A 144,179-nucleotide genomic window follows, 5' to 3' on the forward strand; every position below is an offset into this window, starting at 1 on the left:
ACCGTTATCTGAATAACCATCTCTGAACAACTCCTCATCTGTCAAGTCTATCAATCTGTATCCTTCACCGAGACCTATCACTGCTCTCCATCCCTCATCATCGGATCCATGGACAACCACCCTTTCTTCTCTTACCACTGCGGATTCCAAATCTATGGGAATTACCTGTCCATCTTCACCCTCCATAAGTATTTCATGTCTAAACAAAAATTCTTCAGGTAGTCTCAATATTTGACCTACTATTTTGGGGAGCCATGTTAACATACCAGTTACTCCATACAAAAATATTTACAGATCTAGCAGAACCCCATGTTATGCTTTTTGGCCTGCAAATGCCAAAATTAACTATCTTACAATCAGAAGATGTATTCCTGCAGTGGGACACATAATCCCCTTATCAGTGAATGACATTCGAATGTTTAGTTTTGGCATTCGATCACGTCCCAATATATTAAGTGGTGTCTGTCAAGAAAACAATAGTGGCATAGACACATCATGTTCTCCGATTGAAATTTATGACTCATCAGTAAAAGAAAGAAACTTTCATGGCAATGCCTGACATTGGGTATTTTCCCTCTCGAACACAGGAACACGTTGCTCCAATGTCTACAACAAACAAAATTGTCTTGACTCCTATCGCTACCCTGACCCTTGGTTCCTTTTGGTAGTCTGGGGTCACAGATAGTACTGAATAAATCAGGCTGCTCTGTGAGCTTTCCTATTGAGTGTATACATTCATCCTAGAACCAGTGAAAGGATTTCCTCCTATCAAGCTCACACCCCCTATCCTGGGTGTGGATGCTTGTGGAACTCATGCACTCATATTCCATTGTGGTGTTATTGCTTGCTGATTCTTTAAATGCTTTGTTTTTATAGGTTCTTTCTGTAGGTGCCCTTGTGGCATCTGCACTTATGCTGGGCTTTGCTGTGCCTGCTGTATTTGCAGCACATGTGGCTAATTCTGTGTGTGATACTGGACATAATATTCCTGCAGTTCTGTATTATACTGTGGAGAATGTCCCAACCCCCTCTTGGAGACTGCTAGTTCTGGTGCATGCCCCTTCGACTTTTACACGTTAGGGTTATGCGTCCTATTCTCCCACAATTCAAAAATTGCTGCGGCTGTCCTCCATTAAAACCTGTTCCTCCCTGGGAGTTTTGAAATCCCCCTCGTCCACCTCTAGGCCGATTCCCTCTGGCCAAAAATGATATCCAACTTCATCTGTGTTATACCCTATATTGCTTGATTGCCCTGGCTGTGCTCCTTGTGTACCATGAAGGGGGGTCCCTCAAGAACTTCACCACGTGTCAATACTGCTCCCTCTATAGCAAGTTTGGCAAATTTGACATGAACTAACTCTGCTTGATTTCTACCCTTAGCTTTCTTCTTGTTTTTCTCTTGCAACAGTCGACAATGATGCACAATAGTCAACTGTTTTTTTGGCTATGGATTCGCCTCCGTTCCTACCTGTTTCTTCATCTGCCGTTGCACTGGCTTGGGCAGTCCCTGACATAAAATATGATAAAATAATGCCATAGTTTTGTCGCATTGTTCCCTCGTCTCAAGATGCCAACGTTCCTGAATCTCTTGAATAAAGGCAACAGGATCTTCATTCTCACCCATTTTCCTTGTCATAATCGCACCCAAGTCTGATGTGTCTGGGTATCGTACTCTAAGCGCTCTTCATACATCTGCTCTACAATTGATAAATGGCACCCGGTCATGTGTCGTGTTTTGTGCAGTTACACTTAGATACCCTGCTCATCTCCAAATATTGTAAGACCTCTCTCTTATAATGGCTGATAATAGGCCTTTTACGTCACCCACTAGTAACGTAATTACCACTGTTATTCATTCTAACTCATAAATCCATATTCTCACACATGCATTCAGACAAGGTAATTTACATTTCAAATGGTCTTTATCCATTTGTGGCCATGGTAGATATTGCGGTCGTCCTCCTCCTTTCTCTAATAATGGTAATTGTGTATAATTTTGCTCATAATCATATCCACCTACACTTCTCCAGATGGGGCTAGTTTTGCATGTCAGTCTTCGTCCCGGCAGCAATCTTAACCTGCTCACATATAGCGTTGATATATCCCCTGCACTGCATGATCCTGCTGATGGTCGTTCAGAACATGGTGTCGGTTCTAGTGTTTTGTCTTTAGATTCTTCTAGGTCTGACCGTTTCAGCCCTTTTTCTATGCTCAGGTCTATGAAAACACCACATGCACCCTCTCTCTGTGTCTTTTCATTTTCTTTGCTTTCTTCATCTGAAATCATTATATACCAGTTTGTAGAACTATCATCCCTTTCCTCATCTTCAAGATCTACCCCACTCAAAGACAGCACTCTATACTCATCTGTCATAATCTCATCAAATCGACTTCCTGTTCCTTCTAACAGAGATCCTTGAATATTTTCTTTGCTTTTGTAACCATCTTTATCCCTCATTTGTCTATATAAATCCCCAAACCTTTTTCCTATGTCTTCTGCCTCAGGCTCATCAGCCCATGTTTGTATTTTTGGTATTCCTCTCTCTTTTTCCCACAGTTGACAAGATAATCTATTTTGTCATCTTTTTGTCCCCTGCTCCTTCTCATTTCTTCTTCCCTTCTCCTCTTCTCTCATTTCTCTTCTTCCTCGCGCCTCTTTGGAACCTGCGTCCTTTCATTTTCTGGCCTTCTATTTCACCACATTTCTTCTCCTCTATCCTTTCTTTTGCTTTCTTTTGTTCCTCATATCTTATTCGTTCTTCCTTTGGCTACCTCTCTTTTTCCTTCTCCTCTTTGTATGATCTTTCTTGTTCCTTTTCTTTCTCTTTCCATTCTTCTCTTTCTTCCCTCTACCTAACACCATCAATTCCCCTTTACGCCTAACTTGAATAATATCTGTCCACCCACCCATTTGTTTTGCACTATCGTCCCTTCCTTGGCTCTGTCCTTCCCCCTGATTTGTCTCTTAGCTTCATCTTCTAATTCTATTTGTCTACTTCTTTGCTCATCACACTCCTTATGTTTGTCGTGTGTAGACATATATTTTCGTTCTTTGCTCTTACTTTCTTCCATGCTGTCTTCACTTTTATAAGCGGGTGGTCCGCATGTTGGATTAATATACCCCGGCACTGCCTTTAATTCCTCTGAAGGATATATTCACTGTTTTTCTTCTGTCATATTATCTTTTTTAGGCGGAGAAAGAGGAGCTGAGGGTGTTACGCCCTCATCTTTATGCTGATTAAGCATCCACTCTTTCTAAGGCGGGTCTTCTTTTTCTATTTAATACATCTTCACTAGCTCTAAAAAAGCTAACCTTTTTTGTAGCTTCTTCCCGTATATGTAGCATACAAATATGTTGATATGTGTTGCAATACCGTTTTTGATAATGAGCCTTCTTGAAGCCACGGCATGAATGTTTTATTAGTCGTGCCATTTACCCACTCCATGTGATATTTCCTAATTTTAGATGTTTACCTTGGTAGTGTCCTGCATACAGATGTAAAAGGGGAGTGTCCCCCATTATGACAAGTCGATTTCAACTGCCAATACTTACCAGGTTCTTAAATCACTCACAACACAGACATTAATTTTGGGAAGCACTATCAATCGCTGCCCTTTACCAATAAAGACCAACATTTTAACCAATTTTAATGTCTCTACAATATTGTTCCTTTTTGTTTCTTCATTTATAATTCTATGGATTCTTACTGGTCTGTTGTTCTTTCATTGCCACTGTGAGAAACTTTATTTAATTTTTGTTTCTCTACTTGTATCCTTCTGATTGACATCAATCATTTGATCTTAAGGCCTGATAATCAATTCATGTTATTATTATTGTTTTATATATTTTAGTTTATACACAATAAAGGTTTTACACTGACATATTTATAACCCCAAACAAATGTGCACTTTTCTTTTTCTGTGATCACTTTCCTTTACTTTTCTCTTAGTAAATGTATCTCATCTCAATATTTACCCCATTTTGGAGTTTAACACACATTCTTCTAATTGAAGCTTAGCTTAGGAATCCCTATCATATACTCTGCTTAGAGTTTAATGCATGTTCTTCTGCTCCCTCGGAACCAGGAATTGAGGTAGCTCCCTATCTGTTCCCATACAAAAACTATGCATTATATATTTACACATATGCTAAAGCCCCTCCCCTTTGTCACTTTCAATGCTCTACTTACATCTGTTGCTCAGTTCGAGTCCCTCGGCATCGACTCTTTCCCAATCGACCAGTTTGTATTCAGTGCATGGGGCACCTGCAGGGACCGGACAGGAATTTCTTCAAAGGGGCACCTGCCGACCGATTCTTTCCACATGTGTGTTATGTTCTCCGCTCTCCACAGAAAGCTCTGCAATCTTCTGGCTAATGGTGGAAGTCGTCAGTTGTCAGAGAGTCTAGATCTGAGCCCAGGAAACTGGATCTTGAACCATCTGCACCGCTACCAAAATGTGAACTAGCACCTTTAGGTGTATCTCATGTGCATAATGGAATTACCATAATAAACAATCTCAGACCCAAATAACCGAACAGACTCAAAGAATATGTAAAAGTACTACTTTATTGTCAGCTTAAATAAAGTAGGGAAATATGGCAAGAATAACAAGTTGCAGCTTACTCACCCTCAGTTACGTTTCCATTATACAAAGACTTTACACCTCAATGTACATCAGTTATAATGTCATGCTACATGGCAAATAATAAAACCTAGCAAGGGGAGGGATTGGTTAAGGGAACACATATACCAATGGTATGTCATAAGTGTTAATTACATCATTGGATGCCCATTACCTGTTAGGCATGCCTCAAACTACCTCTAAATACGTAGAATACAGATTATAGAAAAACAATAACAGTGGATTGGCTTCTGCAACATTGTATAGCATGTCTATTGTATAGCATTGTAAAGCATAGCCCATTATGATTGGTTGGCATACTCTCCTAACCTTGGACATTCGGCTCGTTAGAAGCATGTAAGCAAAACAAAACTCAGGTGCGGGCAACAACGTCAGACCACTTCCCACATTGGTCAATTAACCTACCATCTCTCTCATTTAGACCATGAGCATAGGTTTCTCCTTTGTAGTTGACCTTGCTGACTGCTCTCTTCTCTGGGACTTTTAAGGGAGTGTAGATACATCTCTATCTTCAATTGAAGCTTAATGAATAGGCCTTATTTTCGAGTCTTGTACCACATGTCAGTAGACCATAAATTCGTCCATTTTGGCTTTGGATCTACTGCTATTTGATTCAGTTACGCTGGGTGTTATTACTCCTCTTGGCCTCTGGAGACTTGCTTGTTCCATCTTAGATGTGCTTTCTTCATCCTTAATTGTTCAATACTTGGCACTTGCAAATTTGTTTGCTTCCGCTTAATATAAAATCTTAATCTAAAAGAAATAAGTCCTTTGTTCATAGCTTATCCCCGTTGACTCCATTTGTACCTTCCAATTATTTCTTGATGTGTCATACCCAGTCTTCGGCCAAACAGATATTCCTTGTTCTTTGCATGAAAACTGTTTCCTCAGCGTCTTTCAACATTGCAGCCTTGATTTGTCTTCTGAGGTAGTTTAGACACAATCCGATGTCCATCTTTCCATCATGGCTGCTTTCTTCACGTTATAGTTTATAGTGCAGCAAGCTTCCATATGTCTCATCTACCTTGCATCTCTGCGTATATACATTTGCTACTCATCTTCTTTATGTATATGGTTTTTTCATCTCTGCATACATGTTTCTCTTGCTACTTCAGTTGCATTATCATTCTTTAAGTATTCACGTATCATTTCAGTGCATCTTAGTATATTCTCTTCATGACGTCACTTGACTCTGGTCTGACTACATTTACATGTCCAATGGTGTATGCCGACATCCTTCCACCACATCAGTGCGAGGGTATATTCGATATGGTTGTCTTAGTGTATAACGTCTCTCATATCTTCAATGCGGTATTGGGATAATAATTGGTGTCATGCAGAGAGTCTTCCTGCTAATTTCCAGTATGACGGAGGTGAGGGGGCAGACACTAGAGATGACATCAGCTGCTTTTCTACACCACTATGAAAGGGAATGGGTGAATTAAACAGATCCACATGCTGACCTTTGGTTGGACTATCTACATACTTTTGGAAATCTCTGGGCTCTGCACTCATGGAGACTGAGCAAGGCTTCGCTTTTAGGGGACAACAGGATTCTGGCCAGCACTTTAGTCAAATGGAATTCCACAGCAATCCTCCCGCTATGGTTCCAGGGAAGTCTCAGAGCCTCTGTTTTCTAGTCCTCCAGCAATATTTCCATGCAGATAAAATTTCAGCAGATCTCCTTTGGTGATTTTTTTGGCAGCTGTCCCCTAGTAATTTTTAGCAGCTCTCCCTGCTTTCATAGTGCAAGATCGTTTTAATCTCTAAGCCACTCTAAAGGAAAGTGAACATTAGTAGGTGCTAACTTATGATCTCGCAACCAGGATTGTGCATTTACATTTACATTTCTCTCCACCCTCAAGTCCAACCTTCCCCTAAAGTTTGGTTCAGGAGTCTAGAACAGAAATAGTGCAACTCCCATTTGAAATTTCTATTTGTTTTCCATGACAACTTTCAGCCAAAAAATGCCTGAATGGCAAAAGTTTGCAATGTACTAATACATGCGATGATATGTATATATACATGCAATTTACTCTCCAGAGCCCTCATTTTGCACTCCATCAGCTTGCCAATTCTTACATTCAGGACATTTTTGAGGAAGCCAGAAACAGAATTCAGGTGATAACATGATTTCCAAATATCGTATGTGGATCAAATTTACATCAGAATAACCAGCTTGTTACTCGCTTTCAAATGCCCTATGAATAGGCGCAGTGTGGCTTATTGTTGCTGAGAAAATCACTAGTTAGCCCATTTAAACTAATGGGAAATCTTTACATGCATGCAAAACTTAGTTCTCATTTCTCCAGGCCAGTTTCATTTCTTGGCAAACATGTGACCAGAGCCTCCTGGACTGAATGTTTATTTAAGGCCGGGTTAAAATCCATTCGCCTTTTTGTTGTTTGAAATTTGGTGGGTTGAAGAGATCCTTATCATACAGCAGACAATTTACCTCTGCCCTGTGATGCCACAAGGTAAATCAGACATCTGGCACTTTGTCCTGTTATGTGAAGTTGACCACAATTTTTATCTCAAAACCTTCTATTTTGGGTATTTTTCACTGTATTGCAGTTGTAAATAAATGGTATCCAAGAGCCTCAAAGGGATCCCCTTTACAAATAAGGAGGCCAACAGGCCTGCAGTGAGGAAGGTATTTGTGAATTCTGCCTAACAACAAGCAACAGGGTCGCCCTTGGGCCTGAATGAAATTTACATGTGACCCCTGGAAAAAAATGGAATGGCCTTTTCTTTTAATTGTTGCTGGTATTTTGCATGTGAAGCATAACATATATGTATTACATTGCATCCTTTCAACACACACCAAATGCCTGATTCATGGAATTATTTGCATGCAAAACACAGATTTGCGCGCCTTTCTGCCTGAAAATGCCCATGCTTCAAACAGGGATTTTCGGGCAGAAAGGCGCGCAAATCTGCGTTTTTCACGCAAATAATTCCATGAATCAGGCTCTAAGTCTTTTCCTTGATATCTTTATTTTAGCAGGAGAACATTTTTCTCAAGTCTTGATTTAAAAACTGCAAAACGCACATGCAAAAACATTTTAGTTTCACGTTTTGAAAACGCTGCTTTTCATGTAATAGGGGCCTTTGATTTTGTTCTGCAAATGTGAATAAAAGGGTGCTTTTCAGTTCCACCTTTCCTTTTGTAATGAAATTAAGGCCTTTTGATTTCCAATGCTTGGCCATTCACATAGCCTTTCCATTTCATCACAACTATTCCTTGTGTTACTTGCAGAAAAGCACACCGTCTGCATTATAGGCCCATTTTCAGTGTTGACGTTTTTGAAGGCTGACAGGTAATTTTTCCACTCAGCCTTTCAGTTATGTTTATTTGGGCCTTTTATTAAACACCACAGTATGGATAGCTGCTTATTAACCAACTTTTTGATGATGCCCTTCTTCTTTTGAAACACACTTACTTGGTGCTGTGTTAAAGGGGCCTGCCCCATTAAAGTTTCCTGGGGAATCTCGGAAATAGCGCCCACCAAATCGTCAGTCAGAGGTCATAGCTAGAAGGGTCTTACATTGCTGGATGGTGGGTTATACAAGCATTTTGAGCAGCACAATGTTTCTCTGTGTGCGTGTTAGATGTTGAAAGCTGTAACAATTACTGATGAGTTACCCTAGCTAAGGCAGTTTTCTAGATGTTTTAGAAACTTTTTAGGGGTGTAGACAGAGGGCAGTGGATTAGCAATATGTCGGTGCACAATCTGTAATCCTCAAGAGTGGTTGTTTTTAAATCAACCAACTGATGTCCAGAGAGTTTACTAGTAGCATCTTCAAATGTCTCCATAAAGAAATACATTTTTGATACATCTGTCGTGCTATCATGGGTAATTGTTGTTTATCACTGGGGTTTTTAAATAACATATAGTGTTATAGATCTGTTACTCCTACCCTTGTTGAACATGTTCTGCATGATATAGCAAATGCTTAGATTAGGGTGATGTGAATACTTGGCTTTTTCTAGTTCAGTGCTCTGACCACCTCTGTCCTCAAATCATCCATAATGACCATGTTCACCATACTCAGTGGTAGTAAGTGATCATCATTGAGACTGTCTGGCATACTTTCTACACATCAGAGATATTTAAACTGGTGTTGTAAATTTGTACAGACAGGCTGCCAACAGCTGTAGAGCCAGACAATGTGTGTTGGAATGGGTGCCATCACTTTGTGTGCATTTTCTAGATGTTTTCTGACAAAATATCTCTTGCCTGCAGCTGGAATGTCCAGCCAGCACACACGCAATGGATGTTGTAGTCTAGTATCCATAACACCTGGTAATCAATAGCCATATGGATGTATCAAGCCTCCTGCTGTTAACGTCCTTTCATCAAATACAATGCTGAGAGTCTTCGGTAGAGTACTCGTGCTAATTTCCCTTTGCTTTTTATTGCACATGATGCATGGCTGTGTAATGGTAATAGCCCTATGGTGTTATGCGTATCTCCCTGTGTAGATGACTGTACAGGATCTTTCAAACTGTCAAAATGTATATCTGCTGTGTTGTTAATGTTCAGCGTTATGCCTTTCACTTTCATACTGACAGTCCCTAGAGATGTGCGATAGGTGTATGCTTTAAGACCGGATTGACATCCACAGGGCTGCTGGCAAAGATAACACAATCAGTATCATCATACAGAACCTTCTCTTGCAGTTGCTCCATCACACCATTCAGCTTCAAACACACGTGAGCTGTTGTGAATATCTTGGCATTGTCAGAAGTTGTTCGATACTCCTCGGCATACCGCCAGCACAAACAAGCAGGTTCATCATTTATGAACAAACAGCTGATAGCATCATAAGAATAATCAAATAAGTAAGCATGAAGCTCACCAGGGTCTGTGATGATGATAACTTAACTTTTTGTGCAAAATTCCCCATAGCGAATTAAGACATAGTTTTGCCAAAAGCGGCCTAGCGGGTTTGTCCTCTATCTACTCCATATGCAAAAGTACGCCCTGATGTTTGTAATAATCATCCACATAACCCTGTTTAGTGGCATTGTCCACACACCATGTCGGAAAGTTAGAGGTTTCCTGTTTCTGCTGTACACACATTTGACTATATTTACAGAAGAGCAATAGGGTGATTGTTTTAAAATGGCGTATTTAAAGTGACATGGAACCGATCAAACACCAAGTTCCTGTCAGCACTCGCTCTACATCTGAGTATCTGAACCCAGTCTGTTTTAGCTCGACGCATGTACGAGAAAGCAGGAACATTAGCTTGCCACCACATCTATAGAGCAACACAGGTAAGTAAATATCTGGGTATGGATATAAATCACAACTGATCAAACCATAATAATGGTCTATAGCTTCAAAATTGTCACAGATGATCTCTGGGTGTCCTAGAGGATATGGTTTTTCATTGTTCATTTTTCATTGTTCACAGCCAGGTGTAGACTGGTGAAATCTAAATGGCGTATTTGCTCACCTTCTATTTAAGAAAATGACCCACGTTTGGGTTGCTTTTCACCATTGCGTGCCACTCATGTTCCCAAATACTGACAATGCAAATTCCTCACCTGGATAGGGACATTTCTTTTAACAGGGTGGGTCTATTTAACTGCTTGTAAATGGTACCTGTCAGAGTGCTGAAACCCTCAGCTGAGTAGCATTCAAGACACCCTTGATAAAAACTGTTGAATTCAGGGGCTTTTTCTACACCCTGAACCAAAGCATATCCATCCAGCCAGTATTTACTACAGCATTTCTCACTACCTCCAGTAAGAGCGGGTTTCATCACAATCTTTTTGGTCTCTGTTATGTATAAGAGCCATTGAAAAGCTGCTGTTGAATAACATGTTTTGGGTGCCCATAGTATAACTCCTGGGGCAGCAGTGCGATTGGTCCAGGCTTTAGGTTCAATTGTCAGTAGATCTGCATATAGCAACTAGCCAGTGTGACACTTTTAAAAAGATTGGCTTATGACACTTGTACTCCCCCCCCACTCTTTAAGGGTTTCCTGGTGGGTAAATTGAATTATCCCGTCTCTGACCAAATGACATGCCTGTCTTAAAATTTTGATATCTTCTTTACAGTAAGCCCTTAACTCTTAGCAAAGGTAAAAAAGCTGTGCTGATTTCCCTTATAGCATGTCATCACTTAGGCCCTCATTACAACCTTGGCGGAGGACCATGGTGCTATTAGCACCATGGTCCATGCCGCTAAGGTTACGATTCCGCCATGGTGGATGGCGGAATTACCGCCCCATTCCAAGGTGAGTGGGGCGGTAATTCCCCATTCACCATTTGCCCTTCCCCATTCCCATTTTTGCCCCCATAGGGCATAATGGGAATGGGGAAGGCGCTAATTACGGCACCGTAAATTACGGTGCCATAATTAGCTCCAAAGTCCCTTTGCGGGTTGGATTTTTAACGCCTGCTAAAAGCAGGCGTTAAACACCAACCCGCAAAGGAACACTTGTAATCAGGCGTTAAGGGTTAACGGCGCCGACGGCACCGTTAAACCCTTAATGCCTGAGTTGTAATGAGGGCCTTAGTCTTTTTCGCTATGACTCATTTACTGAATGCCATATTGATCGGTGGCCAGGATAGAGCCTACATAGTTTTGATTAGCTGTTGTGTTGAACAGATGTGGAAAGTAGTCCTTAGAACCAGAAACACTAAAAGCTTTTGAGAGTTTTCTGAGTTCAAGGAGTCGATAAAACATTGTTAACATTACCACAAACATTGACATGAATTTTACACCCTGTGTTGTAAGTTTCACTCTAATTCGCTTCTTCACCAATTGTTGAGTATAAACTAGCTGTCATACCCTTTGGCATTATGAGCTAAAACATGTAGCCCATGAATTTCATTATCAGAAAGGTGCTAAAAAAAATAACTCACACATCAATCACCCATGAACTCCCAACAAGTATCACCTGTTAGATGTCTAGCATAAATGTAGTTTGGCTGGTGTGTTATATTTTCCTGCCTGGCTTCCATGTCATACACAATATAATCATCGCATTTCTTTTGAGGTCTTTCTGGTTTCATATAACACAGTTGTTCAGCCATGTTGACAACAGACGCTTTGCATACCGGACAAATTAACCCATACATTTATGATTCTTGGAGGTACATTTCTCACATGTGGGACAGTCAAAACATGGCTGGTTTCTCAATGTAAATGTTTAGATAAACACGTAACCTAGCAATGGTGTGACATTGCAGACGTTTTGAATTTGTTTATTTAAGCACTTTCCACCTGTCTCTTAAACACAGACTACAATGGTACTGATAGCTGTGTTTATTTTTGTTGTTGACAAAATGGTAACAATGCTTATAGTGGTTTTTAGTCCCTAGGATGTTTTGTAGATTTGTTATACCATAGAAATGATCCTTGTGATGTAAAACAAATGTGTTTTTTTGCTGTTTTATCCATTAGTGCGAAGTATCGCTATACACCTCTGTTGAAGTACAGTATTTTGATGGCTCTAGCAAAATACTGCTCAGAAGGATACAACTGTCCAAAGCTTACAGATGTATTAGACAGAATACCCAGCGCCTTAAGGGCTTTCAGTGCTTTGTCAGGCATATCTGTATCTTTGCAACTCTGCGGTTCGATTAAACCTATAAAACTAGATGCCAGACACAGGTTTAATAGCCCGTGATTGAAATTTAAAGGGGATCTGCTTTTAGATATTATAATATGACTGTGAATGTTCAAAGGTTTGTAAATACCTCCATTGCAGGGCCTTAAAATTCTAAAGGGTGCAAAACAGATACATTTGGTTTTACTGTGCATGAGCCACATCAGATTTTACCGAAATGGTAAAATACAAAAGACATCTCATCTGGATGGACTTGTAAATAAGGGCCTTGTTAAACCATCAGCGTCCATTCCTATCTGTATGTTATGTTATGTTATTTAGACTTGATAAACCGCACATACGTCCAGGGGCATCTTGGCGCTGTTATGTGAGTGAGGAGAACTAACACCATAGCAGAACTAGACAGCTAGAACAGGGTGGTTTTCAAAAATCTGCAAAAGACGAGATGATCAGTGGTGTCCCGCAGGGCCAAGGGGAAATCGTTCCAGGCTCTGGCGGCTACCATAGAGAAGGCGTGCCCCCCCTTGCCTGACATGCAGTAGCGAGGGAAAGCTACAAGAATAGCCAATTCATATCTCAACAGGCAGGCCGGAACGTAGTGAATGAATTTGACCTGCAGGTACTTGGCTCCCAGGCCATAAAAGGCACGATGCACAATACACATGGATTTAAAGAAGATCCGATTGGCAACAGGGAGCCAGTGAAGTTTCCTCAGCAAAGGAGACATGTGAGATCCGAAAGGGGGGCGGAGTATAGAACGAGCAGCCGTGTTCTGTAAAAGTTGAAGCCTGTTAATCAGAAAGTGTGGTTGGGCAAAATAAAGAAAATTGCAGTAGTCGAGGGTACTCAAGTCCAGTGCAGCCACTACCGGAGCCTGACAGTCAACAGGGATAAATGGCAAGACCTAACGCAGAATGCGGAGCTTAAAGTGACCTTCTCTACATACCACAGCCACCTGATCATCCAGGGCAAGAAAGGCAAAGATTCTAACCCCCAGGTTCCTGACCTATTAGACCAGCGTGGGAGGGGGTCCAAGGCTAGTCGGCCAAATTTCCGAGGTCCAAAACAGATGGGGAGATGTAGTACCCACAACTAGGACCTTGGTCTTACTGCGGTTAAGCTTCAGCCAGTTGCACATCATCCACAACCCCAAGTCCTCCAGACATTTCTTCAGCCGAGATGCTGTATCAGATTTTGTGAGGTCAAGACGGACAAGAATGTGGGTATCATCTGCATAAGAGTAATAGCGAAACCCATGTGCCCGGATGAGAAGCAGTAGAGGTCTAATATAGACATTAAACAAGATGGGGGACAGTGCTGATCCCTGGGGGACACCACAAAGAAGGTAGCTCAAAGCAGAACGGAAAGGGGGGAGAGAGATAGACTGGGATCGGTCAGACAGGAACCAGACCATAACTTGCCCGGAGAGAATCTGTGCGCTCTTGCATTTGCTACTGCTTTTAAAAAACTATGCTTTTCCCTCTTTTCTGGGAAAGTCGAATCTATGTGCTCATGAATTTGCTGTTGCATTAAAAAAAAACTAGGCTTTTCCCTCTTTTCTAGAAAATTCAAATCTGTGTGCTCTTGCATTTTCTGCTGCATTTAAAAAATGAGGCATTTTTACCACTTTCCATCTATCTTGCCCCTCCCTTTGTCCTGATAACTAATTTCTAGGTGCTGTGCTTCTGCTTTCTGATGTTACATAGGTCTTCTCCCTTCGTTTGAACTTGACTCTAGTTTGTGTCACTGCTGTTGGTTATAGTTGGTGTCATGCTCTGAAATTCCTCTTTCCCTCCCTCCTCCTCTACGCACTCTGCCTCAATGGTGCTCTCAAACTCCCTTATCTTCTCTAACTGCTATTATATCATCTATTCTATCCCTCTGATGAGGTCTGAAAGCAAAAAGTTCAAACATTATCTCTTGTTCTCCAATCCAGGCCTCCCCACCGCTGACACCTGTGTCAACGCTTCTTCCAGGCAGACCTCACTGACAACCTCTTTGTCATTCCTTCGCTGGACCTGTGGTTTCCACTTATGGTCTCTGTGCTCTCCCCTTTCTCTGCTTCTCCCATTAATGGTGGCACCGATTGGGAGGTACTTTTGGCATCCTACCTGTCCTCTAGGGTCATCAATAACATCTTCCAGAATGGCAGTGTCATGGTCCAGGGCTCTCAGCCCAACCTCCTCCTTCTTGATAGGAGTTTTCCATCTCTCATCAATGTCCTCCCCTCTCCTGGCTCTCCTCCTTCTGCCACACCTCTGACCGCTCTGTCAACTCCGAGGGGTGTACCACACTCCTGTACCCCTCCTGGGACAACCTTTAAAAGTGGCAATCTGCTCAACTTAGCTATCCTCAACTCCTGCTCTGGCGTCAAGCACTCCTCTGACATCTGCCACTCTTTGAAGACCTCAACCTAGGCGTCTTCTCTATCACCGAGACATGGTTCACTGCCAGCTCTGTCACAAGTTTTGACATTCTCCTCCCTGAGAGCTACAAGATTCTCTCTAAGCCCAGGCATAACCGGCCCGAGGGCAGAGTTACTCTGATCTTTCCTGAGTGGGTCTCTGCTACTAACATACCCACTCAGGGCTACTCCTCTTTCAAATGCCTTATCTGCAGGCTTGGTGTCTCTTCTGACCTCTCTCTGATTCTGGCCACCACCTACAGGCCCCCTTGCCAGGTCTGCCACTTCCTCTCTGAATGGGTTGAGCTCACCTCTTTTCTCCTTGCCTCCTCTGCCAAGCTTCCCCTCCTCGGCAACTTCAATATTCAACTCGACTCTCCTGTTAAGGCCTCTGGGCTATTCTGCAACATCTTTAAATCTCTTTCGCTCTTTGGGGTAAAATATAGCCCCTGAATGTCAGAAATAAAAAAAAAACAGTTCAGGACAGTATTTAAGAGTGAAACTGACTTGTGCTATTCATTGGAAAATGCAGGCCAGTCCCAAAACACTTCTTTTTCTGACTTAATGCAATGGAAATGAACAGAAATGGGTCTCTTTCAACTTTACCAAAAAGGAACAGGGGCTTGAGTGAAGGAAATGTGCTTGAAAATGTAAACAAATTGCTAGATGTGCCCAATGCATGGCAAAAGACATATGTGGCTGAAAATGCTGTTTTTGCACAAAACACAAAAACCTACAATTTTACTTAAAGCGACAGATGTTACATTGAGTTCAACACAGCACAATACTGTGATCCAGAAATCTAAAGTGAAGACAAGCACTTTGTATTCGTCCTGAATAAAAACACTTACTTTTCAACATTAAAATGACATAATTTAGAAGGAGAGGCCTACTTGTGGTAAAAGTGGACACTGGTTTTCCTAGTGTCCATGTTTTCAGGGGAATGGAAACCTACCTACTGAGGACATGTGATGCTTTCTCATTGATTAAACATTGAATGCAGTTTTTCCTTAGTAAGAGGAGCAGCATGTGTCCGATGGAGCCCATCCCGGGTTCAAATTAAACAGGAGAAAAAGCCAATTGTGACCCTGTAAAAAACGAAATTTGTGTGACGTACATAGTTCAAGTTGTGTGGAAAAGTATGATTTTTTCCATTTACATGCACCTGAGCAATGGGAGAGTTGGCACAGTGTAGATCGAGAAAATAATGTGTAAATGGGAAATGGTGCCATTTTGAGATATTTAGGCACAGCAGAAAACCGTAAAAAACTGTAACTCCGCTCAGGAAAGGCGTGCCTAAGTAAAACTAGTATGGCCAGATTTGCCGTAAAATATAGAACCCATATATTACACAGCCACGGTAGTGGCAACAGCAACTTAACCATAACTACACAGCCACATTAGTGGCTGTGTAGTTATGGTTAAGTTGCTGTTTGCATAGGAAGAGCACTTTTTGGGCGGTTTATAACTCTGCTCCCCCTGGACGAATCCTAACCAAACTTTGCAAAAAAAAGTATATGGGCCACTCTGAATTCCTTTGCAAAGTTTGGTGATGTTTGGTCCAGGGGGGGAAAAGTTATAGGGGGGGTCCCAAAACGTCTTTTTTTCCATAGACTGAATGGGGGAAAAACTTTGCGCACGCCTACAGGCCAAACCGCTCAACGGACTTTCCCCAAATTTGCGGCTGGGGCAGCAGCTTGGTCCTGAAAGTGTGCTTTTGTAAATTTGGTGAAAATACATCCAGTAGTTTCCTTCAAAACGATCAAAACGTAGGTCAGAAAAATTTAGTGATATCTATGTCGGTCTGCGGTCACACTTCCCTGTTTGCTCTGCGGACAAGAAATCGATTGGCTAATCTGTAGCGTCATGTCCGCGGACATGTGGCATTTTCACTGATTGGCTGTGGAACAGCGTGAAATGCGTCACATTTCTTCGCTGCCCCCGCCATCTTCCGTTCATGTTTTGGTGTACACGGACATCGCCAGTAACACATACAAAACAAGACACCTATGGACTTGTTATACTTATGAAACACTGTTTCTGAAGGTGAGCTTTAATTAGCTTGGGATGGAATGTGGCAGCGCAAACTCAAAAAGTGGTGTTTTCTTGTCACCAAATTCATATGGTAAAGTGAAAGTTGGTGCTCAATGTACGGCGCCCAATGCCTGCGTCTGTGTTACAATGTTTTCAGATTAATATTGAAGTCGGACTGGCGTCCTACATTTTGAATTCTGAGCCCGCCACCTGGGGTGTTTGTTGGAAACAGTGGTTCTGGAGGCGTATGGGAGTAGTGGTTCTCATAATTTGATTGTCATATGTTGTTGCAAAGTGAGAATTTATTTGCCTTCTGAGTGAAGGTCAGTTCATTTGCATTTTTGGTTGTGAGCTCAGTAGGCCCACGCATCCAAGTCAATCCATAAGGGGCTATTGTTTTTTGACCTTGAGCGAAAGGGAAACTTCAAAAGCTATGCAAGGAATGAGAGCTTGGAAAAACATATCATTTGATAAGGTTATGTTTTAAAATCGTTTGTAAGAAACATGAAATATCAGTTCACAAACATTCTTTGCTGTGACCACATTGCTGTCTGACTTTGCGAAAAGCAATATTTTTTTTTGCGCAGTTGTATTTTACCTTCAATAACAGAGAGTGCACATTGTTAGTGTTTGAGGGCTATGAGTAGAGTCTCCCTTGTTGACCGTTATTTCTTCTTCTTTCAAATGTTATGCTTGCCCACATAGCTTTGTCTATCAGTTTGCACGTTTTTTTGGCCTTGTGTAACATCAAGACATGTAATTTTTTATTGCTTGCCCATTCATGTTGGCTTCATAACTGAATTACCCTCCAACTGTGTAGTTGGCATTTTTTTAACCCTTACAGCGACTGATGCTTCGCGGCCTTTGTAGGCTTGCACTATTTGTACCCAATGTCAACGCCAATAATTCCTTAAAATGTCATGTTTGTCCACTTCCATTTGTGTACTACTTTCCACAATCTTTGTGTCTGTTTTCAAATGTTTCCCTAAAGGTTGGGTATTGACACAGATTTTCTCTTACGTTTTCCACCTAGCTACATATTGCCCTACTGTGCATGCCATGGTTTCCAGGTACCAAGTGACAGCTTCTTTTCATGCCAGATGCAACTGCTTGTGACCGGCTGCCTGTCCATCATAATGTTATGGGATGACAGGCCTGGCCCCCTCTGTCCCTACACTGAACTAGCTGTTAGGAGTGACATAATATCATTTATGATGGTGTAAGGCAACGGTCATGGCGCTGTATTGCAAATACCTGTGCAAACAAAGCGGTTGCTTTAACAGAAATGCATACTTTGTGTATGCAAAAAGAACAGCGTGTGTCTCACCATAAACATTGTCAATGTTGCCCTTAGAACCATTGTTACAATGTATTTGGAAATGGGATTAGTCTGTTGGTCTCTGACAGTTGTTTGTTAAATAAAGGTACTTTAGAAATTCTTAAATGTTAACGTTTTCTTTTAAAATCCCATTTATTATTTCGAAATGTAAGGTACCACATTATACGTCGCTGTATGTTTATTTACAGGCACGTACTGTTGCTTTTTGGAGGCTGTCATGGAAAGTGAAGAGGGGCAATGTATGTAACAACCGCTTTCCCTTTCTATGGTGGCCATTTTGAAAAAGGATTTTGATTTGTAATCGCTGTATGTTTATGTACAGGTTCTGCGTCTAGCCACATATCTTTGCTTTTAGCTTTCTGCCATGGAAAATGAAGACGGGCCATGTATGCAACAATCGCCTTTCCTTTCGATGATGGCAATCTTGAAAAAGGATTTTGTTTTGTGATCCGGCCCGCCTTTGGCTTCTGGCAGGCCGGATTATAACCAGAAATCCTATTTTTCCGTAGTATACGTTACTTTTTTGCGCATCTATCCTATCACTGATAAATCTTATAGCGTCTATATCCTTTGCTGAGAAATGTAGAGTACATGGAGTGAATGTGATTTTCTTTTTAATACATTTACATTGCGAAAGGTATTTTTTAATGCAACATTTACTTTGCTAACGGATGGGTTTGTTTTTTGCTATAACAGCTAATAAGGCCTTTTGCGAACGGAAATGAGGAAAGACGCATCAAACAGTGATATGGGGGGGTGGGTAGCCGGTGCCAAAATTTTGTGCATTGTTATTTAAAAGGTTGGGGCAATGTTTATCATGCTCCTTCATTACAGTAGCGCTGATGTTTCTTGGGGAGGAGCGATGGCCTTAACTGATGTCATTTTCACATAACTAAAACCTTTGCTAAAAGTATGTAATGTGTACTACATTGTTAATGGCTGACTACCAATACGTGTTGGCGCTGCGCAAGGCAAATGTTGCAGGTGGATGTTCCTACATCAATATAAAATCTGTTTCCACATTGTGTACGCGGCAAACATCTTACTGTTAAGTGTTTACGGATTCTGGGACACGTTACCGTGCTGTACACAAGCATATTGTCAAGTGGTATTCTCTGCAAGGTGTTTAAATAAGTCAGAAGTTGCATTACATTATGGTTACGTGACACTACTACAAACCGATCATCTTTAGCAAAAAAACTTTGCAAAATGGACGGTGTGGTTAAGTTGTTGTACTGAAAAGCTGTTCAAATGAGTAAAGAAAACTTTGTTAAATGGACGTTATGGTTAAGGTGCCGTACTAAAAACCCGTAAAAATCACTCAAACAAAAACTTTGTTAAGGGGACGTTATGGTTAAGTTGCCCTACTAAAAACCCATAAAATTCACTAAAACACTTTGTTAAGGGGACGTTATGGTTAAGTTGTGCTACTAAAAACCTGTGAAATTCACTAAATAAACTTTAGAAACGTGACATTATGGTCCAAAGTAAAACCGGAAAAACCCTGAAATTCGCCAGTTATGGTAGGCTAAGCAACCATACCTGCCCGTACCACTGTGCACTGCTAACACTAACACCCAGGGCATGAAAGATGGCATCATAAATGTCATTGATGACATCACTGATGATATCACATGTGGAGCCCCTTTGTTTTTGTGGATGTTGTATGGTATTGTGGATGTTTTCTATTGGTTACATCGAAATTAAATCTGTGTAAGCTATTATCGCATGTTTCAAAATTTCACCTGTGTTGTTTTGTATAACCAAGTTATTGTGTGATCTTGGGTGTTGCCACAACATTGGTGGCTGATGTAAGCATTGTGCCAAATATTAAATAAATAAATACGTATATATATATACATGTATTTTAACTACACACAGGCCCGGTTCCTAGGCCGTTGGTAACACAGGGAAATTGTTGGGGTTGGGTGCGAGACGGGGTGAAGACCTCACCAAATTGAACCTAAAATAAAAGTGCTTTATTGTGCGCCACCTTGCTTCAGGGGAAAGGAACCCCCTGAGTTGAGAGTGACTGCATGATAAACTGCAATAAAACTGGGAGCTCGTGCTGAGATTGGTAGAGAGTCTTCACTTGTGACAGTGCAGTAGCAGCAGACTATTCATTTTTTTGCATGCTCTCATCTCTTCAGACATCCCCATCTCATGGTCCAGGGCTCTCAGCCCAACCTCCTGCTTCTTGATAGGCGCCTTCCGGCTCTCATCAACTTCCTCTCCTCCCCTGCCTCTCCTCCTTCTGCCACCCCTCTGGCCCCTCTGTCACCTCTGACAGGTGTACCACACTCCTGTACCCCTCCTCAGAAAACCTTTCAAAGTGACAACCTGCTCCTCATAGCTACCCTCAACTCCTGCTCTGCCGCCAAACACTCCTCTAACATCTGCTACTCCTTGAGGACCTTGGCCTAGATGTCCTCGCTCTCACCTAGATGTAGGGCACTGCCAGCTCTGTCATGAATTTTGACAGTCTCCTCCCTGAGGGCTACAAGATCCTCTATAAGTCCAGGCCTAACCGGGTGGAGTTGCTCTGATCTTCCCTGAGTGGGTCCCTGCTACTATCATACCCACTCAGGCCAACTTCTCTTTTGAATGTCTTGTTTTCAGGCCTGGTGTTTCTCCTGCCCTCTATCTGACTCTGGCCATCATCTGCAGCCCCCCTTGCCAGGACTCCCACTACATCTCTCAATGGGCCGACCTCACCTCCTCTCTCCTTGCCTCCTCCAGAAAGCTTCTCCTCCTCGGAGAGTTCAATATTCACCTCAACTCCCCTGTTACGGCCTCTGGGCTCTTCCGCAACCTCTGTGACTCTCTTTCCCTCTCCATCCTTCCCTCCAGTTCCGACACACTCAGCCGAACACACCTTGGATGCTCTCATCTCTTCAGACATCCCCATCGCCAACCCTCTCATTACTCTTGTCTCCTTTTCTGGTCATGCTCTCCTTTCCTCTCACCTGCATCTCTTGGGTCCCCGGCTAATACCCCACTCACACTGTCTGCTTCTTTTCCAGTCATTCAATCTTTGAAGCCAGTGTCAGTTGCCGCTTTTGCCGCCACCTTTACTCCCACTCCTACTCCTACCACTGACTCGCACTTTAACAAAAACCCTTGCTAACCTTCAACTCTCCATCTCCAACACTCTGGACATCCTTGCCCCTGTCATGAGGATCCGCATGAAACCTGCCTCCAAGTGCAATTCCTGGTTTGACTCTGACATGGCCACTCTGAAACACAAGTTCACAGTGGCTGTGGCAGACCTCAAGCACATCCTCTGGAAAACTGGCCTGCCACCTGATCCAAAGGCAATACAGACTCTCCATCTGGTTGAAGAAGAGGGCCTATACCAAGCCTGCATCTCTGCGAGCACTAACAACATGGCTGAATTTGTATTCTCCAAAATCTTCAAGGAACTCGTCAACCTTACAGCAGTCTCCACTTCTCCTCCTCCTTCCTAGGCACTCTGCACCTCTCTGGCCCCTCACTTGACCTCTAAAACTCAGGACATCTTGCCCTCTCTCTCCTCTACTCCTCACCATTCTCCCTGACACCCTCTCAGGCCTCCTTGTCCTCCCACTCCACTCTCCTCCTACTATCATCCTTTTCTCCCATAACACCTGATGAGGTTTCTAGATGGGTCTGCTCTGTGATTTTCTCCTCCAAACAGGCACTCCCCTGCTCCTCCAGAACTATCAAAGACAACATTGTCTCCCTTGCTCAAGCCTTGGCCGATTTCTGCAATCACTCCTTTGCCACTCGATCCTTCCCCTCACTGCTCAAGCACTGCCTTGTGCAACCTCTCCTCAAAAGGCTTTCTCCTGACCATTTCTGTCCGGCAAACTACCACCCTATCTCCACTATCCCCTTCCTGGGCAAACTCTTGGAAAAGCTAGGCGTCTCCCAGCTTATCCACTACACTGAATCTATTGGTTGTCTCCATGACCGCCAGTCTGGCTTCAGAGCTGTCAGAGGCATGGAAACTGCACTCCTGAACACCTGCTTGCTATTCTCGACTCCACCGGTAAGATAGCTTAGCGGTTTGGGTGCTTGCTGTTGCGATCTGAGCATGATCTGCAGGTCACAGGTTTGAATCCCGGCAAGGCCAACTCATCCTTTCATCCTTCTGAGGTCAATAAATGAGTACCAAATTCGGTTGGGTGATATTGTATGTAAATATGTGCTCTGTAAAGCACTTTGAATAAAGGCGCTATATAAATAACACATCATTATCATTATCATAACCTCTCCTTCCATTCTCATCCTTCTTGACCTTTCCTCTGCATTTGATAGGGTCAATCACGCCACCCTGATAAATCGACTCTGTGATACCCTTGGCATCGCAGACCTGGCTCTGACTGATTGACCTCCTTCCTCTTGGACTGACCTTCCTAGGTTCACCTGAGCCCTTTTCTCTCCACCATTTCACTCTCCACCTGTGGTATCCCTGAGGGCTCTCTCCTTGGCTCTTCAAAATCTACCTCTAGCCCACTTTATCTCTGTCTTAATGCAAGTGAGCTAGAGATCCTTCTAATTGGGACCCCAGCTCGCCATTTCCCTCCCACACTCTGGCCGCCCTCCATGGGCCCCCACCCCTCTTCTTCTTGAGAGGCAAAAAACATTGGTGTCATCTTCGATTCCTCTTTTTCCTTCTCTCCTCAAATCATGGACCTTTTCAAGAAGGCCCACTTTCAGCCACACCTCCTCAGAGGTATTCTCCCTTTCCTCACCTTCCCCAAGAAACTCAATGTATCCAGAGCTCTGGCCCTCTCCAGGCTGGACTACTGCAACAGCCTCTTCCTCAATCTGCCTAAATCCTCCCTTTTCCCCCTTCAACTAATCCAGAATAGGACTTCAAGAATTATCCTTGGCCTCAAGCCAAGGGACCACATCTCTCTAGCCTTAAAATCTCTCCACTGGCTCATGGTTGCCGCAAGGATCAAGGTCAAGACCATCTGCATCATCCACAAGGCTTTCTGGGACCCCTCTACATCCAACTCTCTCTCTCTAAAAACCCTGCTGCTAGAGCCCTTTGATTGTCAGCTCTAACTCTATGCAGAACAGACGTTTTGCCAAGCAAAGAGTGGTGGGTAGATCTATCTCCTCTACAGGTGCTTCCCTCTGCAACAGCCTCCATGCCCCTCTCTGACTTGAGCCGGATCTCCTTAAGTTCCAGAAACATCTCAAGACCTTCCTTTTCTCTTCTTCCTTCTCTCTCTCCATCCCCTGCTAATGTCCCTTTCTGCTTCTTGACTGGCTACCTGGTTCCTTCAGAGTCTTCAGGGCTCCAGGTCCCCCCTTTTCCACTATACCCTTGCACTTGTTCTCCCTTCAACCCCCCCTCAACCTGCACTGCCCTTCTGTGCCCCTCCCCCTTACTTGCCTGGCTTTGGCCCTTCCAGCTCCTTTCCCTGCACTTATCTCATGCACCTTCCTTCAGCTGCACTCTCTGCTTTCCTCTGGCTCTGTCCACATGGCCTCCCCTGGCACTTGGTTTTCTCACTGACCCATCTGCTCTGAGCGGCACTTCCCCCTCCCCTCTCCCCTACATGTTTATTGCACTTGCATTTTCTGAATGTCACAAGGCCCAGCAGGATCGTTTTTTTTATTTTGTTTTATCCTCCCTTCTCCCACCCATTATATAGGCACATTATACATACTCAATCAATCAAATCATTGGGTCCAGAAGTTCCGAATTTATGGTTGACCATTGTTTCTACGGTTTCTGTTATAACAGATAGCCCTTGTCCCAAGGACCGTAACTGATCCAAATTTACAAATCGGAATCCATCGTAATACTCGACAGCTGAAAATGTTTTATACACCCGTTGATATGTTTGCACCCTTTCTAAGAACAAAAAAGTATCAGGCTGTTGTGTTTGGGGTAGTGGCTTGTTGAGACAATCACGTCTGGATATACACAACCACGCTTTTTTGAAAATCTTAAATAGGCAATTTTGCTAGGCTCTGTATCTGCACCATTTTAAGGATCGTTCAGTGTCTTTACGGACCCTCTGAACTGGGTATACACCCTTACCCTGCAGAGACGTACCAACAGTAATAGTGTACTAGTGCTTGTCTTTTCAACTTCACATGTTGGCTCACTCCTGCCACATCAGGTGCTGGTTAAATGCACAGTTCGCTGGTTGTTTAAAGATGCAATTGTTTTGTAATGGTCCATTTTGTTTACAAGTGTGAGCTAGTTACTAGTCAGAATTGTCTGCTGTTATTAGACCCTGTTACATCTAATGATTGTGATACCCATTTTTTTCAAGTATTGGTGGAGAGCAACTGTACTAGGGGCAGGTATCACCATACCATTATCTTCAGTGGGTATCAGTGGAATAGAAGATGTATTATGGTTTTCAAAATGACCGGTCTCCAAAACCTGATATGCTATTTTGCACATTTTGAGTATTGCATGTTGCGCTGGCTTACCCGGGATGTGCCACAGCGCCCCTCCGTTAAGGTTGTAGTGCCATCATCCAGCCGTTTTATTAATGTAGAAACAACCTGCTCCACATATTGAAAAGAACCCCTGATATGCAGTTCCACCAATGTACTTTTACAATAGAGCTTCAAGGTTTTTTCAACAGCCAGTATTTTTTATAGCTCTATTTTAAGGTGAGGGTGTCTACAGATTTTTCAGTTTTTTATTGCTGGGGTTGTGCGGTTTCACACAATACTGGGGCCTATACGTATGATGTTGTATACCCGCATACATCAGCTATGTCAACTATAATGATGATACCAGCGTTAATGTCATTTTGAACAAAAGCAGAGCCCTACTTGAGATGATCAGACACCCCCTCCTACAAAACATTAACTCTGGCCTTCTAAGTTTCATCATCATGATGAATGTATGCATTTGCGTAATATATAATGGTGATACTGACGCCATCTTGAATATCAGTTAGGACAGCATGGGTGTTATCACACACATAATCTGAATCATTGACACATTTCTTTTGAGTTTCAACATTGTGATCATTATGCGTGTGTGTGTGTGATTTTGTGTCGACAAAATGTTTCACGGGCCATGTGGAAGAGATTGTAAGCCATTTCACAAACCTCCTGACTGGACATATCAATACAGGGTTGTACCTCATCATCCCTCAGAGCACCAAGCGCTGCATCTATACAATCAAACAAGACATCCTAGTTAACAGGCCTATCATGAGCCCCCACAAATACATCTGCACCCTCCCACGGGCTGATGTTTTCATATTGAGGGAGATACTGGTAAATACATCCTATATGTACTGACAAATTATCGCCTTTGGGGCTGGTGGTGTTATTGGATGGGTGAATTGGGACATTGACAACAGTATTTGCTATAATTTGATCTTCACAGGTACCTATATTATTTCATGATTCATAACTAATACCTGTTACACTTTGCCCATTAGTTAACAGTGTAAACTGTGTTTTATCAATAATGGTGTTATTTGCTATCACAGTGTCATCATCGTCGATGATTACCACAGCTTGGGCTGTGTCATCGCTCTATTGAACACGTGTGTGTGTGCCACCCGGCAATAGCAGTTGTCAGTTGTTGCTATAGCCTGAAGACCAGGTGCATCGGTACAGTCCATAACAATGCCATTTGGGAGTGTAACACCCCCTGTGCCACTGCTAGGTGCATATTTACTTCTTTTGTGGCTCATACATGTCCCTTTAGATGTCTCCCTTACTTCAATGTGTTCATTTGTAACAATGTTCTGTACCAGGGATAGAGGCTTTCATCTTTTGTGAGAGTGGGCAGTTAAAACCATTTTGGATCTACACACCCAGCTCTTTTTTAAGTTCAGTTCTCACATGAAGTTGTTGAATGCGCTTGAAGGGTCGTTTTAATCCCAAACAATCTGTCGTCCTGCATGATGGCACAAGACTTGCAAGCTGTCCTAACCACATTCCTACACATCCAGTAGCGGGTTGCACATGTAAAGGAACTACAATGGTTGGGTATTTTGATCTTTGGACACTGATCAATGTTTGACATAAAGACATCCTGTGGTTTTGTAGGGGTCCCAGTTCCAGGCCCCCTTGGTGAATCAAGGCTGCGGCCTGCAGTGCCTGCATGATGCAGATCAGCCACAATACAAAAGTTGCCCTGATCTGTTGTAGGGGCCCCGGCTACACAAGCCCTTGGTTAAATAAGACTGTGACCTGTAGCGCCCCCATGGTGCAGATCAGCCCTCATGGAAAAGGCACTCTGATCTGTTAAAGGGGCCGCAGCTCCATGGACCCTTGGTGAAATAAAAAAATCAATTCTGATCTGATGTAGTATTCTCTGCACTGCAGCTGGAACCATGAGTCAACAGAGTCATGGAGTCAACAGAGGTACTCTTCAACTTCTTTAAAATGGTGTAGGATTGCTGTCGGAGGGACAGGCTCCATTTCATGGTGTTACCCCCATTCGTGGATCTGATGTTCATGCAGCCCCACGTATAAAATCCATTGTAACTTTAAAGTGAGTACAAGAGAATTTGGATTAAAATGGGCCTCACTCCGAAGTTGGTGCTAGTCATGGCGCTGTTAGTGCCATGACTAGCACCATTAACGGTACTGTGTCCGCCCTGGTTCAATAGGGATTTACCGGTCTAGTCCGACCTTTGCGGGACCGGTAAGTCCCCATTGAAAATGTCAATCCCCATTCCCATTTGAGCCCCATGGGGCTCAATGGGAATGGGGAGGGTGCTAATAACGGTACCGTAAATTACGGTACCGTTATTAGCTCTGAAGTCCCTTTGCGGGTCCCGTCCTTAATGCCTGCTAAAACCATGTGTTAAGAAAGGACCCGCAAAGGGACCTTGGAATAGCGTGCAAAGGGATTACCGGCACCGGTGTCATTACCGGTGCCCGGTATCCCTTTGTGCCCGGGTCGTACTGAGGGCCAATGTGTGCTCAACATATCTCTAAAACTGTTGTCTTTAAAGTTTAAAATAACTATAGACTAATAACATCAGGCATGGAGTCTGGATATTTCAATGCACATTTTCATACCTGTACTTATAATAGTGCTATCCAGCAGAGATATAGTGCTTGTGTCTTGCAATTATGTCCAGTAACGTGGGAAGCTAGCACCTTGTCTGTACATGTGCACCAATGCTGTGTTGTGCAAAGTGGTCAAAGGCTCTGAAGGATTGTTATCTTCACACACCCAACCCAGTTGCTATCTCTGTATGGCAGTAGCAATGCCTAAAGTGAAAAAATGAAGGTTTTGATTTAATAAGTACGATCTCAACATGTCTGTAGTTAAACTTCTGAGGTTTAAAATAACCATAGATTAATAACACCGGCTGGGTCTCTGGCTATTTTAAGGATTATTGTCTTATCTATTCTCATAGGAGGGTTTGAGCCTGGGTTAGGCACCAGCAAAGTCTTTTGGGGCTGACCTCTAGTGGGTCTGCTGATCGTGTATTTATCTGTACATGTGCTCCAACACAGGGTTGTGTCTTGAGCACTGATAACCCATTGCTCTTCAAAGGGGCCAGCTCATCATTATCACCATGGAGCAGCTCACCTGCTGCCTCAGTGTACCACCCCACTGAAGAGGAAGGCCCATTGCCCTTCCGGGCATTGGGACCTGTGGATTCAGGCAGCAGGCAGGTACCTGGACTGGTATTCAAACATCATCTTTATTCAGACATCAGGAAAACTTCAGCACTGGGCTCTTGACATCAGCTCTTTTTATACTATTCTAAGGCTCATGTAACTTTATAATCTATCAAACAATACATTCTGATTGGGTCTGACAACTAAAGGCAAACCCCTTTTCATTCTGGGGTTGGTTGGCTTAACTGACACTCATCAGGTACACAAAACATGTCTGGGCATGCCTCTCTTGGCTGGCATGGAGCAGTGAACGTCAATGAACTGCTATTAGAGAATTATGTAATTGAAATGCCACCATCTTGTTTTCCGGCAACCATTTTAGAATTTGCCTGACTTTGGGCCTCATCACGACTTCGGCGGTAACCCTTAAATCCGGCGGTAGCGCTATTACCGCCGGATTTAAGGGTCCGCCGAATCAGGGCTTTGGCAGATTTCGCCCCAGCTCTGAGCTGGGGGGAAATCCGCCGAAAGTTCTCGCTATTACCACCGGCGGGAAATCCGCTGGCGGTATTAGCGCAAAGATTCCCCATTGAGCCCAATGGGGAATGGGGCATTCCCGAATGGGCTCAGTGGGGAATGGGGCCTTACATTACGGCCAAACTCGTGATCCGGCGCTATTAGCACCGGGGAGTTCGGCGGTAGGGCTAATACCGCCCGCGCTAATAGCGTTACCGTTACCGCCCAAGTCGTGATGAGGCCCTTTTTCTCAGTCTCAATGCTCTATTCAACTACAAAATGGCTGACCACTATGCTTTTAAGCATAACTCATTTTCTGTTCAGTTTTCTAGATTTCTGATATTTGCAATATATGTATAATACCTGAGATATCCTCTGCTGCATAAGGTATTCTGACCCTAAAAATTATATGTAGCCCTAAAATGCACTTTTTTGGCCTAAAATGAACTACAATTCTGGTGTTTGCAATATTGAAACTATTGATCAGCCTGACAAGTTATCTGCATTCAGTTTGAGGGGGGGTCTCTATTCCTCCTCTACACCACGATCCCAAGTCATCTTTTAAATGCTATGTGTTGTAAAATAAGTTCCAGGAGGCATTAGGTACATTCATTCAAGTTCCTTTTATTATGATGTTACATTTAGGTAGCTCAGGTAAGGGGCAGAGCCCCAGAGGAGACCACCTGGCACCCACCACCCAGGCCAGCTATCTCAAACTGTCTGAGCTGGAACACTAGTCACAAGTAAACAGTCCAGGCATTCGTAAACATTCTCACAGTGATATTCACTAATGGATCCACAAGATCAGGATATGACACTATGTTATCATCCTATTAAGGATTATCAGATTGTGACCATTTGCCCTACAAGGGGCAGCAATTGTGCTGCCTCATGCAACCCTTCGATTACCCTGTACCATAGTTTGAGCTGTTTGTTTTTAAGTGGACCCCACCCTGTAGAAATTAAAGACTGCATGTTTTGTTGTTTCCAGTAACATCTAAAATACACTCGTCATACTCTAAATACCGTTAGACAAACACATGTATTAACAGCTTTCATATATATAACAACAGTTATAAATTGATCTGTTGTGAAATACGTAAATATAGCTGTGCGCTGTTCTATCAAGTCTGCGTAAATATGTTTAACATCCTAAACATGGTGGCCGGAAACCAAATAGCTAAATATTAGTGTGAAATGTGTCAGATGACACTCCTGCCTGGGGGAGCGTGACCAAGAAAAAAAGGGATGAGTAACATGCTGTTGCCCCATGCCCTGTCAACATCATATGGCATAGCCTAGACGCCCTGCTACCAGCATCTCACAGCCAGCCCCAAAATCAAGGGACAAAGCCGATGTGGCCCTGGTGTCCCCTGTGTGGCTTTGCCATTTTTATTAACTGTACCATCAACGGACCTGGACACATGGGAGTGACTATCCTGAACAGACACTGTAGCAAAGTGAACTGCTCTCCTGCAATCCTGCACGTACTCGGAGAAAACGCAGTAAACAGGTTTAGATGCTATGAGTCTGCATGTAGATGATGTGCTTAAAGTGGTCCCAGTTAAATGGATGTGAAGCTGTGCTTCAGCAGTTTGTAGGCATGCTCTAAATGGTGCCAGCAGCTAGCGAAGGCATCATTCAGTGGTTGAAGTTCCACTTGCCCCAGGTTAATAAAGGGTGTTGTAAAATATGGTATAACTGACAACATACCACTGGGGGTTTGCCAACCACGACTGTCACCCGCTGGTTATGTTTAGAGTGTGTTGATATGTGTTTTATGTCTAACTATGTGAGTTCCTATGTGTGTAGCAGTGACCTAGCCTACTAGTTGTCTACCCTACATTCCCAAGTGGTGTACTCATTGTCGTCCTGTAACGTGGGGGGGGGGGTAATTTATGTTTCAGCAACATTTGTTTGTTACTTATGAAAAAGGTGAAGCGTGATGTATGACCCTCCAATGTATATTGCCCTTTTAAGATGTGGGTCCCTCCCAATGTGGATTGCCCTTTTAAGATGGGCCATGACCGTGTCATGGCCCAAGCTAATGAAAGGAGCCCCTGCAGGCACATGCATCAGAACAGCTGCTGACTCCCACAAAGAAACAACTGAGTCTGTCTCTCATTTAGGCCTGTAGGCCCACACCGTGTGAGCATGGGCCTGCAGGCCATGATGCCGTGGGACCCTCGTGTCAGCAATGTGGCTAGGGTCCGCATGGTCTGGGTATGGCCAGCTCTGTCCCCACACAAGACCGGGTGTACCCTAAACCCCCTGAGGCATTGATCCTTTACAGTGCTAATGTCTGTGGAACCAAGGGGGCTGGCTTGTTGCCATTAGCCGGCCCCCATAAAAAGGTCCCTGCCATGTGGGTTTTATTGCATCCTTACACCTGTGAATAATATCAGTTCACTGCAGCCTTGTACACTCTGTGTTGCACCAATCCATGTCGTAGCAAAAAAAAAAAAAACTGCAATTTCTGCTGCCAGGCCGCAAGTTGTTTGCACCCTGGGTTTTCCACTTCTGTGAATCTGCTTCAATGGTTAGTTTTGAAAGAAAATCGATGGAAAGAGACCCTATGATTGTTTCAAAATGTGCAGTGCAGTAGAGGAAAAAACATAAACATGCTGCCACCCAGCCCATATGCCAGAAAGCGAGAACAATTACTAAATAATGTTTCCCTCTTGCACAAGATGCAGAGACCCAAAAAAGTTTAATCCAGTAAACCAGAGACTGTCACAAGAATCACTGTGCCTCGGGGAAGCATAATCCCTGAACCCTTGACAGCACTGCCATAGTGTCACTGGCAAGGTTTAAGGAAATAATGTGATTTCTGGGAGGCATTAGGCACCATCGATCAGATTTTTAGCCTTCATTTAATTTCGGGCAAATATGTTATAGGTTAAAAAGATGTCCTCTATATCTAGCAATTACAGATAACCCCATGGCATCGTTCAGCTGTGTTGCCAAAAATCTGCTGTGGAGAGTCCAAGAGGAAATGCTTATCCCTAAAGAGATCCAGGTGCCATTGAACACCCTCCATGATAACAACAAAGCATTAGTTAGATTTGGCCTCACAGGGGTATAAATAGCCAATTTACCTTGGGGTCTGGCAAGGTTGTGTCTTTGCACCCTTTCTTTTTAATGTATACATTCTCGTTTAAATTCCCTTGTAACTCAATCCAAAAAAGGCACCCCTTTTACAGATACAAGATACTTGCAGGTGTCTCTTATGTGGATGATGCATGTCCTCATCACAACTACTCCCTGTGCTTTGAACATGCATCTGAATACATATATCAAATATATGGCTAGAAGATAATTGTCTCTGAAAGAAGTCATAAATATTAATGATGGGGAACTAAAATTGCCAGCTTGTTTACTGGACAGAAATTAGAGCAGGCACCTGACTTTACATAATTGGGTGCACAGTTTTCAGAGATAATGCATTTGGCCTCTCATATATGCAGGCAGCACAATTTATTCATTCATGCTAGTAGCACTGTTTATAAATTTGCTAACGATTTTTCTTCCCAAACTTCGGAACCAAAGTGTACAAAGCTGCATTCCGAGCCTTGGAATTACATGGTTCATTGATTTGGGATATACTCACAGCTCTATTTTTCAAACTGTGGAAAACCATTTCCTTGGATAGAATTTGTGCCTCTCAGGGACACCCCTCACCTTTCCCTCACATGAGGAAATAATTGAATACTTTGACAATATTATTAAGATCAACATCATCACGCATTGGGATGAGATTTGCTTTAGTGACTCTCTAGATTTAACCAGAAACATTTTTAAAGACGTGTCGCATAGGCATATGTTTCATTGCATATCATGGCTGTAAGATCTCTAATTAATCTTCATTGGGCGAGGTGGTTTATTATCACAGAGCCAGTCCCATAAAAAGGTAAATTAATTCCATGAAACCAAATGTGTTCTCTATATTGAAAGAGCAAAGAGAGAAAAAAGAATTTGTAAACTCAAGCATAAGAGCAAACAGTCTTCTGAACCAGCAAAATATTTGACATAGACTCCCAAGATGATCTCAGTACTTTTTAATTACACAATTACAGGAAAAACAATGAATTTCTGGCAAAAAGATGCTTACAAAATGTATTAACATTGATTTACACAGCGGAAGACCAGTGTCCTTAACAATGGGTGAGGGGATGTGGATATAAGACCAGATGATGCAGAGGTGGTAGAAACATGAACCAGGGACAAGGAGAGTAGAGCATGATATAGGAAAGGGAGAGTGGAGGAAGCGCTACGTTTTAGGAAGAAGGGGAGATGAATAAGTGCCACAGGGTGTAGAGAGGTAGTGGGAGAGTAGAACAGGGAGATGTGGTGGAGTAGAATGCTGTGCAAGTCGTTTTTCAGAAAGAAGGAGAGCTAGGAAGTTGGATTTTAATAGAGATAGCGTGGAAGGAGTACAAAGGGGTAGAGGGAGAGCATTACACAGTAATGGAGAGAAGAAGAGAGCGGAAATTAGAGGGAATGGAGGGGGCACAAGAGAAAGCAAGAAGGCGAGCCAATGATGTTCATAGGGAGTGAGTGGGAGAGTAGTGAGGTAGATTGACCAATTGGTAGCGTCGGACAAATCTGTGTATAGTTTTGAAGATGGGAATGGGTTTATAATTTGCCCTTTTTCTCACAGATAATCAGCCTAACTGATGATGGACTGGGGAAGTGGAAGCTGAAGAGAGTACGGACAGCAAAGTTGAGGACTTTGTCGAGAGGTGAAAAAGCATAGTTAGGAAGGCCATGGAGTAAACTGGTACAGTAGTCGGATTGAAAAAGTACTAAAGAGAGTAAAGAGTACTACAAATTGCTCCTTTCTCAGGAAAATGAGCTAAAATGCATAACAATTGATGTTATTGCCCATTTTGTCTGGGGATGATTGAAACTATAATGCACGTTCTTCTTTTCAGCCCATGTTAATCCTCTATTAGAAGAAGAACAGTATTATCTCTACTGAAGTCAATACATATTTAGCAGTGGTGGCCTATGCTAATTTGTGTTTGGCGTGTATCAAAGGAAGTTGCCTGGGATATTAGAAAAGTGAATTAGTTTGGTCAATTCCTGCATTTTGTTTACCCCTTTGTATTTTAAAATGTTGTGTTCTTGTTGCAAATTGTTAAATTGATACTATGTGTGTTTGTGCTACACTAATTGGTGTATGTGTATATGTGGTTCTGGTATCATGTTCTGTTAATTGATTGTGTGCTTATGAGATACTAATCACCCAATCACCCACATATTTGAATTCATTGGTTTAACAGTTATTATGGCACTTTCTATTCACAGGGAATCTGTTTGTTTACATTTATTAGTGTGTAGTATTAATTTGTATTTTTATGGATTTTTTAACATACAAAAAGATGTTTCCTGAATACAGTTGCTCATTTTGAAAGTTGCACAAAAGGGTTTTGACCAAGCACTGATATTTCACCATTTCCTTAAAGTAAAACATCTTTCTGATGACTAGTGTGAGTCTGTATCTTGGACTATATATGAAATTGGTGTAAAAATAAAAAAGGTTGTACAACATAAAAATGTGTGACTGGAGCTGCTCTAGCATGCTAGCTTCCCAACAGTCTCTAATTGCATTGACTGTCTGGATATTAGGGCCTATATTTAAAATATTAAGACCATATGGCATATCAAATCAAAACTCATAATGCCTCTCCAGATGATAACATTTCCAGATTCCCGATGTTAACAGACTGTCACCAGGTGTTGAATCAGAATATAATGAAGCATTGTCTTTAAACTGGCTCATAGGAAATTCTGAGATCTCTCATTGTTTTGTCCTGCAGAACCTAAATCTGCCATAAACCCTGTTGCATATAATGTTCCCCACAAATTACTGGTGCTTGAATCAATAAAACAGAATACTCTAGGAAAACCTCTACATAGGCTTGCATCAAACTGATCATACAACAACATTTTACCATCCATGCCAATTCCTGGAACAGTAAGTCCCTTGGCATCACTAATTGCAAGCAGTTAGCAGATACCTGCCTTCATTGCTTCACAAAGCTCTCAAATGTGATGTGAGATAATCAGATTAATACTTTCAATGATCTCCCTGGAGATTCTTAGCTGCCTTCATTAAAGGAGGGACTATACAAAGAGGTTACATCTTGTATCTTAAAGTTTCTGGAAGGACATAGCTTGCACCTGGAATTCTAGAAGAACGTGGTCGTCCTTCAAGCTCCACCTTTGAATTTTGTTAACCCATCTTCTAATATCTATCGGCATCTCAAAAACCAGCTTGAGACACCTTTCGAACCTGACAAAGAGGGTTGGTTGCCTTACATGGCCACAGCTTTCAAGGTCAGTCCAATGTTCCAACTGATCTTGACACAGAAAAGGCTAATGAGAAAAACATAGTGAAATCCTGCAAAGTTCTGCAATCTCCACCTCTGACAAGTGGACCGGTGATGGACATGTTACTGTCCCAGTACCACTTTGCTTTACATATTCTGGCCCTGCCCTCACTTGATGGATTGGTGGAAGGAAATTGAGAAGATCTCCTCGACCCTGGACTCAGCTGTCAAACTAATCCCCAAACTGACACACTTCAATGCCTTCATCACACAAACATTATTATCCAAAGACTGGAATCTTTGACTGACCGATGACTTCCTTCTGGCATAGAGTGGTGATTAAGATTCTGTAACTTTATACATCAAGCGACACAAATGAACTTTTCATAATGTTGTCCGCTCCAATCTATGTCTGTAACTGTAATGTACCGCTCATCAACATGTGATAACTCATTGTTGAATCTGTTTTTTCCTTTCTCCGCTCCCCCTTTCCTCTCTTTATCCTTCTCTGCTCGCCTTTTCTTCTCCATAATATGCCCATCAGCCCCCATATCACCTCTTCCTCCATATTAGCTCCCCTATTGTATATACTTAATCTTACCTTGTTAAAACTAAGAAAGTTATAATAAAAAATGATTTTCTATTTTTGTAGCATCTTTGTGCCTCTTAAAATGTGTGTTCTCAATACATTTAAATAAGTCCCCGATATACGCCCCCACTTTCTACAGCACAAGTCCAAAATGTTGACTTCCTAATGTGTGGGCAGATACATTTGAAGCACAAAGAAAGGTAATGTATGATTCAGACAGTAAGACCACTGAATAAGCCTGGCTGTGAACGTTTTGTTAAAAATGGCGGCTGATATATGGTGGGATGTGTAGATGAGGACACCAAAGAGAAATAGACAATGATATAGTACTAGGAAAACTGGGAAAAATTTAGAGGGGCAAGTGTGTTCCTCTTGCTATGATGCTTCTAGTACCCATACCCATGAAGATGTGAGACTATTTATATACGAAGATGGGAGACAATTTATGTCAATTAACATTTGTAAGTAGGACTAGTTCCATAACATGCACCCAAGAAGTTGTCTGAATTAGTTTATTTTGACCCAAATTTCAAGTGAGCAATGGACGGATTTTAGCAGCATAAAAACCTTGTTTGGTAAGACCTGTAGTTATTTAAGAAGCAATGTTATTTTTTTCCAGTGGTAGCTATGGTATGACACATTTTCGTTTCAGTAACTAAAGAAAGTTCATACAATGAACTCTCCCGTCCCCAGCACACTATATGCTGGATATCAGATCGATCTATTTAGAACACAAGTATAACAGGATAAAAAAAAATACAATGATACAAATCACCCAATCAAAGTTGTTTTAATCCAACAATGTTGTAGAATCATGCTGCAATGTGAAATTTCTTGTATAGGCCAGAGACCAATCCAGTCTAGCTGAACGTGTTTTGTGGACACCCCCTTCTTCAGGAGCAATATATACTGCGGATTGAAGCCAAAAAACTGTGTTATAGCACAGAACATATAACAACTACTACCAATAGGACAACGTGAGTTCTCCGGTACCTATCTATCAACCATTGTGCCTTTGTGAACTAACGTCCAGTGCCCTCTTAGAGATTCCATTAAATTTCATGGGTAAAAAACATGCCACTTGTGGGGGCTGCAACCTGTGAGAGGTGTCACTCTACCCACCTAAGTGGAGGCAAAATGTTATGCCAAACCAAGAGCCTACATAGCCTTCATCAGATATAAATTGCAAAAACAGTCCCTCTGTAAAGAATTCCATGTAAACGGGTAACTCTTAGTACTCATGTAAGCCTCCATATTCAAAAAAGCCATGAATGGCAAAATAAGCCCACCCTGTCAGAAGAGGAGAGGATGTATCTATAAGGAGACGACCCGTCACTTTGGAGCTTGTTCTCTGTAATATTCGATACACCTCTTCATTAAGACCTCGAGGTTGAACTGTGTCCAGTTTTTGGATCCAGTACATCTCCCTCTGAGGTAGGATGGAGTTGTAATCTCTTCCCCTTGCTGGGCATTTCACGGCCTCCAATAAAATGAATTTCATCTGGGCTACTGTATGATTATGCAGATTAAAATGCCTAGCCACAGGTAACTTTTGTTATTTACATCTCACATTAGATTTGCTTTTGTTCAATCGATCTTTGACATGTCTAGATGTCTGACCCACATACAACATCCCACAAAGGCATTTAATCACATAAATCACACCTGCTGAGAGGCAGGTTGCAAAATCTCTCAGGTTAATCTTTTGGCCAGTGTGTGGATGTGAAATCGACTTCCCCTTAATGATGTTATTACAATTGTTACACGCCAAGCAGGGAAATGTACCTTTCTTCCGAGTGCTGAGGAGCAATTGTCGATCCTTCCACGCTCTCTCCACATGTACCAGCTTATCTCTAAAGTTTTCGCCCCTCTTGAATGCCATCATTGGTGGTCTTGGGAAATGTTCATGTAGCGTGGGGTCGTGCTGTAGCATTGCCCAAATATTTCTAATGATTTTACTTATCTGAAAACTCTGTTTCGAGAATTTAGACACAAATAGCAGAGGGATCTCCCTCTTCTGCTGCTATGTGAGTAGCAATGACGCTTTCAGTACTGTATCTGTTCTCTCCTTTGCCTCCAAGAGTACTTCTTCCGGCTAGCCCTGATCTTGAAACATATGTATGAGGTCCACACATTCAGTCTCAAATGTTTGAGGGTCAGAAGTTAGTCTCTTAGCCCAAAAGTATCTGGCTATGGGGTAGACTCTTGACCATAGCCTTAGGATAAAAGCTTGAAAAATGTAATAAACTATTCACATCAGTAGACTTATGGAACTCTGACGTGCAAATGATGTTATTCTTTAAGTAAAGATTTACATCCACGGGTGGCATTTTTTTTTTCTCATGAAATGCATTGGAATGTCTAAGAAGGCACTGGACGTTAGTTCACAAAAGCCCAATGGTTGATGGACAGGTATAGGAGAACTCACGTTGTCTTATGGGTATAATTTGGGCCTCATTCCGAGATTGGAGGTAGTCATGGCGCTATTTGTTCCATGATTGCCTCCAATAACGGTACCGGCACCAGTATGGTTCAATGGGAACTTACCGGTGTAGTCCGACGTTTGCGGGACCGGTAAATCCTCATTGAAAAAGCCATTCCCCATTCCCATTTGAGCCTCCATAGGGCTCAATGGGAATGGGGAAGGCGCTAATAATGGTACCACAAATTGTGGTAACGTTATTAGCTGTGAAGTCCCTAAACGGGTCCCGTCCATAACGCCTGGTCAGACCAGTCGTTAAAGGAGGGACCCGCTAAGGGACCTCATAGTAGGGCGGGAAGGGATTACCGGCACCAGTCTCCTTACCGGTGCCCGGTATCCCTTACCGCCCTACTCGGAATGAGGCCCTTTATGTCCCTGCACTGAGCAGCATGTAAAATGTTACAAGTAGTTGTTATCCTGTGCTATTACACAGTTTGTTTGGCATCAATCCACAGTATATATTGCTCTTGAAGAAAGGGGTGTCCCCGAAACGCGTCGGGCTAGACTGGATTGGTCTCTGGCCTCTACAAGAAATTGCACATTGCAGCATGATTCTACAACATTGTTGGATTAAAACAACTTTGATTTAGTGATTTGTATCATTGTATTTTTTTAAATCCTGTTATACTTGTGTTCTAAATAGATCGAGCTGATTGATATTCAGCATATAGTGTGCAGGGGACGGGACAGTTCATTTTATGAACTTTCTTTAGTTATTGTTTGTTTTTTTACCTTGTGCCAGGGTCCTTTTTCCTCCCCTGCACCTAAACTCATTTAAAATTGATGCTTAATTCTGTTTAAGTATTGAGGTCTGCACCAACGGGTGAATTTACAGTACATTTTCTTTTCAACCCTAACGTGCACTAAATGGCTAAAATATGATCCCACACACATGTAATATTTTTGTGTTCAATTATTTGAATGTGGATTTGCATAACTGAAGTTTGAATTTGCCAATTATATTCATATGCCACATCAACTACTGATAAATCTTTTGTTTGACTTCCTTGGTACTTGTAACTGTGGGAGGACAATGGGCCTCATTACGGCCCTGGCGCTAATGGGTTAACGGCACCGTAAAAGGCTGCAGGGCCGTTAACCCATTAGCGCCTTACTACGAGGTCCCTTTGCGGGACCCGACCTGAACGGCTGGTCTAGACCAGCCGTTAAAGTAGGGACCCGCAAAGGGACCTTGGTGCTAAGTACGGTACCGCAATTTGCGGTACCGTACTTAGCGCCTTCCCCAGTGCCATTGAGCCCTATGGGGCAAAAATGGGAATGGGGAAGGGCCAATGTTCAATGGGGAATTACCGCCCCGTCAACCTTGGAATGGGGTGGTAATTCCCCATTGAACATTGGCGGAACTAGCGCCAGTATCGTAATGAGGGCCAATATGTTTTAGATCAAGACATTTTATTCCATCTGCTGCGTGACGTACACGTGACCCCATTTTGTAATATTCACAACATGGTAGCATTTGCCAAGTTGCCCTCCTTCTCTAGTCTATATTTTCTGTTGAGCCTCAAAGCATACATTTTGCTTCCCAAAATACATACCTGTTTCCCAAAAATATCCGGCTATGTACCAATTGATATTTTGTTTTCTAACGTGAAGGATTGTGAGGGACTTGTCTTTAGAGAAATCTAAGAATTACACCTTGAAAAACAATCATATTGCTACATAGCCTTCGATGAAAAATGTCTGTATGTGCAACCTTGAAAGTGTTTTTATCTGGTTATGCAACTCTCTTGGATGTCTGATGGAAATGCACTACTTATGCAGTTAGCCTTCCAATACATCTTTGTCAGGTGTGCCAGGACATTAGAGGACGGCTGGGCCAGTTTGAAATACACGAGGCAATTTTTCCTCAAGGCATTCAAGCACAGCTGTTGCCTTGAAAGAAAAATTATCTCAGCAGCGTGCACCAATGAGAATTGTCTTTAAGTTCTCATAGAGGACACAACCAATCAAGTTCTTTATTGTACGCAAGTGTTGGTTTACATACATAATACTAAACATGATGTATTTTTTGTGTCAGGTATTTACCGTCTACATATAATTAAATTCGGAGAAAGGAAACTAAACCAGCTGGCCAATGGAGTGACTGATATCCCAGCCATTCTATCCTCACATCTAAGGTTTGTATGCTTCAATTTTCCGAACAACTCTTGTGAAAAATGACATGAGCTCCAAGAAGAATAAGCACTAAGGTGATTCAAGGATACAACCACTTTATCACATTTATCAAATATATAGATCTGTGGTCATTCTTATGTTCCCATAATGATATCAGATTGTGCCTAAATATCCTTGACTGAGGTTATTGTTGCCCTTCCCCGTTCTCATATGGTTATTGCGATGGAGAACAATAGGAGTGTTGCGGACCATCCATCTTGGAATAATAACCTTCTATAAAAAATTGTTTTTCTTGTTATTCTACATTTTGGTAATGCGCTTTGCTCAATAAGACAAGAATAATGCTCTTATTATGACTATCTATATACTGGAAGTAGTCATCACAAATGAACATTGTAAAAAGAGCCAGTTTATAATGTTAGTAAAATGAAATTATTTCCTTTGCGTAAATAACTGCTTTTGCAAAAATAAAACACAGCCCTAAACCCCTGCAAAATATCTGTTTTATTTCCTTTGGCCATGCACTTGTCAGCAAAGTCCTGGGGCCTCATTACACGGTAGGAGGTAACCATGCCGCTAGCGGCATGGCTACTCCCTTACCGCATACCGGGTCCAGGTAGGCGGTATGGGTATTTACCGGGTCATTCCGACCCTGGAGGACCCGGTAAATCCCCATGCCAAATACCATTCCCCATTCCCATTCGAGCCCCCATACGGCTCAATGGGAATGGGGAAGGGGCTAATAACGGTACCGCAATTTGCTGTACCGTTATTAGCTCTGAAGTCCCTTAGCGGGTCCCGTCCTTAACATCTGGTCAGACCAGGTGTTAAGGACGGGACCCGCTGAGGGACCTCGTAGTAGGGCGCTAAGGGATTACCGGCACTGGTGACCTTACTGGTACCGGTAATCCCTTAGCGCCTACCGTGCAATGAGGCCCCTGGTGTCTCTAGCACATGTGCACCTGACAACTCAACTCTCACCCCCAAAAAAAAGAAGATATAAAGTGAGTTAGAGGTAGACAGAGAGAATAGGAGTGTAAAGAGAGAGACAGAAAGAGAGAGAGGGTGGCATAAAGAGAGTTCTAGATCAGTGTATATAAGTATATATAACACTTTAGATACAGATAGAGGGTCATTGCGAGTTTGGAGGTAGCCATGATGCTATTAGCTATTAGCACGATGGCTGCCTCCAAAATCGGTTCGGGTCCGGGTTCCTTGAATGGAGACTTACCGGGTCATTCCAACCTAGGAGGACCCGGTAAGTCCCCATTCAAAAAAACAATCTCCATTCCCATTTGAGCCCCCATAGGGCTCAATGGGAATGGGGAGGAAGCTAATAACAGGCCCGCTAATAGCGGGCCCGTTATTTGCTCCCTGGTCCCTTAGCAGCTCCCGCTAAGGGCGGCTGGTGAAACCAGTCGCCCTTAGAGGGACCCGCTAAGGGACCTCGTAATAGGGCGGTAAGGGGTTAACGGCACCAGCATCCTTACCGGTACCATTAACCGCCTACTGCCAGGGTCGGAATGACCCCCATAGTTTATTATTGTTTTGCAAAGCACAGACAAGAGGAGTTCAATCATCTGGAAGATATACATATTTGCTGAATTGTCCTTCTTTATTGTCCTGAAATGGGAAAAATAATTATAAATTATTTATCAGAAAGATAATATGTACATTATTTGTTCTGACAGCTTCAACAATCAAAAAATTGAAATGGTGGTACGTGTTCCAAGGACACACATGTCAGGTTCTTCGTCTTCTGATAAAAGCATATGTGTTTGTAGCCACTTGGAGTTGAAGTGTGGAGGTCTCCTGCCAATCATAATACTCAGAACGTGGGCTTTAGCACATGGTATAACCCGACGAGGAGAAAAGGGCGACAGAACTTTGCTGTTTTTGCTTTATACAGCTGGTTGCCTGGTCAGTGATTAATTTGCTGATCTGAGAGGAGCTGCACTACTCTTGGGTCCTGTTTCTATTCCTGTTGGGCTACGTGCTCAAAACTGGCATTTTCGCACAGAGCGTGGCGCGGAGTCAGGGAGCTGAGTCCCAGTCCGCCTCTGTCTGCTCCTAATTCGCTGCCCCGCCTGCTTTCCCTCTTCAACTGCGTGTCATGACTCTTCTAACTGAAGGCCCACAGACACGTAAGAAAAGCTTGCAACATTGAGGCCTCAATCCATGGTCAATGATGAAAGCAGCCACTGGAGTCAAGGTAAGCAAAGCTGCTGGTCGTGCACTTCTTGCCATATTGCCTTCACACGCTGAGGATCCGGCGGCGCCTTCACTGACTTTTGCAACTTTGTCACTGCCTGACTGCCCGCGCTTTGTCTCGGACTCCCCCAGTTTACCGCTTGCTACATGCCCTGCGGACCGAGCGATCTCCACTCAGGCTTCATCTTCATTTGCCAACAACGAACAATTTCTTTGTGAGCCCGACCTGATGGCTCACGTTCCTGTTTGTGGAGGAGTTCACACAGGCAGCGAGTCTGCCTTTCCCTTGGCCACCCCCCTTGATGACTGTGAAACATGTCTACCAACTTCCACAGGCGCTCTTACAGCTACCCTTGTGAACCATCCATGTCTCTCTTCCAGTACTCCGGCGGCCTTGGAGTCCCCTGCACGCAACCTTCAAGTAAATCCTCTCGAATCAGCCGCAATTGCCTCCTCATTCCTGCGGCCTGCTTTGGCAACTGCTTCCTTGGTCAATTGAGATACCTCGACTGAAAAAGGGATCCCGCCCTTTTTAGTCAGTGACGAGGAACGCTTAAGGATCCCGATTTCCGACAGATCAACTCAGTTGTTTGCTCCTAACTTATGTAGGCATCAGTCTACGTCAATACGGCTTCATCTCTCAAATGCTGTCTCAAACTGTCCACCCGTTGACAGTAATATTCTTCACCAAATGAAATCTACATTCGGTCTTCCATCACAAGCTGTTCCTTTAACTTCGGCTGCGGATACCACTGAATTTGGCAATGACAGCGCCTTGGCATGTGAATCCCCTGAGGCATTAGGTCTCTCTATGAGGGGCCCCACCGATATGGACACCGTTGATCTTCTGCCCTCACTTGCTTCAACTCTTCCAAAGGCGCTTCCACCTCTCCAAACTCACCTAGACCGAAGCGCCATTGCCCGGGCTAGTCGCTTGCAACGCATTGCCGAGTTAAAAGCCAAAGGCAATCTTCAAACTCCATCTACGAGCGCAAAGTCCATGCTGAATGCAAGCACTCCGCATGTCTCCTCTACTCAACCTCAAGAAGACACTCATTATTCAAATCTCACTAGAAACCTTGCTCCTTCAAATCCACAATTCAATCTGGAGAGCTCATTATGCTCTTCGATGTCTCATGATTTTTTTTCGCCTCCCCTCAGTTTCTCTGTTGAAGCCCTTTCCAAGATCCACATTAATGTTCTTGCTGCCTCTGCTGTCGCACTTGCTCCATTTACCAAACTACTTGAATCTCTGATAGGGACAATAAGAGACCAAGGGGCTGCAATCTCAAATCTGACTATAAAAATTTGCAAGCCCAGATGGAGAAGGAAGCGGAAAAATCTTTGAAGTGGCAAGATAAGCTGAGTGACTTGGCTGCTCGCCATCATTGCCAAAATGGTACTCTAATCGAAAGTCTGGTTGAATCAGTGAAATGGTTGCTTAAAAATACCAAATCTTCTCCAATGGGCCGACCCGACATGCAAGACACCTCTTTTAAAACCCTTCCCCACATGGTCTGGCGCCCCCTGAACTGTTTGTTAAAGAGGTTGTCCTAAACCAGCCTACGGCGGGCACCGCATTTGCTGACTCTGGAAGTACTCAAGCAAATTGAATGTCGAGACTCCTTTGACACAAGACATCAGTCTACAGTCAAACGACCCCCCTGCACAAGACAAAGCAGTCTTCTATGAACTCTTGACAGCTAACACCTTTAACATTTTTAAAGGTCCTGCCAAAACAATAACAACAAGCTTACACATCAACTTGCAAAGAGCATCTGCCAAACCCGCAAAAGATCCAAAGAAAAAAACTGTTCCTCAGAAAAATGCTCAACAAAATGTGAAAAAATTCATAAGAAACATTACGACTCCAAAAAAAATAAGTTTATTTGATCAAAAATCAAATTCTACTCAGCAAGTCTCCACAGCTCCAATCTGTTCAGCACGAGTCTCAGGTATCACCTCACAACCTTCTAGGAACATGGCTAAACGTCAGCGAGTGGCTTCCAGTGACATTTCTATCTCTAGTGCTACCTCAGACTCATCTATTGACCTATGCAACTTATCAACCTTTTCGGTCGATACTGATGGCACAACTGATGGCTGCACTGATGCAAATAAGGCTGCTATGTTTGAGCAATCTGAGGAGAGAATTTCCTCTGTAAATGCTGCCGTACAGAAGCCGCATTCTGGAGCACATGAAAATCAACCTCAAACCACTACTAAGAAGGTCAAATTTCCATTGCTAAGCTCAAGACTAAATCTTAAAGAAACTATGAACCAGCAAAACTCTAGCTCGCATATAGCTTCTGGTCCAGGGGGGACTTTTAACCAAGAAAAAAAATCTTGTGCGTGGAAACTTCAGCTTCAAAATATTCACTCAGATGGAAATGAGGTCCATTTAAATCGAGCAAATATATTAAAACTATTTGCTTGTATTCCTCAACTACGATCCATCTCATCTGATGACATTAAAATGGTTGAATACATAACCAAACTGTCCACTGATCAAGTACTATTGCATATTCCTTCTGCTGCAGTGAGAAATCTGTTGTTACAGGCGAATGAACATCTGTTGCTCTATGGTTTTGATCTCACTGTCGAACCAACTACTACGCGATCACCAAAAAATGTTCAAAAAAATGATGAAAGGGATGAGTTTCGCAGGGCTGATCACCGACTCGCTCTACGACAATCCTTAGCCCCCTCTAAAGCAAATTATCAAAACATGACACATCAGGCTCCTGAAGGTCAAACTACCAGTGTGAAAAGAGTACCCAAGGGACCTTGCAAGTAACAATAAGAAAATACCCCTCAACATGAGCTAACACTACTCTCATGGAATACCCGAGGATTTACCCATCTCTTTAATACCTTCTCTGAACCTTTGGATGATGTCTTTGCCATCTGCTTGCAGGAAACATGGCTTTGGGATTCTCTGACCTACGATGGATTTACTACTTTTATCAATCCCGCCAAAAAAAACAGCAAGGGTCGCCCCTTTGCCGGATTGATAACTTTATTGAAAATTCAGGACTGGTGGACACTTGTGGCCTCTGTCAACCCTAATCCGTTTGTTCAAAGCACCTTGGTTCGACTATCTCTGTCTAACAATGTGTCTAACCTTTTAATAATTAACGGATATTGGAATCCTGCGATGATTTTGGCAACATCCTTCATTCAAACTGTGTCAACGTTAATTGACAATACTTACCTTGCTTACAACAACGTCTCTGTGATTGTATGCAGTGACCTCAATTGTAGCCAGTTCAAAAATGAGCCACACACGAAGATAAACACTCGGCTTCCAGATAACAAAGTCGTTCTAAGAGGTCAAACCTGGTTGCACGCCCTTTCCTTGGATCCATCAACGGTGATGAACCTTCAAAACCAACCTGGCATGGTCTGGCAAGGAATAACACTCTTGATTACATCGGGGCCTCGTTGAATTTTTTTGATAAAGTAATATCTCTCAACATGCAGCCGATGATACATAGTGGCCATGATCTGCTAAGGCTAGTATGGAAAGTATGCGCCAGACAAACATCCCTTTCAATTGTCAACGAATGCCGCTGGCAACAGGCTCGTAACAAATGGTCGCTTAAAGTGCTGCAAATTGTTGAATACAAGACCTTACCAGCGGACTTCACAATGAAAATCTCAAATTCAAGAACCTTTGGATTTAATCCGAAACATTTATACTCTACAAAAATAGATAAATAAAATTTGAAGGAAAGATCTTCGGTTGATTAAGAAAGAGTCTTGCAATCCGTGCGACAAAATAAGGAAAGTCAAAGAACGGCGCCAGATTTATTGGAATTGGTTAAGATCTCATTCAATAACAATTGACCAAAGTCGAGCAGAAACTATGCTAAAGCATCTCGTGAGTAAGAACACTTGTGAAATCTGGTAAATTTTGAACCATGGTTGTTCTAAATCCACAACATGAACTTTTAACGAAATTACAAGCGCCAAGTGGTGCGAGTACTTTACGTTAATCTATGAAAAGCCAGCAATTGATGAATCTACACCGACCAAATCAACAATCACTGCTTGGGAGATAATACCATCATGCACAGAGCTTGAACTTTCGATCTCCAAGCTAAAGAATTCGAGAGCTGCTGGCCCTGACCAAATTTCCAACCTTATGCTTAAAAAGCATAAAGCCCATTGGGCGAAACTCATAAACGGGTTATTCTTGCAGATTGCAAACAGCATTCATGGTCAAAAGCCATTGTGGTGCCAATATACAAGAAGGGCAGTAGAGCTGACCCGGCAAACTATCGCCCTATTGCCCTTCTTGATACAATTGGCAAAATATACGGCTCCTACCTGCGCCAAAGATTGGTGCAATGGGCTCTCTTTTTTGGCAAGCACGATTGTCGTCAAACTGGCTTCACGAGTCAAGTCATAGTCAATGTAAATCTTACAATTTTGACCATCCTAAAATTGTCAGCGCTGGAGGCAAAGAAAAAAAAACTTTTTTGCCTTTGTTGATCTGCGGCAAGCTTTTGATGCAATCAATCGCAGCAAATTATGGGCTAAATTGCAATCTTGGAAATGCCCCCAGCAATTGTTAGACCCCATCATCGCCTTACATACCAACACCTCTATTCAAATAACAGTAAATTCTCAAGGCGATCTTACTCTATCTTACTCTAACAATAAGAACATACAAAGGGGTAAAGCAAGGCTGCCCCCTCGCTGCTGATCTCTTCAAACTATTTCTTGCAGATCTACCTGATTGGTTGGCCTCAGCCACTGTTTTCCACCAAAGCTTAATGGAACTCAATTGAATTGCCTGCTCTACGCTGACAACATTGTGCTAATAGATCAAACACAAATTGGGCTACAACATCTCATACTCCGCCTGAACGAGTATCTAAGTGCAAACACCGAAAAAACCAAGATCATGTGTATAGGACTAAGCACTGCAAGAAAAGATAAACGTTTCAGATGGTTTATTGAAAAAAAATGCCTAAATGTCATCAAATCTATTTGCTATCTGGACGTAATGATAAATGATTCCATCTGCGAAGCCGCCTGGATTAGCGATCTAATGGATAGAACTAAAAACCTAAGTCTACAAGGAGCCAAATCAACAAGGACTATGGGAAATTCTCTATCACTCCTGCAATCATGTTTTACCTCCAGAAGGTAATTCCAACCATTACGTTTGGTAGCAAATCAGCGTGGAATGTAAACCACAATCTATGGCATAGACTGCAAGGGAAGTATTGGAGGCGTGTCTCAATTTTGGCTCTGAGATATGAATTAGCCCTAAATTCAATTTACATGACAGTCGTTTGGAAATCGTTAACTGCACTATGCAAAATGCTGCTTGGTGACAAAATTCCTGCATATAAAATCTTTAGGAATGAAAATGATGATGCAGTTTCATCTCTTCTAATAACATGGAAGACCAAACTCAATGCAATTATGGCCGATGCAAACATGTGTGAAGAAGAGCTCCTTATGCGTCCTCAACATGCCAAAAAGAAGCTAGCCGCGTGGGATTGGATCTCAACATACAATAACAGCTAACCCTCAAATCCACTCTGCCTCCATCCAGAAGTTTGGTAAAATTGCATCACCAACCAAAATACCTTACGAACTGTCCATCACGCCATCACAGGAAGCAGTTCTTGAGATTTCGTCTGAACGCCTTAAACACAAATGAAATGCTATGGTTATGCAAAAACAAAGAAACCGCAATTAACACTTGTCGGTTCTGTAAATCATCGGAAGTTGAGTCCTCAAAACATCTTGTAACTGCGTGTCCAATGTTGACTGACCAACGTGAACTGCATCTGAATGAATTCAAACCTCAAATGTATGACACTGATGAATAGTGGGATCATGTTGTAGCAGGTCAAAACATCAAGCTCTCCTGCAGCCTGATTAATTTCTCGATCCAATCTTGCAACATGCCTCAATTTGAGCTACAAACTTTGTCCAAAGGAAATTGACGATTTTGTTTCTTTTTTTGTTGCTTTTCTTTCACTTCTTTTTATGAGCCTATCGAATTTGGACTGTTTGTTTGGAGCTGAGAGGTTGATTGGATTTAATTTAATTTAACTTAATGTAACAAAAGTTTGATATTGTATATTGAACTGAAGTTTTACAATACAAAAATAAATTTAAAAAAATAACCTACTAGCTGAACCCCCTGATGAGCATAACACGGCTATCTTACCTCCTGGGTTGCTCCCTTGCCTCCTGCTGTCCATGCCGAACTTCAAACCTATCCAGAACCGTCTCCCATACCCACACCACATTGGCATGATGTCTGCTTAGAAACTCTGCAGAGTTTGTGGCATCTACACTGCACCCCTCATCCTCCGACAAGCGTGCCTCATGACTGGTACGCTGAACACCATAGAATGAGAGAAGAAACTATGGGCCTCATTACGAGTTTGGAGGTAGCCATCGGCTATTAGCTCCATGGCTGCCTCCAGACCGGGCTCCTTAACCAGATTCCTGCAATGGGGATTTACAGGGTCATTCCGACATAGGAGGACCCGGTAAGTCTTCCTTGCAGGAACCATTCCCCATTCCCATTTGAGCCCCCATAGGGCTCAATGGGAATGGGGATAGAGGTAATAACAGGCACATTGTAAGGGTCCCGTTGTTACCTCCCTCTTCCGCTCGCAGGACCCGGAAAAGACGTCTGGTTTCACCAAGACATCTGATCCGGGACCCGCGAAGGGAACCTCGTATTACACGCTCCCGGAATGAAGGGGGCCGGTCCCGTACTGGCCCCCTTCATTCCAGGAGCGCAAGGGTCGTAATGAGGCCCTATGAGTAATTCCCTTCTCCAGTTTCCCGTGTTTTTCATTGTCTATTGTAGGTTTTTTCATTAATAAAAATGCCATGGCGCAATTTCCCAATTTAATAAAAAAGCTTTTTACAGCAGAACAGCATACCATGGTGCTACTAGACACGACTGTGTAGTTGGCACCATTACTGTCTGGTAAGGACCTGAATCCTTCATTAACTTGGGACCCGGCCATGTCCAGGTCGTAATACTCCCAAATTCAGGTGTTATTGCTAAAATATTACTGAATGCACCACATTAATGCATCTACTTCTTGGGACAAAGCAAACATTTGTGACTGACCACGATTACCCCATGGACAGGACCTCCTTCCTCATTATATTTCCCATTAATTAAGGTTTGCAGCCTAGTCCAGAACCCATAACTTCAATGTATTTATCTATCCATGTGTATTCTAAATGACTCCCTAATCCACCACTTACTTTGGCTTGTTAATGAAATATTGCACATTGCCTCCTGTTGTTTTTTAATTTCTTTTGAACAGGAACAAAAGAGGATCAACAGAGGATGATCGCAGTGGGGACAAAGACATCCTGAAGATGCTGTTCATTGGCATCTAGCTAAAAGAAACAAGTGGGCAACAAGGGCAGGCAGTGCCTGAGGTCATGGGGATGGTTTCATGGCACATCCCTGCCTCACAAATACACAGTGCTTGCATGATGAGTGGGCCATGTCACACACACATTTGGTATGGTGGTGGTGACATCAGAGACAGGAGAATGACATGGTATTGAACGTGAGGAGGATAAAAACATCCAGAAAAATAGGCAAAAGAAAGATGTTAATGCAGATGCAGAAACCGCTTGTCCTACCTTAATGTGTGTTTAAACAGATGGGATTGAGCATGTCAACATGGATTGTGTTAAGTTGCAGTGGCAGTGGTCAGGAAAATAGAAGGTTCCCAAATGGACACCAGTGAGAGGTGTAGGAGGATAGGATGCTGGTTTAGAAGTCACTATCACTGTGAGAGGAAGTGCCATGCATCATGTTGATCTAGGAGAAGTCCAAACTGTACCCCAGGAGAGAAGTTGTTCACCCACAAAATCTATAGAAGGAAGTCAGTAAATAAAAAGACCCCCATCTTCTAGATACAAAAGGACCTCCAGCTAGTAATCACTAAAACGTTGTCCTTGATTTTCAAGCAGAAAAAACAGAAAGGTGCTCAGGGTCAGAAGAATAGGAACAGAGAAGTTGATCCTGATGCAAAAGGAAGATACATTGTGAAATACAAATGTCCTGAAGTTCTCGCTGATGGCTGGAACAATCTGGAGTTTTGCAACTCAAAAACCTAAAGAGGAAGAACAAAAAGACTCTAATGGTCGATCTGACAGAGTCTCCAGCAGAAAGATCCCAGCACTACGATCAGTCCAAAAGGATAATATAACGAGAATATCTGGCCACAGAGAAAGCAAGATTACTCACGTTCCTTTTCAAGCAATACTCATGCAAGGAGAACATGCTAATCTGTTGGAGAATGTTCACATGAGTTAAAAGATCTCCAGCCTGACAGAAATGGCTTCAAAGGCAGCAAAGAACTTGGGTCCCAGGGGCACAATACATTGGAAAGTAGATGCAGCAGTCACAAAAGCATAAGAAGTGTTCACCATATCCTTATGGTCAGGAACTTACATGTTTTACCTGGGAAAATCCATACTAAAGGCTTTGTATAATAAGTACGCATGACCACATTTTCATGTATATAGACATTTAATAGCTGAAAGTCTTTGTTTGAAACTTTTTCAAACGCATTTGGCAAGAGTGCAAGTTGCTACTCTAAGATTTGTGCATTCCTTGCATCTAGAGTAAACCTATTTTAATTAAATCAATTATTTATTCAACCCTTGAGAAATTGGAATACATTGGGCCTCTTTACGAGTTTGGAGGCAGCCATGGAGCTATTAGCTCCATGGCTGCCTCCAAACCGGGCTCCTTTACAGGGTTCCTGCAATGGGGACTTACCGGGTCATTCCGACATAGGAGGACCCGGCAAGTCCTCCTTGCAGGAACCATTCCGCATTCCTATTTGAGCCCCCAGAGCTAACGGAGATAACAACGGGCACATTATAAGTGTCCCGTTGTTACCTCCCTCTTCCCCTCGCTGGACCCAGAAACTGGTTTTACCAGACATATGATACGGGTCCCGTGAAGGGAACCTCGTAATACGCGTTCCCGGACTGAAGGGGGCTGGTCCCGTAATGGCCCCCTTCCTTCCGGGAGCACAAGGGTCGTAACTGTGTCCTATTGAGTCTAGAAATTGTTCTTATTCCTTTTTTCTTTCTTTTTTCTTTATTATGTTTGATATGCAGTGTTATTAAATGTATTGTCAACACATTGGTTTTTGCATGTGTGCTCTTCTTTCTTTATTTTTGTAACAACTCTGTATATAAATAATGTGTGTAAATATGTGTATTTTGTAACTATTGAAAGGTTGATTAATCAGCCATAACAATAAAATAAAAAATAAGTACACATTGATGGAGAAGGAGTTTTATTGTGTAGAAAAACTGACTGTGATGGAATAACACGCCCAGCTCATGTCTTATACAGTGATGGACTTCACAACTTTTGCGGCCCTGACAGAGAGTGCATCTGAAGAAGCCAGAAGAAATATGCAGTTCAGAGACTGCAAGAACAGCGCAATAGAAAAGAATGTGGCATTTCATTTGGCCTTCCTAGGTGGCCAACCTGGCCTTGACCGCAACTCTTGACACCCATTATGACATACAACAAATGGTTTTCGAGAATGCCAGATGCCCAGGCAATGATGGGTGACAACAAAGAAGAAATGAATCCTCATTCAGACGAGGCAGTCATTACACAACCGCACTCCTTCAAGGAACATGGAAAGGAATCCACATTTCTGACTACAAGTTGAAGGAGCCATTGATGTAATCCCTATGGGAGTACCACTGCAGGCCTTTACACCAACCCTGAGATCCATGGGAAATGACAAATGAGCGTTCAACATAGGGGTATCAAGTAGAATTCATGTCAATCCAGTGAACTTGGCAATAATCATTAAACATACCCCAAAGAACAAGCACAAGCCTTACTTCAAAGTATATAAACCTCCTGATGATGATTGAGATAACCATGTTGACAAAGACAAAGAGGAATATGATTTTAGTTAATCATCATTTTCGTCCCAATATCTTGGGGGATTTTGGATGATAATGGATCTCAAGAGAATCTACTGGTGGGTGGAGACCTTGAAATATGAAATAAATAAACAAACTAGATGTTAACATTGGCTGTGAGACTGCCAAGGTTTATTATTTCAATAGATCTTTCAAATGTCTACTATCACATCCCAATACATACAAGCCCCCACTAGAAATGCTTTGGTACCCACACCACATCAACAATAACTATTTAACGTGCTTTTCTTTGCCCTAAAAACCTATTGCAACGATTTTCACTGAGATGGTGGCGCCAGCAATTGGGATGTATCACTGGGAAGGCATTCAAGTCCATCCTTACTTGGACAATTGGTTCATCCAGGGACAATACACAGAGAAGACAAGATACAGTGAAAACCTATCACATACTATAGTGACTAGGTTTTCTGATGAACATCAAGAAATCCATACATAGCACCACTCGGGCAAGATTTTGCTCAAAGATAGGTGTAGTCTATCTCCGGTCCAATGAATGGAAAAACGAAGGAACTGAATTTGCCCACTTCTTTACCACCAGTCAGCCTCAGTGAGGACATGGTTAACAATACAAGAGAAGGAGGTTGCTTTGCTTCTGGAACCATGGACCATGTTTCACATAAAACCCTAGTCAACCATTTCCCAAGAAACTAGGATTTATCCTCTCAATTATTGGAAAGCCTGGCCCCTGAGATGAAACTGGCACTAAGAGTGGTTGATTCCTTTGGGCAATGTAGAAAAATGTAACTCCTTGGAACATTGTTCCCAGGGGGTGGCGATGAACTATGTCAGCGTATTAGGATGAGGTTCCAGCTTGGGCTCAGGGCAGTGGCCGAAGTGTACGAAAAGAAGTAGTGGAACTATGTTCCGGCTGGCCTACACCCACTCCCCACAAACCCCATCATCACGTCCCCTCCCACACACAATACACACCACCAAACACTTGCACCTACTGTTTAAGGGAACGTTCAGTGCAGTCCACTGAAAGGGCAAGTTTCAACTTCTTCCTACAATTTTATTTTAAAACGAAACCATTCCGGAACGGTTTCTTTTTAAAATAAAAGTATAGGAGCTGTAAAAGGTAATTTAAAAAAGTAGAGGAGCACTGCTTCCGACTGCTCCCGCTCACTTCGACCACTGGCTGAGGGTAATGCAAGGACAATGGCATTAGTTTCCTCAAACTTGGAAAGAACTCCATGTGTTTCTGGCTCAGAAGATCTTTACCAAGGACCTCACGTTACAATGCATATGAATGCACATGGATAGGACAGTTTCTATGTGCTACATAAAGAGGCAAATGGGTACGAAAGTGATATCACTTACATTCCGATTGGAGTTGCTCATTGAATGAGCAGAAGTAAACCTGCTGGCAGTTTTGTCCATTCACATTCAACACACGCTTAACATCTTGGTGGAAAGACTTAATCGGGCATTCTCATCATTCATGGAAAAAAACGTTCTAATATACGGTTCCTCCAGATATCCAAGCAACCCCATGATACACCTGTACACCCTGAGGGAGAACAAGGTGGTATCAATATTCGGCTCCCATTCCCCAAATTTGACAGCTTGGGGCAGAGATCCTTTGACCACTTTACTTCCAAGGGGCCTATTACATACATTTGCTCCCTTTCAAATAACCCCAATTTCCTCTTGAAACACATAAGGGAGTGTGCAGATTGTATTCTAGCTGATCCATACAGTATACAGCGGTCTCAGCATCCAACACTGCTGAATTTCTCAAACACCAAGGTATGCATGTTGGACCTTGTTTCAAGCCTGCTGTCTTTTCCTTGACTGCCAAGGCAGAAATTGGTCCAGCTTCATTTCTTGGATTGACTGTTGAGAGAAAGGGTCTAATGGCTTAGTGTTTATTAGATAAGGCAGCCTGTCCAGTACACACATCTAAAAGGGCATTTGCCCCCCCCCCCACCCTCCCCCGAATTGAATGGCTTGCATGGGCTGCCATTCAGACCTACTATAATAGCTCTGATTTCTTTTTTATTTTATTTTATTGTTTAAAGCACAGACCTAGTTCAAGAGCAGCAGAGCGCTGTATAGAATGTGGGCGCCAGCATTTGGGCTGGTAACAGTAGCACAGTAAGTACTGTGAGGTCTGTGCGTCAGTATGTGCATCCATTGGAATTAGTCCTCTGATAACTTTGATATCAAACAAGGCTTTTTTGTTGGCATTGCTGCTCTGAAAAGACATTGGAGTAGTAGTATGCTGAGTAGTTTATATTCTGGTACTTTCAGAAGCCCTGGCTTTACAGACATGATTGACGTACCTATCCAAAATGTCCTCATCCTTTCCTTTGCAGCAGGAAACAGTTCTTTCAGTGCTGTATCTTGATCAGTTCCCCCCTGAGGAAATAGCTCTTGATTTAATTGATCTTAAATGAGCAGTGGAGTATTATTTGGAGCTGTGAGAGGCACGTTGCATATGCGACTTTTGTGGAGGGTTTAACGATTAAAAGCCCTCAGTTGTTATATTGAGCAGATGGATAAGACTAATTATTGTAACAGCATATAACTTAGCTGGTGTACCACTGAACTTAGGGGCATTTCTCCAGGGGTGTGCCCGTCTGCTGGGCTGAGGCTCTTGGCATACCCATGGTGGACATGTGCATGGCAACCACTGGGCCTCCTATGGTGCTATTACGTCTTAGAGTCGGATGCAGGTTGTTTTCAAAATAGAAGTCATGATGAAGTTGACTATATTATAGGTGAAAGTGAAACAGTGTTAGCCTTCTAATATGTGAGTTCACAATTGAATTCATAGATGTCATACATATGACACAATATTTGGGTAGTCAAATAACATTTATTTCAGACTGTATATATAAAAGCAAGTGCAAAATATTAAAATCAGTCTATACACTATACAAACAGAATAAGTTTTAAAAGAAAAGAAATACATCAAAAGAGTATATAAGATACATGTACACTTAAAACAAGCCTCAAATGTGCAATGAGTATCAGATTCATCTGTATAATGCAGTGGCAGAGGTCCCTTATTAAAATCCCTGATTGCAAATGCTACCCATCATAGAAATTCGTATTCTCCGATTCTTTTTGCATACGGAAAAAGTGCTCTAACACCAGAGTTATATATAAAGACAAAGAAATACTCAGGGTAATCATTTTATACTTCTAGTAAAAGCAACTCTCAGAAAAAACAAAATGTCTCCAAAAGCAGGTGGAAATCTGCGATTTTTTTTTAATGAACCTGATGGGTTGTTTATATAAATATGAGGCATGCATTGCCGAGGTCAAGTTTGATGTTTTGGTGAACCCCAGAAACATGGCTAGACAGGGGTGGGCACCAGGGCTTTAAGTGGGCAGGGGCCTGCCGGGGCTGGGTCCCAGCAGGCTCTGAAATTTCGTTTTGAGGCGGGGCCCTGCCGGGGCCCACTAATCTCCCCTGGCAGCCCCAGCCACTACACGAAAAGGCATTTTTTTCTACAGCCTGTAGCTCTCGCTCGTGAGCGAGAGCTTCAGGCTTCAGAAAAAAATGCCTTTTAGCCATAATGGTGGCGCCGCACCTGCGAGGCATCCTTTAATCAAGTGATGCACGTGGGCCGGCGCCACAATTATGGAGAAAACGTGAGGCCGCTGGAAGCAGAGGCCTTGCATTCTAAATACTGAATCTCCCGCGGATTCGCGGGAGTTTCAGTCTTTAGGAAAAAGGCCTCTGCTTCCAGTGGCCTCACCCTTTCAGCCATAATGGTGACGCTGCCCCTGCCCAGCTGGCGAGGGGCAGCGCCACCATTACGGCTGAATAGGCGAGGCGCTGTCCCCTGCCAGGCAAGCCTATACAAAATAAATGCAGAGATCAGCACCCTCTACTCCATTGGGGAGAGGGTGCTAATCTCTACAAAAGGCTGCCTGGCAGGGGTGCCAGTAGCCCATTGAGCTGGGGCTCGTCAAGGGGGTGTGGCCTAACGGGCCATGAAGACCCCCGTTGTTAGGCCACGCCCCCTCGATGAGCCCCAGCTCGATTTGTAGTGCCACTTAAGGCACTGGTGGGCACAATCAAAGCTGTTCATGTCACCGATTTGACAAAGAGTTCAGTTATAGGAAATGAGCTTTGCGAGCAGACTTGCGTATGGTAGCTTTGACCTCTGCTGCCTCTGACACACATGTGATTGTAGCACGCGAGCTCAGAGCCAATGATTGGAAATAGTTCAAAAGACATAAAATAAAACTGGAGGAAAAGAAGTGTGCCGCGCTGATCCTCCATGTTCAAAATAAGGATGGACATTTCTTTTGGAAGCTTAATAATAATTACAGATGTGACCCTCACTTAATTAATGGAGTATCTCGGGAAGACTGGATGAGGTATATCAACTCCAGTCTGTGTTATACAATGACAGGAACCTTAGTAGATTCCTACAGCAAGACTCAGTTCTTCATCATGTATGTAGGGGGTAGGAAAATCCGTTGGCATTATACTCTGGAGTATGTAGATCTAGTAAAAATATTGGCTCTATGAAATCGTTGAAGGCCCATGGCCCAGATGGTTCAAGGCAGATCCAACTAACTGGGCCTAGGCCTTGAATTGACTGTTTTGTTGGATTAGTATCACTTGTAATGTATCCTTTACCTGGACTGAGAGCATCCTAGTCCCGGTCTTCAAAAAGGGATGTTGTGATGACCCAAAGAGCTATTGATTACTGACAATGACAGACGCCCCCACAACATTTTTGCTTGTGTGCTCCTTGTGGAGCTGACCACTGGATCAAGGGCAATGATATTATTCCAATGAACCAAACTGTGGACTAGCACAATCATGAATGTCTTGGCATTGGTCACAAATATTCAACAGGCTTGGGTGGTTGTCGTAAACAAACTGTTTACATAGCGTTTATAGACTACATTGCTGCATTTGACACTGTAGTTAGACACAGGCTGTGGCACAAATTGAAGACCTGGAAGATACCATCAGGTTTGCTTAATATGATCATTGCACTATACAGTCATAGTCGAGTTAAAGTAAGAATGGACCATCATGCGATAACGGCCTACTGGATAGACACTAGCTTAGGCCTCAAGCAAAGCAGTATTTGAGACCCACTTATTTAACCACCTTTATTTAGCTGACCTAGGTGAAGACCTAGCTAGTCCTGCATCATTTCCTCCTAAATTGTGTGATGTGGGTATTCAGTGGATAGCTTACGCAGATGATGTGGCATTATTAGACTGCACACCGAAGGGGCTGCTGAATTCCTTGCATCAACCTACAGTATATGCTGCACACAATTCTCTGAAGATCAATCTTGGGAAATCTAAGATTATGGTTTCTAGCCTTAAAGCTGCTTGCCATAATGTCAATTATAAGTGGTTGTTATGTAAATAGTACCTAGCTACCCTTGCATTTATTTTCTTTTATGTATTGGATATTTGTAAGGCGCATATACAACAAATGGAGTTTCAAGGCGCCACAAGAAAAAAAGGGGAAGGGCGAGGGAGAAAGATAACAATAACGGTCCTACTAGGCCGTGTGACATTCGGATCGTTTAAGTGCAGTAGAAAAAGTACAAGGGAGAGGGGGGAGAAGTGCCTGTCTGAGCAAAATGCAAAGTGCTAGGGTGGGAAGGGAAGTGCAGGTTAAAGGGGAGAGACTGAAGTGAAGGTGGGGTGGGAGGTGGAGGGGGGAAGAGGGGCTAGGCGAGTGCCTGGGAATGCATGGGGTGCAAGAAGTGAAGGTCCAAGCTAAGTGCGAGGAGGGGGTGGACTGGGTAGGGGGTCTGGTGCCCTGTAGAACTCAGAGGGAACCAGGCAGCCAGTTACTACGGAAGACAGGGGTGTTAGCAGGGGGGGAAGAGGGAAGGAAGAAGAGAAAAGGAGGCTCTTGAAGAGCTTCCGGAACTTAAGGAGATCCGGCTCAAGCCTGAGAGGGGCAGGGAGACCATTCCATAGGGAGGCTCCTGCAAGGGAGAGAGATCTACCCCCCGTTCTCTGCTTAGAGAAGCACCTGATCTGAAGAGTGTTGCAGCCTGAAGACCAAAGGGCTGTAGCAGGGAGGTATTTAAGAAGAGTGAGTTGGCTGTAGCGGGATCCCAAGCCCCAGAAGGCCTTGTAGATGATGCAGAAGTTCTTGAACTTGATCCTAGCAACAACCAGAAGCAAGTGGAGAGATGTTAGGGCTGGAGGGATTGGTCCTTGGGTGTCTTGGTGGATTCTTCTTTAAATTGGAAACTTCATCTGCAAAAGATCCAGTTTAAGACATCCCAGGTTATGGGTGCTATGAGATCTATTTATTTATTTGCATTTGTATAGCGCACTTGCAGCCCAGGGGCATCGTGGCGCTGTTACAAGTAGTTGTAGAACTTTTTATTCAATTATTAAACAGGTGACCAGAGGTCTCTTGGTAACACAGATACAAACATAAATACATGTGATGCATGATATGCATTATACAGTTTACAAGTCAGGTACATTTCATACAAAGAGCTTGGTTTTAATGACTTTGCGGAAGGCTTGGTGGGACTCAATCATTCTTACGTGAGGTGGCAGTGCATGACAGCCCGGGTGGGAAAACTGGACCCACCGGCGCGCACCTTACGCGTTTTGGTCGTGACAATCGTATTGGAGTAAAGCCTTCTTAATGGTCTAGTGGCAGTATGCTTGGTGATTCTTTGCGTCAAGTAGGGTGGAGCAAGTTTATGAAGACATTTGTGGGTGAGGGCGAGTGTCTTGAAGACAATCCTCTCTTTGACCGGGAGCCAGTGGGCCTGCCTCGTGACTTCAGAGATGTGGTCTTTTCTGGCGGTACCTGTGGCCGCCCTCAATGCGTTATTTTGGACTAGCTGAAGTTTGGCCAGGTTTTTATTGGAGGTCCCAACGAGAAGGGCATTGCAGTAGTCTAACCTTGATCCAATTATTGCCCTAGCAATGGTGAGGCAATTCTGGTGTGACAGGAAGGGTCTGGCAACGTTGAGGACTTTAGAGTAGTAGGCTGAGGAGGAGGCAATGGCATTGACCTGTCTATCCATGGACAGATCGGAGTCTAGATAGACTCTGAGTGTCTTCACGTGGTTGGAGACCTTTATGGGAATATTGTCAATAGTGAAAGAAGCGTATTGTTCACCGAGGTTCCCTAGGGTGGAGGTTGCCCCTATGAGGAGGAGTTCGGTTTTTTCACTTCTGAGGCAGAGCCAATTGTCTGCCATCCATGATTGGACAGTGGAGTAGATGGTCCCATCGCTGTGGAGGTTACTCTATAAGTATCATTCTTAAGATTTATTTGACTAAGATACTGCCTATTATAATGTCTGGCTCTGAAATCTGGGAATGGGCTTTGCTCAGTGAATTGGTAAAACTGGAGTATATGACATTGAAGAAATTATTACAGCTCTAAAAATCCACTCCAAAGGAGTACATTTATCTTGAATTCGATGTGATAAGCATATGGGCTAAGCATTTATAAAGAAAAATTGTTAACGCAGACCGTGATAGCCTACTGTGGCTTATAATGACAACCAAGAAGGCTCAGAAATGTTTCATGTATAATAACAGCATGATACTTGGTCTCTGTAAAAGATATGAGTATTCGAGTAAATGGGTACCGGTGGAGGCACTAAGAATGTCCCCCTCCCGCTTGAAAACCATGGCTCACCGCATCCTCTTTACACACTGGCGTGAACAAGTCCTGGTTGACCTTTCATCCAAAAGTCTTTCATCCATGTTTGTTCAGTACATTATGGACCGTGGGAGCATTCCCTGAGTATGTCCAGGTTTACCTGGGGAATTATTCTTTTTGGGAATATTTGAAAATTAAATGTAACTTGAAAGTCACCTTAGAAGTGGCGGGGGCCTGATGTAATGTAGCAAAGAAAGTAAGATACTGTAGACTTTGTGGGGCGCAGAGGATTGAAAGCGTGAAACATCTTTTATTTGAGTGTGATGCTTTAAGTGGTCTAAGATCAAGATTTGTGGTGCCTGCCGTTTTGAATTTAGCCTCTGCTAAATTGGATTGCAATTGGAACTTTTTTATGAGTGTTAACAAGGATACCCGTATGTATTATTGTATGCAAATGTGGGCCTTGATTAGGACAATATTAAAGATACTAGAATGAGCTGTTTTAAATGATATATTCCTATCTTTTACACATCATGTGTGTAACTTTGTTTTCCCACTGGGATTTTTTTTCTTTTTTCTTAATCATTTTTATTATGCCTAGATTGGTCCTGAGTGTATTTGTTTGTTTTGTATTAAAAATTAACTTCGACTGTGTAATACTAAATACATAAAAAAATAATTATATACACACACACACACAGACACACACACACACACAGACACACACACATATATATGTATAAATATATATATATTCAGTGAAAAAACTTTGTTAAAGGGACGTTATGGTTCAAGTAAAACCGAAAAACCATTGAAATTCGCCAGTTATGGTAAGCTAAGCAACCATAACTCGCCCCACCACCGTGCACTGCTAAGACTAACACCCACAACGTCAAAGATGACATCACAAATGTCATTGATGACATCATAAAAGCAAGTGCAAAATATTTTTGATTTCATCTTTGATGTCCTGGGTGTTAGTCTTAGCAATGCACGTAGATGGTGCGAGTTATGGTTGCTTAGCTTACTGCAATGGGGGAATGTGCAGTGGTGTTTCGTTGCACTGTGAAGTATAACATTCCTTTAGTGATTTTTTTTCAATGATTGTACATAAATATGTATGGTAGGGAAGGAAAAGAAAGGGGCTAAACAAGTGATGTCGTCATTGATGTCAGCATTGAAATTTGAGATGACATCTTTCATGGTCTGGGTGTTAGTGGTAGCAGTGAACAGGGGTGGTGGCAGGGTTGAGGGCTTAGTTTACCATAACTGGCAAATTTCAGGGGTTTTTCGGTTTTAATTTGAAGCATAAAGGGGAGGTGGAAAGTTTTTTTTAGTGAAGTGTACAGGTATTTGTTAGGGCAACTTAACCATAACGTCCCCTCAACAACGTTTTTTTTGTAGTGAATTTCACTGGTTTTTGGGAGGGCAACTTAACCATAACGTCCCCTTAACAAAGTTTTTTTTGAAGGGAAGTGGGTAGGTTTTTGGAAGGTGAAAGGTAAGCATGAAATTGTGGCAATAAAGTTGGTGAGCAGAATATACACTGAAATCATGTGATTTTGAGAGATATGTACTATAATCTACGTACTTCACATACATTTAACATGGAACATACAAACCCCCCCACTATTGATATTGCAAAGGTACGGACTGAGCGCCTGTTTGCAGACGGGGTTGGACAGGATCAACATTACCGAAAGAGGCGGAGGATAGCTGAAAATGTACTATTGTCTTACACAAAAAGTGTGCAACGTAGAAGAAGGAATTAAAGATATTATAAGTAGTAATAAGTAAATATGGAAACCTGAAGCTGGGAAAAGAAAACAACAAATTTAATAAGCATGTAGAATGAAGTGGATGGTACCATAAACAAAAAGGATGCCTCCAGCCTAATCACTTCACAGAAACTCGGAGCCTGGAATGACAGTGGACGGACACAGTAGGATGAAGGAAGATTACAGCAAAAGAGTGAGTGCAGATCATTTTTTTATATGCGTAAGGGTTTTTTTTTGGTATGTGGTGCATAAATAATAATTTCTTTCTGTTGTTTTGACTCAGAAATGGCTAGTACTTTGGAGTGGCTGGAGGAGTATTTCCCACATGGGGAAATGTCTGAAGACAGCGACAATAATGGTACACATTGCTCTGCATATGCAAAATAGTGACCAGTATTTTAGAGGCATTGAATTTATGTATTTTTGTTTTGAACAGACCAGGGAAAAAAAGATGAAAGGGTAACAAACGAGACAGAAGAAGACAGGATAAAGAGGATAGAGGAGAAAATTTACATATTGAACGCCAATTTTAAAGTTTACGGGAGTTTGTGGAGGACTGTGTGAGAGGTAAAGTTTGTTATCATTGCCCCACCTGCACCTGCCCTGCTTCTCCATTCCCTAGTGAACCATCCCCAAACCTTGAACAGGAAAATAGACGTTTTGACGAAATATGCATCCCTTCTTCCCCTCACAAATCTTCTCCTCATAACCAGCCTGTGTTGAATCCTAATTCCCCCATATTTGTTTCAGTGTCCGCTTTCCCTGCTACTTCTTGATGTGCGTGTGTGTTTGAAATGTTTTTGTACAGTAGTTGTAGAGAAAAAGTTTGTGTGTAGAATTTCTTTTTAAAAAGATGTAAAATGTTTGCGAACAGCGTGCCTGTTCGACCTATCCGCAAGGAATGTGGGTGCTGTGTAATGCCAAGTAAGACGGATGTGATGTGTGACTGCACCATCTGTAGAAATTGTGCATACATAAACAGAAAGGGGTGTGCAAAGGATATACTACCTCAGCGTACCGCTTGGAAACAAGATAATACATGTTCGTAGAACACACCAAATGTCCGGAATGGGTGTAAATGAGGAAAATGGGAGTGTTTGAAGGACAGTATAGCTTTGATTCATCTCAAATTGCAAGAAGTACTTAAAAATAATAACGAATAACTCTTTGCAGGGAAACACATTTTCGTTTTCGGAGATTTTATACAATTGACACCAATGAAAGGTGAACTGATTTTTAAAACCTTAGGCCACAAACTATGCTGGAAAACTGTTGGTAGCATAGGAAATGTTAACCTTTGGCAACATTTCCAATACAGAGAATTAACTGAGAACATGCGGAATCTGCAGATCGCACTTATGCCAACATCTTAAAAAGTATTAGAGTTGGTGTATTATCGCAAGAAGCACAAGCTGTATTGAAAAACCGGCATGTACATGCAATTTATGGCGATAATGCATGTGCAACTGATGTTATGGAGCAAATAGTGCACAAAAATGTCAATTGTATGGCCTTAATGCCAACTCTTGCAAGCTGTTTCAAATTCAATGAAACAATGTTAAAGAAAGAAATGCAAGCAATAATAGAAATTAGCGCCACAGACAAACTAGACGTATATGGTATGACAGTACCCATGTGTGAACAAGCCACAACAAGACTAAATAGTTTAGAAAATTCATTCTCCAACACAGCTGGGTTGGAAAAAATATTGAAATGATCATTAAATTGTAGAGTAATGCTTAAACGTAACCTTGACGTAGAGCAAGGGCTAGTTAATGGAGCACTGGGCACAGTTGTTGGCTTTCAATCATACCCACGTGATAGCAATATTCAGTTTGTAAATATTTGGTTTGATACAATTTCAGAAGTGAAAAGGATAGGGCGCTCAATTGCAAGAGCAATTTTCTCTAACTCTTGCATACGCAGTTACCATTCATAAATCCCAAGGTCTTACCCTAGAGAAAGCATTGATAGATATAGTAAACACAGTGTTTAAGTAAGGCATGAGCTACGTAGCATTATCACGCTTACGTACACTTGACGGTCTATTGCTAATAAACTTTGATTCAAGTAAAGTCAAAGCTGATATTCCTTGCATTCTAGAATACAATAGATTGCGTTCACTGTAAGCCCCTCATCTGAAACAATACCCTGTTCCAGATAAAGTGAAACGTGGTAAAAGAAAGGTAAATGAAACAGAAATGCAACAGAATGCAACAGCAAATTCTGCAAAGAAAAGAAAAGAAGCTAAAGTTTCATCAATTGCCGCAAACATATAAGAACCTATTAGGGAATGTAACCAGGCACGTCGACAAAGAAGCAACAGAAAAACTGAAAAATGCACTCAGATACAGAACTTGCTGGCCCATTCAAATTTACAAATGAAAGTGGGGTAAGTTGCTATGCAAATGTAGCAATGAAAATTCTATTTCAATTGCCACCAATTGTTAACAATATTTACCTGCACAGTACAGACCAATTGTGTTTGCAAATGTTAATGCTGCATAGAAATGCAACAAGCAATCCTGACAACACATACAGTGTTCATGGAGTAAGGCAACAATTGGACGACTGTGCTGGAATGGTGAGATTCACTATGAACTCACAAGAAGATCCACAAGAATTTCTAATGAACATACTATTAGTATTGGAAAACAAAAGCATACCTGTAAACAAAATCTTCCAAATATCGTACATGTGGAAACATACATGCACTCTCTGTAGCAAAGTGATACAGGAAGAAATCCCAAATGAGCGATTTGTGTATGTTTCCATACCAAATAGTGACAGCATTCCATTTCAGCAACTTGTACAAAATGCAAACAATGGCAGATTATGTAGTATTTGCAATTCAGACAATCGCTCCACTTTACTGATACAATCACATAGTGCCTACATAATACTTGTGCTTCTACGTTATAATGCAGATAGCACCAAAAACAACAGCAAACTGACTGGATTCACACGCAGTCAAGTGTCACTTGGAAAGAAAACCTTTACAACAATAGGAATAATCTATCATGCAGGAGCTACAACCAATGCAGGTCACTACACTGCATACATTAAAAAGAATTCTGGATGGTTTGAATGTAATGATAGCACCATTACTCTAAAGCAGAGGTTGCCAGCTAACCTAACAAATGTGTATTTAATGTTCTTGAAGCCAAAATTTACGAAATAATGTGTACTTCAAGATTGTCAACCAAGTATGTGAAAGACTGCGAACAGAATATGCCCACCGGTATCTAACTACCCAACAGGATGGAAGAATGACAGAAATAAATGATTATCACAGATCGTTGGAAACAAATGCGCAGGTAGAATACGCCTATAGGTATCGAACTGTTGTTAAAAATCAGCAGGAAGGCAACAAAGAAAATATTAATGGGAAAGATGAAGGAAACATGATATAACAACGACACAAATGAATGAGTATCACAAATCTGTAGGAACAAATGCACAGTTAGAATACGCCTACAGGTATCTAACTATTGTTAAAAATGGGCAGGAAGCAACAAACATAACATTGATCAGAAACATGAAGAAAACACTGAAAGGAAAAAATGAAGTACTTACTACCATAAGAAATTACGTTTTTTTTTAATCCAAGAAGGATTTTTTTCCCCAGACCCAAGGATTACAAAAGCAAACACAGAAACTGAGCGCAATGCACAGTACACTGGTTTGTAAACTAAATATGAGGGTAAAAAAAAAGTTAACTATTATGCAATGTAGTAAATTTTAAAAAATTGCAAACACTAACACGCCTTTTTCTTTCATCACAGAAATGGAAAAAGTGATACTTCTGCCAAGTACGATATCCAACTAAAAAAAAGTATGTGGATACTGAACAAAGTAAGGACTAAGTATATTGGCAGGCATCTTCTACACATGGGAATGTACTCGTCTATTCTATGGTACTAATATGCTGCAGTGCCTGTAGTCTGCCCTTCCATCTTCAGTGATTAACCTACCACCTACGCCTTACAACCAAGGTACAAGGAGTATAGTTCCTATCCACAACCATCGCTGCATATGGAAACCATGGTCTTTGTGAATTAGCTGCTTATAAATTTACTTTTCGGACCATCGTCTGCAGCCATGAAGTTAAGACACTAGGGCATCAACACAACTACCACATTCCACCACACCCATATTTACTTGTAACTCCACTGCTTATGACTTCAGTCTTGTGTGCATGGGCTTTAGCCATGCACCAAAGAGTGCAGGGTCTCCTTACAACCACCTCGGTGATGTGTGGTAGTGGGGGTTATTCTATAGGTGTGCTATCCTTCAGTAACTCTGCCCAGAGGCTTCCCTCGTAGCTGTATGTCTGTAGATCTTACATGGGATGGGTGTGCAGTGTCTTCCAAGTCTTGTACTTACCACTTTGTTCTTGTTTGCATGGCCGACAGCCATGCATCCAAGACTCTAGGCCCAGGCCACAACCACCATAGCATGTGCCACCCATGGAGGCGTACTAATGAATATAATAATAGCCATTGGAAAAAATAATGCACTCATGGCATGTTGCCAATTTCAATGTTCCCTAACACCACACGTGTCCTTACAAATGTAACAAATCCCCTGTGCATTGCACGGGCTCAAATACTGGCCTTATTGGACCCCTCATTTTCTGTGCATACAAGGAGGCCATAGGACATACATCATTAAGTAGGTATAAGTGTACTGTGCGTACAAGATGTGCATAGACATTACATCATGACGACCGACCCCCAGAACAAATGCATTGGTCACCCATATCTTAAGACTGTAGCCCCTGGCCACAATCACCATAGCATGTGCCACCCATGGCGGCGTACTAATGAATATAATAATAGCCATTGGAAAAAATAATGCATTCATTGCATGTTGTCAATTTCAATGTTGCCTACCTATACGCGTGTGCTTTCAAAAGTTCCAAATTTCCTATCCACTACATGGACTGAAGTCTTACAAATTTACTGCCCACTACATGGACTGAAGTGCTATCCTTATTACACCCCACATTTACTGTATGTACAAGGTGTCCATAGAAATTACATCATGACGACCGAAGAACAAATGCATAGATCACCCATTTCTTACTGTCTGAACCTTTCCCAATGCTCTGTGACACAGCAAAATAGTTTAATGAAAAAAGCATGTGTACGCTGGTTGTTGCTCCGCTTTCCGCGTATCCAAGATGTCGGGCGCATCCTAACCATCTGACACAGAACAAGTCTCGCAGCAGCCAATGAGCAGAGACGTCGCTTGTCTGCGCTCATGACGCCAGCCCCTTAGCCAATCGGTATCTTGTTCATCGACAGAACAGGGAAGTATGACCGCGGAGCGAACATAGATATCACTAATTATTTCAGACATACTTTTTCATAATTATAAAGAAACATACTGCACGTATGGTGACCAAATTTAATAAAAACAGGCTTTCTGGACCAAGCCACTACACCTGCCGCAGATTTCATCAAAATCCGTCCAGCGGTTTCACCTGTAGCCGTGTGCAAAGTGTTTCCCCCATTCAGTGTATGGGAAAAAAATATGTTTTGGGACCCCCCTATAACTTTGCCCTCCCTGGCCCAAACCTCTCCAAACTTTGCAGAAAACTTCAGAGTGGCCCATACCCTTTTTTTTTACAAAGTTTGGTGAGGATTCGTCCAGGGGGAGCCGAGTTATAAGCCGCCCAAAAAGTGCTCTTCCTATGGAAACAACAACTTAACCATAACTACAAGGCCACTACTGTGGGCATGTAATATATATGAAACTAATATGTTTTAGTCAAAAGAGTGCTGTGCCTTGAACTTGTAGCTGGTGCTTAAGGGTATGAGTTAGCTAGGTTCCATAGATATGCACAAACACATACACCTTCAAGGTTGTAATACTACAAAAAAGCTTTCAGGAATGTATGTAAAAAGGGAACCCAAACACTCAAGACCTTGATATAATCAGCCTGAGGAAGCTCGTGAGACCAAGTGGAACGCGTGGCGTTTTACACCCGGATGGGTGAGTGTTTTTTATTGACTTGGCTGTCATGTGGGTGAATATGCTATTCATGTTCACCCCTTCTGTTGTTGTGTTGCACTTTCATTATTAAATGAAGATCATTTTTAACTAAAGGTAGGAAGGTCTTAAGTGCTTGGATTCCCTTTTTGCATACATTCCTGAAAGGTTTTTTGTAGTGTTACAACCTTGAAGGTGTATGTGTTTGTGTGTTTATATATATGGACCAGTTCATTGATGAGACCTTGTTTCCGTTGGTGTCAGCCCTGCCCTCATATCTACGTGATACCAAGGATTTCTTTAGCCATATTTCTGATATACTTTGAGAGGAGGGATTAATGCTAGCTACCCTAGATGTTTTTTTCTCTTTATACATCTATAGATCACACGACTGGGTTGACAGCTTGTAAGCATTTTTTGGACACTCGTTCTTTGAATTTCTTGGGACACAGTGGTATGATTTTGGATATGCTTTTGTTCTGCTTAATTAACAATGTTTTTCTTTTTGAGGGTTTCTTTTATCACCAGATTAGGGATACTGCAATGGGCAGTACCTTTGCATCATCTTATGCTAACTTGACCATGGGGTGGTGGGAGTCTACTTTCTTGTCTGAATTACTTTTAATTAGTTTTTCTACACAAGTTATTGGTTAGTGGCGGTACATCAATGATATTTTTATCATTTGGAAGAGAAATGAGAATGAGTGGGGATCTTTTGTGGACAGCATTAACAACAATGCTGTAAATTTGAGATTCACCGAAAGCCACAGTTCCACTCAAATCGTCTATTTGGATGTTAATATAAGATTGGACAACTTAGGCATCCATACCTCCCTACATAAAAAACTCACCAATACTGGCCTTCCCTTACATGCAACGAGTTGTCACCCGCTTTCTTGTAAGAACAGTATCCCTTATGGCGAATGTATTCGCTTTTGGCGCAACTGCACAGACATTGACGAGTTTGACCGCTGTTGCAGGTTGGCTGCCGCTGACTTTTTACAACAGGGATACCAAAAAAAGATTATTGAAATGGCTTTCTCTAAAGCACGGTCACTCTCAAGGGAAGTATTACTACATGGTTCTACCAGTAGGAAGAAAAATAAGGATCAGGATGACCCCCGCCTCATTTTGGCATTTAATAATGCCTCATATGATGTTCGTAAAATCGTTATGAAACATTGGCATATCCTCAGGTTGGACAAAGACCTTGGCCCATTACTACCTAAATGTCCCACGTTAACTTACAAACAGGCACCTTCGTTAAAGGATAGATTGGTTTACAGTTACTTGTCTCCTGTCCAGAAAAATTCCACCATGACCAATTGGCTACCTGGCTTACCTAAAGGCTTTACCAAGTGTCAAAAGTGTAAAGCCTGTCCTCATGCCACTATCTGTAGATCTTTCATACATCCAATCACGGGCATTGAATTTAGGTTGAAACATTTTATCAACTATGAGACTCCTTTTGTAGTGTGCGTCCTAACATGTCCCTGCCAGAAATGGTACGTGGGATCCACTACATGTATACTTAAGCTCTGTATTTTGCAGCATCTCAGAGCAATCAAGAACTTTGACCCCATGTACCCTATGGCTAAACATTTCAGGCAGGAACATGACAGTGATATCCATTTGCTTACATTCTTTGCTGTGGCTCATGTGCCGATCGACCCGAGAGGAGGGGATCGCACTTTGAAATTGAGACAACTGGAAACCAGGCTTATTCTGGACTTTGACACTAAGTATCCCAATGGGCACAATGTGGATGAGGAGTTACATACCATTGTGAGAACTTAATTATTTTGTTTTTCTTTGCGCCTACATCTCTCTCTCTCTCTTGCTTTGTGTTGTTTGATCTTGGTCCCTTGCTACAGTATACTGCTTCTCTTCTTCTTCATTTAGATTTTCTGCCCTGGCCTGGAATTGCTCGATTTATTTAATTTGCATTATCTTTGTTTTCCAACCCTTTTTTATTGTTCAGTTGGTCTATGTTGGCTGTCTAGCCTTTCTGATGTATTAGGGGCATGTAACTTTGTGAGTACACGTTTGCATCTGTACTTTGAAATTTTGGTTTTTGATATTGCTTTTTTAATTACTTTTTTGCCTTTATTTTTTCCACAAGCTTCAATACTGTATAGGTGTGTTTCCTGATTGTGGTTCCTCTTTATGTGGGCATTTGAATCAACAACTAATACTGGTTTGTTTGACTATCGGTGCGTATAGTTTTTATTTGCACCCGAGCCAGTAACTATCATTGTTTTAATATGGACACACATATTTGGAGGACATCGGTATATTTTCTGCACTCGCACTTTATGATTACTAATTGTTCTGCCTATCTATTGCTGCTAGGTTGATATGTTTATGGTCAAATGCACTTGCACATTATATTGTAGCCTGCAACATGTTTTTATCTTAAGGGTTGCATATATTGACTGTCTACAACTGTCAATGGAGATTTTACATTAGGCAGCATTATTCTGTCCCAGCTGTTTTCCTACTGCTTATTATTACTATGTTGTCATGCTGAGCTAGATATGCACTTGCATTTTATATTGTTTAGCTATTTGCTGCATCGTTTCATATGTCTACATAGGAATGCACTTGCACTTCATGTCAAAGCTGCAGACTGCTAATTCTTTCTCTGAGTGAGATTTGCTAACATCCATCTCACTATATGTCCCTTTTATTCATGAATATTATATATTTACATGTTTGTTGTCGGATTCCAATGTGCTATTTATAATACTGCTATTTTTAACCTGTTCTTCCTATGGTTAATGCAGGATTTTGCTACATTCCAAAATGGCCACCACGTTTTTGCAAAAAAGTTGTTAGCTTGTGGTGTTAGGCAACATGGGAAAAGGACTAATCTGTAATATCTAGTGTCATTATTTTCATGTCTCCCTAACGTGATCAAGCGCTCTGGGAAGCGCGAAACGCGTTGTTCAGGACACTGCCCTGGCGTCCTGCTTTGTTTTGTTGTGTGTTTTGCCCATCTTTTGTGTACCATTTATTAAACTCGTGTGTTCATTTGACTCGAGTTTATTATTTTTTTCTTTTGGGACTCCTAGACCTCATGCTTGGAGTGTGGTTTTTCTCCTCCATGTTTTAACGATATATATATATATATATATATATATATATATATATATATATATATATATATATATATATATATATATATATATATATATATATTTATGGTTAAGTTGCTCAACTCATAGGAAGAGCACTTTTTGGGCAGCTTATAACTTCGCTCCCCCTGGACGAATCCTTACCAAACTTTGCAAAGAAGTATGTGGCCTGCTCTGAAATATGTTGTCAAGTTTGGTGAGGTTTCATCAAGGGGGGGGGGAAAGTTATAGGGGGTTCCCATAGACATAATGGAAAAAACATTTCCTCACGTCTACAGCCCAAACCGCTGGACAGATTTTCACCAAATTTGCGCCAGGAGCGGCGGCTTGGTCCCGAAGTCCTGCTTTTGTAAATGTGGTGTAAATCTGTCCAGTAGTTTTATTAAAAGGTAGGTCCAAAAAAATGTGTGCTACCTGGCTCCACTTTGCAACCCATTTCCCTGTGGGACATCGGACGTGCCCATTGATTGGATGGTGAAAAGCATGAAGTGCGTTCGATTTTTGGGAATACCCGCCATGTTGGATTTGCAGACATTCGTGGTAGAAACATAAAAAAACACAACATTGCACTTGTCAAACTTATCTCTCGGGAGGTGAGGTGTGATGAGGATGGGATGGGATATGGCTGTAAGAAGTAAATAAACAGGTGTATTTCACCCACAATGTCCGCGAACAGTCCGGATGTTAGAGTACAGTCCTTTGATGTTCCCGAAAACGTCAGATGTTCGGGGACATCTATGCCTACTTCTGCATTACAGGGTTGGTGAAAAACAGTTCTTGGATGGCTCATAACTTTGGCCCCACTCAATGAAACTGCATGGAATTTTAGAATTTTATTCTAGACTGGATTCTGAATGGTTTTAGAAAGTGTGGAGCTGTTTTGTTAAGAGGGAACACATTTAGAGTGGGGGTCCCAAAATATTGTAAAGGCTGCACGATCTGCACAAATGTTTGCAAAACAATTTTAAATTTAGATATAAATGTTTTTGTAAAGTTTGGTTGGATTTTCTCAAGAGGGGGCTAAATTAGAGGGGGGTCTATACATTTTTAAATGGCTTATAACTTTGTTGCCGTTTGACGAATGTGGACAAAAGTTTTCAGAAGGAATATAGACCCAACCTTCAATGTTTGTGCAAAGACTGAATGGATTTTGTCAAGTGGGGGCTAAGTTATATGACTATTGTATCTACATACATTTTGGAAAAAATAAAACACAGGCAGATTTCAAGCAAACTCATGTAAGGTGCATTGGCAAGGAACTTAAAGCATGGTTTTTCAAATGTGCCTGTGTTTTATTTTTTTACAAGTGTCATAATGTAGGTACAAAACATAGTGATATACCTTTGGTGACCGAGGTATAGCCTGTGGCCATGGGCAATGGCCAGATTGTACGGGTTATGTTATGACCCGGACAATCTGGCTATTGGCCATGACCGCGAGGGACGAAAAATTGTATTAAAGTGTCCATGTCCACCTGGGACTGGCTATGTGGTAAAGTTATTCGAAAGTAGGATATGTTTGAAAGGGAAAACAACATGTGATTGTGGTAATATGGTCATAGGGTTCTGACTTTGCCTTCCACAGGCTGCCATTGAAAGGGAAGAGGGGCTCTGTACGGAGCCCCGCCTTCTCTTTCCATGGTGGCCATCTCGGAAACGCATTTTCCTTCCTACAGCGCTATAGGAAGAAACATCTATTTTCTTATAGCACTACGGGTTCTCGCTTTGGGAACCAGAGGTGCTAATGGCCTTTATCCCCCATTGCAGGGGCTGCAATGGAGGATAACAGTCCCGAGCCCTCATTATTTATTTATTTATTCATTTATTATTTATAACGGGCTGAAGCCCACAGGCATCAGGGCACACACAGACACATTTCGCTTGGGCCGATAACTTGGGCTGCCGGGATGTTATCCCCGTTACGGTCCCTGGAACGGGGAATGAACATCACATTATTCCCATTAGCATAACGTAAAAAGCTAATGTAAATGTTGTTAAAACGTATTGAGTCTATGTACTTTACTGAGAAATGTAAAGTAGATGGAGTCTACAAGATTTATTTTTAGTTCTATTTTTGAACTGTGAAAGATGGTTCCTAAAGGAACCTTTCTTTTGTTGTTTAAAAAAAAAAGAAATGTTTGCATGAGAGGCTAGAACATAAGGTGAGGAGGGAAATGAGGGAAGAGGCACCAAGCACTAATATGGAGGTGCAGGTAGATAGGGGAACATGTTGAGCGTTTGTTACTTCTAAGGTAGTGGGCAGTATTTCTCATGCTCCTTGATTACAGCTTCAAACGCACGTCAAAATTGCTTCCCTCTGCAGAGTGGTGTTTTGCAGTTTTTACAGAAGACTCTTGTCTTCCGAAAATATGGATCAACAGCCTCTTTTATTGCTTGCAAAGTAGCAGGTGGGATTTTCGTGTTCCACAGAGGTAGGCTGTGTGGTTACAATATTGGTTGGGGAAGATGATGTGGAAGAAGACAGCCTACTACTTGCTCATAAAGGAACAATCTTTCTGAGAGCATTGCAGTAGTTTGATTTGGTCTGGCGGCGCATGGATGTGGTCCCGTAGGAGTAATGTCCAGGTAGTCCATGACTGAGTACAAAGTTGCACTCAGTGCATTTCACTTTTGTAGCTTTAGCCTTTGATACATTCCCAACAGTGGTAAAAAACTGCCACACCCATAATTATCTCTGGGTGCTAGAAATAGGCACTTCATCTACCTCATCTTCTTGGTCCTCTTCCTTGTCTTTGGAAATACTGTGCCTTTTTTGGTGTGTGAGTCCTCCAGCTGGTGGTGGTGGTGGCTCTTGAGGAGGAGGCATGGCAATGGCTGATGCCATTTTTAAGATGAATAGCAGTTTTGATACTATTCTTCCAAGTATGTGCTTTGTACTAAATTGTTAATGCGTAATGAGTAGGAATAGGTGTAGGAGCTGTGCTAGGGTCCATTTTGAGAGTTCCTAGATCAGTAGAAAATGCAGTTCCGAAACTGTCCTTGGAGCAAGGACTCGAAATCAAAGTGCAAACACGCTCATGGAAATGTCATAATGCCACGCGCAAGCACATGGTCACGTGGCACTGTCCGGAAGGTCCACAATGATGTCAGACATTCACAGACATCGACCGAAGCAAAAACTGTGGAAAATGTATAGCAGTGTTAAAAATTATGCTATAAGGTGGGAAATGGCAGAGTTTTAAATTGAAACGTTGTACATTGGACAAAAACATTGCTATATTGGGGTAAGTATGATATTAGTAAGTTGTAGGAAAGTACCATGCACTGGTAAAGTACATGTCTTTGTTTGTTGCAGGATATAAAAATATAAGGTAAGCCCAGTGCTTTTGGGCAGTGTGAATGCTGCACGAGGTCCGCGGACAGTTGCTCAGTCCATGGACTATGTGGCTATCATTTTGGTGGGCCGAGGTTCACTATGATGTAAGGGACATGTAGAAACATTAAGGCTATCCTGGTAAAACCAATGAAATTCAGTGAAAAAACTTTGTTTAAGGGACATTTTGGTTACAAGTAAAACCGAAAAACCTCAGAAATTCGCCAGTTATGCTAAGCTAAGCAATCATAACTCGCGCTACCACTGTGCACTGCTAAGACTAACACCCAGGACATCAAAGATGACATCACAAATGTAATTGATAACATCACTGATGACATCACACATCTGGCCCACTTGTTTTTGTTCACTGAAATATCTAGGCTAGGTGGTTTTGTTCACCGACAGTCAGAATATTACAATTCAAAAGGTGCTGTATATCGAGATGTTAACCTTGTCATATGTTCTCAAAGTACTTTCCTTAGGGTTTGGTCTCAGCTCATGGTACACATACATGGGGCAATAGGCAGGCCTCAAACACATAATTCATTTGTATACATGAAGATAAACTTTAATATTTTTAACATTTTCTGATGATGCTGTTTCTTTCTTCCTTACTTTAGTTTCCCTGTATGTGCCTCTGATTTGTATACATTGTGGGTCTTCATATGTATTGTTTGTACTAGCACAAGTGTGTAGTAAATCTTGAATTGTTAGCTAGTTATTACATGTTTAGTCGGTAGAGCAACCATGTTGATGCTTGTACCTGCTCCCAAGTATTACAACACAAAATGGCAAGGAATACTGTTTGTTTATTCCTACAAGCTGTGTCTAATTACTTTGCCCATGGTTGTGCAGGACATTATGAACACATCCCTTACTATTGTCTGCCGGTTTCAGTGGAGTGTAGCAATTTTTACCACCTTCATCAGGACCAAGGGTGACTGGTCATTGTCGACCCCCTGTGATTTGTCTGCCACTTTTGGGACACGACCCTAGCTTCGTACCACACTGGGTACTCTATGCAGGAGACACAAAAGAGATAACAAATGTGCTCTTGAGTTATGCCTTTTAGGGTTTGCATCACCTGTGTGGTGCAGTGTAAACAGAATGTATCAATCTGAGAATATTGCATTTTTAAAAAATTGCACACTCACCATTGTTGTTGTTAGACATCTATCTATAAGTCATTTTGTAAATGCATAACCCCATCAGGAATGAAGCATCAGGCATTGAACTTCCCATTCATGGCTATAAATAAATGGAATAATGTTGTAATGTTGCAAGATGGCAGCGGTTCTTGGTAGCATGGCACGGTTCTTGATGTTGGTAGCTTTATAGCATGCCAGCATAAAACAAACAGCAAACACATCTGCACTTAAATGTAGCTTATCCGCAGTCATGAATGCGCGAGGCTTGTAGTGCATGAGTGTTTTGGGGCTCTTGGTGATTTTGGGAGATCCGTGTTCTACAGTACCTACTGAATTCAGGTAATGCATACTGTTTATATTTTGTAATTTTATAATGATGTAGAGCTAGTAAGTGTCTTAGTCATTCAATTACTGAGCGGTTTGCACTCGGTGTGTGTCTATAGAGCTGCTGTGGTCCGTATTGGCTTCCTTCCATTTTCAGTATGTAGCGTGCTACATTGTATACGCTGGGACAAGCCTTATGGTCACGTGACTGGAAGTAGTAAGCCTAATGCATTAATCCTATGTGTGTTACAACTCCGCCATGCTGGACTGGAGTGCATACAATGGTACATATACCATCTGTAAAAGGGAAGCCCAAAAAAGGAGCTTGCTGTTGGAAGTGCCGCTTTTTATTGTAGGGAAATGAGCAAACAGTGTTACAATTTTTAAAAAAAAAAATTACAAAGTGGAGCCTATTTCAAAGTATGCTGGTGCTTATGTTTTTTGCATATCTAGATATTTACTTGCACAAGTGCTGTCTCATTTTATATGGCTATAGGGGCAGAAAACAAGGAGGGCAATTGCCCAAAGGAAACATTTCATATTTTCCATGGTTATGTAAAGATTTTGATCTTTATCTAGATCGAGGTAAGAATATGGTGTAGTTTATGAATGGTATTATACAAATATCTGGTGAGAACATGTCATACATTCTATTGTATTTGCTGTGATTGACAGGGAAGCAGTTTCATACATTTGTCTTCACAAGAGTGTTCTCATAATGCAAAGAGGTGTTGCCATGGGATTCCTTCATTTAATACTGTGATGTCAGTGTGAAAGTTATGAATCCAATTTTGTTCCCTCAACAGCAACATGGATGGAATGTCACCCCTTTGAGTTTTTATTTGCTCTATGAGGGTCCATTTCAAGTCACATTCGGTGTGCCTTTTCTCAATTAAGTCTGTTAATAGGGGAGAAGTCAGCTTTTTTGTACGGATACATGATTTATGTTTGGTTAGGGGCAATTTGATTCTTCTTGAGGTCATTCCTTCATAGTGCAGGCCTCATGGGCACGTGATCAAATATACTACATTCTTTGTATTGCAGTTTGTTAGGGAGTTTTGAATCCACCGGGTTCTCCAACCTATTTCGATTATAGTTTACAGATTTCTTCCTTAAGTTTGGTTATCAGCAGTGAGTAACTAAGCACAGCTGTAATTCCACTATCTGTACTAGTATCACAATAATGTTGTTCCAGCGTAGCATCTCTTGAGATGTTGTGAGCTCTTTTATATGCTTGTTTTATGCTTTTTATGGGGTACCCCATGCTGAAAGTTTTTTGTTTATATGTTGTGCTTGCCAAACTTATTCATGGCTATCTGAAGAGTTTGTCCTATGTCTTAGGAACTGGCTGAAGGGAAGGTATTCCCCCAATGTCCGGGGATGGTAACTGTCATATTTTAGCAGAGAATGTCGGTAAGTCGGTTTGTGAAAACTGAGGTTTTTAAAAACCCAGCTTTTGCTGTTATCATTAAGTCAAGGAACTGGATGGGTTATTGGCTTTTGTTCATCGTGAAAATCAAATGTGAATTACATGCGTTTAGCCATGTATGAAAGTGAGTCAATGTGGGTTCATCGCCCTCAAAGACAACAGAAATGTTGTCTATGTATGTGTGCCATGAGGAGAGTTGTTGTTCAAAAGAGTTGTGTGCATTAATGCAATCTTCCTCAAAGGCCTGCACATAGAGATTCATCAGGCATGGCCCAAAAGTAGCACCCATTGCCGTTCCTGAAGACCGTTGGTAGAATTGATCTTCAAAAATGAAGAGATTCCTTGTGAGTGCAATCTCTGTTACCTGGAGTATGAGTAGTATTGGAACAGGTGGGCTTGGTGTCTGTGCCTCTACAACTTTTTGGATAACCAACAGAGTCTCATGTTCTGGTATTTTAGTGTAAAATGACTCAATATCCAAGCAAACCAGATATTGTGTTGCAGGGTTGAAGAGTTTATCTTTCAGGAAAATTAGCATAGCTGTAGTTTCGTTGACATAGGATCTGCTTTTTGGTACCTCCCCCTAAGAAAGAAATCAGCAACCTGTGACAGTAGCTCCAACATGGAGCCTATCCCCAAAACAATTGGTCTTCCAGGCAGGGGGTATATGTTCTAATAGATTTTGGGGAGTGTGTCCAGTGCTGGAGTGTGAGGGTGAGCCAAAGACAAGAATTCAGCTTCCCTCTCACTTATCCATCCTTTTACCAGCACTTCTTCCACAATTGGATTTATTACATTCCTCAATTCTTGGGTTGGATCTGCTCGAAGAGGTGTATAGCTGGCTCTGTCACTTAGAAGGTTTTGCACCATATTATGGTAGTTATCCTGTGAAGTATGACCACCGCCCCTCCCTTATCTGCTGGTTTTATGATTGTGTTACCATTTTCTGATAGAGAGGTCATAGCTGCTCTTTCTGATCTCGAACAGTTGGTCAATGTTGGTTGCAAATTAGTTCCCAATCCCTCTAGAGCTTTAAACAAGACCTTTTCTTTTCAAAAGTGATAGATTCTGCTGAGATACAGCTGATGGGGAGATAGAAAGTTGAAGGGTTGTGAAGGCCAGTGGTATCGCTCTGGCCTCTCTCTTCTGTATTTGCAAAATATAGTTTTAGTCTGTTCTTATGGACCAGTTTAGACAAATCAATTTGGTTAGTGAAGGGGACATGTTTTGCGGTGGTGACAAAGGAAAGACCCTTCTGTAGATCTCATAGTTTCACTTCAGAAGGGAAACCTCTGCTATTCAATGAGTATAGGCTATAAATAAACTAGAGAGCATGAAGTCATAATCCTTGCGCATCTGTCCTTGGATTGAGAATAATAGGTGGGTTGATTCTAGCAATTTAATTCTCTGTGTCATCAAATAGACAATCAACTGGGCCCTCCACCAACTGAGAATTACTATCCCCTCCCAGAGCCACCACAGAATCTCCGCCCAAATACTTGTTTATTTGGCCATCCAGAAAGTGATAGATGTTACCTTTATACTCCCAATCTAGATGTCTATAGCAGTTTACCAACAGTACTGGCAAGGCATTAAGTCAAATTAGTTTAAAGATTTGAATTATATTGATGCATAGAATTCAATTGTAAAACCAAATAAAACCATTAGCAATCATTACTTTCAGCCCTCTTCAGTTATGGCCACTCTTCAGTTATGGCCACTCTTATTACTTTCGGGCTAGAGAGTGAATAGTAGCCATCTAAATGCATGGGGTTCAATTTACAAGGTGTCTTGGAAAGAAACTCTGAAATAAGATTCAAGAAAATTATGTGTCAGATCATTTTTTTTATTTCCTCCTATACCTGATATATTCTATAATACAAAACAAACAGTGGGACATAGCAGGTTAGGCACATTCATGCTAAATGTGCTCTTGTCTCAGCCTGATGTGTTTTGGTTGTTATATTCTGCTGAGGATGAATCCTCTCTAAAAGATGGCAAACTGCATGCCACAGATCATAGACTGAAAGCCTTAGATTGTCAATCAACCTCCTGAGGGACTCTAAAAGCTGGTAACAATTGCTAAGAGGAAACTGACTGTATAGCAGATTACCATCACCACTCCATGAGAGGACAGGGTGCAATAATTGACACGCCTGGCCTTTTGTTGTTACAAGAATTGTAGAAGGGAAGAAACCTATTTGTTGGGATGGATATCCAACAGTAAGAGTCAACAATAGAAAATTGTTAAAGGTCTGTGTGGTTGATTATTTTTCCTCCTCTCAGCCCAGTCAGTACTGTGCATGCACATTACTATAGAGGAGTTATGTGGAGGTGTTCTGTGTTATTTTCTCCAGGAGCACCTGCTGGTTTATGGCTGACAGAACACACTGTAGTACCAGGGGAGCTATGTGTCTGCTTTGACCGGGAGCTGGGACTCTGGTGACCAAATTTGAATCTTTTTACAATCTCTAACAGTACTTTGATTTTTTTAGTTATCGGTGTGCATGGATTTTGGTTTGTTTGCTGGACATTTGGTGCCTTTAGAACGTTTTATAATTGGTTAACTTCCACATTGTCATGTATGTTTCTGTGGGAGTGGCCTAATTTTGCCTTGAAAATTGCATTATGTTGCCTGACCTTTATTATTTAGTGATTTTATGGTTCAGCAAATCATTTTACTTCTGCATTGTTATTACTTTACTCTGCTTCTTCTCTTCTCTGTATATTACTTTTTACACAGTTAGAATCAACCCATACTCCCACTAGTGGCTGGGGTGAGATACCTATGCATACAACTATAGATCCACTGTGGGGTCTTAATCGTAATTGCTACTTAGTCAATTAGAATTTCATGGGTACGGGTATGCCAGATATCCTGTGAAGTGTTCCTTGCATAATGATCTAAAAAGACAGATACTGTGTACAAATGGCAAGTTCAGAGAAGCTGAAAAAAGAAGAAACCATTGTTTATTTAGGTCAAAACACAATTATTGTATATAAACTTTGAAACACATAAACGAAATACATTCTATCTCAAAAACAGTTAATATGAGTAATAAATAGAAAACATATAGAATTGTATAGAGATATTTTTTTAAGTATGTATGAAAGTACCTCTTAGTACAATTCCTTCAGTGAAGTAATGATATAACATAGAGAGGAATAGGGTGTCCACAAGGTGTAACACAAGAAAACACATAATAGAGAAAATAATTTTTTTTATCCATAAATGGGTGAAGTAACTGATTCAGCGAACCACGTAATCTGTGGTTTTCATACAGTGTTTGTCTCCTAAATTGGAGACTTCAATGTTCAGTATGTTCATTTGCCTACGTTAGTGTCTGCCTAAAATGAAGACATTGATGTCCTAAAGTCCATTTTCCTAGGTTGGATTATATTACTTATCATCATATCCATAACTTGTACCAATTCATTAATCTTGTAAAGCGCTTTGGAATAAAGTGATATAGGGGTCAAATAAAACTAACTAGCAAATAATTTTGCAGGCCCGTACTTCTACAGGTTATCACAATCCAATACATCTCAATCGTTTTTTGGAAGGTCACTATCAAACTTAACCTGTTAGCCATTACAATATCCAGATGATTTAATAATCTGGGTATTGATCTAATGTGGGGCCTTATTCAGTAAAGGACTGATGTCTTCAACTGGTGATAAATGGACCACATGGACTGGGGTGAAAGGAGACAATCTGGTCTTTGATGATTTGTTCATTTATATTAATTATTGCATTTGGGGAATCATTATTAAGTATCTTTGCATTAGAGAGGGTAACGTTCTATAATATATTATATGAGCTTTGCTGTGTAAACATGTTTGCCTGCTGGTTCACTAGTAAAGAAGAAGTCTCCCATCCTATGGTCTCAATTGGTAATCTCAAACCAATGTCCCTTTGTTTCAAGGGTTTAAAGCTTTCCACAATGGTCGCTCCAATGACTGATGTTGCACAAGTGTAAGATTTTAATAGTTTATCATTTGTAGATCGTGGTTGTGTTTAAATCATATTAATATGCTCGCACAAATACACAACCAGTGAAATAATCAAATCTTGAGCTTTCAAAAGGGCTTCTTCTATTGGTAATCCCTCCCTCATAATGTGACATAATGGAAAATTGGTATCACTATTCAACGATACAAGATCAGGATTACGGGTTTTGTCTTATAATCAAGACACTTTAATACAACTTAAATTGCTCAATGTATTGATATTATTTTTTTTTTTTTATTTATGCATTTGTAGAGGGCTCCAAGCCCAGAGGCATCTGTGTGCTAGTTACATTTAGGACAAAATCACGAACAAACAGATAGCACAAGCTCTGGTTGCTGATTACATGAGAGCGCAATCCAGTTGTGGGTGTGCAACCTCCTTGCCTGATAAGTTAGGGGTTTTGCGTGAATAACCAGGTTTTGCCCTTTTTTGTTTCGGATAGTCCAAAGGTATGATTCCAATCTGAGCGCAAATGGGAGTGCACTCCAGTGTTTGGCAGCTACCACAGGAAAGCTGTGGCCCCCTCTCTTAGACTGCTTAAATCTGGGGATGGTGAGTAGATGTGAGTGGGTAGCCCGAGTCAGTCTGTTGGATTGGGATTCGTTGATTATGTTCGATAGGTGTGATGGAGCAGTGTTGGACAGACATTTATGGGGGAGTGATAGGGTTTTAAACATTATGCATTCCTGGACCAGCAGCCAGTGGGTTTTACCATTGCTGTCATTACCAATGCCATTGCCTTTAGTCAAATTTCCTCTTTTCACAGAAATCTTTCCTTTAAATGTTGTATTCCTGTTTTTTAGAGTGTTTCTTCAATTTAGAATGCAGAAGACCATTTTTGGTTTTAAAAACCATTAAGCAAGTGGACAACATGTTATCCTAGCATACTGTTGGTGCCTCTAAAATAACTACTGTCACTTACATGTGGAAATGAATTAAGAACATATCTCCTCCATTACTCCACCACCAAGGACAGCTTTCTAGCATCCTGGTTTCCTGAAGTGTTGTTGCCAGAACTGCTTCAATGCACTACTGTGCAGCTGATTCATGATAGTAGGATTTTTAAAGTTTCTTCCACTTTCATCCACAACTAAGGGCAACTCCCTGGGTCCTGGCATCCTGGCATCCCACTGTCAGACCTGTCAATGGTGCACTTCTGTGCATGCTGATACATGGCGTTGAGATTTCAAAAATATTAACTCTTTTCCTCCACAACCAAGGTCAGATGCCCAGGTCATAACATCCTGGCATCCGGATGCCAGAGCTTGTGTTGCTGCAGGGCCATGTGCATGTGGGTGGCAATGGAATCTGAAAAGCATCTCCTTTCCTTCACAACCAAGGTCAGCTCCCCAGGGTCCTTGTGTGCCATTGCCATAACTGCATCGCTGTACTCTTTATGTGGTCATTTCTAAATTAGTGAGAATGTGAGGAAGGGGGAGACTCAGGGATAATGCCTACATTACTTATGGAAATGCTCATCACACTGCACTTCCTGGCTCATCAGAATTCTCATACTCACGTCCATACTCCCACAGGTGTGTCACGTCTTACATGTTATGACAATTGGTTATGATAGGACGAGCCAAAGTGTCATAGTCCATGATGAATCCAAGGGAAGACATTTATTAGGAAGGGATTTAGTGCACCTGTGGAGATGGAAAAAGATATTAGTTCAAGCCTCTGGCTAGGATGACTAAGCCTCAATTAGTGAAGAATATGATGAGACAGGAGATTTGCTTTACTGGCTATCACCATATGCAATCTACGCATTAAACACATTTATCTATGTAAAAAACAGAGATTTCTTGGATAATGGTCAAAAAGTGGGACAAAGGGGGTCATTACGAGGTAGGAGGTAACCATGCCGCTATTAGCGGCATGGCTACCCCCTTACCGGGTACCAGGACTGGGTTCCTTGAATGAGGAATTACCGGGCCATTCTGACCTTGGAGGGCCAGGTAATTCCTCATTCAAGGAACCCATCCCCATTCTTATTTGAGCCCCCCTAGGGTTCAATGGGAATGGGGAGGGTGCGAACAACGGGCCCGTTAACAACGGGCCCGTTGTTAGCACCCTAGTCTGCTCACGGGACCCGCTAAGGATGCCTGGTTTTACCAGGTGTCCTTAGTGTGTCCCGCAAGCAAAACTCGTAATGAGGCGGTTAGGGGTTGATGGCTCCAGCACCTTTACTGGCGCTGTTAACCCCTTACCGCCTACCTCGTAATGACCCCCAAAGACTTACAGGACTACGTAAAGCACGTCTTCATTTAGCAAAAAGGAAAAACCCAATAGAAATATCTCAAATTCCATATATCCCATAGCTCGAAAGACCTAGACTACAACTGTGGTGCAGCTAGAGCATGAGGTGCACAAATTAGAAATATGCCTATTACAAAGTACTTTCCTTTCAACATAAATATCCTAAAACAGTACATATGAGATCATTCATGCATTGAAGGTCACCATTTCTGATGTAGATATTTGAATGTCGCTGCCACGCGATTTATGTCGTTCCGTATGTGATGCCCAGTTCGGCACACCTCACTACACATCTTATTATTTTATTTTTCTGACAAAAGCAAACATTTTCTTGCAAATATTTTGAAATTATTTCTTCCACATTTAACAACACATTTTCAGAACATACAGACAGATGTTGATCCTAAGCACGCTATTTACGACACATACTTTCTTAATAGAAACAACAGAGCTAGTCCTTTTTTCCCATAAGTCCCCAATACATAGATTATTTGTTTATATTGCACAACTCACTTCAGTTCTATCATAACTTAAAAGGCATGCATAAAAAGAATGTGTAAAACCTTTACACATGCCTTTTACCATATGCCAGATTGTTCATGTGGCAGAGCGGGGTCATGAAGTTGAATTACTGCTTCTGCCATACAAATCCACATGCATTCCTGCCAGCATCGGATGTTCACACTGACGATAATGCATTGGATTCAAATGGAATTCACCTGCTTTGTACAGCTGCTAAAGAAATCCAATGTAAATTCTGACTGCCATGCATTAATGGCAGGCAGAATGTGTACAATGTGTGATGCAACGTGCAAAAAGAAGTAATAAACATGATTGTTTCTGTTTATAAAATGCAAATGATGAAAATTGCAACAGTCACCGCACCATGAAATTTAAAAGAGTTTAGCAAATTACCTCCACTGCCATTTCATTGTCACCAAATATATGTCTGGTAACTTTCCACCATGTATTACCCACCCTTGAAAGTATATAATTTAAGAATGTGTTTGATGACTGAGACACAAACATTTTTCCCACATACATCTATGTCATCCAATGCTACCATGGATCCACATATGCCAGAATATATTAATTCTTTTGTATGATATCGGTTGGAGTTCAGTATATAAGGTGCAATTTACCCGTAGACTCAAAAGGTCCTTCTTCCTTAAAATGACATACGTATCCAGCATAGTTCTATCCAAGCCACCGTCCTAAATTGAAATAGAACTTAATATAGGTCAAGCGTAAACTTACCAAAAAAAGTATTTCTGACCGTGAAACCTTATAGATTTATCAAATAACCAGGCATCCTTTGCATGTTATGTGTTCTTGGTTACCTGCACATATAAGACCCAGAAAATGTAGGTGAAGAACTGATTTACTGATTTCCTTGGGAAGTTTGACCATTGATCAGTAACTTTTGATTCCAGATTCCTCTCCATTACACTGTTCCATGAAAAAAGCCCTGTTGTCCACCTTGTCAAGTTCGCTCACCATTAAGGAGCAAGTAACCTCTATTTGTGAATTCCTTCTTCTCTAAGGTATATTTACCCTCATTCATTAGTTTGTGACAATATAGCTAGCTTGCTGCTCCAGCTTTGCGACAGAGACTCAGAAGGCCCATTTCAACCACACAATATGCAGTGTGTCAGCTGATATTTTAGCACTTTTGGACAGTATTTGCCACTCACTGTGTCTCTGCAGATGTCCAGTTCTGTGCCCAAACCAGAGTTACGGAAGCAATCTTAACTTCAAGCATTTATTTCAATAGTTTCTTCAGAGAAATCAACCATGTTGTTGGATTCAAGACCATCATACACCGCTTGCCTTTTGAATTTACACCTCAACATGTTTTCAAAGGGCTCAATTCCATCACTGTTTGGTCTTTGTAAATACAATTCTTTTCAACATTTTCAAGGTATAAACGCTCGAAAACCTTTGAAACTTTGTATTAAATCATAAAAATCGTTTTCACACCGAGCGCAACCTCAATGCTATTAACTGTTTATCATTGACCTACCTGGTGAGACTTTATTAAGGACTACCAGGTAGTTTGCTACCAGAAAACATGAGCTGTTGACCCCTTATTTATGCAAGATTATTAATGCTTTGATATTCCAGCAATCAATAAAGAATAAAAGAGGTAGACTAAGTGAAGAGTTATCACCCTTAGTATATATTTCATTCAATGCTATAGTCACCCCCTATAGATACGGATTGCAGTGACTTACAAGAACTGAATATTAGATTCACAGATGTGAAAGAGCTACTAATATTTAATATATATAACTGCCCATCAAAGACCAATGGAACACAAACAATACTGCTGATAAAAACATGTAAAAAATGTGTCATGAGAGCCCCTCCACGAGAACGAACAAGGTAGAAATTGGCTGTTCTTTGGGAAGGTACCCACACGAGCGTCCGTGCCACACTTTAGCTCACGGTACCTTTCATAGATGGGAAATATCTCTTTGCATATCAGTCTTTGTCCCGCCGACATGGGCAGTCCAGCACCGAAATGCTATGGCAATTCCCTTCTGAACAAGAGTACCAACAGCAACCCCAAACACGTGTTTCAGCCTTGTTGGGTCTCATCAGTGAGGTGGAGCTGTGCTAAAGCATGGTCGAGACTCTCCTGGGGGCCATTCATACAAGAACAGCTCAATGGGCTGTGTTTGTCCCGGTACAGCGAATCCCAGACCTCTTTAAGCAAATGTTTGGGTACTTTGGGTTCTCACCCTAAGTTACCAGGGTAATCTAGACGTGGGTCCCTTGCACACTGTGCTCAGAGAGGCACAGCTCCACCTCACTGATGAGGCCCGACTAGGCTGAAACACGTGTCTGGGGTTGCTGTAGGTACTCTGGTTCAGAGGAGATTTGATTAGCATTTCAGTGCTGTACTACCTTCGGGTGGGACAAAGACTGATATGACTATGGGCATTTCTTCTCTGTGAAAAGCACAGTGAGCTAAAGGATGGTTGATACTCTTCTGGGGGCCATCCACCCAAGAACAGGTCAATGGGCCGTGTTCGTGCCATGAGAGAGACTCCCAGACCTCTTTAGACGGCTAAATTCTGGAAACTGGTAACTCATGGTACAGAGGATGTAAAAATCCAACATGTTAATATACCTGAAAATAAAAAGTATGATCACTTCAGGGAGTTATATAAAAAGACCAGAATATTTGATGCAAGTGGGTTGCTGAACACTGATAAATCTGATAAAATTGATCCAGCTAGCACTGAGGTTTTAGTGATTACTCTAGAGCAAGTAAATGTTGCACTACAGAGTCAAATCAGCAATAAAACACTGGAACCTGATTGGGACTGGGATCTATAGATCTAGTTAAACATGAGCTCCTGATCTGGAGGCCTTTTTTTAACATCTGTTTAATTGCATACTTAGATTGCAGGACATTCCAGATTCCTGGAAAAGGCAATTTCTTTCCAGGTTTATCAAAAACGGGGCCGTTATGAACCAAACAACGTTCTGTCAATTTCCTTACTAGACACCACAGGTGAGATGTATGCAAGAGTTCTCCTGGACATGATCAATTATTGGAAAAATAGTAGTAACAAGATTAGTCATTAACAGGCCGGTTATCACTCTATTATTAGTACTATTGATCAGTTGTTTCAGTCGGGCATTCTGATTCAAAAGTATGTTACCCTGGGAAGTATGAAGCCGTACACGCTATGGATTGCCCTTCACAGGGCTTTGGATGAAGTTCCACGTAGACAACTTTAGGGAAGATTGGAGGTTATTGTTATCCCAATGTCTATCTTAATTGCCATTTAAATGCTTTACACAGACAACACTGGCATGGTTTGATGGAGCTTGGTAGGGGACAAAACAGCAGTCTTTGATGTACAGAAGAGCGTGCGCCAGGACTGCCTCTACTTTAGTAAGGTGCATAATCCCTTTTGACTATCCCGACTGATGCTCCCATTTTAGGTGGGTGGACAAATACATGGGTCTGCTGTTCACAAATGATGCGGTTTTGGCATCCCTCACCCCAACTGGGCTGAAGAAAGAGTTGGAACTTTTAATTACATTCTGTGATGATTTTGGCACAAGGTAAACCATTCAAAAACTAAATAATTGGTCTTTAAACTACAACAAACCAAATTTAAAACCTGAATATTAAAATTTGAGGTGCAGTAGTTGCGCAGGTCATTAGATTTGATTGCCTACCAATAAGGCTTACCGATTCGGTTATTTGGTCGCAACATGCCGATAAATCCAACATCACATTGGAAAGATATAACATAGCTACAGTTGGATTCATGAATGCACATGGAGGTGGGCTCTGAGACCTGCTCTTACTATCTATACAATGCAGTCTAGACAGGCTGCACACTATGGTGCTAAGATCTGGGGACATGTAGTGGTGAAAAATTGGAGGTTACTGAAAATCGATTTTTAAAATGTGCACTGAATTTAACCTGGGGGTACTCAGACAATCCCACTTCTTGAGAAGAAAGGTTTTTGTTATATTGGCTGAATGATCGCTGTAGGTATATGTTTTATTGGATTTGCATCTGGAGCATTCCTGCTTTGATTAAATATAGGGATATGAGATACTCATGGTGACAAGAAGTAAGACAGACACAAGTGATCACAGTTCAAGGGTGTTTTTTGTTGAACAATCAATGCTGTATGCAGGTTGGAAAAACGCCTAATCTAGACCTAAATCTAGGATAGGAGCAAGCGTAAACCATCAAATTAAGATAAGGCAGCCCTAGTAGTGTTGTGTCAAATCAAAAGGGCCTATATTAAGAAACCTATTGCCAAACCTCACCATTAATACAAAAAGGGGTGTGGGATAGTTCTCAAGAAAAGAAAGAAGTATTCTCAAATAATATGTCAGGATGCAGTAGCCTGGGTCTTCCTTCCCCATGTTTCGAGCACAGGGTAAGATCGAAGCTTGGTGTAAAGTAGAGTCTCTGGCTTCTTCAGCACGAGATGACTGTTCTAATGGCAGCTCTTAGGACACACCCTCTGGCCTTTCTAGCACAAGATAATAGTTCTGCTTTTAACCCTCGAGCTTTCTGTTATCAGGGCCATCAATGGCCAAGTCTCGTTTCACTTGAAAGTTTCTTGCCTTGAAGGACCTCATGTGTTGAAACAACAAAACAAAAGTCCCTTTAACAAATGAAAGTTCTTTTCAATGTTCACTGGGCAATGGATTCACCCCTTGGTCTCCCTCTTCTGGGCGCTGACCCTTTTCAATTGTTTATCACAGTTTCACATAGGGTGATGCTTTCACCCTTGGGTCTCCCGCTTCAGGGCGCCGACACTTTATGTATTGTATTTCACAATCTATCACAGTTCCTTTCTCAATCACTTTCTGGTGATAGCTTCACCCCTGGATCTCCCCCGGTCGGGCTCGGACCCCTCTTCTCTTTATCTTCTTGGGTGATTGCTTCACTCCTGGATCTCCTTCGGTCAGGCTCAGAATCCTCTTGCCTTTTTCGGGATTTCTCCTCCCTCAATTTCTCAATGTCCTTTCTTGGGTGATGGCTTCACCGCTGGATCTCCCTCGGTTGGCCCCCTCTGTCTTATGTGCAATTTATTTCCCTTGGTTTCTCAATGTTTTCTCTCACTGTGGGATTCACTTCCCTTTCTCTCACACTGTTGGTAGATAAAAGTCTTTTGACTGTTCAGGGAGTTTGCTTGACCACATTGACCTATTTAGCTGGCCCTCCTACGGCCTTCTGGTATCTGTATTTTGTCTCATATGGGGCTTGACCAGAGTCTCTTGAGTTAGCATCCACGTGGTGTCAGATTCGCTCTGCAGCTGGTCTCCCCTTCACACTTTTTATGGTCTATTCACAGTTCATCAGCTGTGGTTAAAAAACGTGACACTCTGCGATTCTCTCTTATTTGTTCTCCCTTCGACTCACCAGCTGTGATGAACCACTTGGCTTTTGGCTTCTCTGGAGTCAAGGCCGATACTACGGGCACGGGAGCTTCCCTTGCTCCTGCTTATCGTCATAGGCTTTCCTTGTGCACGTTGACATCTACTGCAGGACACTTGTGCTATTGTTGGTGGTCTTAGGCTCTCTTCCACGAAGATTCCATGGGTCTGGGAGAAAAAGGTCAAGGTCACTTCTCTCCCCGCCACCCTCCAGATTCCTGCCACCTTTCTCCTTCTCTTGAACTGCTGCGTGGCAGTCGTCTCGTCGTGATGTCTGCCGTGCTCGCCTTGCTCGTACTGTGCTCTCTGGCTCTGCCTTTTATCCCTGTGGTGAAGGGAAAGAGGCGTCAGATGTGTGTGATTATGATCAATTGCCTGACTTTGCTAGACCCTTGTATTGGAACATGTCAGGTCAATGGCTCTGGTGTTAGTCTGTTGTCCTTTGTGTTCTGCGAAAGCATTAGAGTTAGAAAAGGGGGGGGCAGTGGTTTGGAATGTCCTAGCTGATAGGATGGGGGAAAGTTGTTATGTTAAAGGAAGGGGAATACTGTGTCTCACCCATTGGTGTCCCACTCCCAGAGGACCCCCCATTCAGGTAATCCTCCCTCACTGGTCCACCCCCAGGAACTGGATCCAATAGCGATAACCGTGTCCTGGCCACCTGGATGACAGACCCTCGAGGTTTAGACAGGGAGACACCTTCAGGTTTCTCACATATCCTTCTCCTACGCGAGGTGGATATGCTTGTTCTTTGGTCAGGTCTTCTATGGTTAGGAACGGGCAGAGAACAGGGATGAAAGATGCCCATGCACTCTCACCTATTCACCTGATTGGGTTTCATGGGTAGAGGTAGAGGGATAGTGGTTGGATCAATCTCTTGGCAATAACCTATGAACTGCTGTCAGAAATTATTTTGGATTCTGCAGGTTCTAGATTTTCCCAGTCCCATACAGGCAAGTTTGGGGATATGCAGGTTTCTTGCCAAGATCTCTGGGATAGAAAATCTCCAAATGGAGGAGGAGGCTCTTGTAAGAGTGTAGAGAAGATGGGAAAATCTCGTCCCAGGATACCTTCCTCAGGGAGCCCTGGGATGATGGCTGATGTTATTTCACAGGATTCAACCCTGATTTCAATGCTTACTGGAATTTTTGGTTATACCTTGTGGTCTCCATGTACACAAGTCACTCGGATCAGGGCCGCATGATCTAGGTCTTTTGTGGTAACTAAGTCGGCCCGTATAGCAGTCTGTATACTACCAGAGTCGATGAGAGCTCGTACTTGTTTCCCATTTAACCAAGCCTTTTCATAAATGAACTCAGCAGGGGTTTGACATAAACAGATACTAAAGGTTTCTAACCTTTCCTCTGCTTCCTCCCACTCTTCTCCCTTCAAACAGCCTATCTCCATAGGCTCCTCCTTTATGTTCTTAGGACAGTGTCTAGCTAAATGTCTGATTTCTCTACACCAGAAGGCATGGTTTGTTTTCTTTTACTTCTTCTCTTCTACTTTCCTCTTTGGGCTTCAGGTCAATTTTCCTGATTTCTATTCTTTCTCTCTGTACCACTTCCTTGTTCTTGTATGATCCCCATGGTGTGTCTATTCCTTGGGGTTGAGGTCAATCGATGGGTTTATGATCTCTTCGATCCTCCCACCGATGGGTTAGGTGAAAATGTTTAGCCGCATCAGAGTGGTCTTGCGCCATCTCAATGGCCATGACTAGATTAGGCCAATGTAACTGAAGGACGGCTTTTTGCAAAAAAGGGGGTAAGGAGTTGGTAAATTGTTCTAGGGTGATCATCTCTGTCAGTTCATCTAGGGTCATATTACTAGTCCATAGGGCTACAGCGATTTTAATTAGTTTGGCCATTTCTAAACGGGTTTCTCCCAGATTTAACCTGATGTTTCATCATTTCTGCCGATAAAAATTGCAGGTTTGCCCTACTCTTTTCAATAAGCCTTCCTTGATGGATAGGAAGGAGGCTCCTTGTGCAAGGTGGAGTAATTGGTAGGAGGTTTGGAGTTATCCTTTTAGTAGATGTCCCATATAACATCTTTTAACATTCTCTTCCTAACCCAATTGGTCAGCTAAGTGTTCAAAGTTTAGAAAATAAATTCCCAAATTTTCGCCTTCAAGATAGGGTTGAAGTCTGCCCTGGGGTAGGGAAGGTCTTTCCTGTAACTCAATTAGTTTGGTTAAATTCTCTTGGAGTTTGTTTTTGGCTTGTAACTGGCAGGCCGCTAGTTGGGCAATGGTATTGGTTAGATCAGCCATTTCTTCCGGGGGTGTAATGGTTTCCCCTGAGGTGTCTGAATCAGAGAAGAAACAACTATAGATCCCGCCAGACAAGGTCTGAAAATCTTTGGAGTCCTCTGATACTGAGTCTGCTGAAGGAATGGACCAGGTTAAACTAGTTTGTAACCCTGAGGTTCCCGCCACTGATGAAAACTGACAACCCTGAAAAAGAAAAGGGTCAGAGGGTGGGGGTGGGGGGTCTTCAAGGCACTGGGTCTAATGAAAGAGAAAACCGGTCAAACTCTGAGAATTATCCGATCCCAAGGTTGTAGGTTATAATGAGAGAGAGAAAGGGTATCTAGTAAAACTTAAGTCTTGAAAAATAGATCCTGATGGCTAGCTGGAATATTTAACGGAGAGGATAACACCTCTTTCAACGTGGACATGCGGTCCGCTTCTAGGAGATCGACTATCATATTTTCCCCTTCTGGTGGCACCACAATTATTAGCATGGGTTTTCAATTTTTGTCAGTTGAATCATATCCCACTTTGAACACCATATGTGAGATACTCATGGTAACAAGTAAGACAGGCACAAGTGATCACAGTTCAAGGGTGTTTATTGAACAATGAATGCTGTATGCAGGTTGGAAAAACACCTAATCTAAACCTAAATCTAGGATGGGAGCAAGCGTCAACCATCAAAGGAAAGTAAGCAGTCCTAGTAGTGTTGTGTCAAATCAAAAGGGCCTATTCTAAGAAACCTAATGTCATGACAACTAAATCAATGTCAAGCTTTCACTCATATTCTCATCATACATTTTTGAACAATATTGGCCAGCAGTGGAATATGAGGGTAACTAGTTGGCGTGAGCATCTGTTTTCACATTATGAATAACCCTGCCAAAATGGCCGCCAGGTTGGACCTTTGCCTGGAAAACAAGATGGCCCCCAAGCAGCCCATACAGCTTGTATCTGTGGTAGTCTAGTGGCCAGGTGCAGCCCAGGGTTATACAAACCCCACCCTGGGCCACACCCAATGCTTAGTGTTCCTTCCAGCAAGAGTGCAAGTTGTGTAATGATTGCTGCTCGTCTGTTACATGTGCCGGAGGATTTTATATGCAAACGTACCTGTTTCCAGCTGATCAGCGGTCCGCTTGCCTTTCTGAGCCTGCAGCTCTTCACTCTTACCTGTTTCCAGCTAAGCAGCAATCCGCTTGCTCTCTGAAACACTAGCTGGCCTCAATTACATAGCCGGAAGGAGCAAACACTGGTAAGCAGTGCCCACCTTCATATTTCCACACGTTGGAGTCATCACAACGTTCTTCTGCACCTGCAAAGGAAATAACAAACTCTGACAGCAGCGTTCTTCATCAAGGCTGCTTCTGCTCAGCTGACAGCAGTGATCTTCATCACGGCCGCCTCTGCATAGCTGATAGCAGCAGTCTACACTACGTCCGCCGCCTCTGCACAGCTGATAACTGCTTTTCTTCATCGCGACTGCTGCAGGAAAAAACATTAACAGTCATTACATACTTCAACTTGTGCCTCGCGCAACTCAGCATATCCTGAGCCTTTTATTAGGAAATAGCAAAAGACATTTGAGGACATCTCAAGAGACAGTGAACATTGTAAGTGAGGGCATTGAAATACCTTTAAGAACTTACCTTTCCATTGAGTTGGAAAGTTGGAACTTACAGGAAGCATCTTGTGCGCTGCAGCAGGACTGGGCCATAATTATCTAGTGAGGAAACTGGATCTGCTGTTATCCTGACTGATATAAGCTGTCAAAACACTGAAGGTGAGCCTTGGTTCTCCCTGATAAACAATCTAAGAGGTAGTGGAAGGGTGTTAGAAGGGGAATAGGTTTAGACAGCAGACAATAACACACTAAACTTGTTTATCCTTAGGCTCCATCAGAAGTCACATCAATCTTCCTCATTCATTTGAGACATATCACCAAATCACTCCCAACTGAACTGCACGCTGTACAATAGCCAGTCAGCGAAACAGTGAGATGGGAGTGGCTTGGGTCAGTGTCCTGTTGCTGCAACCATCCTATCATACCAGAGAACACGCCCATCGATGCAGACCAGGCACTCTTGAAGGGCCACAGGTAAGCATTACACCTATTGCCAAACTTCACAACTAATACAAAAAGGGGTGTGGATAGTTCTCCAGGAAAGAAGTGTTCTCAAATAATATGTCAGGATGCGGTAGCCTGGGTCTTCCTTCCTTCTTTCAAGCACGGGTAAGATGGAAGCTTGGGGTAGAGTCTCTGGCTTCTTCAGCACGAGGTGACAGTTCTAATTGCAGCTCTCAGGACACACACTCTGGCTTTTCTAGCACTAGATAATACTTCAGCTTTTAACCCTGGGGCTTTCCGTTATCAGGGCCGTCGATGGCCAAGTCTCATTTCACTTGAAGGTTTCTTGCCTTCAAGGACCTGACGTGTTCAAACAACAAAACAAAAGTTCCTTTAACAATGAAAGTTCTTTTCAATGTTTGCTGGGTGATGGATTCAACCCTGTGCCCCCCTCGTCTGGGCACTAACCCTTCTCAATTGTTTATCACAGTTTCACATAGGGTGATGCTTTCACCCTTGGGTCCCCTTCTTCTGGGTACCGACCCTTAATGTATCATATTTCGTAATATATCTCAGTTCCTTTATCAATCACTTTTGGGTGATAGTTTCACCCCTGGATTTCCCTTGGTCAGGCAAGAATACCTCTTCCCTTTATCTTCTTGGGTGATGGTTTCACTCCTGGATCACCCTTGGTCGGGCTCAGACCCCTCTTGCCTTTTTAGGGATTTCTCATCCCTCAATTTCTTAATGCCTTTTGCTTGGATGATGGCTTCACCCCTGGATCTCCCTCGGTCGAACACGGACCCCTCTGTCTTTTGCTGGATTTCTTTTCCCTTGGTTTCTCAATGTTGTCTCTCACTGTGGGATTCACTTACTTTTCTCTCACACTGTCGGTAGATCAAAGTCTCTCGATTGTACATGGATTTTGGTTGACCCTCTGTATGACCACTTTGACCTATTTCGGCCACCCTGATATGGCCTTCTGGTATCTGTAGTTTCTCTCATATAGGGCTCGACCATAGTTCTTTGAGTTAGCACCCGCGTGATGCCAGATTCTCTGTGCAGCTGGTCACCCCTTGACACTTTTTACAGTCTATTCACAGTTCATCAGCTTTGGTTCAAAAACTTGCCACTGCGATTCTCACTCAACACAGCCCGGCAGTTATCGGTTCTCCCTTCGACTCACGGGCTGTAAGTAACCACTTGGCTTTTGGCTTCTCTGAAGTCAAGGCCGCTACCACGTGCGTGGGAGCTTCCATCGCTCCTACTTATCGGTATAGGCTTTCCCCGAGCACCATTGACATCTGCTGCAGGACACTTGTGCTATTGTTCACAGTAAAAGGCTCTCTTCCATGAATGTTCTGCAGGTCTGGGACAAAAAGGGCAAGGTCATTTCTCTCCTCGCCACCCTCTCGATTCCTGCCACCCTTCTCCTTCTCTTGAACTGCCACGTGGTTGCCATCTCGTTGTGATGTCTGCCGTGCTCGCCTTGCTTGTACTGTGCTCTCTGGCTCCACCTTTTATCCCTGCAGGGAAGGCAAAGGGCCGTCAGGTGTGTGTCATTCTGATCAATTGCCTGACTTTGCCTGACCCTTGTATTCGGACAAGTCAGGTAAACGGCTCTGGTGTTAGTCCGTTGTCCTTTGTGTTGTGTGAAAGTATTAGAGTTAGAAATGGGTGGGGGCAGTGGGTTGGAATGTCCTAGGTGATAGGATGGGGAAAAGTTCTTAAAGGAAGGGGAATACTGCGTCTCACCCATCTGTGTCCCACTCCCACTCCCTGAGTACCCCCCATCCTCCCTCACTGATCCAGCCCCAGGAACTGTATCCAATAGCGATGGCCATGTCCTGGCCACCTGGATTACAGACCCACGAGGTTTAGACAGGGAGACACTTCTGGATGTACGAGGACAGGAGGGGGGGTAAAAGGCTGCCCAGGTTTAAACATGTGAAAAATCATCTTTATTACCTAGGCTTTGAAAATCTGTGGCTGGAAGCTTACACAATTGTCTCAACGCACAACACACTGCTAACCTCTGAATTGCAACATACATTCCTAACTGAAGACATGACAAAGTGCTTGATTAGTCCACTTATAGCCCGTTACTGGTAATACAATCCTCTAGCATGATATGAGTCGTGACTGGTTTATCCTGGTCCTAGATTGGCACGCTCAGTATTTTTAAATTCAGGGTAGGCATTTTGCCATTACAACATTTACTACAAGCTGTGGGTCAAATGGAACTGGTTTATGTCTGCACTGTAATTATGTTAGAAAGTCTGTCATACACATTTTACTGTTTTGTCCTAGGTATAAGAAGATATTACCTGAAACCTTTCTTCTTAGAGGCAAATGTACGTAGTTACTCCGCAGCCTATTAAATTTGTAGGCAAACAGTGCATGTGGCTTTTAACTTTGCGGTGTTCACCAATACTTATAAAGCCTGGCTGCTTAGAAGAAAGTGATGTGAATAGTTATCTCCAAGCATAATTAAGAGTATTAAAATGAATGTTTGGAGACTTTTTCTACAAACCAGTGATTTGGGTTCTTTTAAATAGTATTCACATACATAAGTGTACATTATGTATGTTAATTCATAATGCCTTCGGGCCAGGCGCGCAATACAAATAAATAAACTAAACTAAACTACATGACACTTTATTAACTAAAATGCACCCTGTTAGCACATGCCACTTTAAATAGCGCAATTGCACAGTATTGGATCTTTATTTGGATGATTTTTGTGAATTATGCATCTCACTATTTCACTCTTTCTTAGTTTTAAGACTTGGGGATTTTATGGTTTTATGTCGATCTTTTCATCGTTGAATCTTTGATGTCCTTTTCAATTATCTCGTATGGATTTTAATCTGTCTGATGTTTAAGTGTGTTGGGATGTCGGAAAGCTACAAACGTAATAGGCCAATCAATGATCATTGCAAAGAGGTGATGGGCACTGGCTTTTTTAAAGCAACACAGCCAAATGTAATTCTAAAAGAGATGTACCTTTGGCAGCTTTTGTCATCTGTATTTTTACATATTGCAATTGTATTTAATGATATGTTTGCTTTTTTAGCAATTTGCCAATATAAAGATCTCATTGATGTCATTGATGACATACAAAAATAATTGGGGCTGATTTGGCGTTTGAGACATTGGGCCTCATTGTATGAGGTCCGGGAACTACTGTACCAGTAAGCATGCCGGTCCCGTAGTTCCCGGACCAGCAAACTACGAGTTTTGCTCGCGGGTGCCAATGCACCCTCCAGGACTGGCGGGGCGAGAAGCGGGAAGGTCTGGGACATGTGCACCCCATTTCAGCTTACAGCCCCGGTTGGTGAGAACAAACAGCGCTCTGTACATCCCAATACCAGCGGACACCCCATTCATCCCTGCGCAGCCAGGATTGTCGAACAAGTGGGGCCTGAAGCTAGATGGACCCACTACAGTGACATTAACATCCGTAAATGCCCCCACAGGCTCAGGAAAGGTGGAGAGCAGGACCTGGGTTATGCACAAATACTTAAAGCTGAATTGAGTAAAAGGGGAGGGTGCTGGAAATGATTGGTCTGCTGCCAGGCAGATGGCCTGCCGATGTCTAGTGCTGACTTGCTGGTAAATAAAGACTGCCGTTAAGTTTTCCACAAACAAATACGTGGTCTGATTCTGTCAGCAACAGAGCGCTGGCCTGGGGATGGCGAAAGGGAGGCCACAGCTAGGCGGTAAGCATTCCAGGGGACAAAGAGGTAATGCCAAGCGCCTGACTGCCCTTGTTAGGTGCTAATAGCTTTATGGACCTCAGGAGAGGCCATTATCGCTGGGGAATAGTAACCATTCCCCAAAGTATGGCCCTCCGCGGGCGAGTCATTATCCTGTGATAATGACCGCTCCCTCGTTTAATAAGACTAGAATAACATCACAACATGGATCTAAACTAAAATGATGAGTCTGCAAATCACCTATAAAGCATTATCAAACGCCTGCACTGTGTACACAATCGACACGGTTTTATCTACAGTGGTTGGCCTAACTGCTTTCTCGAGTTCATGCGTGAGACCAGATGTGTGATTTCTGGATACTGCTAATTGCAGTGTTGGCTTTTCCTCGAAGATACGGGACACTCAAAAACAATTCATGAAGTCACCACGAAAGAAAGGAAAAAAGATGGAAAGTTGAAAACAGTGAAACAAACGGCAGGGAAAATGCTCCCTATTTATAGCGCTGCACAATTTCAGGCATGTGGCAGTCTCAGACAGGGCAGCATTTCTCCCGGGATTATTACTGTGAGTGCTGACTGCCATAAATGGCGTGCTCTGAAAGCGGAGGACCCTAATTGTGTTCAAAGAAGCTTCCAGTGAAACTAGGATCTGATGTCTGTGTCCTGTGTTTACAATCTTTTCTGAAGGGAGAGGATAGTATGGCATGGAAGGCGAAACACTATCCAGTGGTGAGCGTCATTTTACCTGGGAAGATGTTCAAAAATAACCTGCCTGGTCACGGGAAGCTTCGGAGAATTTCATTTTGCCCCACCTCTGGAAACTTCTGGAAATTTCCGATTACAATAGAGAGGTCTTGTATTGTGTTGAGCTTCAAAACATCTTTTGATGTGTCCATTTGAAGGTGCTCGAATACATGCCATTGAATAATTAAGAGGAAATGGCACGCGATAGGGAGGTGAACATGTCTGTTAGGGTCGCCGGCATTGCATTACCGATCAGCCAATCTCGTGTTACCTCCTTCTTGGAAGTGAGTATTGTCTTTCTATGTTTCGGTATTCGTTGATTCTTTTCATCATTGAATAAACCTGTTCAGGTGTTGGAGTGTGAAACAATCGATGGTACAATGCCACACAATTACGTGGGAGATTTAACCTTGAGGGTGCAATAATACATCCGTGTTTCACGACAGTGAACTAACATGTATTGGTCTTTCAACAGGTCTTGAGAATGTTTACAATAGAATACACCTCCACAGTTTACGAGAGAGAAAAAACTCATACAGATGGTTTCTAGACACCCGTGACATGTAACCTGAATGTCTAAACTGCATGTTGTTATTTATTTATTTATGTATGTATGTAATGTGTATCAGCTGAAGAACTTTTCACATAAATAAAAGACATATAATAAAACAATCATTGCTATAAGTATACATAGCTCAAATCCATTTAAAACATCATATTCATGACTGTAAAAAGTATTTCATGTTGTATCCAACTACTTAACAACATATGATATGACATGATTTAATATTTTTAACACGTCTGTACACAAGTGTTTCTATGCACCACAAGACAAGGAATAGGGAGACAGTGAGAAGACAGGACAAAACGAGCCGACTAGGCCTCTTACCATTCGGATTGGGCAAGTGCGACAACAAAAGTGCAGCGGGGAAGGGAGAGGGGTAACTGCAGAGGAGAGGGATGGAGAAAGTGCGGGCAGTGCACAACTGCTCTGAATAAGTGCAACCAGGGCAGCAGGGACCTGGGTACGTGCAGGAAGGCAGGGGCAGTAGGAGTTACAGTTACAGCCCCAAAGTGCATGGTAGGCCCAGAAGCAGTGCAGAAAGACTGGTGGAGGAGGGGCCTGGTACCCTGTGAGACTCTGAGGGTACCCAACAAGCGGTCAGGGCTGGCAGCTAGGAGGGTTAGCAAGGAAGAAGGAGGGAGAAGGCAAAGGAGAAAAAGAAAGTCTTGAGCAACTTCTGGAACTTCAGGTGGTCCAGCTCAAGTTTGAGAAGGGCAGAGAGGCCATTCCAGAGGGAGGCACATGAAGAGGAAAGAGTCTACCCCCAATCTCTGCTTGGAGAAGCGTCTGACCCTCAGAGAGTTTGAGGTACCGAGGCAAGGGCTCTAGAAGGGAGGCAGTTAGGCAAAAAGAGTTAGATATAGTGCGGCCCCGGCCTCAGAAAGCCTTGTGGACAATGCAAAGGGTCTTGTACTTGATCCTTGCAGCCAACGGGAGCCAGTGCAGGGATTTTGAGGCTGGTGAGATGTGGTCCGTGGGCTTGAGGCCAATGATACTTCTTGCAGTCCTGTTCTGGATTAGTTGAAGAGGGCGAAGAGAAGAGTTAGGCAGATTGAGAAAGAGGCTTTTGCAGTAGTTCATCCTGGAGAGAACCTGAGCTCTGGAGACAGTGAGCTTCTGGGGGATGGTGAGAAAGGTAGAATACCTCTGACGAGGTGCAGCGGGAAGTGGGCCTACTTGTCGAGGTCCGTTACGTGAATAGAGAAAGAGACAGTGGAGTTGAAGGTGACCCCAAGGTTTTGAGCTTCAGAGGAGGGCAAGGTTAGAGGGCCCAAGGAGGGTGGCCAGAGTGCGAGAGGGAAAGCAGGAGCATGGGTCCCAATGAGAAGAATCTCAGTCTTACTGGCGTATGCAGCAGAGATCATTGGAGGCGCACCATTCCTGTATCGCAGGTAGACAGTCAGAAATGAGCAAGGAAGGAGAGGAGGCTGAGGGAAGTATGAAAGAGAGCTGTGTGTCATCTGCATAACACTGGAATTTAGAAGAGAAGGTGGAAATCAGGTGGGCCAAAGGGGCCAAGTAGACATTGAAGAGCAAGGGTGAGAGGATAGAGTCCGGGGGGACACACAAGTTGAGAGAGAGAGGTGGTGGAGAGAAAGGACCCAAGTTTGACCTGGGAGGGTCGGTCCAAGAGGAAGGAGGTTAGGCATGCCAGACCCTGATATGTGATGCCGAGGTACTTGCGGAGTCAATTAATCAGGATGGGGTGATTGCCTATATCAAAGGTAGAGGAAAGTTCAAGGATGATGAGTATGGCGGGAGAGCTGGAGTCAAGGTTAGAGAGCAGATCTTCACGGGTGTTCAGAAGAGCAGTTTCCATGCCTCTGGCTGCTCTGAAACCAGACTGCTGGTAATGGAGACAACCAATAGATTCAGTGTGGAGGGTTAGCTGGGAGATGTCCAGCTGTTCCAGGAGTTTGCCCAAGAAAGGAGTGATGGAGATCAGGCAATAGTTTGCCTGACAAGAAGGTTTGGCATGAGGCTTTTTTAGAAGGGGTGCACAAGGGAATGCTTGAAGATATGATATATGATATGATATGGCATTTATAACGCGCCTGTACACAAGTGTTTCTAGGCACGACAAGACAAGGAGGGGGAAAAAAAAGGAGGACAAAACAATGATCTTAGTAGGCCTTGTGTCAATCAGATCGCGCAAGTGTGGGGTAGCGGGAAGTGGAGAAGTGCCAAGGGGAGAAGGGAAGGGAGAAGTGCAGGTAAATCAATAAGTGCAGCAAGCAAGTGGCTCATATGTGCAGAGAGAAGGGACTGCAGGGTTGCAGGAACAGACCCATAAGTACTGGGAGAGCCCAGAGGCAGTGCAAGGGCAACTGGACATGCAGGAGCCTGGACCCGACTTCAGAGGGTATCCAAGTGACCAATGCACAGGACAATCAGGAACATCAGCAGGGGAGAGGTAGAGAAAAAACAGATGCAAAAAGGAAGATCTTGAGTTGCTTTCGGAATCAGAGGTGGTTCTGTTCAAGTTTGTCTGGGAGAGTCAGGGAGGCTGCTCCAGAGGGAGGCTCCAACCGAGGAGAGAGATCTGCCCTCAACTCTCAGCTTGGAGAATCATCTGACCTTCAGAGAGCTGGAGGTGGATGAGCAGAGAGCTTGAGAAGGAAGATGTTTTGGAACAGAAAGTTGGAGGTAGAATGGTCCCAGGCCCTAGAAAGCCTTTTGGACCATGCAGAGGGTCTTGAACTTGATCCTTGCAGCCACAGGGAGCCAGTGAAGAGATTTCAGTGGTGGAGAGATACAATCTTTGGACTTAAAGCCAAGGACAGTTTAGCAGTCCTGTTCTGGATACATTGTAAAGGTTGAAGTGTAGAGGCAGGCAGATTTAGAAAGAGGCTGTTGTCGTAGTCCGGCCTAGAGAGGACAAGAGCTCTGGAGACAGAGAGCTTCTGGGGGAAAGTGAGAAAAGGAAGAATAACTCTGAGGAGGTGCAGCTGATAGTTTGACTGCTTAGAGATGCCAGAAATGTGAGGAGAGAAGTGGGTGGAGTTGAAGATGACACCAAGGTTCTTAGCATTACAGGAAGGAGCAGGAAGAGGGCTTAGCATGGGCGGCCAGAGAGAGAGAGAGGAAAGGAGGGAGCAGGTGTCCCAATGAGGAGGATCTCCGTCTTACTGTTATTAAGGCAGAGATTGTTGGCAGCACACCATTCCTGAATTACAGACATGCTGTCTGGTATGAGAGCATGAGCAGAGGTGGCTGAGGGGAGCCTCTGGTGGGGTGTCATTCGCATAGTACTGAAGATTGGAGTAGAAATTAGCGATGCGGTTGGCAAGAGGGGCCAGGTATTGGCTGAAAAGCCAGAGAGAGAGGTTAGACCCCTGGGGAACACCAAAAGTAGAGTGTGAGATATAAGAGAGGAAAGACCCCAGTTGGACCTTAGAGGGTCAGTCAGAGAGAAAGGAGGTTAACCAGGCCAGGGCCTGATCAGTAATATCCAGGTTGTCACAGAAATGTTTCAGCAGGATGGCATGGTTGACTGTGTCAAAAGCAGAAGATAGATCAAGAGGAATGAGGACAGAAGGGGGAATATAGTCAAGATTGGAGAGCAGGGCATCACAGGTGTTCAGGAGAGCAGTTTCCGTGCTTCTGGCAGCTCTGAAGCTAGACTGGTGGTCGTTTAGGCAGCCAGCAGAGGAGAGAGGGGAATGGTCCAGTGGTGAAAGAGTGATTACAGAAATCGCCAGGGCTGGAGCAAGGGAAGCGATGTGGTCCTTGATAGTTCTGGAAGAGCAGGGGAGAAACCTGCTTGGAAGACACTTTCATAGATTGGACTTGTCTAGAAACATCATCAGGTATTATCGGAGAGAAGGAGGAAAGAAGGAGAGGAGGCCAAAGGGGGCCAACGGGGGCCTGACAGAGATAGAGGGAGAGAGCGAGGAAGAGGAAAGTGAGGATAGGTTGTCCTAGGTTTTAGTGGTGAAATGAGAAGCCAGAGCCGACCAGAGGTCTTGACCAGGAACAGGAGAGGTGTAGACTGCAGTAGGATTGGCCATCTCCTTGCAGATTTTAAAGAGTTTGGCTGTGTTGTTAGAGGCCACAGAGAAGTGTGTTTCAATATGTATGCTCTTCTTGGAGAAGACAGACAGTATTGCCTTTGGAGCAGGCAGCAGGCCAGTTTGTCAGAGGATGCACCCTATGCTCTCCACTTCCGCTCAGATCCTCATGACAGGGGCAAGGATGTGCAGAGTGGTGGATAGAAAGATGCAGGTTGGAGAGGGCTCTGTCAGAGTGTGAGTCAACCGCAGGAGTAGGAGGAGCAGAGAAAGTGGAGGCAACGGCAGCTACTGACACTCACTTCATGGGACAAATGACTGAGAAGTAAGATGGCAGTGTTCTGGTGGGTTTTGCCTGGGGGAGAAGAAGCTTCAGATGGGAGGAGAGCAGAAAATTGTCAGTCCAAGAGCGAGGGCAGTGCATGTGTGCGACTGGAGGGGGGGGCAGGTGACCAGTGCAGTTTCAGTATCGGCCAGGAAGTCAGCAGGGGAGAGGAGGAGAAAAGGCAGAATGAAAGAGAAAGGTTTTGAGGTGCTTCTGGAACCAGAGATGATTCTCCTCAAGTTTCAGGGAGGCTGTTCCAGAGGGAGGCCCCAGCCAAGGAAAGAGATCTACCACCAACTTGTTGCTTGGAGAAGCGACTGACCCTGAGGGAGTTGGAGGCAGATGAGCGAAGAGCTCAAGAAGGAAGATATTTTGGAAGAGAGAGATGAAGGTATTGAGGCCCCAGGCCCCAGAAGGCCTTGTGGACAATATAGGGGGTTTTGAACTTAATCATCGCAGCCACTGGGAGCCAGTGCAGAGATTTCAGTCCTGGAGATATACAGTCCCTGGGCTTGAGGTCAAGGACAAGTCTCACAGTCCTGTTCTGGATGAGTTGCAGAGGGCGGAGAGTAGCGGCAGGCAGATTTAGAAAGGGGCTTTTGCAATAGTCCAGCCTAGAGAGAACCAGAGCTCTGGCGATAATGAGCTTCTGCGGGAAGGAGAGGAAAGGAAGAATGCCTCTGAGGAGGTGCAGCTGGTAGTGTGACTTCTTAGAGATGTCAGAGATGTGAGGAGAGAAGGAGAGTGTGGAGTCAAAGATGACCCTGAGGTTCTTAGCCTCATAGTTGGGAGCAGGAGGAGGGCCAAGGGAGGCCGGCCAGTGAGTGACAGGAAATGAGGGAGCAGGTGTTCCAATGAGGAGAATCTCGGTCTTACTGGCATTAAGGCAGAGATCATTGGTGGCACACCACTCCTGGGTGGCGGAGAGGCAGTCAGAGATGGGGGAGGGAGAAGAGGTGGCTGAGGGTAGCATGAAAATAAGCTGAGTGTTGTCCGCATAGCACTGGAAGCATAGACAAAGTGCTATAATATGTTTTTGGACAGGTTATGGGTTGGGCTGCTTGCTTGCTTACATTCAGGATGGAGGTGGGAATATTTCTGCCCCTGTAGTGAAAATCAAAAGTTGGCACCCATGAACCTACAGTTTCATTTCCTAAAAACTGCTGTCAGCACAACAGAAGCATTTATTTGTGATTAACCAGTTTGGCAAGCATAGAACATCTTTATAAATATAACCTGTGCTAAAACTCAGAGGGGCACACAAATAGCAGAGTATGTGTGGTGTCTGACAAAAAAAACATTTCAACGAAAACTAGTGAAGGCAAGCAGCATTTTCAATTTGGAAAATACTAAAATAAAATAAAATAAATAAATGTAGAAAGCCTGTATGAAACGCAAAGGAAGGGCACACAAATTACAGGATATTTGTGTGGTAGTCCAACAAATATCTGTCTTTTTGAGACAGCTACTAATAAATAATAATGCAACTAGGAGGTTTTTGAAGTTCTTAATATAATCGTGAAGGCATATGTTATTCCATCTGTTTATAGAGATGAAACAATTGGGGCAAAAAAATATTGGTAAAAATTCAGAGGTTTATAAATATCCCCACCCCGATATCGCCCGCTAGTAGCTCTCCACTGTTGACCTCCACTACAAGTAGCTCTAGCTAACGTAAAGATTGGAGACCCCTGATATAGATGTTATTATACTGTCTCTCGTATGTCAGGTGGCTGTCCTGGTCCATCCCCAAGTTACTATCTATAACAATGTTGCAGTGCGGTGGGGCTTACCATTGGTTCTTGCCCGTTTCTACCCACCCCTAGGGTACTAAACTGTGATTGGCTAGAGCTGATGTTCCCCAGACCTGGGATCTGTAAGAGTTCTCAGCTCGCTGTGTACCTTTTCAAGGTAACAAGAGCGACTATGTGTTTGCATTGTAACTTCTGTATACCACCTTAGCTTATGAGAGTGCTCCCCTAATCAATGCAACTCTTGGTACCCATTGTTGGATATTCGTGTCTGGGAGCATGAGACCAACTCTCCTTTCCCACCGCTGGTCGTTGTCAATTGTCTGCTTCGGCTGGGTCACATGTTCAGCCACCATGAATTTGAGCTGTGGAGCTCTGAATTACGAGGATTTAATAGTCATTTCTGCAGTTGGTCCCTTTGTCGTCTGTGGTTTGGAATTGTATCTGTATCTTTTGGCCTTGGCTGCAAGTCCTGTTTCACACGTCTTGCTCTCTGTGCAGCCTGAATTTTAGCTCAGCTCATCTATTGCTGAGGGGCCTGTGGCCTGCTGTACTTTTCCTAAACCCTATAATACGGTTTTAACAGTGTCCATGCTATATTATATTTCCATAGGTTAGTCACACTTGGCTCTGTTAGGTCCCGTAGCTGTTCCGTCTGGCAAAAATAAAAAAAAGCAATGACAGCGTGTATGTGTATCTGTCCACTAACTATAGAACTGTACACTTGGGTTCTTCATGTATTTGAGTGTGTGTTTGTGTCCTGGAATGCGAATGGCACATATGCTTCATGTGTAATGATGCTATGTCGTGGTGTCTCTAATGACGTCAGCAACATGGCTTCTCAGTGCTTAGTCCAGGCTGACAATAGAGGTGTCTTTGATCACGGCCTGTGGGTCTTCAACCACGCTGGGGTAAATCCGCACCACACCAAGTCTGTAGGGCTGGTTGAGAGGGTATGGCTGGATGCGGGGGTATCTCTCAACAAATTTGTCAATCATGGGACCACTGGGAATCGGTCCGAAATAGAATGGGTGCTTGCAGTATTTCCTGGCCTTCTTCCTTGTCGTGAATTTAGTAGGAGGGGTGATGGTGTCAGACTTCCCCACCCCTCTTCACCAGGTATTCAAAGGAGGAATAAGCCTGCATGGGAATGATAGATGCAGGAACCCACTCAGGAAAGATCAGGGAAAGATCAGGACCACTCCATGCCCGGGCCGGTTCTGGGCTCAGAGAGGATCTTGTAGCCTTCAGGGGGGAGAGTGTCAACACTTGTGACAGAGCTGGCTGTGAACCATCAGTGAGAGTGAGGACATCAAGGTCAAGGTCTTCAAGGAGGTAGCAGAGGTCAGAGGAATGTTTGACAGTAGAGCGAGAGTTGGGAGTAGCTACATGGAGCAGGTTGCCACTTATGAAAGATTTCCAGGGTGGAGTATAGGAGTGAAGTACATCCAGTGGAAGTGGCAGAGGGGCCAGAGAGTGGGCAGAGACAGTAGATGGAAGTTGTAGAGTGGCCAGAGAGAAGGTGGAGGGGTGCCATAGAGGTGAAGGAGGAGGAAGGAGGTGGCAAAGGAGCCAGAGTGGAGATAGAAGGAGTAGGAGAATGGAGGATGTTGACAAGACGCAGGTGGAGATTGAGCTGAGAGCCTTGGACCATGATGGTACCATTTTGATAGATATTAATGATGGCTATGGAGGAGTGTAAGGAGGCCAAGAGGACCTCCTGTTGGGTGCCACCATTAATGGAAGAGGAGGAGAAAGGAGAGAGAACAGAGACAATATGAGGGGTCCATAGGTCTGGAGAGGGAACGACAAAGAGGATATTAGTGTGACTCTGTCTGGTGGAAGCGCTGATGTAGGTATCAGCAATAGGAAGGCCTTGGTTGGAGACAGGATATCCTTCTGTAGTGTATGCGAAAATGAGCTAAATAACAAGGCACCAGGGCGTGACCATTTTGGACATTCACTTCCATTACCACAATGAAAGCCTACATTTCCGTGAACTCAGTAAGCAAACGTGAATTCTGCAACGGTTGCAAGGTCACATAATGATGTCAGATGAGCTAACTATGGAGGATAGTTGTTGTATTGTCCACTGAATAATGAGCCAAAAAGGGAGTCAGAGCTTTTCAGGTGCAGTGATAAGGGGTGCTGGGAATGAAGGTGAGGGACAGACGCTGGGTTTTACCACTTCTAGCTGGATTTTTCCACTCTTTGCTCCCAATGCTTGCTCTCTGCCCTTCGGCCGAAAGCAGTCTGGTAACCATGAAGGGGCAGGGATTTCCCCATAAAGAGAAGAGGTATTCCTCATGGAAGACAGAAAGAATTGGACCCCGGGTGATGCAGTCTCACTGAGAGGGAGGACGCTCTGCTCCAGACCCCGTTAGCATGTGTGATCTCTGTGCCTACCTGCTCTGGGACTAAGCAGTGTTATGGTGGCCGAGATGAAGGTGTCTTCTGCAACCATAGTAACGTTGATGCTTGTTTTCTATGTTTATGTATAATCTTCTAAGGCCCATATTCTCATCTTGGCACAGTGAAGGTGCTAAACAGCATGATTCACTGTGCCAAAAGAGGACGCCCAGGCTCCACTGCTATTTTCAAGTGGGCCTGAGCGTCCTCGTAGAGCACGACAGTGATCTGTGAGGATTGCACCTGTTTTAAGCTGTTACAGGCACAATCCAATCTCAGCAAAATTTTGGTAAAATAACAACAGATTCGTTTTTTTATGAAAATGCTTCAGAGAACACAGATTAACACGTTCCTATACACCAAAGTGAGCAGCTTCAACATTTCAGGATGTTGAAGATGCTTACTGTGGTGTATAGGAAAGTGTTCATATACACCTTTATGGTGTATATGAACACTTTAATCTAAAGCGAGCAGCTTCAACGTTGCAGCATGCAACGTTGAAGCTGCTTGCTTTGGTTTAAATGAAAGTGTTCATATACACCCGTGCAGTATTTATGAACACTTTCATTTACACCAAAGCGAGCAGCTTCAACGTTGCAGTATGCAACGTTGAAGCTGCTAGGTTTGGTGTAAATGGAAGTGTTCAAATACACCTGTGTGTTGTATATGAACACTTTCATGTACACCAAAGCAAGCAGCTTCAATTTGAAGCTGCTTGCTTTGGTGTACATGAAAGTGTCCATACACAACACACGGCTGTATATGAACACTTTCATTTACACCAAACAAGGCTTCTTGTGGCACTCCTCCAGTTTAACGGCACCAAAAGGGTACCGTATTTGTGTGCATGTTTAGCGCACATATTAAACTGGCAGAGTGCCACAAAAATAGGCTTCCAAAAAGCCAGTTTCCGAATGTGGCGGTTGCTAGGTTGGTTTCCAACCCATCCCAGCAACCACCACATATATTCCGAAATTGGCGCATTCCTTCTGACTTCGGAGGAATGCGCCAACTTCAGAATAGGTCTTAAGTACCGAAAAGGTCATTAAGTCTTTTAACGCCCTTTTCGGTACTTAACACCTACATGAGAATATGGCCCTAAATGTTATGTTTTAGTTGTGTGTGTGTATGTGTATTTTTTTTAATTTTTTTTATTTGTTTTGGTTTATTTATAAACCTTTACAAAAATACATATACTTTTAATATATTACAAATTCATTTATTCAGGTCAAAAAGGAAATCAAACAATTTCACTACATTAGCTAAATATACTGTGATCAAAGCAAAATAAAAACGTAATCATACACCAAAAGCACTAAACACACATTAAAATTATTTACATAACGATCACTTTCTTACTTTTTAGACTAAATCCATCTAAGTACAGTGGTTTCTCATCATACTTTAGTTAGCGGAACCAAATTACATTTTAGCTGACCGGATTACGTTTTGACTAACCAACAGGCTTCAGTCCATCTTGACACAGTTTGCACACATTCCGCAAAAAGGTAGTTACTCGTATTTTTAATCTTGTATTGTTGTCGTGTAACATTCTGTGCCATATAAAACCTCTTTCTACGTTATGGATGGAGTTGACAAATTGTGCAAAGTACCTTATTCGTTCAGCCTTAAGACCAGGGCCGACCAGTAGAATATGTTGAAGTGTTTCTACTTCCCCCTCTTTCAAGCAAAATCTACACCATAGCCGTATTTGGATTACATTGCCTAATGTTTAGGATTTGATTTGTGGGTATAACGTTAAATCGAAAACGCATGTAATCATTTCGTATACATTTACTCGGGTATTGATTCAAGTATCCTTCTATATTTGGGAACCATTTCCAAATGGAGCATGCCGATTTATACAAATTCTATTCCATGATGTTTTCCTTGGTCTTCTGCCAATCAAAACCCAGGCAGTTAGTTGTTTCTAAATGAAGATTGTGTATGAACTGGTTTGACTTTTCTTGAAAAGCCCTTGAGTACAGAGTGTCATCTGCAGCAGTCTTACATTTTCTCCATAGACTCATTCGTCTCCACATTGCGTGTGCATAGAGTGATTGGAGACCCAGTTCATATCTTACCAGGTCCAGAGGTATGCACTTAGGTAAATGGAATAAGACTGATCTCCATAGTCTGCTTTCAATACTGTCTAAATGTTCATGTATTTCTTTAGAAAACAGTTCCATACCATACATCAGTCTAGGTATAATCTTTTTGATATAAAATTCCCTCAAAGGAACCTTGGTAAATTTACCATATCTAGTGTCAATTGCCCTCATCTGTCTAATGGCAATGTCAGCTTTCAGTTTAAGTTGGCTCTTTATCAGAACGTTCGAATCAGTACAAGAAAAGTAAAACCCCAAGTATTTGAATGCTTGTTGGGCTTTAATGATCTTGTTCCCACAAAACCATGCAAAGGACTTCTCTTTCAGGCTTCGTTTGCCAAACCTGACTATAACAGTCTTAGATGGATTGATTTTCAATTGTAAGTCGGAGGTGACATTTTCAAAGGCTGCAAGCAGTCTTTGTAGTCCGATCTTAGTGTTGTCCATCAGTAAAAAATCGTCGGCATACGCAAGCCATGATATTTCTGTATTATTTATTTTAGGAGAGACAAGTCCTTTACCGTTAAGCGCCTTGTTAGCACCACTAACGTACAGGTTAAAAACAGTATGGGCCAGCATGCACCCTTGACGCAAACCATTTGGTATAGTTACCTCTTTAGACAGAAGACCCCCTGTATTTAAACGAATTTTAACTTTAGTATCCGTGTAGAGGGCAGAAATAATATCAAGCAAATAAAGTGGAATTTCCAGGTCTTTAAGTCTCTGCCACAAAAGATTCCTGTCGACTAGATCGAAAGCTGAGCTTAAGTCCATCGATGCCACAAATAAAGGTCGTTTGTCTCGTTTCATGGACTTTGATATAAGAGTTTTTACTATAAGCCCCCCACAGTCAGTTCCAGTCTTTTTTTTAAAGCCAATTTGTTTAGCGTCTAGTATTGATTTTTTGTTGATCCAGTCTAACAGTTCACGTAGTACTAGAGAACCAAATATTTTCGATTCTGGATCAGCGATCGCTATAGGCCTATAGCTTTTGGGGCACAATCTGGACCCTTTTTTAAAGACCGGAATTACAATGGAGACTCTCTAGGACTGCGGAATCGTTTTACAGATCACAATGTTAGTATAGAGTGTGAACAGGACCTTGGCCCAAAAGGACGGATTCATTTTCAGGAGTTTATTGGATAGATTGTTGGGACAAGTAGCACCCGAGTTTTTGGATTTATTTATTAATGTCATTATATCCCCCCTAGAAAATTGCAGCAACCAGGGTGATCTGACCAAGGCTTTATACTTTTCGGGTTTCGTACTTTCGGAGTAGAAGTTGGAAAAATGTCCTATCCATGTTTCTTCAGAAAGAGGATTAAGCATAGCATCTTTCTGAGGTTTTTCTTGCTCATTAATTAGTGTCCAAAAGTTACTACAGTTGCGACCATGAAGAGATGTTAACATTGCTGCCCCATCTAGTTGTTGACGGCGACCTTTTTAAGCCATCACCCAGTTTTTGTATTTTTGCTGTATTTTTTTCTTCTCTAGCAAAGCAAAAGAATACGCTAGGCCTAGTTTTTTTAGGTGTCTAAGCTCCTTTCTGTAGAGGTTTTTGCGTTCGTGGGTAACAGTGTCCATAGCATGTCTGTAGTTTTTATTAACCTGTGTATAGTCATTAGTACCACCCACCAAATTGGTTATATGCATTTCAATGTAGTTAGTAAAGTTGTAGGCCGAGTAGCTTTCTGCCCGGCTATAATTTGTCATAGACTCATAATCTCCAATCATGGTGGCAGTGAATTTTGCATTTAGTCTTTGACACCATTTGATTCTGTTACCGCTAATATTAACAGTTACATTATGGGCATAGTATGTCACTGGTGGTTTAGGCAAAAAATCAATTCTCATTTCAAAAATGAGAAAGCAGTGGTCACTGCTTCCCGAGTCTTTTACTTCAAACTTGTCTAAACCCTTAGAGAGTGCTGAGGACAGAAAAACGTAGTCTATTATTGTATGCAAGCCTCTGGCTTTCCAGGTATAGTGCTCGTTATGTATTGGTTCCATACCCCAGGTTTCTGTAAAGTGGGACCAAAGGCCCCCCCATAAAACAAGGTTACCCCCTGCCTTATTCCAGTCGTCCACAGATGCCACTGCCGAATCACTTAAAGACCTATCACAGTTACAGTTTGCGTTAAGATCCCCAGCAATTATAATGTGACCCCCCAAATTGCACTCTAACCATGATTCCATAATGCCTCCCAGATTGGCAAGCTCCTTTTCAAGTGACTGGTCAGACAAATCGTTAGGGTTCCAGTACACATTGATAATAAGCACCGAGAAGATGTTGTTGATTTCAACCCTTTTATAAGAAACTGCTAAGAAGTGATGTGAACAAAACCATTCCCCAGTCTTCACCAAATTGTTAGTCTTCTTAACAGCAGTCATTAAGCCTCCCTTAGGTCGACCCCTGTTCTTACCGTGGGCACAGTCCGAAGTAACTTCAAAACCGTCCCAGCATAGCTGAACTCTAGACCAAGTCTCTTGCAGGAGGATGAGATCAAACTCCCCTAGGTTACTCATCAGTTCATCATTATGAAGTAAGTCAAAACTACCCCGTGAGTTCCAGCTCACGCATTTCAACTTTGCGCCGAAGCTAAAGAGGTCTGCCTAGTTGTTTCAATGAGTCAATTGATTCCCTCAGGGATAAGGCCAGCCATCGCCAGTCTTGTTTGTTCAAATCTTTGTCCCCCCCTACTACAACATTGCCTAAAGTTCTATCTGGATTAACCCCCACGGAGGGCACCCGCTTCGGTGTCGTACTAAGAGGGAACTGTGTAGGTATTCTGCATTCATAAATATCAAGGCCTCGTATCTGTAGTTGTTCCGCCTCCTTGAGTAACAGAGACCTTACCAGGGGTGATGGAATAACTAGGCGAACATAATCATTTCTGAATCTATGTATGTAGTCCACCAGTTTAATGTCTTCCGAGGTGATTAGGATAAGTTCTGGTATGGTAGATAGCAATGATAGTATGTAAGGTCTATTCAGTGCTGTATGGCCTTTGTCATCAAATAAGGTTTTTATAATTAGCCCCGGCATTTCTGGAAACGCAGGTTGACGCAAATCATTTTAACTATTACCATCAAATGGGTGTTTATTTTCACATCCATAACTGTTTTTTTTTTTATTTTTTTTTAAAAGTTTTTATTAGAACCAAACAACCAACAACCAGCATTCAGTAAAGCATTTAAACACGTTTGACAACCTAAAACACTACACTCCCAATCCCACCCCCCCCTATGAGCCTGCGTGTTCCTCACTTTCAGTGTCTGCTCCGTGCGGTTGGGCATCGCTGCCTTCAGATTCAGCTGGATCCGACACTGCTCCAAACAATTCAGCTATCAATAGTTTCCACGCCATGAGGGAACCCATTTCCTCATCCCCAGTATTACTACTAGCCTCTTGCCACACCACCGTTTCAGCCTCCGCCCATTTTTGTAGGTCCCTCCACCAGACTTCCACTCGTGGCCTGTGACATCCCTTCCATCCCATGGCAATCCTTCGTTTCGCAAGTACGTATGCCAAGTCTTTCAATTTCTCTACATGTCTAAGTTTCTTCGCTCTGGGATACCCTCCCAACAAGCAGGCCCAGGCCGAGTCTATCTTGAGCATGACCCCCTTTGCCGCTAACCTCTGCGCCACTTCGCCCCAGTAGCTTCCAATTACCGGGCACGCCCAAAACATGTGTATCATGTCAGCGCTCTCATCGTCGCACTTAGGGCACGCCTGGCGCCCGACATTTCGGAACTTCGATATTCTGAGAGGGGTCATGTATGCCCTGTGCGTAACATATAGCTGTATTTGTTTAAACCTGGCATTTCTCGACACCTTCTTATGATATCCCAAAGCCCTTTGCCACATTCCATCTTCAATCGGGGCTCCCATTTCTGTTTCCCATTCTAATCTCAAGTGCCCCAAGTCCTTCCCCACCTTGGTCATCATCATCTCATACAGCCTTGAGACCTCATGCCCGCCCTCCGATATATCATATATTACCCCCGCCGTAGCATCTGGTTCCTCCGCTAATGACATTTCAGGCCACATACTACGAATCTTCTGCACTAGTACATGATAAGTGACATATTGGCCTACGTGTAGTCCCGTCTCCCCCCCGAGTCCTTCAAAGGTCGTGATAGTCCCGCCTCGCCACATGTCTCCTAGCGTGACCAGTCCCACTGATTCCCAGTAGGTCCTAATAATTACTCTCAGCTGCCTGTCCCCCTCCACCAGTGCGACCAACGGTATCTGCAGAACACACGGGAAAGGGTCCCCCATCATCCGACAGGCTCGCCGCCACATGTTCCGCCCCAGCAACAGCATTCTAGGGCGCTCCTTCATTTCCGAGCTAGCCACCCAGATAATTTCCCGCAAATAAAAAGGAGTACAGTTCCTCCCAAACAACCTGTGCTCAGGGGTCACGTCATCTGAGAGCCACTTAGCCACGTATTGCAGTTGGGCCGCAACATAGTAAACCTCAAAATTAGGCAGTTTAATGCCGCCTTTCTCGTAGAAGTTCTGCAGCTTCCATAACGCAACTCTATTCCGGGTACCGTGCCACAAAAAGTCCCTGCACATACTATGCAGCTTAACAAAAAACTTCTTAGGTATCATATATGGGATATTGTTAAAATAATGCAACAGCCTAGGTAAAACCACCATCTTAAGCATAGCACCTCGGCCCATCATTGCCAGAGGCAACCTCTCCCAGAACCTCATGCATTTCCCGATTTTCCCAATGGCTATTTCCGTGTTGCGCCTATGTTCCTCCTCTACCGTGTGATACACATCTATTCCCAGGTAGCGAAAAGAGCTCACTGCCCACGGGACCTGCAACACCGGCAACCCTTCTGCCTGAATTCCCACATAGCTACCCAGCGGGAATATACTAGATTTCTGGGGGTTCACCGCTATACCGGACAGCCTGGCATACCTCTCCATTACCTCCAAAACATATTGAAGATTTTCCTCCGGGTATTTCAGATATAGTAACATATCATCTGCATACAAGGATATAAAATGTCGTTCCCCTCCCACCTCTATACCGATTGGGTCATATTGTTGCCTAAGATAGATTGCTAAGGGCTCCAGGGCTAAAATATAAAGCATCGGGGACCAGGGACACCCCTGTCTAGTGCCTCTGCCCAGCCGCCACCTTTCAGACACCACCGAACCCGTTCGAACTCTAGCCAGCGGTTCATTGTATAGTATCTTAGCCCATCTGATATAGCCTGGCCCCACTCCATATCCTGCTAGGGCCGCCAGCAACCATGGCCACTTAACTGAGTCGAACGCCTTAACTGCGTCCAGTGCCACAATCGCCATTTCGCCCTCGTTGTTGCACCCCCATTCGACCACTCGATGGAGCCGTCTGTGATTGTGGGTGATGTTCCTGCTCGGGACATAGCCCGTCTAGTCTGGGTGAATTAGCTTGCCAATTACTTTTCACATTCTGTTGGCCAGGACGGCCGTCAGTATCTTACTGTCCTGGTTCAACATCGACAAGGGCCTGTAGGAGCCGCAATCGTGTCCCGATTTATTGGCCTTGGGGAGCGGTATTATAATCGCCTCCCTAAGTGATTCTGGCAACCGTCCCACCTCCAACGCCTCGTTGAGCATTTCCAGCATGGGGAGGAGCACCTCCTCCCCGTACACCTTATAGAATTCGCTGGGGAACCCGTCTGCACCTGGGGCCTTGCTAGTGGGTAACTGCCTTACGACCCCCTTAAGTTCCTCCAAAGTAATCGGTGCATCCAGCTCTTCTCTCTCCTCGTCGCTAACTTGGGGCAGACCAATATCTTCCAGTACCTCATTTATCTCCTCATTGCTGCCCCCCTCTTCGTCCTCATACAGCACCTTATAATATTCGGCAAATGCCCTATTAACACCTTCTTGGGTGTCCACCGTGACACCCTCTGCATTGGTCACAGTCCGAATCGGAGATCTAGGGGTCTCGCTCTTATACAACCACGCTAGGAGCCGGCCCATTTTATCTCCCCCTGCATGCTGCCTCTCTACATACTTTTTGTAATTAAGGTTACAGAGCCTATCCCAGTATTCCGCGCACTGCCGCTGCAATCTGAGCACTACTTCTGTATCAGCCGCGCCCCCTCCCAACTCTCTCTCCAGCTCGATTTCGGCTTTATGCAGGTCATCTAGAACTCCACCCATCAGTCCCTTCGACTTCGCAATGGCAGCCCCCCGCATCACAACCTTGAAAGCCTCCCATAAAGTACCCGCAGACTTTACGCTCCCAGTATTCACCTCGAAATAGGCAACAATCTCCTCTCTCATGTCCTCTCTGAAAACTGGGTCTTTAAGCGCCTCCGCTCGGAGGCGCCATGTCGGTATTCGCGCCCTAGGGGGGCAATACTGCCACCCCAGGACCAGAGGCGAGTGATCCGATCTATATGGGTGCTCTCAGTGGCTACGTCTGGAGTGGCAAAGATATAATCAAGCCTCGTGTGCAGTTGATGCGGAGCCGAGTAGTGCGAGTATTGCCTCTCACCGGGGTGTCTCGTTCTCCACACGTCTACCAGGCCAAAGTCATCCAGCAGCGCCTGCAATACTTTAGCCGCCGGGTTGGGCCTGTCCGTCCTATCATCCGACCTATCTACCCTAGGGTTCAATACACAATTAAAATCCCCCCCCCAGATCATCGCACCGCCCATACACTCACTCAATTTGGTACACAGCGTCCTAAAGTATGCCGCCGTATTTTGGTTAGGGGCATATGTAATAACAATGCACACCTCTTTGTTCTCTATCAGCCCCCTCAACATAACCAACCTCCCATCCTCATCCACCTCTTCTTCCATAAGCTTAAATGGAACATGCGGAGCCACCCATACCAAAACCCCCCTTGCATAGGCAGAGTACGATGTACCCACCACAGTTCCTCTCCATTTCCTCCCAACAAGCTCCACTTTCTCCCGCGTCAGGTGCGTCTCCTGTAGCAGAGCGACGTCTATCTTATGTCGCTTCAAATATAGCATGACCTTATTTCGCTTCAAATAACTGTTGAGCCCTCTCACATTCCAAGTTAATATCTTAAGGTCCCCCATGATTCATCGGTAGTTTCCCCTTCCCCCTTCTAGTCAGCCCACCCTCCCACACCAAACTGACTCCTGGTTTTAGTTCTTCCCAAAGGCTCATATTTAAACTTGAACGCCCAAAACTCCCCGTCCCCTCCCTTAACCCAAAAATACCAAACCACTGCACACAACCCCCCTCCTCCCCCCGCCCCACCTCACCCCAAAAAGTGCCCAGCTCCATCCCTGGATCTCAGGCTCCCCCGCGTTTGGACCTCCCCTGGAACCCCAGGTCAAGACCCCAGCAGGGTGTCACCACACTATTGGTGACCTAACTAATCTCTAAATGGGGGTGTGCAGAGTAGCTCTGCCAGGCTCTTAATAACGCAGCAATCACAGTGCTCAGTCTCATTGTCTACGGCCTCAGTTTTTACCGGCCTGCCGGGCCACATCACTGACTATAATCTAGTCCCATAGTTCCATGCTGCCCTCAGTGCAGGTGCGCCCGCTGCCGATTACTTATCTGCGCCATCTCCTCCTTTCGCCTGGACGTCCGATTCCTGCGGGCTTCCTTCCATATCAAGCCATCCCATGGCATCATCCGGGGAATCAAAAAATAAAGTTCTGTTCTTGTAAAAGACTTTCAATTTCGCCGGGTAAAGCAACATATATTTATGGCCCGCCTCCCGCAATCTCCTCTTGACCACGCCAAAATTCATCCGACTTCGCTGCACCATCAGGGTATAGTCCGGGTAAGCCGTTATGTTCGCCGCTCCTCTTTGGATTGTCCCTCCCTTGCGGAAGTGCTCCAGTATCCTTTCCCTGTCCCGATAATTTAGGATCTTGGCAATCACTGGCCTAGGCGGGTTACCTGGCGGCGGCTTACTCATCAGAGCTCTGTGTGCCCTCTCAACCACGAACCCTTGAGACAGCACCCCTCCAGGTATTTCCTGCAGCAACATGGATTCGATAAACTCCGTGGGGTTGTGCCCTTCTGCACCCTCCGGTATACCCACAATGCGAATGTTATTTCTCCGGGCGCGTCCTTCTGCTTCCTCCGCCCTGCTCTCCAAATTACCCACCCGCTGCACCAGGACGTGTAGTTCAGACTTGTGCGATGCACAATCCGCCGTGTTAGGGCCCACCTCTTTCTCTAGGTTATCCGTACGTTCCGCCAGGGCCCGGACGTCCTGCCGCAGAAGGTTCACCTCTTCCTGCACCTCTCCTACCTTGCGGTCCAGTGCTGTCTTCAATTCAGTCACAGCCAGTTCCAGCTTCGTCTCCCAGGCCAACTTAAGGTCCGCGATCGCAGCCAGGACCTCCTGGTTTGCACTCGTGCCCGCGATGCCACACACGGGGGGCTTGTCTTTACCCCTGGCCCCCTCAGGACCCGGCGGGGTCCTGGCATATTCATCCAGCGTAGGCTGCTTCGCCTTTGTTCTCGGAGGCTTATTTGACATGGCGCTACCACTAAAGGACACAGGCAGCCCTGCCACTTGTGGGCCACAGCTCCAACAGGTGTAACCCGCAACAGTTTCACGTGTTTAGGGGGGGCACCTTAGAGAAATTCCGGGTCCCGCTCCCAATCACAGCAGAGGGTCATGCGCTCCCGCTTGATCGCAAGAGCCCCCTCTACCGTTCCTTTATGCTTCCCCGAGGGTGTCCCTTAGCCCGTGTCTGTGCCCCTGATGGGCAACTGTCCCGCATGTGTGCCTCAGTGTCGAGCGCCAGGCCACCCACATGGGCCCCGCCGCCACCATTCAGTCCAGAGGTCCGCCCCATGCACGGTGCACCCTACAGTTGACTCATAGCCCTTTGGCTATGTGATTGGGCTGCACATTCAATAGGCACTTCGTGGTGCCCCCAGGGTCCACCCCAGCAGATAGCCCATGTGTGTGCCAAGAGGTATTGCGGCACAGGGCAAAATGGTGTCAATTAGCTGCTTCCTGCGTGCAGCACACCTCACTGCATGCCAACTTGCTTGTGCGGGCGTTCAGTGCACAATTGCCATCCCGCTGTTGTCTTATCCCCGCTCCAGAGACCGGGCGTCTCTTCGAGGCTTTTCAATGTTTATTTTTTATTTTTATTTTTTTTTATTTTTCCTCTTACAAATGTCACAGGAGACCGGGGCGTATTACTCTGAGGCTTCTCACACTGTTTGTTCCCCCTGAAGTGTCACGGAGACCGGGGCGACTCTTTGAGGATTTTTGCACTGTTCGTTCTCTCAGAAGCGTCCCAGGAGATTAGCGAGCGGGCGCCTCGGTCTCGGCTCCAGCCGTTGGCAGTCCTCTCGGGGCCGCCCCTCCTCCTCGCATTCCAGTTGCCGCAGGGGGCTCCTGCCGTCGGGCCGCGGGGATTGCTTTGTCTTCTTGGCTCCCGCGCGGTCCTAGCGCCTGCAGCCTCTCCGTGTCTCTCTGCCCGCGGGGTTATTCCTCGCTGTTCCAGGCAACGGGCAGCTCCCAGCTCCCGGACACTCCAGCGACAGCCCAGCGCGCTCCCTCACAGCTCTACTGGCACTCCAGTCGGTCTCACGGTCACGCCGCCAACGCTTCGGTGGTGACTTCTCTTCCGCCACGGCGGGCCGCCATCTTGTGTTTCTTGTCCCCCGTGTCCACCATATTCCGCGCGCCTCCAGCAGCTTCCTCCTGGTGTCACGCCCGCTCACCACGAGCACCGAGTGATCCCAGCATGTTCATGAGCAAATGCTAATGTTTCTGTGCCCGCCAGTCCAGTGCAACTGCACTTTATTCCAGGATCATTGTAGGATCGCCACGAGCCCGACGAGAAGCACGTCCGCTCACATGGCTTCGTAGCCACGCCCCCCCATCCATAACTGTTAGAGTTGTTGCCCAGAGGTTAATTTCCACCTTCGCCCCCATTGGACCCCATGTCAGTGGGCACATGAGGTTCAAACAGTTGTCGAGGTTGAGTAACAACATCATAGGTATTCACAGATGTGGAGGCGAAGTCATCTTTAAGAACCTTGATAATCATCTGACGTATTTCATTGGAGTTCAGGATTTTTGTGGTAGCCTCTAGGCCAGCGTCCTCCCCACACTTAGCCTTCTGTGAAGATATAAGTTCACTTTCTTTAATGTTATCTCTGGGTTCATTACCGTGCTGTATAACAGTGTGTTTGGTTCTTGTACCACTCATAGAGACAGCATTCTGTACAGTCGTATTTGTAATAGAACCCTTTCTAACAGTGTTTTTGGCCACATGTCTATCATATTTTTCCAGATTGAGCATATTCTTTTCAGTTTGTGTCCCATCCTCGTTTACTTTTTTGGGTTTATTTTGCCCCCAGACTGTTTCACAATTAGTCAAGCTATTAGAATTAGGAATAGATATAGTTTTAAAAATTTCAAACATTACGTCGCCTTTCTTTTTCATGGCCTCAATCATAGCAACCTCACCCTCTGTGTACCTGTCCTGAAAGATTGATTCTTCAGTAGGATTTATATTTCTCAGATTTTCCTTCTTATTAAGATCTTTCATACCAGTCCCAGTATGGTCATTCTGTGGCATTGACTCATTTAAGGTCACTTCGGAGTCTTCGTTATCAACATCTATAATAGAAGTGACCAGAGTCGGTTCTACGTCCCTCAAGAATTTCCTAGAGGTTTTTTTGAGCACAGCAGCCATGTTATTATTCTTTTTCCTTTTTTTGGCCAGCTTTTTCTCCTGCCTTTTAGATAGTTTTGTCTGAAAATTATCATTCTGGGGATCACACGGCAAGACTGTACCTTCCAGAGCGGCCTTTGAGCTCTCTTCCTTCTGGTCTTTGGGATAGTTCTGGACATACGTATCAGTCCCCCCCCCTGGTTCCTGTGTGGTTGGAATTACTATAACCTCCCCCTCCCGGGTAGTGTTACTAAGGCAAGTGCATATTTTGGTTACTTTAGGTACATGTTCATTAAGTTTAGCCTCGTCCCTCATGGCTCGTACAAAAGATTCCGTAAATCTAGTTGGTAATTTCTCAACCTCTTCGGCCAGTGTCCCAATAGTCTGTTTGCTAAGTTCTGACAACAATGCTCTGTTAAAGATACCCATCATTGTAGTTAATTCAGTCTCTCTAATGGGTTGAACCAAGTCGTTCAAATTTCCCCCCCCCGGGTTTATTACTCCCCGAAGAATGAGGGGGCAAAGAATCAAGCAAGTTATCGTAGCAAAAAATGGTATTAAAGGATGCGTCTGCCACATCCAATGGATCACTACTGACCGGTTTACCTCCTTTAGCCGTGTCCGAGATATGTAATTCTAAGTCAGCAAAAAGGGGTTGGGATGGATCGATTTGATCATCGATGTTTTTACCTTCCGCGGAGCATTGCTGCGCACATTGTAGCAAAGCTTCCTCTTCGTCGCTTACTAGAGGCAGAGGGCACGCTATGGCCTTAGCAAGGCTTGCACGTCGGGGGCTGACCGCAGTAAAAAAAGTCAGCCCCCGCATCCTTTTTCAATTGTGGTAGCTTGTTTTTTCGCATGTTTAAATTGAAGTAATACCAATAGTTCCTAAAAGTTGGCACCCTCACCTCAACACACTTACTAGTTCACTAGAGGTTCCCACTGCCCCTGCCACCGCCAGCCGAACAGTCCAAACAGTCCGTGCACTTCCTATGCACTTCCGGGATGCGCGCGCGGATGCGCGTGCATCCGTGAGATGAGGACTGTGGGGGCTGGACAGTGGGCGTGGGCGCAGTGGAGCAGGACCAATCACGGCTCCTAAAAAGAAAGGAGACCTTGTTCAAATTTCAGGTGTGGTACGGAATAGCAAAACCCCCTCCCAACGCCAAGCCAACACAACACAAAACAGTGCGTGAGGCACAACCAAGCACAACACAACCCAGCAACAGACGTGAGTCCATATCAATTACTTGCACAAAGTTCTGCACAAGCCGCGTTTCGCGGCGAGCAAGGATTCCTCTTGCCGACGGGCACTCGAGGTGCGGGGCTGGAATCCCACAAACAAGTCCACAGCAGAGAGCAAAGGGATCGGCAGTCCAAACAGTCCGTGCACTTCCTATGCACTTCCGGGATGCGCATGCGGATGCGCGTGCACCCGTGAGATGAGGACTGTGGGGGCTGGACAGTGGGCGTGGGCGCAGTGGAGCAGGACCAATCACGGCTCTTGCACAAAGTTCTGCACAAGCCGCGTTTCGCGGCGAGCAAGTATTCCTCTTGCCGACGGGCACTCGAGGTGCAGGGCTGGAATCCCACAAACAAGTCCACAGCAGAGAGCAAAGGGATCGGCAGTCCAAACAGTCCGTGCACTTCCTATGCACTTCCGGGATGCGGATGTGTGTATGTGTATAGTGGGTGACTAAAGGGACTGTAACGAGCCATTTTCATCTCCAACTATTGGTCTATGTGTGATTCATTGCCTCTCTGAGTCCAAGAACTTTTCTCGGTCAGTGTAATAAGGTGCATGGGTCTGAGGTCCCTACATGTGGCCAGAAAAGCAAAACATTTGGTGCTGTGAGCAGGGTCTTTGTGCCGAAGTGATGGGCTGCCTGCAACATGTGTCTGTGGAAAAAGGGAAAGAGTGTTCGGCTTTAGGCAGAGAGGCTGGATTCTGTTGCATGTATTTTGAAAGGTGCATAAACAGACTGTGGAATTGCAGGCGAGTGTGTTGAGATTGGAAAAGGAGCTGGTGGCTGAGAAACAGATTGCGTTAATGCAGCAGCTCCAAATTAAGTTATATCATTATAAGACAGACAAATATCAAGCGGTAGCCGAGCGAGCTGTTGTAAGGGTTGCTCGATATAAATATCGAAAGAGAAGAGGGAGGGTGAACTCCTGTAAGGTAGTGACCATGATTGCCTCCGCAGGGGTTGATTGGGACCCCAACCAATGGGATGGGGATGTATTTGACAGTACCAGTACAGAGAGTGGTTCAGAGCAGGAGGTATCGTCCAGGCCAGAGTCTGGTCAGAAGGAGGTAAGAGCTAAACCATTGATGCGCAGGCAAACTGGTCCCAATCCCAATAATCCCAGAGGGGATTTGGTGGATTTGACCACGCTAGAGGATTATTCCAAGCAAGAGGTTGGGGAAATAATTAGCCAATTGAAACAAAGGGCTGGTGAGTCTTTGTTAACTTGGATGGTTAGTTTATTTGACAGAGGGGCGGCAGGTCTCTGGGAAGATGGCATGGCTGCCGCTAGGTTTCTGCCATTGTTGCAGGAAACACATATTCAGAAAATGTTACGTGTAGATCCTCCTTGTGAGGATGACGGGAGAGAGGTTCAAAAGTCTTTATTACAGCAAGTGGCCCAGGGGTGTAACAGCAAGTCCCCGATCGCATCAGACTGGCCTAACAAAGAGAAAAAGTGGCACACCTTGAGAGAGGCCATACAAAGAGTGAGGGAACTTGCCATGAAAGAAGTGATTCATTTAGATACCCCCAACATATGGTAGTGGTAGCGTTATCAGTCTCAGCTAGAAATGCCATCATTCAAACCGCTCCACGTGCATATGAGAATGGCATTATGACCCTGTTGGTGGGAATGACTGGTATAATGACAGATAAAGTGGTGGATGCAATCAGGCAATTGGCAGACCTAGGGGAATGGGAAAAGGCTGAGGAAAGAGCCCGAGAATGAGAGAGAGAGAGAGGTGGGTGGGGGGAGTGAAAGACAGACCCCCACAAAAGAGGTTTGACAGCCGAGACTCTTGTGTATCCCAGACTGATATGTTTTTGGCACTACTAAAGGATGAGGTGCCATGTGAAAAAAGTTATGGAATTGAGACACAGGACATGTATCAGGTATATAAGAAGCGAGGGCTGGAAGGTAAGGAACGGTACAAGCAAGTGAAAAGGCAGGAGGTACATAAGCCTAGGAGGGATCAGAAACCTTCCACACCACCCGCAGAGCAAGTGGACGAAGATTCCCAAGATACATCACCACAATACCAGCTGACATATGCAGATTTGAGGAAAATGGTGAGTGTGATGGTGGAAATGTAATCCAAATACACACATTCAAATTACAAATATGATTGTGGTGAAACTCTGGTGAAAACTGCCCGAATTAAAGTAGACAGATAGCCTCATGTGAATGTGAAGTTATTTTGGCAATCCAGGAAATATACAAGAGGTCTGCACCTTAATTGATACCAGGGCAGAGGCCTCATTGATACATTGGAATCCTTCAAGGTTTAATGGATGGCATTTTATGATCATAGGCTTGGGGGGAAAAGAGACCCCTGCTGGCCAGACCAAAAGCGATATGAAAATTGGCAATTAAAAAGGGATACTTACCAAGTGTTTGTTGTTCCGATACCTGAATATATTATTGGGTTGACATTTTGGATGGTTTGACTCTCGGATTGGGATTTAAACTCTATCAGTTTGGGGTGAGTGCTTTGACCTGTACCTCCGTTATCATAGGGAAATTGAAGATGCCCGCAGGTTCTGTTAGCCACAAAACGAATATCTATGAAACAATATTGTATTCCTGTGGGGCAGAAAGAGATTTCAGAAACGATTAAGGGATATGTTGAAGCCGGTGTATGGCGCCCCGTAACCACAGCTTGGAACAATCTGGTCTGGCCTGTTAAGAAGCTGGACGGAAGTTACAGGATGACTGTGATTACTGTGAGTTGAACAACTGCACTCCTCCGTTAATACCAGCAGTCCCTGATGAGGTTACACTGATCGAGAATGTGCAGAGGTTTGCGGGAACTTGGTATACAGTGTTAGATTTGGCTAATGCCTTCTTCACCGTACCGATTACCGAAGAATGTCAGGAGCAGTTTCATTTTCCTGGAATGGGAGGCAGTACACGTTCCAATGTCTGTCAATGGGATAAATGCATAGTCTGGCCATCTGTCACCGGTTGGTGGCAGAACATTTAGAAAACATTCTGTGCAAGTCAGATGTGCAAATTGTGCATTATATTAATGACATATTGATACAGGGAAAGGATGAGCATAGCGTGCTGATGCATCTAGATCTCTTCATGGAAGGATTACGAAACGAAGGATGGAAATTAATGAGGTAAAAACCCAGGGTCCAGCAGAGACCATCATTTTTCTGGGAGTTAAGAGGCATAATGGGCATTGCAAAATGGTGGCAAAAGCTAAGCAAAAGATCCTTGAGTTTTCCACGCCCATGAACAAGAAACAAGCCCAGCAGTTTATCGGTTGTTTGGATTTTGGGGACAGCATATACCACATTTGGGGCAGATTCAAGCGCCCCTTTACAAAGTGATATGCAAGAAATTTCATTTTGAATGGGGTGAAGAGCAAGAGGAAGCATTCCAGCTTGCGAAAGATACCATAAAGGGAGTGCTCGATTGATGGCCCTTAAGGGAAGGGGAGGTGGCGTTGAATGTGTGCATACAGGATAATTATGCCAACTGGATTTTTTGTCAAAAACAGGACAGGAAGCGGGTGCCTTTAGGATTTTGGAGTCGTAAACTGTCCGAGGCTGGTGACCGATTCACTCCCTTTGAAAAGCAGCTGTTAGCCTGCTATTTGGCACGCGTGAATACTGTTCAAATGACAGTGGGTCATCATGTATTGATCCGACCAGAAATTCTGATCATGCAGTGGGTACTGAGCTCCCCTAAGACACATCGAATAGGGCATGCACAAGAGGCCAGTATCATCAAATGAAAATGGAACATTCAAGATCGTGCCAAGACAGGGAAGGGTGGAGTTGCAAAGATACATGAGCAAGTGGCTGGGGATCCGTTAGTAGATCTGGAACCCATGGAGGGGACTGAAATCGGTGAGTCTCCAGTAAAATGGGGAATCCCGTATGGAGAATTAACAAGTGAACAAGTTGCACATGCCTGGTTTACTGATGGTTCAGCCAAATATGTGGGGACTGAGCAACACTGGAAAGCAGTGGCAAATAATCCTAAATGAAAGAAAGTGTTAAACACCTCTGGAAAAGGAAAAAGTAGCCAATTTGCTGAATTAAATGCTGTGTAGCAGGCTTTGAAGCCTGGTTGTTGCTATATCTATACAGACTCATGGTCCGTTGCGAATGGGCTGGCTGTTTGGCTGCCTACATGGCAGAAGAATGGAGGGAAGATTCATGCCAAAGAAATATGGGGAAAGGAACTGTGGCAAGATATTGCTGAGATCCTGATGCATACCGCACTAACTGTGTATCATATAGAGGCCCATTGTGCAACAGATTCATTGGAACAATGGTTCAGTTCTGTTGCAGTTGAAGATGCCAAGGTTTCGGTCATGGACACAAAGTCTGAGGAAGATGATCTGGAGGGGATTGCTAAGTGGGCCCACCAGAAAAGTGGGCATCTCAGAGAAAAGGCTACTATCAGGTGAGCACAAGATAGGGGAATTAGCATTCCATTAGAGGTCATGAAAACAGTGATTTTACAATGCACTGTCTGTCAACATCAGAAGCAGAGATCTATTCCGGATGCGATTCAAGGTACATTGAAATGGGGTAAATTGCCCGGAAAGATTTGGCGGATCGATTGCATCGGTCCACTGCCCATTAGCCGAGGATGTCAATATGCGTGCACTATTATGGACATGTATCCTGGTCACCTGATGGTGTTGCCGTGCAAAAGAGCCATGCAATTGAATATGATTAAATTGTTGGATCAAGTGGCCATGTATTATGGAGTACCTTTACAGATTCAGAGTGACAATGGGTCACATTTCAAGGGAAAATTGGTTCTAGATTATTGCCAGGAGAAATTCATTGAGTGGATCTTTCATGTCCCATATAACCCTGAGGCTTCAGGGTTAATTGAGAGAATTAATGGATTATTGAAAGAACAGTTGTGCAAAACTGCTGAAGGCACCCTGAAAGGGCGGTGTGAGCGTGTGTTGGATGTGGTGCAGATATTAAACAATCGTCCCATTGCTAATGGTGAGACTCCCTTAATGCACATGTTAACGCCAGCCTTGAAAATCAAACCAAACCGAGCTATGGAACCTTTATTGTACTGGTAAATGTCTCCTTGGGCTTCAGCTCCTTTATGAGCCACCCCTGAGCCTGCTGGGGTGGATTTGCATGCAAGCGAAGAAATTTGACTTGAGCCCAAGGGCATTATTGTGATCGATACAGGGATTGGAGTACAAATTCTGTCTGAACATATGGGATTAATTGGCCCTATATCGGGATTAGCACTAGTATTAGTATTCAGATATTAGGAAGGATTGTGGACGCAGGCTATCAGGGAGAGATAAAAGTGATTCTCATGACCAGTGGCGAGAATGTGTTGCCCATCCAGAAGGGGGATAGGATGGCAAAATAAATTCTTGTACCCGTGAAATTGTCCATGGTGAAGAAAGGAGAGCCACCCTCTGTAGTAACAACTCATGGGGATAAGGGTTTTGGCTTGTCAGATACAATGTGTGGGTGGAGAAGCCTAATGGCCCGTCCATCCCGGCAGGTGTAATTGCAGCAGGAGAGTATCAGGTGTTTCTTGTGATGGAACCCAGGAAGAGGAAATGGACTCATGTTCCGAATGACAAATGTTATTTGTATGAGTGAGTACTGCACTGATATCTTGTTTTTTGAATTCTTTATTTTTTTATTTTTTTATTTGGTTAGTTGAAAATCAACTTTTCATATATCAAGCAAAACATTTTTTTTCAGCAAATATAAAATATAAACACATCAATTAACATTGCATTGCAGCTCAATACATTTCATTTCAGGGTACTATATACACAGAACTAAACAATACCATGCAAATACTGAATCAAAAATAAAAATAAAACATATAAAATAAAATTCCCATATATGTACAACATCCATACAAGCTTAAAAAGATGAGCCAACACAAGAATAAAAATGCAACATCCACAATACAACATCCACAATGGTCCTTAAATGATAAATGAGATACCTCCAATTTCACATCAGAGATAGATTCACGATCAATGAATGAATAATTGATGATTAAACAGAAATCACTACAGTTAGTGACATACAAAATGTTCTGGCATCAATGTTTATGACATATCAGGCGTAGCCCCTTGATAATCTGGAAGAGTTGCTTCTAAAAAATGCACTAAAGCTACGTTCATTCCCAGCCTAGGACTTGAAAATATGGCTTTCCAGATGACATTAGCGTCTACAGGACTAGACCAAACCATCAAATATCTGAAGAACCTCTGTTGCATAGTTACTAGCAGTGGACAATCAACAATAAGATGTTGCAAGGACTCAGTTTGGGAGAGATCTAGACAATATCGACAGAAATTCTGATTTATGTTTATTTGTTTTCGCCTTTACAATATTTCCCGAGTATGCCAGAGATTGAGACGAAATCTCATGTATTGGCTACGTATATGGGGAGAAGGGCACTTCTATGTGATATGGAGTCCATGCAAGAAACTTTATATAGGCATGACAAAACGCAAAATCAAGGTGAGAATTTCAGAGCACAAGAGCTGTATCAAGAATAAGGTTTCTACAGCTCCTATGGTACATCATTTTTTGATGATGGACCATGGAACGGAAGATTTTAGGTGGACAGTGCTGGTACATATTTCATTTTTTGTGTAAATCAGCAATTACAGGGCTGAATGAGGCTGTTGATTGGACAAACCTGGTATGACAGAATTAGTCCGGACTTTTGGCTAATTATTTTTCTATCTTAACCCCTGTGTGAATTAGACAGATAATAGTTGGCTCAAGGGCATTATTCCCTGCAGAACGAATATGTATTGCATCTTAAAGGGTGACTAATGTACGTCCTTCCGGGTGGTTTATTAAGGAGCCACAAGTACATATGCCCTAGCATGTATAGGGCTTGGACGGTTCGGTTATTTTTTAACCAATTGTTTATGATAGGAGAGACTAATATCATTACCTGTGAATATAGCAGTAATATCTCTGCCACCCAACCATAAGCCGTGGAGCGATCTCCCGTGATTAATAAATCTTGGGTAACAACACCGGGGGATCACATGACTTGCCACACATAGCTTAATAACATCCAGCCGTGCAAAACGGTTGCCTTTAAAAGTAACCGTTTCACAGATTCCGCAGGATCAGGTGACTGGCGATACGTAATTTTGGTGTAGGTGGAAGTAGTGCAATGCACGAGACGCTGTTCTAGCAAGTACCGAAGGATTGGTCCATCAGCCCCCTCCCTTCCCTGTCTTCACTACATGTCTCTTCTCTCTCACTGCGTTTTCGTGTTATGATATTGAGGGTTTATAGACGGTTGTGCTGCAAGAAGGAATATCAATTGTGTCCTCTTCTTTTACACTATGGTTTAGGCTTCGCCAGGAAACGAGCGGATCCATTTGAAAGACGCATCAACAGCGCGTCCGCATCTCGGAAATGGAGAGGTTCTGTAAAACCTGAATAAGGACTGATTTACCATATCAACATTACGCGAGATTATGGATATTCCCAAGTAAAGGGTAAATCCTGTTCCCCAATCCACACTAGTGGCATGTTATGTTGAGAGCAGCAAGTTCATCTGTAACACTAATACTTGTGAAATGAGCTATATGAGGGAGGACGTAGTGACCATGCACGCAACATGTTATACCCATTGTATTGGTAATAGCTTCCTTTACCTCGGAGTTACGAGCAGCACTGGGAGAGGCACCAAGCTGGTTTAATTAGATTCAGTCACCTGCATTGCAGTAAGGAAGTGTTGGTTTGTGAAACATCTAAACCTGGACATCACGATTTCTGTTGACGCACTAAGTGGCAAATTTATTAAGAAACATTTTTCTAGATGTAACCTTTTTTTAAAAAAAATAAGAAACTTTTTTGCATTGAACTCTGGTGGTACGGTTGATGCTGATTGGTGTGTTTATGTTAACAGATTACAAGTCTACTTTGAAGACGTGTCTACGCATCCGTTGAAGTTGTTAACAACAAACACTGCCACAGTGAGCTGACAGTAGGAGACTGATTGCTCCTTTATGTTTTGGCTTTTTTTAATAGTTAGCTGCGTAATGGATGGATTTTTTTTTCATGCTGTTTCCCTCAAGGTTTAAGAAGAACACTACTGTGAAGAGTGTGTCAGGGTCTGAAGACCTGTTTTGTCGATTTTTCCCTGAAGAAGTTCTTACATCTTGTTTATACTGTCAAAAAAGAACGAAACATGTGGGGTGTTTTGTGGTGGTGTACAATATGACAACACCTACTAATAAATTATTGAGTTAAGTAGAAACTTGAGATTGTATGCACAAGGATTCACCTATTTAGGATACTAGATGTTTTAGGAGAGCAACCTGCAAGTGGGGGCTGTCTTATTTCGGTATTCGACAGATGTGTCTGTTATCACATGGGGTCTTAATTTGTGTCAGGTATTAAGTGGTAGAGTGAACTGTTTTTTGTAGGTTTGTATAAATGCACTTTGTGGGATAGAAAGAAAGAACCTTTTTTTATTATCCAATTGCGCTTTTTGAGATAAAAAGAAAGCATCTCCTATTATGGCAGAAGTTATTCTGCATTCTGTTTTAAAATTGGTGAGAAACTATTTTTATATTGTAATAATAAAGTTTTGGAATTAATTGATACAGTGTGGACGGTGAGATTGTTCTAATTGTGTAAAGTGCTTAAAAGAATGTGTCTTGTTTTCCTAGAGGGGCTACAGCATGAAGGTAACGAGATTCTCTAGTTTAGAAGCTGTTGCAAGCCAGTAGTTGGGGACGAATCTCGGGAATGTTAACATTTTTCCTAGTGTCTTTTTATTGTCTATTGGGGCGAGAAGGGCACTTGATCAGATAATCTGCCATAGTTCTAAATTTCTTATGTCCAAAAATAGCAACATCAAAATCTTTATATTTAGTGCACAATGAATTGTTACAAATCCAGTCAAATTGGAACATTTTGATCTTTGCTCGATCTGGATTACTTAACAGCAAATCTACTGTCACTGAGGCATCTGCTAGGGCATTCAATATAAATTTACGCCAGCTGGCTGGGAACACCTTATCTGATTTTAAAAGATGTACTGCTATTATACCATGCATAGCATGTGTGTTTAGATTTAATAAACATTTCCTCAGTAGTGCAGCCATTTTCCAGAGGACTTGGGAGTACATTGACAAAGACCCTAATTCAAAATGTATTAAGGGCAATGGTGTGCACAAGAGTAACATTAAAGTGTGTCTCAAAAAATGTTGCTTCCCAGAACTTCCAGAACTTCCGCTTCCTTGCGAGCGAGGCTTCCACATCATATAATAGGCTTGGAATTACTTTTTGTTGGTAGAATAGCATTATATGTATGCAAGAAAATGTACCAAATTTGTAGGCAAGCAGTTTAGCTTGTGAAGAAAGGCCTTGTAGTTTGCTCTTCATTTCCAGCTCATAGAGATCTCTTTTGATAGAATCAGTGAATGACACACCTAGATGCGGTTTATAGTGATTTTTTCAAATGACATTTTTTCGAATGCCATTATCTCGAAAACATTTAGTCGGAAAAATGTTTTCAAATGTTTATTCTTTTTTTTTATGGGGGTTCCCCCAAACCCCTGTTTTTTTAACACTTTTTTAACTTACAAAACCCAAATAAACGTATTAAATAAAAAAATAATACATTCGAAAAAAACATTTTCGAACAAAAATAATTAGAAAAAAAGCATTCAAAAATATGACCGGTTCCCCCTAAATACTTGTATTGAGGAACAATTTTTAGTTCATTTTGCTGTAACATCCACTTATAAAGGGTACCTCTATGGTTGGATTTATTTATACATACTACTATTTTCTTTTTGTATTTATCACCAGATCATTAGACTGGGCATAACAAGCAAGTGCATGTAACATGTTATTTAAACCAACTCATGTTTTTGAGAGCAACACCAAATCATCTGCATAAAGTAAATGATGTATTTTTTGCATATGCAACTTTGGAGGGTCACTCATGATGTCTGTAAAGATTATGCCCAAATCGAGGATGAAAAAGTTAAACAAGAAAGCAGCCAATGTTTTGAATTCTGATTTTCTAGATCCTGAGTGTGCTGGTTGCCTGTGCAGAGAGGTGAGGAGTATCTTCGGGAGGGTCCAGGGACATGCAAGAAGAGGTGGCAAATGTCTCCATCCTGCAGATGGAATCGGGGATCTGGATGATGACTAACGAGTTTGCTAAAACCATTGCACGCATCAATTGCGGCATATCGTGGTGCCTTGATAAGATGACACGGGCATAAGCGTGATGCCTAACCCCCTTCTGCAGTTTCTATGTCCTTTGAGCAGCAAGGCTATTTAGCCATTGTCGCAACCAGAGAATATATGTTTTTTTTTGGCTCAGCGGGTGTCAAACATCTCACATTTATGCTTAGCGGATTTACACAACTCCGCAAATCTGATTTCCACATGACTAGTGGCTATACCTATGACCGCCCCTGTGCTATGACATCTGGTTGGGTTGTTGCATGAGGATTCTTTGGTGGAGGAATCCGATGTACAGAGTTATTTTTCTGTTTAAGAGTATTGTAAGTTGTAAGCAGACATGGACTGCAAGTGGAGAAACATGACACGTATCATCACTTACAATATTGCTCATGCTGAGGTTTGTCATCAAATGATTTATAATCCGAACTATATTGTAAATGTCAACAACTGAATTTGAGCAATGAACAAGGAGGAACTGATTTTGAGAAGCACTTATGTGCTTGATCAACAAGTGTGCATATTGATGTATCAAATAAAATGTTTTGCAATTTTACTTTTTTTAACTGCCATTCAACTGAATCATGTGAAACTTCCTATGGTTGGTTATTCTGCTGTGGGAATTATACATATTCATATATTCCTGCTAACATTTCGGGTGGCCCCTGTGATTTGACACGTCTTAGCTTAATGATGTTTCCTTTGCAGCCTGCTGTTCGGCGGTCTACGCGGTCTAGTCATTACACCACTTTGTCACCTGATTGTGATTCTAATGTGCATCTTTTATCTGAAGGAGAAGTGTTGGCACTGGCTACTTCGTTGATAGGGATTTGGGGTTTAGCAACCAGAGGATATAAAACTATGATTACACTAGCCCAGTGGTCTTCAAACCTTTTTGGTTCTAGGACCCCCAGAGCAACATTTGGGCAGGCCGGGCCCCCCAAAGATTGCCAAATGGACAGTATATACAAATGGCTATGAACTATTGTGCACTTTCACCTCACCCTACTCCCAGTATAGTTCCTGCGCTCCCGCACCTGCTCCCATCACAGTAGTTGGGCTTCCGCATCCCACTCCTACCCAGTCCCTGGGCTCTCCCCACCCCATCAGAGACTCTGGGCTCTCCCCACCCTGCTCCCACCATGATCCCAGTGCTCCCGGCCATCTTGCTCCCACCACAGTCCCTGAGCTCTCCCCACCCCGTTCCCAATACAGTCCGAGGGCCAGTGGGAGCTAGTGATTTATTTAAGTGGCGGGGCATAAACATTTCCCACAAAAATGCCATAGCAATTGAGTGCAGCAAGGGAGCCCAAACCAATAAGGGGGGTTCCCCCCCACAAACTTTTTTAAAATAATGGGTTAAAAGCCAAACAGTTTGCAATTGGTGCTGGAGGGGCACAGGGGGAAAGCATGGTATTTTTGACAGGACATCTATGATAGATATCCAGTCAAATAAATACCATCCCTGTTCCATGGGCTCCACAGCACCTCAGAAAGAGATCTGATTTTGGCAGGTGGGTAGGGGGATTGTGCAACAAATGCATTTTTAAAATGTCTTTGTTGTACAACCCTCCATCCCCTCTACCCACCACTTGCCAAAATCAGCTCAATGGACCAAAACAAACACACACAAACACAGACACACACACATACACACCAATCACTCTATCATTCATACAAGCACCCATCACCCTACTCACTCATAACACAAGCATGCACACATCCATACAAATATTAAAATATTTAAATAAAAAAGAAATGAACATAAACATACCTTCAGCAGGGGCCTGTGCATGGGTGCTGAAATGCCCCGCTCCAGGTTGCTCAGTCCGTATGTGCGAGGAGGCGCAGGAGCTCCCACTCAAACATACAGACATACAGTGCCCCAGCCAGCATTTCCAATGAGCTATGTAAGTCTGGCGAAGCAAAACGCCCCTAGCCTTGCATGGCTCATTGAGCATGTGAGGCTGGAGAACTGAACAGTGTTTCCCTTTGACAGTTCAACCAGCCCAGGAGTACTCCCTCAGCTGGAAAAAGCAGCTGAGGGAGTGTTCAGTGTTTCATTGGGCTGGCTGCTCTCCTTCTCCATAATGGGTGAGGAGGCCACTAGGTGGATTCCCCCTTGCCATTATGGATGAGCTGACAGGCAATGCCTGCACCAAAAATACAAAATGCTAGTGTAGGCCAGTCAAAATGGGACACTTTTCTGGCCAGTTTGATGAGTTACATCACCATGCAGCTAGTAGTAGTATTGCTGAATAAATATTCTTAAAATATAACAATTTGCTTACATTTTAACAATCAACAACCCCTTTGGTACTATTCAAACAGTCCGTGACTAAAGGAAAGAATATCCATTTGCAAATTGCGGGCAACATTTTCATTGGTGCCTGAGACAGTTTTATGGTCCAGTCTGACCATCTGAGCCACCCCTGCCCATTTTCTCAAATCTTACAATTCACGCTGGACTTTCGCACCCCCGTGGCATGCGGCTGTGCCCCGATGTGGGGCATGCCCCACTGTTTAGTAGTGAAAGGGCTTAATGAGACTTCTCAAGCTTTGACTGAGCTATTGTTAGATAGTAAAAAAATCAGAAAGGCTACTCTGCAAAATAGAGCTGCTATTGATTATTTGTTTTGAAGCATAATTTGAGTTGCAATGCTGTCAGAGGGATGAGTTGCTTTAGCTTGGATGATTGTTCCCGTTCCATTGAAAAACATATTGGTGGGTTGAAAGTCCTAATTGCTCAAGTCACTCAAGACCAGGATGTGGGGCTGGTGGGATCAGGTGTTTGCGTGGATTCCAGGGGCATTGCATTCTATTTTTATTTGGATTCTTGTTTTTGTTCTTTTGATTTGTTGTTGTTGTATTTCGTGTGTTCCGAATATATGGGGGATGTTTCATAAATTCCGAGAACGGTTTTTTCACCCATTGAGTTATGGTAGTTGATTGTACAAGGGGTGGAGTGGAGTGTTTGTGCGAAAATGAGCTAAATAACATGGCGCCGGTGCGCAGCCATTTTGGACATTCACTTCCATTACCGCAATGAAAGCCTACATTTCTGTGGGCTGAGTAAGCAAACGTGAATTCTGCAACGGTTGCAAGGTCACATATTGATGTCAGATAGGCTAACTGTGGAGGATAGTTGTATTTTCTGCTGAAGGACGAGCCAAAAAGAGAGTCAGAGCTTTGCAGGTGCAGTGGTAAGGGGTGCTGGGAACAAAGGCGAGGGAGAGAATCTCTGTTTCTCCACTTCTAGCTGGATTTTTCCACTCTTTGCTCCCAATGCTTGCTGTTTGCCCTTCGGCTAAGGGCAGTCTGGTAACCATGAAGGGGCGGGGATTTCCGCATAAAGAGAAGTGGTATAAAGACAGGGAGAATTAGACCCCGGGTAATGCAGTCTCGCTGAGAGGGAGGACGCGCCGTTCTAGACGCCGTTAGCACGAGTGATCCCTCTGCCTACCTGCTCTGGGACTAAGCAGTGTCTTGGTGGCCGAGATCAAGGTGTCTTCTGCAAAAATACTAACGATGATACTTTTTTTCTATGTGTATGTATAATCTACTACATGTTATGTTTTAGTTGTTTGTGTATGTATATAGTGTGTGAATAAAGGGCCTGTAACGAGTCATTTTTATTTTCAACTAGGTCTAAGTGTGATTCATTGCCTCTCTGAGTCCAAGAACTTTTCTGAGTCCGCGTAATAGGGTGCGTGAGTCTGAGGTCCCTACACATGGCTGGAAAAGCAAAATACCTTCTTGAACCTTTTCCTTCCAGATTTAGTGAGAGGGATGGATAGGAGATAGAGTAGCACCACAAGGGGAACGCAGGAAGCAGTGAGGATAGAAGATGGGGGGACAACCAAGATCGACAGCCAAAAGGAGTGGCATTGGCAACAGCAGTACGAACAGAAACAACAGTAACCAACAGTTGTCACCCGTAGGGTGGGAGCCTAGAGAGTGGGAGAGAGCCTAGTGGACACAACAGCCACCAGCAATAACCAACTGTATAAGAAACCTAAAGAGGCAAAATCTTAGAAAGCACAACAATCAGCAGTGAGAAGGCACAGCAGCCTCAAAAAATAATGGAGATGCACAAAAATACAAAGTATGGCTAACCACGGGAGGGGAAAGCCTAACGGGTGTGCAGACACAGAGCAAATTAAAACAGGCATTTAAGTAGCAGTATGTGCAAGGCAAAAACACCAAGATTCGACTATCCTAGAAAGATGGAAAAGCTCCAGGGATTAATTATGACAGTTGGATATGAAGAACTGTGACATGTAGCACACTGCAACAATTAATTAGAAATAATAAGAGAGGAGGGACAGTTAGATGGGGAGCACTAATGGCTGTGCCTCCTGCCTGCATCTTTCTTACCTTGTCAATCGCTGCTGGTTGATGTTTGTGCTGCATGCTCCGACGCTGAAATGCAGCAGCAGGACGCTTGCTGAAACAGTATTGGAGAACTGGCCAACCAGGGTCTGGTGGTAAGGGAGGGAGGAGGGCTGGAAGGGGCTGCGGAAGCGGGGAGAGTGCGAACAAGTGCTGAACTATTTCCATTTCAAAAACCTCTGAAACACGATTCTAGGTGAAAACGGGGTCACAGGGTCCAAGAGACCCATTCACCTTGAGGGAGCATGGTGGAACTGGCACTGAAACGCCGCAGCAGCAGGATACTTGCTCAAACAATATCAGAGAACTGGCCAATCAGGTCCACTGGGCGGGAGGGAGGGGGCTGGAAGGGGAGGCAGAAGCAGGGAGGGCACAAACAAGTGCTGAACTATTTAAATAATTATTTGAATTTGATTTTTTTATTGAGACAGCTGAATAAATCAACTTTTCAATAACAAATTACAAACATACAATAGCATACAGTTTAACATTTCTTAACAATTGTGAATGAAAACATAACAGATGTACTTTGATTATTCTTAAAAGCACAACACAACTAATACTATATTTCAATTAACACGTACTAAATCCAGAGCTTTGTCAATTAGTACATACTAAAAAACATAATTTTCACTTTTTAAATGACAAAAGGAAAGATTTTCCAAAAATGAATAATAGGACTCTAAACATTAACATGAAAAAATATCTTCAAAACAAAGGAAATTCATCATTGAAGTCAAAACCAATCATGATTTCGATTAAATCATGAAATGTAAAAGTAAGAGTAAAACCCTACATAGACAAATGGCAACACAAGAAGAAATAACAATGCTGTTCACTTAAATAGAACATGGAATAACTCAAAAGACTTCATCTGATCATTAAACTTCTATACATTAATTCATTTTAATTATCCATACTGTCATGAGGTTGCGTTCTGAACTATCCATCACATCGTGTTAATTTAAATCAAGTAAGATGTGTGCGAGCAATAACTCAAGAATTAAGCACAGAGCAATTGTCTAATATTAACGTATTCAAATAATTCAAAGTGGCAAATCTGACACTTGTACATGAGGTAGAAAAAAGAAGTTGCCATAAGATGTGGGGGCTACTTATTCTAAGAAAACTAAAATGTCTGGCAAAGTGTTTTTCCATTTGTGCGGTCAATTTACGGCATTGCACGATAAGATGCTGCAGAGTTTCTTGTTGTTTGATGTTATTAAAAAAAAGCTCATTTGTTTGCTGATGATCTTGCATTTTGCTTAGAACTCTCTTGTTGGCCATAGGTTAAATCTGATGTTCAATATGGCCGCTCTATAAATTGGTGATGGATAAGTTACAAGGTATAGTTCAATAACGCGATACTGTTTCTCTCCAAAGGGATTTTCCTTGAAATCTTTATGCAATCGGCATAGTTTTTGTGTTTCCCTTCAATCAGCCAGATATAATTTGGTTTTGGTCCTATTGGGATTTGATACAAGTATATTAACAGGTATGTCGGCCCATGCCATAATTTGAATGATAGCTGTTTTCTAATTATTTACGAAAGTATGCGAGGAGGAAAATATATAGCTAGATAAAGTTTTAAGTAATGTGTCTGTGCTAGAGGTTATGAGACATTTTCTAAATAAGGTGCACAAGCACCATCGATATATAACCCATTTAAGGAAATCAACCCTAGTTCTTATCTGAGCCAGGCAATGGGTATACATTGAGGTAGAGTTAATTTTTGTCTCAAAAAATGTTCCCTCCATTCTTTGCAGAAAGATTGCAGGCAAAACTTCCCTTGTTTCCATGCCATATAATAATACCGGAGTGTCTTTTTGATTATAATAAGTCATGGCTGGACAGAGAGAGAATTTACCATATTTGGCCAGTAAGATCTTAGTTTGGGATATCCCATTCTATTATTTGCCTTTTAACAGAAGCAGATTTTTTTTGTTGTTTGCTTGATTGTCTATAATCATGCCCAAATATGTGTAATGAGTTGCCACATCTAGATTCGGTTTTTATAAGGACCAACTCAGAGAACATTGGTTCGAGCATTTATTTAGTTTTCTGATGGTTTATGGCCAAATGATTTCTATTTGTATAAACAGACAAAGAGTCAAGAAGTCCTTGCAGGCCCTTGGGGATTTTTGAGAGTAAAATCAAATCATCTGCATAAAGCAACTCAGGTACTAATTTTGAAAGTTTTGAGCCCCTTTTGGGAGCATCTGTGTTGGTCATTTCAAATGAATCTTTCATATCAGAAATAAAGAAATTGAAGAGAGCGAAAGCAAGAATACAACCTTTCTTCTGCCCTCTACAGGTTCGAATGGAAGCATAAAGGAGGCCATCTGTGGTCATTCTGACTTGGACCGTAGTATCTGAGTGAAGTGCATCAATTATATTGATCAGAGTGGAATAGTAGCCAGCTTCATGAAGTTTGCTGATAAGCAAACTTCTGGACACAGAGTTGAAGGCTGGTGGAAATCCACGAACGCCAAAAAAAGTGATTGATTTGTCACATAAGCACAGTCTTTAATGGGGTTAAGAGCCAACAGAGTTATTGCCATGCACATGCCTGCCACAAATCCTGTCTGATTCCGATCACGTTTGTGATGTTGCAATGTCCAAGCATTAAAGTCACGTAGAACTAGCCAGGCACAAACCTTTCCCAGTGCATCCAATAACGCAATGGGTCTATAATTGGAAGCCAATGTGCAATCTCCTTTCTTATATATTGGCACGATTGTTAGGCCTGCCGTACACATCGCTCATGCATACGCCTGATTAAAGACACAGAGCCTGGGGTCCTGTCAACCTGCTTTATTCCTCTCTCACACGTTCTGCCTTCTCCTCCCCTGCCCCTCCCCTTCCACCTTTCTCCCGCTCCCCTCGCCTTGGTCCTCTTAAAGGGGCCATGTCCTTTTTCACTATACAACACCTCCCCCGTGCTTAACATGAAAGCCCAATTACATCTGTTCGATGAGTCTCATTGGCTTCTTTATTGTCCGAGGGGGTCTCCCTCGTGATTCGCGGCTCTCGCCAGTTGATTCCACTGGGGGCTCTGTTTCTTCTTCCTCACTACTGTCCTCGGTAGGTGTTCCTTGTGTCTCGGGTTCCTCTAGGTACAATCTCTTGAAGAATGAGGAATTGCGGGTAATGTCTCCTAGGTCTCCAGTTGCTGTGACCATGGGTCCCTTGATGGCCGTGATTATTCGCGGTTCGGGACTGTACCGGGTGTCTGTTTTCTTGCGCTGCTTTTGTTGCACAAGGACAGTTTGCCAGATCTCTAGCTGTTGTTCTTTCGCTCTCCTTCTCGTGTCGGCCATTGCTTTGCTTTCCTTTTCTTTTCGGCGTCTCGTTCTCTGATGGCTAGGTCTTCTTCAGGTGTATAATCTTCCCATCGGGGAATGCGCGTTCTGGGTTGGTACCTCACCATGAGCTCGGCTGGTGGTTTTCCTGTCGCGTCATGTTGGGTATTCCGATAGCCCCGGAGCATGCTGCAGATGGCCTTCGGATGTGGCGTCTGCTCTGCCACTGCCTTTTGTCTTGTCAGTTTGATGGTAGCCATAAATCGTTCCACCATCCCGTTGGCTTGGGGCCACAGCGGGGTGATCTTTTGGTGGTGGAATCCTAGGTGGCTTGCAAAGTTTGCGAATTCCCTTCCTTGGAATGGAGATCCGTTGTGGGTTTTGACAACGTTGGGGATGCCCCATTCGCTGAACAGTTCGTCCACTATGGGTGCGGTTTCCTCGAACGATGTTGACATCGTTTGTTTGACAAAGGGGAATCTTGAATACTCATCTATTATTACTAATAGATAGCCCCCTTCTTCTAGGGGTCCGTAGAAGTCCATTGCGACTCTTTGCCACGGTCTTGTCGGGAGCGTTGTTAGTTGCAGAGGGTTTGGGTTCGGTCCTTGCGCTGCTAGTTGGCAGGGTCTGCAGTGCTTAAGCATGTCTTCTACTATCACATCCATATATGGGAACCAAACGTAGTTCCTGAGGAATCGTTTGGTGTTCTCTATGCCTCTGTGGCCTTCATGAGCTAGGGTTGCCAGGGTCTTTCTCAGGTCTCTGGGTGCTACTAGTCTCTTGCCCTGTAATAGGAGTCCTTGGTCAGTGGCTATGAGTTCTTCGTGTATCTTGGTCAGCCGGTCGAGTTCTTTCTGGTCTACCTCCTCCATTTCCATTCTTCTTGTGCGATGCTCTCTCCATTTGTTGGAACAGGTGAGGGAGATCGCGGCTCTGATTGTTGGGTCCGCTTTGCTTCTTTCCTCAAATGTTGTTAAGGAGATGGTGGGTGGCGTGGCATTTGCTGACAGGTATGAGATATATTCAGTGGCTTCGAGTTCTAGTGTGTCCTTTTTGTCCCTTAGGGGATGCCTGGATAGGTAGTCCGCTGGATTGGCACCTCCCCCTGGTTTGTGGATAATGGAGTAATCGTACTCTTGCAGTCTTATCCCCCACCGTTCAATGCAGGGCGGCATTTTCGTCCTGGGGTTTCCAAAGATTGACAGCAGGGCTTGGTGGTCTGTGACCAGGGTGAAATTTCGACCGATGATGAAATGGTGGTACTTTTCGCATGCCCATACAGCGGCTAGGCTTTCTCTCTCCGCTTGAGAGTAAGCTTTTTCAGTGTGTGACAGGGCACGGCTGGCATATGCAACTATTGCGTGATGAGTACTGTCCGAGGGGTCGGTCTGGGCTAGGATTGCTCCTAGTCCCACCGGGCTCGCATCAACCGTAATAATGGTATGCCAGTCTGGACGAAAATATGCCAGTTGACGGTTGTTGGAGAGGCCTTCCTTTATTGCCATGAACGCTTCCTGGCAAGGTGCGTCCCAGGTGAATGTTGTATTTTTCTTTAGGAGGTTGCGGAGCGGGTCAGTTGTTGAGGCATAGTTTGGGAGGTAGCGCACGCAGTATCCTGCCATTCCCAACAGGGAGCGTAGTTCAGCGGCGGTTGTAGGTGCTTGGAGTTCGGTTATTGCTTTTATTTTGTCCGGGTCGGCTGTTATGCCCCTGTTCGAGAAGATGTGTCCGAAGAATTTTAAGCTTGTCTTCTTGATGTCGCACTTGGGCTCGTTGAGGGTCAGTCCCGCGTCTTGTAGGATGGAGCAGACGGTTCTTAGGGCTTTGTCGTGCTGGTCCTGATCTCTCCCGAATATCAAGATGTCGTCACTATAGTTTAGTGCATTCATCTCCGATGCTATGAGCCGTCTGATGGTCTCCTGAAAGATCTCTGCGGCGGACGATATGCCAAAATTTAACCTTTTATATCGGAATAACCCATTGTGCATTGCAAATGTAGTGATGGGCCGTGACTCTGGATCCAGGACAAGTTGATGATATCCTTGGTTGAGGTCAAGCTTCGAGAAGAATCTGGCTTGGTTTAGCCTGATCAGCATGTCTTCTAAGCTTGGGCCCGGGTGCCTTTCCCTTTGGATAGCGGTGTTTGGGATGCGCATGTCAACGCATATGCGGAGACGGCTGTTGTCTTTGGGGACGATGACTATTGGCGATACCCACGGTGTTGGACCATCTGCTTTCTCTATGATATCATTGGAGAGAAGAAGTTGTATTTCTTTTGATACTTGTTCTTGAAGGTGGAAACCCACTTTACGCGGGTGTTGTGGGACTGGTCTGATGTTGTAGTCAATGTGCAGCTTGATGCATGAGTCTTTTAACATACCCACCCCTTCAAATAGCCTGGGGAATTGGCGTTTGAGGTCTTCTTTTGATAGGGGCTTGTCTGTTATTGACCTGATGAGTCCGTGAGGCAGTGGTAACCCTTCTATTTCTTCTGACGGGTCGTAGTGTAGGTCAATTAGGGCAAGGGCCTTAGCTGTTCGGTAGCTGAGGAGGCAGCGGCCGACGGATGGGCTCCTTACGACGTGTATCGTGGCTGGTATTGTGATGTTTCTGTGCCGTAGATTGCATTGGAACTTTCCTTTAGAAGACATGGGTTGTGTCGCTCCCCATTGAAAAATGTGTGTTCTGGATTCTTGTAGGGGATATGATGACGCTATGTTACGGTAGATGTCTTCATTCATGACATTTACTGTCGCTCCCGTGTCAATGATGAATCTGTTTCTGATGTTGCCCAGTTGGACCGTTACTCTGGGGGCCGACGTGTCTTCATCTTCAACACTGAGGAGACATACGTACTCTCTGTCGTAGCCATTTTGCAAGTATTGAGTGTGGTCATTCTCTCCTGGGTGATGTTGGGGCGGGAAGTTGAGGTATGGGTCTCTGTCTTGCTCACATAAACTTGTGGTCTCTCCTCTGTGGGTCACTTCATACTCCACGTTTTGCATGATGTTACTCCTGCGTGTGTCATATAGTTCATGATCTTTTTTGTCTGGCTCGATCTGGAGACCTTCGAGGGCTCTTATAGTGTTTGGGCGTTGATAACCATTCGCGGAGGTTGGCGTGTTTCTGTCCGTCTGGCGCGATTGGTCTGTGTGGGTTTCCATTGTGCGAGTGACAGGTCTCGAGCGTGATGATCCTCCTTCCGGTAGTAGTTCTTTACACATCACTTGGAAGTGATTTTCCATGCCGCATCTCATGCAGCGTTGGCCGATGGCCGGGCAGGGACCTCTGTGAGGGTATTCAAATCCACAACGATAACATTGGCGGTCACTTTGCGTCCGTTGTGACGGGTACCTCGTGTTCATCCTTGTTTGTTGTGCTGTGTTCCGGGCATAGGGATGTACTGCTGCTATTACTTCACCCTTCTTGGGGTTCTCGATGGCCGCTGCTTGGATGTCCACTCTCTCGTAAACTCTGGCTAGGTCTAATACCTCCTTTAGGGATAAGGGCTTCTTTAGGAGGTGTTTCCGGAACATTGACGATACACAGCCTTCTATTATACGTAGCCTGATGGCTTCCTCATCATTAAAGTTGGCGAAGTCGCACTTCGATATTTTCCTTTGAAGGCGAATGACAAATTCCCCCATTGATTCGTGGGGTAGTTGACTGCATTGGTTGAACGTGTATCTCTCGTAGTCGCGATTGGGTGAGATGACAATTTTGTCATTGATGGCTTGTCGTAGTTTTGCATACGTGGAGCGGTCCTGTAACGGGATTGTGCGTATGATGTTCTTAATTTCTCTGCCAGCTACATTTGCGAAGATGCTTAGTATGTTGGGTGGTTGTTGCGTGCCTATGGCACCTACAAAATCCTCAAATTCTTCCATCCACTCCTCCCATCGTTGGCCCTGGTCATGGTGTGGGTTTACAGTGAACGGCGCGGGTCTCCTCATTAGGCTGGCGTATGAGGATGGTATCTCTAGTGGTGCTGGCTGTGCATTGGGGTCTGCGGCGTCTGAGGCCGACATGATGGTGTCACTAAAATTCCTTTTGTTGGTTGGCGGCTCTTAGGTGCATGTGGTGGTTAACTATGGCGTTACGGTCCTTTTGTACCGTTTCCACATGGGTGCAGGTTTCCTTTCTCCTGCGTGGTGTGGTAATCGTGTATTCCCTTTTGATTTATTTTTTTTTGGAAATGTCACGTGGGAAGACACAGGGTTCTTTTGTGGGAGCTTCCTTGTGTAAATTGCGGTTTCCGCGTATCACTTGAAAATGTCACATGGGGAGACACAGGGTTTCTTTTGTTGTCCCTTTCTCTTGTGACCCGAAGGTGTCACGTGGGGAGACACAGGGTTCCTCTTCTCCCGTGATATTTGTGAGTGTCACGTGTGGGGGGGCACGGGGTTCCTTCCCCGAGTTGCGGTCTTTCCAGACTGCTTTAGCTTGTCACAGTCGGGAGACGCGAGGCTTCCTTTCCCCCCCCTCCTTACTTGAAGTGGTCGTCACGGTGCCAGTCTTCTCGTCGGAGTTGGCGCTCCTCTCCTGGGCGCACGGGCCCACTCTGGTCCTCCGGGGCTCTTCCCTCTCTTCTTCGGCACACAGCCGTCGCTCCCTCGAGGTGCGCAGACTTCCTCTGTGCGGGGCGCACGGGCCGCCAGCCGATGACGGGCACACAGGCCCTCCCCGTCTACTGAAGCGCGTGGTCCTCTCCCACCTGGGGCACACGGGCCACACCTTCTCGAGGCACACGGGCCTCCAATCAGCCACGGGCACACGGGCCCTCCGGTGAGCTGCAGGGCACACGGGCCCCCTTCGTACGGTCCGCTCCTTCTCGAGGCGCACAGGCCTCCGATTAGTAATGGGCTGCAGGGCACACGGGCCGCTGCAGGGCTTCAGGGCGCACAGGCCCACCTCAAACTGCTGGGCACACAGGCCCTCCTCGCACAGGCCTCACTTTCCCGAGGCGCGCAGGCCTCCTCTTAGCAACGGGCACATGGGCCCAAACTGCCGGGCACACGGGCCCTCCTCAACTGCTGGGCTCACCGTCCTCCTGTTACTGCTGCCGGCACGCGAGTCTTCGCATCGGCTTCGTCGCCAGTGTTAGGCCTGCCGTGCACATCGCTCATGCATACGCCTGATTAAAGACACGGAGCCTGGGGTCCTGTCAACCTGCTTTATTCCTCTCTCACAATTTCTGCCTTCTCCTCCCCTTCCCCTCCTCTTCTACCTTTCTCCCGCTCCCCTCGCTTTGGTCCTCTTAAAGGGGCCATGTCCTTTTTCACTATACAACAACGATCACCGATTTATGCCAAGAAGTTGGTATGGTGCGAGTTCTTATAGTGTCCAAAAAGATGTTATTCAGAATGACCGACGAGATCTTAGGACTGGCCTTAAGCATGGCATTGCTTAGTCCGTCGAGTCCCGCAGCTCTTGATCCACTTGATTTATTGATGAAATGTTCTACATCTTCTTCAGAGGTGTGTAGCTGCCATGAATTGCGTGGGAAGAGAACGGGTGGTGAGGGGATGGAGATGGGGTTAGCCTACAGCTTAGAAAAGTGCGCCAACAATTGTTGCCCAGTTACTCCATTAATTTGACTGGAAAACTGAGACACATGAATAGTTTGATTTAGGAGGCGCCATATTTGTCCTGT

The sequence above is a fragment of the Ambystoma mexicanum genome, chromosome 7p (genome assembly GCF_040938575.1).
Source record: "Ambystoma mexicanum isolate Mex_15411 chromosome 7p, UKY_AmexF1_1, whole genome shotgun sequence".
Classification (NCBI taxonomy): Eukaryota; Metazoa; Chordata; class Amphibia; order Caudata; family Ambystomatidae; genus Ambystoma; species Ambystoma mexicanum.